At 45.2% G+C, this 144,179-nt stretch overlaps 2 protein-coding genes across 14 annotated transcripts in view; both read left to right on the forward strand.

Annotated features, from left to right (window-relative positions):
• The window catches only part of Ice2 (interactor of little elongation complex ELL subunit 2), a 43,159-nt gene extending 34,871 nt beyond the window's left edge, over nt 1-8,288 (forward strand). For 7 of the 12 annotated variants that reach the window (XM_038322361.2, XM_038322359.2, XM_038322360.2 and 4 more), the window contains 3 exons: nt 1-43; nt 1,662-1,920; nt 7,227-8,288. The exon at nt 1-43 is cut by the window's left edge and continues 8 nt beyond it. In XM_038322361.2, the coding sequence (XP_038178289.1) occupies nt 1-43; nt 1,662-1,920; nt 7,227-7,355 (431 nt within the window). In that variant the 3' untranslated portion in view covers nt 7,356-8,288. Of the gene's footprint in view, nt 44-1,551; nt 1,921-7,226 lie in introns of those variants that run through there. The other 5 variants (XM_038322366.1, XM_038322370.1, XM_038322364.1 and 2 more) reach the window with 4 other exon arrangements.
• A 21,860-nt stretch (nt 8,289-30,148) lies between these two features.
• On the forward strand, nt 30,149-70,055 carry Anxa2 (annexin A2). 2 transcript variants are annotated; one of them, XM_038324054.1, is made up of 13 exons: nt 30,149-30,239; nt 41,957-42,016; nt 45,515-45,614; nt 55,338-55,432; nt 59,292-59,405; nt 62,466-62,556; nt 63,359-63,438; nt 64,628-64,687; nt 65,832-65,925; nt 66,857-66,952; nt 67,491-67,549; nt 69,199-69,321; nt 69,704-70,055. In XM_038324054.1, the coding sequence occupies exons 2-13, from the start codon at nt 41,969-41,971 to the stop codon at nt 69,761-69,763; spliced, it is 1,020 nt and encodes a 339-aa protein (XP_038179982.1). In that variant the 5' UTR covers nt 30,149-30,239; nt 41,957-41,968; the 3' UTR covers nt 69,764-70,055. The 2 variants fall into 2 exon arrangements, with proteins under 2 accessions (XP_038179982.1, XP_038179983.1); XM_038324055.1 differs by lacking the exon at nt 30,149-30,239 and adding an exon at nt 35,337-35,488.
• The last annotated feature ends 74,124 nt before the right edge of the window (nt 70,056-144,179 follow it).

Raw genomic sequence — 144,179 nt, forward strand, 5'->3', positions numbered from 1 at the left:
GTTTATTTAACATTCTCCAGCACGTTCTAAAGAAATTATGTAGGTAAGTACTGTGGGGTATTTTGCATAGGTATTTTGATTTTTTTTTTTTTACTGGAAGTTATTAGCAGCTTTGTCAATAGGTTGTTAGAGAGAGATGAAAACGCTAAAAGTATACAAGTCTTTTATCAGTTAAAATTCTAGCCGGGCGGTGGTGGCGCATGCCTTTAATACCAGCACTCGGGAGGCAGAGGCAGGCGGATCTCTGTGAGTTCGAGGCCAGCCTGGTCTACAAGAGCTAGGTCCAGGACAGGCTCTAAAGCTGCAGAGAAACCCTGTCTCGAAAAACCAAAAAAAAAAAAAAAAGAAAAGAAAAAAAATTCTAAAAATATGAGTAAAAAGATAAATGATAGTGTCTGGCTGTAATGAAATGGCAAATGTATTTATCTCATGCATATTTCTCTCTCTCATACACACATACAGACACACACAGTACATGCTCTCTCTCTCTCTCTTTCACACACACACACACACACACACACACACACACACACAGATCCTTACTGTAATAGCCCAGTTTGACTTCAAACTTCAATCTTCTAAGATACATGAGTTTCATTGATTAGAAACTCAATGTTTGAAGCATTATTTATTCTTTCTACCAAATAGTCATTTGGCTCCCTATGTGAAAGTGATGAGAGAGGGAAGGGCCTTCCTCAAAGCTAATAATAGTTCTCTGGACCTCCTTTGTCAGCACCAGTTACTTTGAGTTTTAAAAGCTGGTGAAAAGGAAACTCATTATGTCTGTAGGCAGAGCTATATAACTAAAGCTGATCATCTTCATTTTAATAATGTGGAAAAGAACTATTCTCTTTGCTCCTTTGGCCTAGAGATTGTGTATTCCCAAGAAAACATGGTCCACTGCCCCATGCCTTTTATTCTTTATGATGATGCAGTGAATCCCTTGAAGCTTTCCAGTAAACAAAGAAAAATGTGGTAGATTGGCCATCATCAGTTATTGTATTAATAGAGGATTGTGATTGAGGTTCTGACCTGTGTGCAAACCAAAAAGCCAGGTCTGATTGAAGCCCTACTGTGCACAGAACTGTGGACAAATTGCTTAGCATCTCATGTTTATTTATGCTTAATTTGGAGTTAAGCTTGAAGCTCTGTGTGAAGGATTTAATATGAAGGTGGGTAGTGGGGCAAAACAGCAGTTAGTTAATTCGTAAACACACAAACCTGCTCTACTTTCTACATCTTTCCTGCATGTTCCTGCCTGTTTCTGGCATGTCACATGTATCCTTCTTTTTGTGTTTCTATTCTCTTGCCTATTAGAAACCAAGTACACTGAATGAATAAAATATATGGTTGGAGTATATCATAGATTAGAGAGTTAGATGGATTGTTTTTCCATTAAGTGATTGGCTTTTACAAATTGATAAAGCAGTAAAAAGGAAATGGTCAGCTATTTCTGAATTTTGGAATAAAAATGCTAAAATTCATTGTTGGGGGGTATAGCTTTAAAGGCTTCTGAAATTTTTACCTTTCCGGGTCCTGAAATACTTTCAGACGTGGCATTCTCTTCCTGTGGTAGCTCTGCTTTGCTATGTGGAGTTAGGAGAACATGGTGACATTGGCAATATAAGCCCAGTGAGTTGAGTCTTCCATGTTGGATGCAGCTTGCAGGATGGGTCCTACTTGCTGTCTCACGCAGCAGAAGATTCTTCACTCCTGATCTACAAGACCTCAGATGAAAAAGTTTCTAGGACAGCGTATAATTTGCATAAAGCGCATTGTGACCTTCCTGGCATACCTTCCAGTCTCTCAGTTCCTTGGGTTCCATTAGATCCCAGTTACCTGTTACCATATCACATCCATCATGGACGAATTCCATGTACTTTTCCGCCTAAATCACTGCGCCCTGTAGCACAACCAAAGGTAAGATCTTTTTTATGATTAATATCCTATTTGGTTGTTGATTACTAATCTGTTTCTCTGACCTCCTTCAATGAATATCTGCATTTGTCCTGGTAGCCATGTAGCATCTGAAACCTGTGTCTGTATTGTAAGTAGAACTTCCTTTCTTATAAGTTTTAGAAATCAGCTAAGGAAATCTCTCCTAACTTGCTGTATGTATGCATGCATGAGGCATTCATGAAGTTTAGTGCCTGGGTTTTTGCCCAAAGCAAATTTGTATTTTCCTAGTTCTTATTTATGTATATCCTTTTCCATTAAACAATTGAAGCAATTTGCAAAAAGTCCTTGTAATAAAATTATGATATAATAAAAAAATCCTTAGTAATATGGTGAAATACTTAAAAGTAAGTATTAGTAATTAATGAGTGAAGTGGCTTAATAAAATATAGTAAAATATTAAGAGCTAAGTTGTATTATGCTAAGTATTTTGTAACTTAGGGTTTATTGAATTACTATTAATGTTATACTCACTGTAAAACCCTCTGGAAACATCAGTTGAATAGCATTTTTTTCTTTTCTTTCTTTTTTTTTTTGGTGGGGGGGATCTTCAAAACAGGATTTTTCTGTGTTGCTCTGGCTGTTCTGGAACTTGCTTTGTAGACCAAGTTGGCCTTGAACTCTCATCGATCCACTTGCCTCTGCCTCCCAAGTACTAGAATTAAAGGTGTATACCATCACACCTAGCTGAGTAGCATTTTTTTTTTATTGAGCTATATATTTTTCTCCACTTCCCTCCCTTCTCTCCTTCCCCTTCTACCCTCTCCCATGGTCCCCATGCTCCCAGTTTACTCAGGAGATCTTGTCTTTTACTACTTAATATGTTAATTAGATCTTCTTAGGGACCTCATTGTTCTAGGTTCTCTGGGATTGTGAATTGTAGGCTTTGCTTTATGTCTAAAAACCACTTATAAGTGAGTACATAACAATATTTGTCTTTCTGGGTCTGAGTTACCTCACTCAATATGATGTTTTCTAGATCCATCCATTTGCCCACAAATTTCAAGATGTCATTTTTTTCTGTTGTGCAGTACTCCATTGTGTAAATGTATCATTTTCCTTATCCATTCTTCGTTCGAGGGGCTTTTATGTTGTTTACAGGTTCTGGCTGTGACAAACAATACTACTATGAACATAGCTGAGCACATGTCCTTGTGGTATGATTGAGCATCCTTTGGGTATATACCCAAAAGTGGTATTGCTGGGTCTTGAGGTAGGTTGTTTCCTAATTTTGTGAAAAATTGCCATACTGATATCCAAAAGGGCTGTACCAGCTTGTACTCCCACTAGCAGTGGAAGAGTGTTCCCTTTATTCCACATTCTCTCCTGCATAGGTTGTCATTAGTGTTTTTGATCTTGGCCATTCTTACAGGTATAAGATGCAATCTCGGAGTTGTTTTGATTCTCATTTCTTCTATGGCTAAAGATGTTGAGCATTCCTTAAGTGTCTTTCAGCAAATTTAGATTCCTCTGTTGAGAGTTCTCTGTTGAGGTCTGTATCCCATTTTTTATTGGATTATTTGTTCTTCTGATGACCAATTTCTTGAGTTCTTTATATATTTTGGAGATCAGCCCTCTATCCTATGAGAGATTGGTGAAGATCTTTTCCCATTCTATAAGCTGCTGTTTTATCTTGTTGACTTTGTCCTTTGCTTTATAGAAGCTTTTCAGTTTCAGGAGGTCCCATTTATTGTTTCTCTCAGTGTCTGTGCTACTGGGGTTATATTTAGGAAGTGATCTCCTGTGTCAGGCATTTGCTTTTTAAACCTGGAATTTGAAACCATGACTTCAGATGCTATGATGTCTCTCTACCATGCCATGACTCTTTATGTCGTCAGTTTCAGTTTGAACTTGGCTGTAGGAGGGAAATGTTGGGGAATATTATTTTCAGATGTGTGACTTTTGTTTACACTCTATTTGTTTAACTCTGTGAAGCTGTGTTACTATGCCTGTCTAAAACACCTGATGGTCCTAATAAAAAGATGAATGGCCAATAGTGAGGCAGGAGCAAGGATAGGTGGGGCTAGCAGGGAGAGAGTGTAAACAGAAGGAGAAATCTGGGAGGAGAGAGAACGAGGAACGAGAGAGAACAAAGAGCAAGGAGTTGAGAACATCAGGGACAGCCACCCAGCCAATCACGGAGTAAGAGTTGAAAGTAAGATGTGCAGAAGTGAGAGAGTGGCAAAAGCCCAGAGGCAAAAGGTAGACGGGTTAACAAGAGAAGCTAGCAAGAAACATGCCGAGCGAAGGCTGGTCATTCATAAGTAAGAAAAAAAAGTGAACTTAGCTGTATAAAGAATTTTGCTGTTTGCAAATGAACCTACATGTCCATTAAATAAAAACTCAGTGTATTTTCCTACCCTGTTGCCCAAATACCTTTGAGCCAAATTACTGAGTTCTTTGTTCTCTGTACAGTTTCCTGGGAGCTCCTATAGATGCACATGTGTGTCCTGTGAACACTCCTTTCTTCCTTTCTCTGTTATGCCCAAGTAGTCTGTAAATGTCCCCAAGCTCTTTTGAGAGAATAGTTCTTCTTACAAATACCAAGGACTTTAATTGTTGATGTTGACTTTATTGTTCCTATTGGCTAGGATTATACTTGCTCTTTAGTTCTCCACCCTGATATCATCATTTGAGAAAATGGTTCTATATATTTGCCAATATTTTTATGCTGGAGACTGAAGCCAGGCCCTGTGCATGTTAAGCAGGCATTTCACCCTGAAACACCTTATCCATTCCTAGTAAATTCTGATGAGAAAGTATAAATACAGCAAACTAGTTGAGAAAATGAAAAATGGAGAAAGCACTGTGTTTATCTTCAGTTTTGGTATTTTTGGTTTCTAAATACTCTTTTTTAAGTAGGTTTTTTTTTTATAATCTAAGGAAATGTTTTGTTGTTGGTGGTGGTTTTTCAAAACAGGGTTTCTCTGTATATCTCTGTCCTGGAACTCACAGAGATCCGCCTGCCTCTACCTCCCTGAGTGCTGGGATTAAAGACGTGCACCGCCACTGGCTCTAAGGAAATTTCTTAAGTCACTTAAAAATAATTGAAATTTTTTTGAAAATATGTATTCTAAAAGAACAGTTTTCTTTTAATTTAGAAACAGTAATTATAGTCTGTCAAGTATAACATATAATTCTGTACGGGGGTGTCTCTTATTCCTTTTTTGTGAAAATGAATGGTTTAATTTAACATTGGAACTGAACAATTTTAAGTTAAAGAAAACATTTATGTAGGGTGTTTTTTAAAAGAATGAGTGATAATGTTGTACTTTATTGGTACAGACTGACTTCAAACATTGAATGCTTATGCCTTAGAAATACCTGGAAGTTTTGACTTTTTCAGTAGAGTGGTCTAAATGTGCTACAGTGTAATAAGAAAATTCATTTGGACAAGGAGAAATTCTGTGTGCTCAGATTCGAACACATAAGTGTACATTCTAACAATTCAGCCATGGGTATCACTGGACATAGCCCAGCGCTGGGGGCGTAGACATTTAAATAACCAGTGCTGCCCTGGTGTGTTTTGAAAGTCAGGAGACCCTCCCTCCACAGCCAGCCTTTCACAGATGCACCTGTGTATCCTGAATACTGCTGTCTTCCTTTCTCTGTTATGCCCAGTTAGGAAACATCCCTAAGCCCTTTAAGAAATAGCTTTTCCTACAAATGCCGAGGACTTTTTAATTGTTGATTTTTGTTGTTGTTCACATTGGATAGGATTGTATCTGCTGTGCAGTTCCCCGCCCTGATGACTCCCTGCTTTCCTAGCTGGGCCATGGAAACAGGACTTTATAATTCCAACCAAGCTCAGCACCTGTGGGATTCTAGCCTTAGCAGATATGTGGAAATATGAGAGCTTTCTGAAAACTGGGAAGTCGGAGCCTGTATGAAACAGCTGTTTACATCTCTTCTGGTGTAGCCTCGCCTTGCTGTGATCTTCCATCCCTAGTGCTCTTGAACCAAGTGCTGCTCATCCCTGGACAGGGCCTGCAGCCCTGAACCCTGACGCATATGCAGTAGATCTGTGCTGCCTCCTAGTGTACCAAGCAAGAGTAGGATTGCAGAGTCCCATCTGTTCCCCTTCATCACCATAAGTTCCATAATAGACATTTAGTGGACACTCAATACAGTTTTCAAAGTATTTGCCATTCTCAAAAACCCAGTTAATGAGTACCTTCAGGGAAAATCCCAGCAAAGTGGGGAAGTGGCAGGCGTCTGAGAGTCAGTGCGTACTGGGCATAGATCCATGAGCTTCAGAGAACAACAGACACCCTGCTGACTAAAGCTCTGTGTGCCCCCACTCTAGTCATGCCATGTAAAAATAAACCCTAAAAGCTCTAGAAAGAGAAAGTAGAGACGCTAGATTCTAGTACATTCTTAGAGAACCACAGTGCTGGCATTTCATTTGTTGAGCTAGACAGTGAGAGAGTGAGTTTGCATCACCACTGCCCTTACCCTCCCCTCTGCAGGATTGACTGCATAGGACGTCCTTCACAATGCCTTTGTGAGGTGGCTAGGGGAACTGTGACAAAGGCTGCTTTGTAGAAATGGTTGCAGGCTGTACAACTTTGGTCCTGTATGAGGTCTCTAAGTGGCAAGGAAGGTGACAGCATTTTCAAGTCTTCTCATTAGCCAGGACTCTTGATTAGTAGGCTGTTCTTCTCTCTGAGACTGTGGGAGCTGGGTGCAAGCTGGAGCAGGCATGAGGGGAGCTATGCCCATCTCTTCCTTTCACCGTTTCTGCTGGTGTCCTGTTCTCCTTCCTCCCTCAGTGTTCTCTTTCTTCTCAGTTTTTCCCCCTTCTTTTCTTTTACATTTTTTATTTCTTCCTTTTTAGACTCTTTCTTACCCTTTTTCTCTTACATCGTCTCATCTTCTTGCCTTGCCATCGTACTTTCTGTCCTCTCTTTTGTCTTTCTACCCCTTTGTATGTCCTCTCCCTATCTTCCCCTTTCTCCTTTCTCTCTTGCCCTCCCACAGAGCTGCACACTTTCTCCGAAGGTCTGGCCTTCCCTCACTTTCTAATTTCACCTTTCAGCATCGTGCAACTCTAACAGTAATTTACAGCAGAGCCTTACTCCAGCTTCTTTCCTCATTGCTTTTAAAACTGAGTCAGATTAAAATGTCTTAAATAGCCACGTGGCTGGGACTTAAAAGTGTACAAAAGGTCATTCCCAAATTGAGAGTCTCTGGGTAAATGATACGGGGTTGTTTGTGTGCAAGCATGTTGTGAATGTATTAAGTTATTCTGCTCTTGCTCTATCTTTTAGGTTGGTGGGACAAGAATTCCTACCCATAGCCACAGGAATCCAGTTTCCATGGAAACCAAAAGTAGTTCCCTGCCAGTTCAGCAAGTTGAAAATGAAGGAGTGGCTCAGAATAAAAGGAAAATAACGTAAGGTCTGGACCTTGGAAAATGAAGTTTCAGAAAAACCAGTTGTAACTGTTTTTAATGTTGAACTATGAGGGGAAATGTGCCCCCAAAAAAATCAGCAAGAAGAGTGTTTCCCTTGCTATCCTGGAGTTCTTACGAAGTGCCTTGAAAACTGACTGCAGGAAAGTCAGTGACAGCAGTGGTGGCCTCCTCATCTCTGGCGCGTGGAGAAGCTAGAGTGCTCCATCTGCATAGAGGCAAACTGAATAAGAAAAATATTTTTATAGTATTCTTTTCTAAAGATCATAGGTAGGAAAACCACTTGCTGTTTTAGGAACTGTCATGTATTATGTTAATAATTTGATTATATTGCCAGTCTAATGAGACTGGCCCAGATGCTTAAATGTTGCCACTGTTAGAAACAGCTGTGTGCATTGTTTACGGCCCATCTTTGTCAGTATTAACACTACCGTTGATGTGTTTGAAAACCTGTTGAAATTCCATTGTGGACATCGGAAAAGAAAACAAGGAAGGTTTCTATGTCTGAAAAGTGGCAAATTATTATTTTCCTGCTAGGCAACCACACATGTGTTTTACAAAAACACTAGCATTTTGTGGTGCGACAGCTTTGGTGACAGTGCCTCTACAACTTTGCACAAATTTCTTCTGAGTGCTGAGACACCGCCGAAAGCCGAGACATCTGAGGTGCGGGCACTCCGGGGAAAGCAAGCTTGTTCATCCCGCCCGGCATGGGTGAAGTGCCGTTAAGTCTAGGATTTTTTTCTTTTCTTTTTGTCTCATTTATCCTGATTCATTCAGAAACCATCATGAGTAGTGGGTATGGCCAGTTTGGGTTTGAGGTGACAGACTTGTTCACTTTTTTTACCTATTTTTTAATAAACACTAAAAGTATCAGAAATGTGTTGCCATATCATAAATAAAATATTTGTAATCCAAAGACAATTTTCATGTTGTTTTTTTTTTTGGGGGGGGGTGTTCAATGGAAATTATACCCAAAAATCAGGGTCTAAAGAAATGGCTTATTACAGACGCCCAGATTTGATTCCCAATCACATGGCTGCCCTGTAGTGAGAAGGGAACCACTTGTTGGTTTCCAGCAGCTTAGCCCTGAAATAATCACACAAAAACTGTATTAATTAAATCACTGCTTGGCCCATTAGCTCTAGTGTCTTATTGGCTAACTCTTACATATTAATTTAACCCATTTCTATTAATCTGTGTATCACCACATGCCTGTGGCTTATCTGCTAAAGTTCCAGTGTCTGTCTCCGGAGGGGTTACATGGCCTCTATCTAACTCCGCCTTCCTCCTCCCATGCTGTAGGCCAAGCCAGTTTCTTTATTCATTAACCAATAAAAGCAACACATAGACAGAAGGACCTACCACACCACTACCCACAACCATCTAAAACTCCAATTCCACGATCTCAGATGACCTATTCTGGCCTCTGTGGATACTACATGTATGTAGTGTACATATATACATTTTCACAGAACATCCACACCCATAAAATAAAATTGTCTAATTAAAAAAAAGACATAAATCTTCTAAAATACTTTAAGCTGAAATTTTTGTTTTGAATTGATTTTTCTGAGGAATTGGTTGCCTAATTATTAGTACATACTTCTTGTATATTTGTTTTGTTTTGTTTGAAACAGAGTCTCTACATAACTCTGGCTGTCCTGGAACACAGAAATCACTTGCTTCTGTCTCCTGAGTTCTGGGATTAAAGGTGTGCACTACCACATCCAGCTTCTGAATGGATTTTAATATATCATTCCCTCAATCTGCAGCTCTCCTTTTAAAACACTTAGCTTTCCTCCGTTAACTTTGCCACTTATGCATTTATCCAGAAATGTCTTAGCTGTAACTCATTTGACACTCACCTCAGGAGTGTCAGGTATGGGATCCCTTTAGAATTAGCTCTTTTCCAAAGTTGGACAGTGCTTGCTGCAGTCTAAGTGTCAAAGGCTTTACCTTGGCTGCCTCTGTCTACAAGTGATTATTTTCTAATTATCAGACCTGTGAACAATTCTGATCACATAGAACTTGTTTTCCACTGTGCTTAACAAAGGCTCTTTTTAAACACATATTTGATGTTATCTTTTATTCTTTACTTTTAGCATAAAGAATTTATAAGCAAGGTAGTGATGTCAATAATACTATAGCAAAGTCTTTGTTGTTTTTAATACAAGCTGGGGCTTAGATATCAGAGTACTCACCTAACATGCCTGTGACCAAAGATTTTGTTTAGATGCATAGGAAGGAAAAAGATATTAGGTATTATAAACCTAAACCTGGCTTATTTCTTTTGTGTGAAAGTATAATTTATGTAAACATCTTAGAAAACAAGTTCAAGAATTTGACTACAGCATTGTGTCATGAAATGTCACTAGGTCAGTGTTGTCTCTTTGTCACATTGAGACCTCACAATATTGTTTACTTGACAGTAGACAATACTATTATCTCTGGAGAGACAACATATTTTTTTCACCACTAAATAGAAATACCTAGTGTAGTATAGTATAGTAATCAAGGATAGATAGCTACATGAGACAACATCTCAAGTCAAATTTTTCTTTTCCTTGTAGGCGTACATTCTAGTAGAGAAATTTGTGTGGTGAGTGCTCTAATAAGTAATTTTTAAAAGTCATCTTGGCCTGGGTGACAGCTCAGTAGAGAACCTGACCTTGCATACTTGAGACCCTGAGTTCCATCCCTGCCACTACAAAAAGAAAAGAAAAAGACATAGCATATAACCAAGTCCTGATAATTAAGGAGGGAGTTTCTGAAATTAAACTTGAGCTAGTTGTTTGTTTGGTTTTTTTGTTGTTGTTTTGTTGTTTGTTTGTTTGTTTGTTTTTCAATGAGTAGGAGTTAGAGAAGGAAAAAGCTGCAGAATATGAAAAGGTGAAAGGTGGCCCAGAACCCAGGCTGTGAACTTGAAGATGATGGAGCAAGCTATAGTTCAGACACTGGGATCCTCTCCCACACAGCGTGGAAACCTGTGGTGAATTTTAAGAAAATAAGTAATGTGTTTGAAAACGACTTTTGTCGGCCTCTGTCTACAGAATGCACTGGGGAAAGGTGGATACTGTACGGTAGGAGTTGAAGTTGGAAAAGGCCCTGAATTAACAAATCAGCAGTGTCTAACAGGTACAGTTTACCTAGAAGCATCCATAATGCTGGGACAATGATGGTGTTGTTCACTGGGAAAAAGTAAAGTGTGTTTAGAGAGGGAAGAAAGTACACTGTTGCTTTAGCCATTTCTACTCCTGGACTCTGACTTTAGATGCTTTGTTGCTGAGTGTTAGTCACCTAATAAGGCATGCCTGAATGACAGACTTGTCTCACGTCTCCATAGTCCAGGTGCAGCTCAGCCTACCGCCCCAAGCCCTAGGACTCCTCTGTTAAAGTCATGTTGATTGGAGACATCCACTTCCTCCAAGCCAAGGTTCACACACGTCTATGTAGGTAGAAGGCCTTGGTTCTTCTGTTGCTGGCCATGGGCTCTTTTTGTCTGGACTTCTGTGTAGTGCAGCCCTAATGTCCTCATGACACAGCAGCCTGAACACCAGGCCTTAGCAGCCTCAGAAAGGAACAACAAGGAAGTGATGGTGTCTCAGAGGTCAAGCACTGACTTCTCTCATCTTCTGGTTAAAAATAAGTCACTAAGTCACAGTCTTGAATGCCAGTTCTGAGGTTAGGAATACACAAAGACCATGTGAACCTGTTGAGCCTTGTGGGGAAGGATGTGAAAACAGGCATCCCATTTAGGAGTGAGTAATCCCTGTCCTCTTATTCTCTGCACATTGACCAGGTCTGGGTCTCTTGTTTATTGCCATCTGCTGCAAGAAGTAGCTTCTCCAATGAGGGTGGAAAGATAGATGCACTGATCTATGGCTATAGCAATAAGTCATTATGAGTCTTTTTTATATAATAGTATGTCCATTTAGCAGAACAATGGTAGGTTCTTCCCCTAGGACCTGTGACTTATCTAGCCATAGGTTCTTAGCCCTATTAACAGTGGCAGGTATGGGTTCTATCTCATGGAGTGGGACTTAAATCCAATCAGATAGTAGTTGGTTATCCCTGCAGGATTCATCCACTATTGCACCAGTGGCTCCATCTTGCCAGGACAGTTGTTATGGAAACTTACAGGTATGAATCTATTTTTAAACAACCACCATACATGCCATGAACACATTCAGGGGGTATAAAAGAATTAAACTTAGTGTGTAGAAATTAAAGAATGACTTTTAAAAAAAAAAGAATTACTATCTTAGCCCCTAGGAGGCTAAGGCAGGAGGATTTGTGAGTTTGAGGTCAACATGGGCTGCATAGCAGGACCCTGATTCAAAAGATTTCAGTTACTATCAACACATTAAATCTGAGATAGAAATTACTTGTGTCTTAAGTATTTGAGCTCAATTCAAATAAGCACATCAGTACAAATTTCAGAGTCACTAGTGTATCTGCGGTGATTGAAATTGGAGCAAAAGGCAGGTGAATGAAACAGGACGTTTTGGTTGCACTAAATGGTGGGAGCATATCAACAGGACTACCTGAAAGGAGTACCAGGCCCAAGGAAATCTGAACAGTGAATGACTATGGCAATCATTTGTAATCCTCTGAACAAAATAGTAGTTCAAGAGTCCACACTAACCATAAATGAATAAACAAACAGGAGGGGCCATTCAGTTCTACCGTAGGCAAACCAACAAATGGAATGATAGAGTTAGAAAATTCTATCCATTTGTAATCCTAGAGTAATTATTTAGCAGTCATCAGATACTGAAGTTAATGAGAGTTTGGTGAAAAATAGGAACAATTATATAGTCTTACTTAAAGAATCACCCCGGAAATTGTTTATTATTTTGTGAATATCGTGTGTTTATCAGTGTACATGGAGTTGAAGAAACTGTCCTAAGACAGAACACTGTCACTAGTAGGATACAGGAACACAGCAGGTGTGTTTCCTAGTTTGCTTCAGGAGAAAGTAGTATTGGTAATGTGGCATCTTCCTGGCATAAAGATGTCCATCATGAAGAGACACCCAGAGAAACCAAACCAGAGACAGTCTATAAACAAGTGGTTGGGGATTTTCAGGAATCCCGTCTTCCCTGTGAAAGACTGTTGTCTTAGGGTTGCTATTGCTGTGAAGAAACACTGCACACAGCTCTTATAAAGGAAAATATTAAGGTATCAACTTAGAGTTTCAGAGGTTTAGTTCATTATCATCATGGCGGGGAGCATGGCAGCGTGCAGGCAAACATGGTGCTGGAGAAGAAGCTCTACCCGTCAATATGCAAGCAACAGGAAGTAGATTGTCACCCTGAACAAAGCTTGAGGAAGAGACCTCAAAGCCCACCCCCACAGTGACACACTTCCTCCAACAGAGCCACACTTCCTAATAGTGCCACACCCTTTGGGGCCATTTTCTTTTAAACCACCACAGTTGTCAAGCTGTTTCTGAGTGTGGACACTAGCTCAATGTGACTCATTACTGTGGTTTAGACCTGGTTCCTGGTCTAATGGATGGTATCACCAGAACAGCTCAACTTGGAGCATGTAGGTTGGTGAGTTAAGGTAAATGAAGTCTAGTCTTGTTTTAACATTGTGGTTGCCAGAAAGTGCCTCGCACTTGGGAAGGAAATGCCTGCGTCTATATTGATATGAGACATAATGTCTGTAACATACTTACAAATTGGAAGATTTAGGTGTGGAAATGGTAGCAGGGAGGGTTGATGTCTGATACACAAGAACAGCGTGTATATTTATATGTATTTCTGTAGAGTTGGTATGAATTTAGGGTTATTGCAGAGTAGATCTTTTGAAAGGTACTGTTTCCATTGTCAGGGAATTCAGGGGAAATGAACGAGGGGAATGTTACTAGACTCTCAACCATCCACAGATTTCTTCGTGTGAAACAGCAGCTGAGAGCTGAGGGGTGAGGAAGAAGGGCATCAAGAAGAGAGGCACTGAGCAGTATGTGGGAGGGTAGGTCTGTAACCAGAAAAAGAACCAAGGGGAGGGAGCTGGGTTTTAGAACAGTGTGAACTTGTGAACACATTTCAAGACATCTGTGGACACACAGGAATTTAGCAGGCAGCAGTAAGTACTGGTGAAGACTAAAGACAGACACTAAAAAGAAATCCCACACCAGCTCAGAATTGAGTATGATAAAGGGTTATTTATTTAGGGGTAGACTCACAGATCACAGTCCTCTGCTCGAATGGGGAACAGCAACCAAATCCAGCAGCCAGAAGAGAAAGGGAGCACGTGCTTTACATCGGTATTTATATTATAAGAAGCCACGCCTAAGTGGGAGGGTACTTAAAGGCTACTGACTGAAGGAGTCCCTACAGCACCTCCCCCTTTTGTTTAAATAAGAGAGTTCTAAGCCTAATACAAAATTATATACAATAAGAACAAATACTAAGTATAAAAATTAGAATTACAACCAGCATAAATAATATCGAGCAAAAAACATGTAATAAATGCTTCAATAATTATCCTATCCTAATGAGTCTACATCTTGTATTATAAATAACTTGGCTAAGTCATGAGAGGAAACTAACTATGACTATCTAGTCTTCAACCCCATAGAAGACCCGAGAAGAGAAATAACATTACTTGAGTAATCAGGAAATACAATCAAGCAACTTCCAAAATGTACAACAAATGACAGAGACAATTGGCTACCTGGGCAATCACCCAAAGTCTCATTTGAAATGTTAGAGCAATCAACTTTGGCTAAGGCCTAGAGTAACTGACAGACCATTTTAAGAGACAGGAAATTTTTCAAAACTATCTTACCCTGTCTTGGCAAGATTTGACAGTCTTTTTCTTGTATCCTGCTTGTCCAGTCTGGACATCATGCATTTTGTCAGTGGTGGATGCATGGGCAGTTCCTTGCCCAAAGTCCAGTTTTGTCAAGAAGAAAACAAGCTCCAAATGGAGTGTCTTTGGTACTCAATATTCTCTCGGGAATAGATGGGTGCTACCAGAAGCAATCATGTCTCAAGTCAACAGAACCCTAAGTTATTCAAATGCCATATTCTACAGCTCTTTGAAGTGGTTGAAGATTGCCTATCTATGCAAAATACAGTCTTTATGTATCTAAAGAACCTGATTAGTCTAACTGTAAGTATGACAAACATGGACCCTGGGCAGAGCTACAAGACAGTTGGAGAAGGTCAAGATACTACTTATGAAGGTTGCATTTGGAAAGAGTCACTCCCTCACCTGTCCCCATAGACCCATCTGTTCTCTCCTGTCCTGTGGCTGCCATGACACTGTGTTGTGTATATGTGCTATGTTATCTTTATCCATTCATCTGTTGGTGGACATTAAGCTGGTTCCATATCTTCATTTGTGCTCAACTCTATGAGAAGCTAAACACTAAGACTAAAGGTCACAGTTGTTATCTGTCAAAAGAGAGTACAGTTCCAGGGGTTGGAGATATGGCTCAGCAAACCTGTACTGCTCTTGCAAAGGACCTAAGTTATGATCCCAGGACCCATATCAGGCAGTTCAATATATAATTCAGCTCTGAAAGATGATGACACTCTCTTCTGATCACCTCAGGCAACTGTACAAACCCATACAAAGACATACACATATTCAAGAAAGTCTTTTTTTTTTTTTTTTTTTTTTTGGTTTTTCGAGACAGGGTTTCCCTGTAGTTTCTAGAGCCTGTCCTGGAACTAGCTCTTGTAGACCAGGCTGGCCTCGAACTCAGAGATCCGCCTGCCTCTGCCTCCCGAGTGCTGGGATTAAAGGCGTGCGCCACCACCGCCCGGCTTTCAAGAAAGTCTTAACAAGAATAGACTTCTATGTTCAGGCACAGAAGGCTAGGTGTGGTGGAGCATGTCATCCACAGTCCCAGCAGTCTTTGAGAGGCTGAGGCATGAGGAACATGGATTCAGAATCAGCCTGGGCTACACAGTGGGACCCTGTCTCCAAAAAAAGGAGGAGCTAAAGTGAAGATTCCAGTTAGATTCAACAATTGGGAGATAACATATCTTGAAACGTCTTCAAAACCCAGCTGGCCAAGCTTGTCTGAACTTGAATACTTGGCCTCTGCTTCTCCCAGTAATAGCACCACCAAGGGCCAAAAGCTTATCTGCATTCCCCGGCCTGCTGAGAACACACCTGTTCTTTCGTTCCGCTCTCAGAGCCTCACCACTGGCTCAGAATGTTCTCGTGCCAGTGAGTGCCTTTGCAAACCGGTCTTTCCACAGACCTCCATCCATTTAAAGTCTGATGACAGACTTTAAACTGTAACCTTCTTTTTCATCCCACCTATTAGCTAAGACTCCAATAAATAAAGACAGTATTGTGTCCAGCGCCAGTTTTACTGACTCTATAATTCCTGCGAGGTAATATTCACCTTTGTTTTTGTGCCACTGCCTCACAGAGTCCCAACCAGCAAAGATAATAAACTATATTCTCCAACAAGTTCAGAGGAGATTTTAAACAGTTTAACTTCAAAGAAATGTCAAACACTTAAGGAGTCAGATATGCTCATCCAATTTGAACATGTTTACATAATGTTTACATGATTCAAAACACAAGATGATACTCTATTATTACATACAAACTTAATGTCAATTAAAAACTGATCATTTGGGAGGCACTGAATGCATCTTCAGTAATAGAGGCAAGAAAGTAAATAGAGTCAGATTAAATGATGGCTTTAAGATTGTTTTATTGGGTGAGTTAATAGTGTTGTACAACTAAGAAATAAAATGTTTTCAGACTAGAGAGAAGGCTCATGGTTAAGAGATCTGGCTGCTCTTCCGGAGACCCCAGTTCAATTTTCAGCTCTAACATGGCAGCTCGTACCTGTCTTTAGCTCCAGTTCCAGGATATGGCCCCACTCTTCTGCCTTTCAAAAACACTGCAAGTTGCATGCATGTAGTTCACAGCCATACAGGCAAAACAACTATATGCATAAAAACATATCCTTTTTCGATATAGTGTATTTTACATCTAGTTTGTGTATTGTGGAATTAGTGACTTGTTTTTAACTACGTGGTCTAGGGCCCCAACAATACTGTAAATATACATTGACTATAGTGCAAAACAGCAACAGGATGCGTTTTGCAAGTATGTCTGCCCTTTGCCCCACCAAAAGTGATGAGAATTCTAACTCCCCCGTGCCTCCGCAGGCAGCTGACAGTCCTCTCTGTCCAGCTCCAACCTCCAGTCTCATCCAGTTGCACAATGAGTCACTAGCGCCAGAGTACAGCAAGAGTGCTGAAGAAGTTGTTAAATGGCAGAGCATTAGTCCTGACCATCTCTGCATCCCAGCGTGTGTGGGGAGGCTAATAGAGTGGTCGGTCAGTTCCTAATTCAGTTTGGCTCTTTTTAATGCTACACCCTAGTGCCTGGAAACTTTTACTCAGAAGGAGCCAGGACTATGTAACTTAGTAAGTGCCTCAGGCCAAAATGTCATTCTGTATCCAGGGGAGTGCTGAGTTTGCTGACAGCCAAGCCTTCTGCCTCCCAGCAGCCAGTGCTACAGCTAATTCACATCCAGCAGGCTAAGACTGTCAACTCTGAGGGGTGAGGAAATGTGAGAGGATGAGTTTTGAGGTAGACAGCCGAGAGAGAGAGAGAGAGAGAGAGAGAGAGAGAGAGAGAGAGAGAGAGAGAGAGAGAGACAGAGAGAGAGACAGAGAGACAAAGAGAGAAGAGAGAATGTGTGTGTGTGTGTGTGTGTGTGTGTGTGTGTGTGTGTGTGTGTGTGTGTGTGTGTTCAGAAGCCAGAGGTCAACCTTGGGTATCTCTTTCTGTCTTTCTCCACCTTATTTTTTGAGACAAGGTCTCTCACTGAGTCTGGAGCTCTCCGGATCAGCAAGGTTAACAAGAGTCAGAGATCTGTCTGCCTCCATTCCTCTGGTGCTGGGATTACAAATTCACCACCACGCCCAGCTGTTTTGCATGAGTTCTGGGGAATTGCATAGCTGGCATTTTACCAACTGGGCTCTCCCGCCAATCCCCCTAGCTGGCAACTGTCGGATGAAGGAGTGATGGGGAATGAGGTTGGGAACAGCTCTGAGGCTGACTCTCAGCCCTACCAGTGGACACGATCCATCCCTTCTCTCTTCGAGCCTGTTTTTTTTTTTTTTTCCCTTCCTTTTCTTAATCCCTAAAGTCCTCATGCCAGACTGAATCAGTGAGGGGTACTACCATCTGGGCTAAACTTTGAAAGGCGTTTTGGAAATTTCAAGCCGGGAGAAAAAGCACAATAAACACGGCAGAGGAAGAGACACACGTGAGCTGTTAGAGTGGTAGATCACTAGTGGGGTAAAGGCCTCACCTACGGGGAAGCAGAGAGGAGCCGGCCTGCAGGACATGCTGGGAACTCATGTCAGAAACACTGTGGGGCATTCTGATGGCATGGGGGTCAAATAAAAGCTTTTTATGGGAGCGGGGAGTAGGGTAGGCAACTTGGCTGACCTTATCTAAGGAGAACCATTGTACAAGAAACGGGGAACAGGCTGGGAATGAGGGGAGTCTGAGGGAAGCATTGAGAGGCTGCTTTTTGTTGTAAATCACAGTGCCCACTTTTTCCTGGCAAGCCCACCACTCTATGACTTTAGTGCCAACCAAATCTGCCATATGTGTAGCCCTGGCTTCAAGGTTCGGTGGCAAATGCCCTAGAGAGATAGGTAAATCAAAGGGAAGTGAGTCCCGCAGCCTTCCTATGACAATGTCAGATGTCTGTGTTTACTTGACAACATAGAGTTAAATAAAGCAGGGGTTCCTTTCCACACTTTTCTCTATGGAGAAGTAGGCTCCAGATGCATCATTTGAAGAAGTGCTAGTGACTTACCAACAAAGTCACTTAAGGAATAATAGCTGGGGCTGGAGAGACAACCTCAGCAGTTTAGAATATGTGTTGCTCTTGCAGAGGACCCACGTCCAGTTCCCAATACCATATGGTGGCTCACAACGATCTATAATCCCAATTCCAGGGGATCCAACAGACATGCACGTGATATACATACATCTATGTAAGGAAAACATACACACAAAGTAAAAATAAATAAACCTAAAAAAAATTACGACTGAGATTTGAGGCTGTATCTCAGCTGGTAGAGCACCCACTTCGATTTCCTCTTTTACTTTTCTATTGTGCAATAGCTTCAAAGAATGCTGATATGATTGGGCATGGCGGCACATGCCTGCTACCCCAGCACTGAGGAAGTTGAAGCAGGAGAAATAGAAGTTCAAGGTCGCCCTTGGCTGTCTAGAGAGCCCCTGGCCGGCCTGAGATTTGACGGAGAGGCCGTGAACTGATCTTCCTGCCTCTGCTGGCGCTGCTATGCTCACTGCACCTACTGTGAACAGCTGTGCACCCTGTTCATGCCTTGGAGTGTTGGTTTTGAAGAGTCCCCTGTTTTGTCAGTTCCTTCTCTGGAGATATGTCACCACTGAAGATTCCACTCAGCCCTCACATTTCCACTTTTCTCCTGCCCTCTAAACTAGTAACTTTTACTATTTTTTTTTTTTTTTTTTTTTTGGTTTTTCGAGACAGGGTTTCCCTGTAGTTTCTAGAGCCTGTCCTGGAACTAGCTCTTGTAGACCAGGCTGGTCTCGAACTCAGAGATCCGCCTGCCTCTGCCTCCCGAGTGCTGGGATTAAAGGCGTGCGCCACCACCGCCCGGCCAACTAGTAACTTTTAAAGCAGTGTTGCTAGTTTTTTAAATTATACAGTGTATCAGCAACTATAAAAGCTTGATTAGGTTGATAGAGCTCTACTTTGAACCTCATATCAAAATGATTGAATGTCCTTAAAATAAGAAGGGCAATCCTGCTGCATTCATAGATTAGTATCCTCCACTAAGGGCCTGGCTGTGGGTTTGTATACCTTTAACTCCAACTGGGCAGTTCTCTATCTTCCTGTTAACCTTTGCCCTCTTAGTCACCTGCCTTGGCTGGGGATGACCGTTAGCTTTTCCTCAAAACTCTGCTCCAATGAGCAGGATTTGCTTTGGACAGAAATCCTTAAGCAGAGGAAGATAGTCTCACAATGGAGTGATTAATCATATCCCTAGTGACCGACATTGCCACCAGCCTTTATTCAGGATGGGGTGTGTAAAATAAGCAGTCACACCTCTACCCGGCCACTTCCTGCCTGTCCAGAACGCGTGGGTGTGTGCTCTATTTCCTCTTTTACTTTTCTATTGTGCAATAACTTCAAAGAATACTGAGTAACTGAAGCACTGGCTCCAAAGGAGTGGCTTGCTTCCCTCTAAAGGTTAACTGCTCCTCGCAGAGCTAGTCTTTTCCCTCTGTGCTCCTGGAGCACTTGTGTTTCTTTTCTGATACGTTTACCAACCAGCCTATAATTGTTTGTTCCCATGAGACCTTGTGGAGGAGGCATTTCCTGTTGCCCATCTGTTTCACAGCCCTGCCTGGTGCCTGGCACTTGGTGGAGTATAATGTTGGTTATATTGGATGATGGATCCTAACAACTCTTGGAGGATCAAAACCAAGTATGTTTCCACCTGTCACAGGATACGTGCTTTTTTTTTTTTTTGGCCTCAAATTTCGTAGAAAAATATTTGTAAAACTTTTAATAAGAGCCAGGTGTGGTGGCCTTTAATCCCAGCATTCAACGGAGGCACTGTGAGCTCAAGGCCAGCCTGGTCTACAAAGCGAGTTCAGGACAGCCAGAGCTATACAGAGAAACACTGCCTCGCAAAACTAAATCAAAAACAAACAAAAAACTTTTGATAAGAAAAATCCTCTCTCTCCTTACTCCTAACAGCCTTTCTGAGTCCTTCCTTTGGGGCTGCATAACCTGAGGCTGGAGCTGTATTTTTGACCCCACCCTAGTTGCTATAGCTGATGAATCATAGAAACCAGAGTCGGGAAAGACTAGTGAGATCATCTGGCCGGTCTAAAGATCAGGGAGTGGAGCCCTGGAATGCAGGGATGACTGCAAAGAGAGAAGAGGTGCAGTGAGGGTCGAGCGGGCAGCTTGCCCAGTACTTTGCCTTAGCTTCTACCACAGTCCCGAGACCCACCCTCTTAGACGGCATCAGGCATCCCCAGTGCCCTGGGAGAAGCAGATGCTGGAGAGCAAAGGGATGACGCTGAAGTTGAGTTGCCTGAGTAACAACGCTGGAGTATGAATCATTCAGTGATTGACTTAACAGTCTTAGAAAACTTGAGACACTGTCTTTGCTTAACTTTATTAATTTAGGAGCTTGTAAGGAACTTAGAAGTAACCTGGGCCAAAATGCATCGTTCCTAGATTCTGAGAGACTAACATTGGGAAGGTAAGAAACCCCAGATGTACACAGGGCAGGAACTACCCTTGTTCCTCTGCCGTAGCCTCACAGTATCCACTTCCCGGGCTTTCCCTCACTAACCCCTTCCTCCCTAAGTCTCCATTTCTTCCTTGTTCTCTCTTGGTTCTGTTGTCTGAAGAAATGGCAGAGCTGACTTTGTATCTGTGGCAGCTATCCACTGTAGGCCTGACCTCTGCCACCCTGAATGAGCAACACAGAAGCAAGTGAAGCCCCCCACTTAGCCCACCCAAAACCTGTCCCCGCTTTTCTGACTTCCTTTCTGGAAGCTTCTCTGTTCTTCCAGCTGTGGGGCCTTAGTTTCACCTCCTGTTTCTGTTCTGCCCTTGTTCCTTAGATTTCGATGGCTCATAGTGCCCTAGGCTTCTGTTGATGTCCAGCCAAGCTTCACCTTAGCTTCCTGCATCCTCTTTTAGCCTCTCTGCATCAGCTCTGGCCTTGGGAGTAGCAAAACAGGACTCCTTTCTTCCCTGCACCCACCCATGCCTATGACCCGTGCCTGTAGGGTATTAGCATGTGTCTCCTCCCTATGTTCCTGTCTCTGGTTATCTACCTATGTTCTCACAGGTATATCACATATTATTAGGAATCTAGTACATTAAGGGTATTTAACAACTCTCTGTTGTTTTTAATCATGCTGTGTCTACTGGGCATGGTAGCACAAGCCTTTAATCCCAACCCCTAAGGAGACAGAGGCAGGTGAATCTCTGTGAGTTCAAGGCCAGCCTGGTCCACATTGTGAATTCCCACAGCCAGGCTATGAAGAGAGACCCTGTCTCAAATAATAATAATAAATCCTTATCCTACTTCATTTGACTTTAAAGAAACATTTTTTAGTCACAGATACACATTTAAACAATATAGTGTCTAAAAACATGTCGGAGGTCCTGTAGCCCAAAGAGTCTGAACTAAAGCACTGACATTTTGCACATGGTCAGTTCTTTTCCAGTGGGAGTGAGTTCCCAGGGATCCCCTTCCCGTGAATAACAAAACCTAAAGATGCTCAAATCTATTCTTTAAAATGACACAGAAGCGCCGTGTAGACTAGATCCAGAGACAGAGCAGAGTGGACCAGAGAAGTGTGGAGTCCATAAGGCACTGATGATACCGTAGAGACAGATTTAATTGTGAGGATTCTAGAACACTAAGGATGGCTTCTCTCTTACAATGAGCACCAGTCTCAACTGGCAGTGACCTATGGTTCTGGGTTAGCAAGTGTAATGGATAAGTTAAACTAGCCTAGATTTTTGACCACACTGAGACCCCTAGCCTTCCCAAAAGCACAGGACCAGGTCATGGTGATCAACTGGGGTTTCGGTTCCTGCATTGTTTGAGCCGGTGTGATGCTGCAGGACATACTGTAAATGCATACAGTGTGGCCACTCTGGAAGTTGACATTCCCAGTGAGGGTTTTCTGGCTTCTGAATGGAGACACTTGCGTGGTCACTAATAAAGTTCAGTTCCAAGTCTGGGGTTGGGAATACCATACTGATTCATGACCACATCAACCTACCTGGTAGTTCCTATAGCCAGAACCCCCTCAAAAGACCCAGTGATAGACTATCTGAGTTTCATTTCCCGCCATGTCTGAATCTTTTGACCACAGAATGAAATGGAAGGCTCTTGGTGCCTGGAAACAAATGGGAGAAACTGCAGGAGCCACGAGAAGCTGTATGATGTTGGTGGATCCCAACCTTGTCTCCCACGGAAGCTGGGGGCAGACGCTGTTGGCATGAGCCCAGTGTTTGAAGTTACAGTTGTTGACGCTGAGATCTTCTAGTCTTTGGCTCATCAAGAACAAGGTCATTGTTGATTATGAAAACCCGGAGAAAGCCAGACAAGAGGAAATCCTAGAGACTGGGGAACAGCCTGGGAGGAAAATGGAACCTTTGTTTCCATTCTAAGGGGTAACATCCCATCCCCTGACAATGCCAGCTGCCTAACCTGTGTTAGCCCAATGCTTCCCTGATGGCATCCAAGTAGCGACTGTCTACTCTGGTCCCTTGCGGGACTCAGATTCTCAGTCAGAACCATAAAAGAAAAAAGAGCCTGTCTTCACCACCCTGCTTTCTCTCTCTAGATGACTTGGGTACTAGATCCCCTTGTTCAGTTGCCTTTTTCAGAGCTGGTGCCTGTGCCCTACAATCCATGTACACCTTTCGACGTCAGACAGTGCCTTGTACTAACTTTGTAAGATGGTATCCTTGCACTCCCGGGGTTTGGTTCTGCTTCATCTGAGGTACTGAAGGGTGAACAAAAATCAACTCAGCACTACTTGGATTTTATTTAACACCACAATATTTTGAAACCAGAGAAGGGAAAATGAAATTAAATAAAGTGGCATGGTATTTGGGTTTGTAAGGTGAGCAGCCTGTAAGTAGTTGTCTAGGGAATAGTTTGCATGCTCAATACAGACACATGATTCATTTTCAAAGGTTTCCAGTGAGCAGGTGTTTGAACACCTGGATATGGAATCCATGAATGTGAAGGGTCAATTATGTTCACTAACACAAGGATGCTCTTTCCTTATGGTTCGAGCAGAAAAGGAAACCAAGAAAGAGGAAGACTAATTATATTTGAAAAAAAAAAGCTGATCTATTGATCTATTTGTTAAGCCGGAGTTTAATTATTCAAAGCACTTCCACTTAGAAAAATACCTGGCCTTTTCAATGAATAAATAAAACTTGTTTCTGTGTAACAATGTGCACATACATGTACAAGATCACTAGACCTAAACGTATTACGCTGTGCATGTTAAGGGTCTAGGTTTTTTTTTTCCCACTCCAAGTCCATGGCTTCCAGGACCCATCAGAGTCCATCCCCACCAAGTCAGCTCCTCCACATGGAGACACCTTTAGGAGGCCCACACCGGCCGGGGGCAGGGCTTTACAAAGAAGACGTGCAGCTCCTCATCTGAGTGAATCCTGGCACACATGCCTAGTACCAGGAGATAAAGATACAACACAAACAATAAAAAGGTTATGGGACTAAAGGCATCAATTCTGCCCTACCTGGAAATGCCATGCTGCCCGTTATCTTGATAGAGCCATTGTCCATCATACATTTGTGTGCTTCATAAACTCTAGATGTACACCCTGCCTTGTTGGTCTAATCATAAATTACCAGTAGAGAATCAACCCCGAGTGAGAGTTTTTGCTGTATTTCACATTTCCTAATCCGGCAATGTTTTCTTTGTCAGCAGAGCATGCTAGGGTGCTCCCACCTGTCCATTATCCAGGGATGTTTTTCTTAATAATTGGGCTTTCTTACATATGGATTAAAAATGACATTAAAAAAATATTTGAATGCTGACAAGACGGCTCAGTGGGTGAAGGTGCTTGCTGGGCAAGCCTGGACCTGAGTTTAATCCCTGGACCCCATGAAAGAGGGAAAGAGAGAACTGACCCACATAGTTGTCCTCTGAGCACCACACATGTGGCGTGCACACCCATTTACAGACCGACTGCTCGCATACATAATAATGGTATTTTTGTTTGGTTGTTTGTTTTTGGAGATCTCTCTGTGTAACAGTCATGGAAGTCTCAGAACTCACTTTGTAGTCCAGGCTGATCTCAAATTCACAGAGGTCCATCTGCCTCTGCTTCCCCAGTGCTGGGAATAAAGGCATGCACCCCGACTGCTTATCTACATTTTTTTTTTTTTAAGATTTGAGTTTTCCCCAAATCCTAGCATAGTCTATTGTAATCTTGCTGTCCAAGAAGGCAGCTCGCTTTTACCTGGCTCTTTATCTGTTTTCTTTTCTCAACTCTTTCTAATATCATGGGAGCAACTATGTTAAATGTTAATGTGTACCTCAGTTGACAGAATTCTTACCTAGTATACATGAAGCCTGGGTTCCATCCTCAGCACCCCATAAAACTAGACGAGGTGGCACAACCCTGTAATCCCAGCGTTTGAGAGATGGAGATAGGAGTTCCAGACTATCTAGTTTGGTATACATGAGACTTTACTCAAAATATAAATAAATGAGGGCTGGAGAGATAGCTCTGTAGTTCAGAGCACAATCTGCTCTTCCAGAGGATTCAAGTTTGGTTCTCAGCACCGGCATGGTGGCTCACAACCACCTGTAACTCCAGTTCCAGGGAATCCAATGCCTTCTTCTCCCCTTTACAGACATTGCATGGATCTTCTGTACGGACATACAAGCAGGCAAACATTGTACACATAAAAATGAATAAGTTTTGAATTTTTAAAAACTCTATTTAAAAGGTTCTTTTGATGTGCACTATCCAATAGGTAGCCATTATCCATTTGGTATCTATTCTCCCATGTATTTACATATATATATATATATATGTGTGTGTGTGTGTGTGTGTGTGTACATGTATATACCTACACACATTTTTGTATTTACACATACATTCTAACATGAATAGAATCAAATTACTAATCTTATTCCATTTAGCTTCTTTCTTTTTTTTAACCCCAGCTTAAAGGATATATTCATTATTTAAGATTTAAATATATTCAAAACATCCCAAATACATCAGATAGCCTTCAGTAAAGTTGACAGTAAAATGATCTTTTCTGTATGTTTTCTTCCTAACTACATTTTTGAAAGATTTATTTGCATGTATCTGTGAGGGGGTATATGCACTATGAGTGGCATTCCCACAGGTCTGCACGTCCTCACAGGTCTGGCAGAAGGCATCAGACACCTCTGGAACTGGGGTTTCAGGCAGTTGTGGTTACAGACTATGGGGTTACAGACTCCTACCTGGGTGCTAGGAGTCCAACTCAGGTCATCTGCTAGAGCAGTACACTCTCTTAACTGCTGAGTCATCTCTCCAGTCCCTCACCACAATACTTTACGTTATGAAAAATACTACCCTTTCTTTAGCAGATGGAAGAGCATGGCTAACATGTCCTGTGTACCAAATTATGTTTTTAACTTGATGCAAATACAAATACAAAATAATGTTGTGCCAAACTGTGTTTAAAATGTTGGTAGAGCCAGACAGTGGTGACTCACACCTTTAATCCCAGCACTCTGGAGGCAGAGGCGGTGGATCTCTGTGAGTTCAAGGCCAGCCTGTTCTACAGTGCTCATTCTAGGACAGCTAGGGCTATTACACAGAGAAACCCTGTCTCAAAAAACCAAAAATAAAAGTTAAAAAATGCTGGTAGAAATACATGCTAGTAGTTGATAGGATTTGCAATGTTCATCTTTTGACTTGCCCATCTTATCTGTAGTGGAGAGGGAGCTAGCTCGGTGACAGGATGCTGTGTGGCATGTGCAAGGCCTTGGGCTCAATTGCCAATACTGTCCATTCCCCCAGCTGAAGTGAAATGCACTGAGTGAAGAATTAAGCTGCTCCCTCCCCTCCTCCCGCTCCTTTCACCTCCTACTCCCCCATCAAGGGGGATGAGAAAAAAATTTGCTTCAGAAAGAAAGAAAGAAAGAAAGAAAGGAAGGAAGGAAGGAAGGAAGAAAGCCAGAATTAACCAAGGTGGAGGAGATGAAGATGAACTAAGTTGCTGGGCTGGAGAGATGGCTCAGTGGTTAAGATTACTCACTGACTGTTAATCCAGAGAACTCAGGTTTGATTTCCTAGTGCCCACATGACTGGCCATCTAATTCCAGTGAGTCCAGAACCTTCTTATAGCCTTCTCAATCATCAAGTATGCATGTGGTACACCAATGTACATGCAGGCAAAACACACATACATATAAGATAAAATACTATTTTTTTAAAAAAAAAAAAAAAAAGAAAGGGAAGAACTAGGTTGTCTTTAGCTCAGGAAGCATCCCTGTGAACTGGCCTAAGAATGAACTGAAACAGGGAAGAGAGATGTGTACAGGCTGAGCCTGAGTCCTGGCCCAATCCTCAGAGTCAAGGGAAAAGATGTCAGAAATGTGGACTATATTATCAGAGTTGTGTCATCGAGGGCTGGGCATGTACTCAGTAGACAGAACGCTTGCCCGGTGTGCATGAGGCCCTGCGTTCAAGCCTGGCACTGTAAAAACGCAGTAATGGTAGTGCATGCTGTAAAGCCAGCTCTGAAGCAGAATGGACAGGAAGATCAGGGGTCCAGACCACCTCAGCTGTGACTTCAAGACCAGCCAGAGATACCTGGGACACTGCTCCAAACAAACAAACAAACAACAACCCTCATTAAACAAACAAACAAACAAAAAACCCAAACAAACAAACAAAAGCCCAGAATGCTTTTTAGCAAGATCATTCTGGCTGCTCTGCATCAAACCAGTGGGGAAGTAAGGACCTGTGATGTCTGAGGACACTGGCATCCCACAGATGTTTCTTGCAGATGTGTCTCAAAACAGAGTAGAAACTGTGGTTTGTCCACGTGGTGGCCTCTGTGTGGCTTAGGTCATGACCCAAGCTTAACAGACTCTGTCTGAGGGCTTAATCTAAGTCCAGCATGGCTAGAACTGCAGAGGCGTAAAAACTCGTAAAGTGACCACTATTCCAAGAGCTGCAGGGGACCAGAGTGAGTCCTGCTGAGGGGAGAACTGCGCTTTTCAGAGGTGAGCCTGGCCACATAGCTTTCCCGACATTTTTACAAAGTGCTGTCCAACTGGAATAAGAGCTTTTCCTGTGTACATGTGCATGTGAGTGTGTGTATTGTGTGTATGTGTGTGAGTGATGTGAGTGTATGTGTGTGTGTGTGCGCGCGCACATGTGTGCATAGAGACCAAAGGACAGCCTCTATTATTATAGTTCCTCAGGCACTCTTTTGAGACAAGATCACTCAGTGGCCAGAAACTGGCCAAGTAGGGTAGGCTGGCTGTCCAGAGAGCCCCAAGGACCCGCCCCCTCCCCCGCACCCTCCACCCCTTCAACTCCCTGATGCTTGGATTACAAGGACACATACCACAGTCATATTTTTTTAATGTGAATTCTGGGGGTTGAACTCCAGCCCTTGTGTTTTCAAGTCAAGCATTTTGCCTCTCCACCCCTTCCCCACCCATCTGACCTGTTTGTGGAATTTTATTAACTATCCATTCAGTGTAATACAGCTGTTGCCTAGCAATGGTCAATTTGATTTCCAAATGATCCTGAATATGTATCAGTAAGCGTCCCCTCAAATTGGCTTTTGATAAAATGTGTGTCCAATGGACTAACATCAGAACCAATGAGATCTCCAGAAAGAATGTAGGATGCCAAGGAGACAGGACAAGAAGAAAGATGCACACGAAAGAAAGACCTCTTTGCTTCCCAAGCAGAATTATAGTCAGCGGTTCTCAAATTAAGAAGTAGTTTCAAGATAAAGATGAACACAAGGATGTGGCTGTACAAAGATATCTATCTTAAGACTCCAGGGGACCGGAGAGACGGCGCAGCAATTAAGAGCACTGGCTTCTTTTCCAGAGGAGTCAGGTTTGATTCTCAGCATCCACATGGTGGCTGACAGCAATCTCTAACTCCACTTCCAGGGTCCTCTAAGGGCACCAGGCAAGTGTGTGGTTCACAGACAGACATGCAGGCAAAAACACTCATGCACATAAAATAAAAAGTTTAAAAACAGAATAAATAGTTTAAGATCTGGAAAAACTCGGCATGGCGTTTTTGAAGAGCATCTCGGCACTTTAAGACTTCCTCAGCGTTTCACCCACGGCAGTCGGCCATGTGCGAAGCAGAGGGAACTGCTTCAGGGAAACAAGGGAAGAAGACAGCCTTTGAATGGTGAGGCAGAAGCTCTTCACATTAGCAGAGTTTGTCTCACGTTCCTCAGAAACAGCCACGTATGACTTCTAACTGCCTCTTTTTTTTTTTTTTTTTTTTTTTTTTTTTGATGGGGTCACTGACAAGTTTAGCAGGGTGTAAATGAAGCCTAGCCATATATGTTAAGCTTTGCCAGATGTCCAGAATAAGCCAGAAATTCTTTAGAATGTTTGGTGGCTTTTCCTACATTTCACATGATGTCAGTCAAGTGTCATTTCCGGTACATTCCCACACACAAGCAGGAGTGTGTGGCCCGTGGGGCTGGGTGGAGAAATAACAACGGCTTGCCGGCATGGTGTGGCTGCATCTTCTTATGTTCCAAGGTGTTCGCACCCCGTCGACAGATAAACGTGGTTTCTGTCTTTAAAGCTGTCCATATTGAAGAGCTGTGACTGTAAATCAGACATTGTCTCAAAAGCTTTATGGTGTTTTCTACTTGTCATTCTGCTGGGGCTTGTGTGCATCTCCTAGAGACAGGGCTGGGCAACTCAGAGCTTGCGCTGGGTGTCAAGATCCCAGCTGGGACCGGCTTCACAGCTAACTCGCTGTGTGACAGTGGGCACTGTACTGAATATCTCTTCCCCTGGCTGTCCTCCTCTGGCTCCTAGGAGTGAACTGAGACTCGTGTGGAAAGTTCAAACAGATGCTGAAGTCAGGAGGGCTAGGAAGATGGCTCAGCTGGCCCTAGCGAAAGAGCCTGAGCCAGCTGGTCTGGCATAATTTGTGAGCTCCAGGCCAAAGAGAGACCTTGTCTCAAATAACAAGGTGGACCATTCCTGAGAAACAGCATCCCCAAGGCTGCCATCTGGTTGGCTTCCACATGTGATACACGCGAACCACAGGTTCACACAAATAGAGAGGGGAGATACGCTGAAGAACCATTAGAACCAGGAGAAAAGAGAGGTGGAAGGGGGGGAGCTTAAAGACCTAGCATGGTGAGCAGTGTTCTGGATTCTTCTGCTAGCTTGCTTGAGCTTTGATGCAGTGTGGGCAGTCACACACAAACATAGTTCGCTCCTGTGTTGTCCATGTGACTCCCCTGGAAAAGAAACAATAGAAACCAGAGAAGCAATTGGTCAAGGGAATGAGGAAAAACAAAAAACAAAACAAAACAAACAACAACAACAAAACAAAACAACTCAAAAAGCCAATAACCTACCGTTAGAAAAGACGGTAGGAAGTCCTGGGACGTAGAAAGCACAGAAGTTCTGCTGCCTGGGAGAAGGAGGTGCCTCCAGGCCTCACCTCCAGGTCTCCCTTACTGCTTGGAGGCCTCCCTGCCCTGTGGCTTTGGTTTCCAAGGCCCAGTAGACTCTGTAGGGCAGTTTCAAGCGAACTGCCCGCCCTCCCCATGCTCCTCCATCTGGTGACCAGAGGTTAAACTAATATGTTTGCAGACGGTTATGGAGAGCTGGGCGCCAACAGCCTAGCTCAGGGGAACCAAATATATGTGTCCTGAAACAATTCTACCCTCCATTACCTAAAAGCCTAGAAGCAAAAGAAGAAGTGAATTGGGCAAGTCTGCCGAAATCTTAATTACCCAGGCCAGCCTGAGCCCTGGGCCCCCGTACCCTAGGAGTAAGGGGGGGGGGTCAGGGGGTGGAGGCTTGATGAGCCTGGGGAGGTAGGTGGCGGGGCTGTCACGTAGGGCAGGGCAGGGCCTGGGCAGCTTTCCAAGGAGGGTGAGTCACCCTGAGCAGGGTGGGAACAGGCTTGGGAGGGGAGGAAAGGGGAGGGGAGGCGGGGCGGCCTTACGCCGGGAGGATGGGGCGGGTATAAAAGCCCCACCCAGCCCAGCCGGGCAGCTCGGCTTCTGGGGAGGCTCTCAACGCTAGGCGCCCGGCCCAGGTAAGTGGGGCGCGGCCCAGTCGCCCGCTATGGCCTCGGGGTTGCGGTGTTGAACGGGAAGCCGACAGGCTCCGGCAATGGGGACCCTGGGAGGCACGGAGAAGGACCCACCCCACTGGGCGATCTGCAGGTCCTGCAGTAGAGTTGCAAAGTTTCCCGCGTGGGGTCGTGACACGTCTCTTTGCATACCACGCCTGGGGGGTGTAGGGCAGAGGTGGTGGGGGACCGTGATTCCCCTTGCTGTCCTCTGGGAAGCCGGGAGACCCTGTGTGGGACGGAGAGTCGGGAGATGCGGCATTCCAGACGTGCTAGGTGCCAGTAGGGGACTGGGTGTGGCCGCTGGGGAGCCTGCGGCCCAGCAGTGAAGTCTGTGGACTTTCCCCCTCCGCTTTCTGCACTGCGTTTTCTCACTCTGAACCATAACTCCTGCAATTTCAGGTGAATTTCCTTGCAGCTGACAAACGTACTTTTGTGAAGTCGGGGTACAGGGGGGGTCCCGGGGGCACCTGAACTTCAAGTCTTGAGTATCGTGTCCTCCTTTACCCATAAAACAATCTCAGTTCAGTCTTTGTCACAAACTCTAGATTGTCTGGTAAGACAGCGACCCCAGATTTCATTCTTTCTTTGGAGTTTGCCTCTCTCTGGAACGTGTGCAGAAGGAAGTGTCCCCGGGTGGTTCCGTAGGGAAAGTTGCCTTGGCTGCACTGATGCCACGGTGAGTCAATTGACAGGATCTATCGAAAAGGGCGTGGCTCCTGGGCTGCCGGTTCCAATGCTGGCCCGGAGGGCTGCGGTTCCAAAAGTTTCTTTATCTGTAAAAGTGGTTTCCGAACTCTTGTTCTTAGCGCCACCCACACTGAGTTATTGAAGGTTTCCGAAAACAAGTTCATTCAAAAAGAGATAGTAAAGCACACTGAACACACAGCGTCGTGCAAATGAAAAAAAATACAAAAACAAAAAAACCCCTGCCAGTTGAGACATAGTGGTAATCTCCACACTCAGGAGACTGAGGCAGCAAGATCCTGAGTTTGAATCCAACTGAGCTACACAGTGAGACCACTGTCTCAAAAAAACCAGAAGCTGATGATCTAGCTCATTTGTAGAGCGCCCTAGTAGGGCACACAAGATCCGGTCTTCATTCCCAGAACCGGAGTTACTCATTTGTGTAGTAATTTGCCATATTCAGCCTCAGCCCTTAACAACAACCATAAACTCTTGGGATCTAAGGTCCTCGACCTGTAACTCAGGGACATTATTAGGTGAGTATACAACTTGAACGGGGAAGCCACTCCCCTACCACCACTCCCTCAAGAACTCTGTAGAAGGTGTTTGGAATCCCAAACTAGCACCAAAAAAGAAAAAAAATGTTAATTTGCACTGTATCTGAGTGCTGCCTAGTGGCAGGGGAGCAGGATACAAGATGGGAAGGCGAGGAGTGGTCTGTGGGTAGGAAGACTAAGTCACTGGTGTCGTTTTCAGGTTTCTTCCCCTTAGTTTTGATGATAGTCTTGATTAAATCGTGTTAATTGAAAACGTGTGTCTGCCTCTTCTCCGATTTCTTTCCCCTGCTTGTTCCCTTGCCGTGTTCCGTTGGCTTTGGAGACTTGTGCCGTCCTTCTCCACACCCACTTCTTCCTCATTTCGGCAGTGCCCTGCCCAAACTTGTGGATCTGAGTCAGGGAACTTGAAGATGGCAGATGAGACCAGGGCAGAGCCCTGTCTCTTTCACTGGGTCCACAGCTTACCTGAAGTCCAAGGGTTTCTCTAGAAGTGCCCATGGCCTCTGCTGCGGCAGGGGCAACCCCCTAGGCACATCTTTCTGTTGAGGGTTTCCTGTTTGGTGTGGTAAAGTTCAGGAAGTTTTGCTAACGCTTACAGCTTACAGCTTTAGCTGAGAGCTTGGGTTTGGACTGGTGTCTCAATGTTTCACATCCTGTGTCTTTGAGCTATTAAAGCCCCCCTATTGATTAGCATTAGATATGCATGCAGTCTTGGTCATTGGCTTCCTGGCTAAGTTCTGATTTAAGTAGTTTTCCTGGCAAGGCAGGCACTCTCCCAAATTGCTATTGATTTTTGAGGACTGTGGTTTCTCCCTGCAACTTCGGGCCTGGATTAATGTGTGTGAGGGCTGATGGGAACTTTTGCTTTAACTCCTGGCTTGGGCAAAGTGCTGGGACCTGTTTCATCGGGGGGAGAGTGGGTATGTTACAAAGGGAATCCCAGGCACTATGGGCTGCTTTAAACATCCATTTGTCTTATGAACAAACTCTGTTAGGTGCCCACTGTGTCCCAGTTCCAGTTATGGTACTGAAGACACGGCAGCGGACTAGACACACATCTACTTGTGTGTGCATTCTCTGTGCGCTTGCACACACACACACACACACACACACACACCTTGCTTTTGAGATTTTGAATCTATTGGGGAAAGAGAAAAAGATAAGTGAAGTAGTTGTAGAGATAGAGATAGCAATTGGATTTGACATTTTATGCTTTCCTAAACTAATACTCGCCAGCCCGACTGGGTCTCCTGTCCCCACTTCTACACAGCTGTTTCTCAGACCTGGACATGAAGCTGAGCTCATCCCAAAGAAGTGTCTAAATCAACTGAATTTAACCTGTCCTGCAGAATCGACTGTGAGACTTGAGTTGAAATTGGTTCTTTTTCTACACCTACAATTAATCCCCCAAGTCACACCCTCCTCTAGCTGTGGGCCTGCCACCAGAAAGGAAATTCCAGTCCTTAACAGAAATTCTTTCCACCCATTTGCAGTCTGGCATGGTTTTCCTTTTGTTACAAGAGGCAGCCCCCATCTATGTCACTGAGGGGACTCATGATTCTGGGTGGTTCCACTGACGTGATCTCCAGATGTTCCCTAATGGGTGCACATTGACTCTTTTAAGTCATCTGAGCTCAGATCTTCTTAGGGTATCCATTTGCAGCACCTAAGCTGTCTGAGTTCAAATCCCAGACTTGAAGTGGACACTGTAACCACAGGGAGTGGCCATGACACGGAACCATTTGTACATGCCCTTTGTCTCCTGGCCACACCCAGAGGACACTCACAGCTCAGAGGAGTTACAAGGTTCTCCTGTCTCCCTCAGGTTACCTCTTTGCTGCCTGGCTCTCTGCTTGTTCCTGTGTGTGTTCTGGTTCCCATGCTGTCCTGTGGCAGAGCTACGGCCATAGCATCCAGATACCGTGGAGATGGGCTGGGTACCAGCTGCTTATCACTAATGGGAAGAGGCTGGCCTGACATGATCTGCCAGGCTGTCTGAAAATGTTCAGAGGCTGGGAGTGGGAGCTCCCAAGTCTGAATGGGTGGAAGTGGGCCTGGATTTTTTTTAAAACATTCAGTTTTTAGGTAAAGAGGGGAAGTTGAGAAAGGAGACCCTGTTGGAAAAGAACAACGCAGACTTAAACCAGAAAGAATCAGTGTGTGAACCATTCAACTTGCCATTGAGCTACCTACTATAGTTCAGGTACTGTCGGACCTCCGAGTCAGGACAGAAGAATAAGTCACAAGTCCCATGGCTGGACGGTGTGGAAGGCGTCCTCCAAGCTCTCTACTCTGGTATTTCACAAATGCTGAAAGACTAGCAGGAGGTCTGGGCAAGGAGGGTGATCGAAAAAGCTGCTCTCCCCTATGATTCCCTAGAGTTTACAGTCTCTCTTAGATGCCCACTGATATCGCGTGCTCCTAGGAGAGGAGCAGGTAGTCCTGAGCATCTGAGAGAAGAGTCAGTGGTCTCGCCTGACTTAGGTGGAGAGAGCATGTGTGAGTGTGCGTTTGTGCTCCTGTGCAGACAGTATTGAAGACGGGTGGTGTGGCTCAGTGGCTAGAGTGCTTGCCGACGTATACAAGGCTCGGATTCTATCCTCAGCACCGTATTAAATTGGGAGGCAGGAGGATCTGAAGTTGAAGATCATCCTTGGCTAGAAAACTTGGCTAGAAAGCTAGCCCATGCTAAATGAGAACCCCTGTCTGAAGACAAGAGAAGGGGAGGGAGGAGGAGGGAGAGAGAGAAGCAACAGACTTAAACCAGGAGGTCGGTTCAGAGTGTGGGACAGTGTCTCAAACTTGGACTTTTCTTGTTCTGGCAGCTGAGCCCAGTTGGAAGCCTACTATGTGGGCCATAAGACACTGAAATTGAATTATAGATGCTCAGGCTGCATTTCCCAATGCCGAGCGTGTCTCATGCCAAATGACATCATTCTTCCACACTAGTCTCTTTCCACCCACTCCAAGTCTATCAAGAGGGCCTCCCAAAGCAAGAAGTGGCAGTATCTGTAGCTAGCAAACAAATATTGATTCAGATCCCACAGCCAGAGGGACAGGCTAGAGCAAGCGCTGCAGGGGCCTCTTGCTGAGGCCACGGGGTGGGGCGGGCGGAATTCCAGGAATCCTGGGGCTTAACTTGGCCCTGTGAGTCAAGCATTAATCAGAACCATAAAGCTAAGGGGGAAAGTATGCGCCTTCAAGAAGGTTCTGTTAACTAAAGATGATTTAGAGGGTTAGAGGGTGAGGTCCAGTGGGAACTCCCTTTCCCATCATTCTTGCTTTTTATTATTATTTATTTAAAATCCTAGTGTGGTTTGTACACCGTGGTGTCCAGGAACTACAATAAGAGAGTAAAGACTGTGGTGGGGAAACCCAGTCCTCCACATTCCCACCCCCACCCATTTTGACTAAAAATCTAGGTTTGGAGTCATTCCCATCCCCATTGATTCATCGTGGTTGCTAGGCATCTGTTTTGGGGTAACCCAACAACATGCTGTGTCTTGTTAACGCTGGCCAAATGGGTGTGTCTCTGAAACTGCTGGGTCGGAGTCCCTGCAGACCAGCCAAGTCCCAACAAGCTCTGGGGTTTTTCCGTGCAAACGAATATCTGGGCTTTCTGGAACTAGCACTTTTTAACTCGGCGAAGTGTATTTTTGCTGTTTACAGCATTGCCTGTGAGATGCTTCCTCGGAGCTTTTTGCAGACTTGTGTTTCACTTTCCTTTTTACAGAATAAAGGTTAAAAAACAACTTTATTTGTACTTTTGGCTCATTGCCGCAACTTGGTTTTTTTTTTTTTTTTTTTTTTTGAAACAGAACAATAAAATGTAGTAGGATCTAGTTATTTTTATTTTTTTTAAGACAAAACTACAGTTTATTTGTAAAACAGATTATCTGTTCCATGTAAGTGACTCCACAGATTCCTTCACTGCCAAGCTTTGTCCCCGGAGAGTGTGGTGCGGGCAGGGTAAGTCTCACTGATAGTTTCCAAGGCCACGGGAGACAGTCTGTTCCCTTCATTTAGGGAGGAGCTGGGGCAGTCCCTGTTTTCCTGCCACTGGCAGGTGCTACTTCAGACTGGCTGAAGGAGGGTATGGCTTTCAGAGTCTCCTTGGATTGGACTGGTTTGTTTTTCTTAAACAGAAACACCTGCCTGAGAAAGAGCCCTTTTCTCCGTGGAGCCAGGGCCCAGCCCGCCATGGGAGCCAAGGCCCTGGCATAGAGTGTTCTCATCAACAGATGGCTTACCTGATAGCTCTTTCTGCTATGCAGGCCGAAACTAGTTGGTCAGCTGGGTGAGGCTGAGGTGCTTGGAAGTGAGATGCAAATCTGGGGAGCAGAGTGTCAAAAAAAGAGAGGGTGGCTCTGCTCTTAAAGGCACCCGGATTTTACATTGTGGGGTTAGGAGTTAGTTTTGTGAAGACCCTCTTACAGGCCATGTCCACTAATTTTTGTTTGGTTGTTTTTTTTTTTTTTTAATTTTTTTCAATCCAGGATCTTATATAGACCAGGCTAGCTTCAAACTCAGTATGTAGCCAAGGATGAACTTCCCATCCTCCCACCTCCACCTCCTAAGAGCTGGGATTACAGGCATGTACCTTCACATGTGGCTTTTGTAGACCTGTTTTTAAGTCTTGTGTTTTGGTGGACAGGTAAATAGGAGTATTGGGTCTAATCACATTCCATCATTTCTGTAGCCAAACTTAACTTGGCAGCATTCATTCAGGTCCTTGGTTTGGGGGGTCACTGCATAGACATGGCTTTCTAACAAACCTGTCCCTTTGTCTTCCTGAGGTCCACTACCCCTGACATGTTCCTCTGACTGATGACTCACCCTCTCTGCCTACACATAGAGGCCTCACCTTTAGGCCCTAGACTGAGCCACTCTGCTTCCTTGATGGTTGCGACATAATAATCTCTCCATTGAAGGGGCACTGGGGCAAGGTCTAAAGAACAAAAGCAGAGAAGTCAAAGGTCCTGGGTTATAGCCCTCCCCTGCTGTGGACCATGGGTAGTCTCTTAAGTGTCTCTTCTCCAAGAGTATTAGTTACTTCTCTGGCGGCTGTGACCAAATACCTAAGGAGGAGCACCTAGAAAGACGAGAGGCCTATTTTAGTGTGCAGTTTAAGTGCACACAGTCCATACTAGCAGGGAAGGCATGGTGACAGGAGTCTGAGGAGGCATCTGGTCACATTACACACACAGTGAGGGAAGCAGAGAGAGAGATGAATGCTGGCTCCCAGCATATGGTCTTTTGTTTTTAATGTGGCCCATGACAAAAGCTCCTGGCATGAGTCTTCCCATTTTAATGACTCTAAACTAGGAAATCCCTCACAGACACACCCAGGGGTGTGTTTCCATGGTAAATCTAAATCCACTCAAGTCAAGGGCAGTTCCATCACAGTGGGAAGCTGCGGCTGAGGATGCTACATCCCTTAAGTCCAGTCTCGGTGCGCCCGTCCTCTGAGTCTGTGGATGACCTGACCATTGCCAGGGTCTGCAAGCCTCACCAGCACTGCAATGGCCTTTTATGACCCCAGATGTCACAGAACACTGACCCATTCTCCTTAGTCAAACTAAAGTTTTAACAGTCGTGGTGAGAGGCGACACTCACTGTTTGTTCTAGCAACTAATCGACGCTCTTCAGAGAAACTGCACAGCTAGAGGGTTGGGTGAAGTGGAGAAGCAAAGGCTATATTTTATTTCTAAGCTAAAATAGGGTCGCCATTAAACTTGCATGAGCTAGGAAATATTTATGGATATGGGCACTTAGATAGTGCTTGTCAGTCTCTATGACTTTGGGGTTATTATGATATTTTTGGTGCAGAAAGGTTGTGATATAAATGGGACTTCTACCAAAAACTGTTTTGAAATGCATGTTTGGAGCCAGAGAGATGGCTGAGAGGCAAAGAGTGCTCAGTGTGCAATAAGAACCGGACTTCAAATCTCAGCCCAAAGGCAGCAAACCAGGTGTCACAGCTCTGAAGGGGGCAGAAATAGGAGGACCTCTGGACTGCTGCCTTTCAGCTCGCTCCAGAAAGTGGAAGCTTCAGGTGCCAGGAGAGAGACCCTGCTTTAAGAGGAGACAATGGAGAGTGGTAGAGGAAGACCCCAGTGTCCTCTTCCCACTTCTCTGGTTGCACACAGATGCATGAACCTTCTAGTACACACACATGCACATACAGCTACATTAGAACACACACACACACACACACACACACAGTCTGTTTGTCTCCTAGTTTGTGGATATATGTATTCCTTTGTATAGGGGTCTGAGACTTGGTAGAGGAAATGCGGCAAAGTATCCTTCCAGCAATGAATCATATGTAACTGTGCTATTTCAATGCTTTTCAAGTGGAGGGCACTCAGTACTGAATGAATAAGGAATTCCTGTCAAAAGGCTGGGGAGGGCTGTGTGGAATGGGGCTCTTCTGACCTTATTGGAGCAATACCAGCGTAGTGGTGACTTGAGGAATGCACAGAGTGCCATGAGATATGGTGAAAGCTGGGTGTGGCAAAACACACCTGTAATCCCAGGCAAGAAGACTGGGAGTTTGAAGCCAGACTGCGTTACATAGTGACATCCTGACTCTCCATTTTATGGTGTTCGTGTGTGTGTATGAGGGTGCAGTTATAGACGCACATATATATATATGTGTGTGTATGCATGAGGGTGCAAATATAGATGAACATGCATATGTGTGTGCGTACATGAGGGTGCAGGTATAGATACACATGCTTATGTATGTGCATGCATGAGGGTACAGGTATAAATGCACATACATATGTGTGTGCATACATAGGGTGCAGGTATGGATGCACATGTATGTGTGTGTATGCATGAGGGTGCACATTCATATGTGTGTGTATGCATGAGGGTGCAGGTATGGATTCACATGTGTGTGTGTGTGTATGCATGAGGGTGCAGGTATGGAGGCACATGTGTGTGTGTGTGTGCGCATGATGGTACAGGTATGGATGCACATACATATGTGTGTGTGTACATATGGAGTTCAGAGTTTGATGTCACTGTTTTCTTCGGTTGTTTTCCACTTTCCTTTACTGAGGCAGGATCTCCTGGAGAAGGAGCTCTCCCGTTCAGCTAGACTAGTGAGCCATCTTAGTCAGAGATCTCCTGTCTCTGCCACTGGAGCACTGAGATTACAGGTGGACTGTCACACCTACCTGACTTTTAGATGGGTGCTAGGGATCTGAACTCTGATCCTTACACCTGTGTGGCCAGAATTTTATCCACTGAGCATCTCTGCAGCTCCATGACACCCTGTTTTAAAGGGAAAGGGGAGGTGGAAGGGGGGGAGTGAGAAGGACAGGAGTCAGAGAGAAAGTAAACCAATTTGCTTGAAGAAAGCAGAGTCAAGGAGCACTTTAAGTACTAATTTTTTTTTGTGGGGGAATGAATAGAAGGAGGTGTGGCTTGGTCCTGATGCTAATCTTTGAAGGCCAGCGCTCAGCTCTTTTGGAGTTAGAGAAAGCTCACTGGCCTTGATTTCTTTCTAACATTTGGCAAGATCAGATGGTGGATTGAGTTGGTAGCAGTAGGGAGGACCAACTTGATGAAAGAACAGATGATTATAAATGCTGGCACAGAAAGCAAGATTTGTGGGGCTTCCAAAAACGTCCCTCTTATTTGTCCTCTGCTTATGTGACGAGGCTGCGGGAGAAGAATTAACAGGAATGGAGGGTGTAAAGTGGTACATCAGATTGTCTTTGATCTGCACAGTACTGCGGGGAGGGCTGCATGTGGGCAACTGTCTGCAAAGCAACGTTCAGAGCTGGGAGACAGCTCAGAAGAACAACTCAATAAAATCTTGCTGTGTGGCTGAAATTGCCTGAACAGCAGAGCTGGGGATGAGCCTCACTGACTATCCATGGACTTGGAGCCACACACACATGGTAGTGGGCACAACTGTGCCACTTGGGTGGTCAGCTGGCAATTTTCATTTGTTTTGTTTTGCTTTGCATTTTAATTCCTTAGTCTGGAAGCCTGTGAGGCAGACGATAACTACTCTTATCTGCTCTGGAAACTCTCGGGCCAAGTGAATCTGATGGGAGCCTTCGGCGGGTTTGGGCCCAGGTAGATTGGAGGGATGCTCGACCAAGGAAGAGGCTAATCTGTCTGAATAGGTGCGGAAAAGGCTTTGGGGCTGAGATTGGACTGTGGACTTCTGTAATTCCTTTAGACCAGCGCCCATATATAGAGTGCTAGTTCCCATACATTCTGTGTCTACATAGAATGTGAGGAGCGTATACAATCTTGAATTTCCTACTGGCCACATTAAACAACAACAAAGGAGATGGTGTAGCAGGTAAAAGGCACTGGCCACCAAGCCTGACGACCTGATTCAGTGCTTGGAACCCACATGATGGGAGGAGAGAGAGAATCAACCTCCATATGTATACCATAGCATGTGCACACACACACACAAGCAAATACATAAATATAAAAATAATAGTAGCAACAGGTGAAGACTGGAGACAACTTGGAAGTGAAGAGTCCTTCTTGTTCTTACTGAGGACCTGAGTTTCGTTCCCAGCACCCACTTCAGTGGTTTACGATTACATGAACTCTCGTTCCGGAGGGATCCAACAACCTCTTCACGCCTCTGTAGGCACCCACACACCACATGCATGCCTTGACAAGTGTGTGTGCGCACAAACACTGGTATACACACACACACACACACAATGCACACTACTCCACCTTTATATCTTCCCGACCTTGGCAACCGTTCACCATCTTGCTGCCTCCATAGAACTGCCTCTTCTAGAATGGCCCGTAACTGGATTCCGCCATGTGCTGCATTCCAGCCCAGCTCCTCTCCCTTAGTAATGTTCATTTAAAGTTCCTCTGTATCTGCCGTTGAGACTGAGAACTTCTTAGCGCTGAATAATAGTCCCTTCCGGGGGAGCACAACAGTGTGCGGACAGAGCAAGACTTTACCATGGAGAATGACATGGGCGTACAGGGGACACACAGGGGATACACAGGACACACAGGAGAAGAGGCAGTGAGGGAGCTGAGGGAGCGGAGGTGACGCAAACATTTTTGATGGCCTGGCTTAAAAGGCTTCGGGGAGAGAGAGGGAGCATGGTGAGCCTCTTGGCAAAACAAAAGTACATCCTGACCGCAAATAAAGGTGACTCTCTCTGCCTGAACTCCCACCTCCCACAGACTAGAATTCACTTAGTTCAAAATATTCCCGTAAGTTGGCACACGGCGGTGTCATAGACTGTCTTCAAAGCAGTTTTATGAAAGCATTTAGGCAAAGCAACCTCCTTGAAGAGAAGAGAGAGCGTAATTCCCACAAGTACCAAGGGCACTGCTAGTACAAATGCTGTTGGCAAGCTTTGGGGAGGTGGCTGGGTGCTGTTTTTCTTTGGGGTGATTATGGAGAATGACCTGTCTTGTCTCAGTAGGAATCACTCTTGGTGGTGGGGGCTGGGATTATGGGGCTATCAATTCCAACAACCTAGTCCGCAAATAGGGAAAGGCCATTCATCAGTCTGGCTCCCCGACTGATAAAATGTATTCCGTGGGAGATGGTGACATTGCAACTGCTCTAAATCTGAAATGCAAGGTCAGCCCTCAACGAGATGTGTCTATGTCGGAAAGTTGGTCTATTTGCATTTTATAAACAGTTTAATAACCTCGCTGCATTGTGTGCACGAGTGTGAATATTCGTGTGCTTGGGTGCATTTGTGTGTGGAGGCCAGAGGTCACCATTAGGTGTCATTTCTCCTCTGGCGGTACCCACCTTGTTTTTTTGTTGAGACAAGAACTCTCATTGGCTTGAGCCTTGTCAATTAGGTTGAGCTGGCTCGCCACTGAGCCCCAGAGATCCACCTGTCTCCTAACCTTTTGGGACTCCTTTAAGGTCCTTGTGCTCAGAAGGCAAGCATGTTATGTTCGAACCCATTACCTAGCCCCAGTACCTCCCGAGTCTCACTGGAGGAAATGGTTAATATTAAAAGCTTTGTTTGGAATCAGGCCAACATGGAGTCACTGCTGATCCCAGCTCATGTCCCTCTTACTATGTGAAGTCACTTGAGAGTGGCACACAAGTAATGACAGTTTTGCCATGCTTATCGCTTTTGATGGAAGAGCCCATTCTCTGTTGGAACGAGTGCTGTTTGCCACAGGAAGCTTTTAGGTTTTGTATTCACAGACCAGACCCACCAGGTCCTGTTTAACCAGAGCAAGAAACAGACCAGTTTAGTAATCCATCTCCAACCTAAGGCACCTGTCTCTAAGCTTTTCTTTTCTCAATGCTAAGCTTGAGAATTGACTGCTGGAGAAAATACTCACTTTACCAGCCTCCGATGCATTAGTCCAAGACCTTGGTGTGATGAGTTGCTGTGTTTCAGGGGAAAGAAAGCTTCCTTTATAAAGACTTCATATTATTTCTTTTTTCAGCTTTTTGTCAAAATGTCTACTGTCCACGAAATCCTGTGCAAGCTCAGCTTGGAGGGTGATGTGAGTATCTAATCTTTCACTTCGTATGATTTTGTAAATTGGACGTCTGTTGAACTGTGCTACGGTCTCCCTGTATACACAAGGAAAATGGGGCCATAATTCAGCCATTATTAGGCGTCTCCCCTGCATCCCGGTTGCTCATTGCTTTAACTGTTACTCATAGTTTCATTTGAAATAAATGTCATGGCGCTAAAACCCTTTCTGGCATCGAATGGGACTTGGACAGCATCATTGAGAAGGAAATGGCTGGAATTGTATTCTGTCAGATTTACTACATGAGTGGTGATTATTGCTTTGGTGACATATGCGTTTTTAATGTCAAGCCTTGAGCTTTTATTTATCTTGAGCTTCAGCTTAGAATTCTTCAACTACAATTGTCAACAAACAGTTCTAGTATCTTTTAGGCTTCTTAGAATATCTGGAATATTCTTCTAGGCAATGGCCTATAGCTGTTATTATTATTACCATCATCATCATTATTGTTACTAACCCCTGAGTCCAATCAGTGCTGCACATATGTGCAGGAGTCATCCACTGGACTATGGATAACCTACTAGTAACCACATCCTCAAAGAAAAGTGATTTTCTCTCAAAGCAACTGCCAACTACAGTACTTCATCAGCTAGGGTGGGGTCTTAGAAGCCTCTACTTTTCTGTTTAATTCAACACTTGGGAAAGCTTTTCTACAAAATAAACCAGAAAGTTTTATTTCCTTTTGGGGCTTTTGTTTGTTTGTTTTTGTTTTGTTTTTCAAGACAGGGCTTCCCTGCGTAACCATTCTGGCTATTCTGGAACTAGCTCTTGTAGACCAGGCTGGCTTCAAACTCAAGGAGATCCTTCTGCCTCTGCCTCCCTAGTGCTGAGGTTAAAGGTGTGCGCCACCACCACCCGGCAACAAAGTATCTTTTTAAAAAGAATAATTATATAACTAATCAAAGGGCTTTGCTGTTGTTTTATTTTGTTTTTCTTTTGTCTATGAGGGAGCTCAGAAATAAAATTTGTCTTTTAAAGAGTCACTCAAAAGACAGGTGACAGCTTGGGTCATGTGTACAAGCCCTTCTTTGTTGTCGGTGGCACCTGCTTTCTTAATGTGCAAATGAAGGGACCTGTTCGAACACAGACTCCATGGAATATTAAAGTCCTTTTGCTGTTTCCTCATTTAATTCTTTCCTTGTCTTGGAACTTGGCCTGCTGTTAAGGGCCTAGACAAGTCTTGCTGTTATATAATTTGTTTCTCCAACAGATTTTATCTAATGCCTTTGATAATTAGATTGTTCTTGATAGCAAGTTTCAGGAGAAGTCGCTATGGCTGTGGCCAGGTTGACAGAGTACAAGCCTAAACTTAGCTTACGTGAAGCCATAGGTTCCGTCCACAGCACTGCAGAAACCACCAGGCATGCACATCTGTAATCTCATCCCTTGGGACATAGAGGCAGGAGGATTAAAATGTCTAAGTCATTTATGGTTATATACCAAGTTTGAGGCTAGCCTGAGATCCTTAAAATAAAAGTTTTGTGAGAGAGCTATTCAGTCAGCTCTTGAAGCTAGTCTACCCTAGGAGTACATGTGAAGAGACTGGGCGAAACTAGAAAATTTCCTATATTGCCCATTACTGTACGGGAAGGAAAGATCACTTTTACCTAATAACTAATTTTCAGACAAATGGACTTTGTAGACACAATTATCCATTTCTTTATGTCTCTAGACTAAACACAAAGCCACACCCACCTTTCTCCCACTCACTGATACGACGACAGCATATCACCTCACCAGTGAGCCATGTGTAATATGGCTCCATTTAACAGTGTCTGACCCTGAACTCAGAGTTCTAGCTTTTCTGGGGGGACACTGGGAGTGTGGATCTCAGTGGCTCCCCTGTGTCACCTCACTAGTAAGGAAACCCAGTGGTGTGGGTGCTGGACTAGCTCAGGAGACCTGCGGGGGAGCAGATCATTGACCTCACCACAGTCAGCTGCTCTGAACTTGGTCATTGTCATGTGTCACCATCACTTGGTGTATGTACCGTGGAGGCTTGATGTGGGGCATTGCAGGCTGGAGAGCCGCTGTGTGGGGGATGCATCAGTGGTGGGTGGTTCAAGACCACCCACCAATCAAAGCCACATTCCTCATACCCATTGTCTGCCCTTCCTTTTGGGGCAGGCTATCCTTCTGAAATAAACATTTCAGGAGAGGAGGGCAGTTAAATGTACAGAAGAGAGGATGGATAGAGAAGTAGGCTGTTATCTTGGGGTGGGAGGGGAGAGGCTCCCATCCATCAGCTCAGGAGAGTGGTAGACTCTGACAGGCATCCAAAGAGGAAAGACTTTAAAAGACAATGAGGGAAATGTGCCAGGCAGAGCAGCAGTAGGCAAGGGCATCCTGGCAAAAGCAGAGGGCAGCACTGAGTAGAAGGGAGAAGAACAGGAACTTGTCACAGTAGAGGATGTGGGCCAGCCGGCACCCACCTCGGTGCCACAAAGTAGCCACAGGACAGGCACAAGGAAGATCCCTTCCCTTGCACAGCCCACAGAGGCGTGGGGGTGAGCATGGCTCATTAGCTTGTTTGTTTGTTTTTATTCTGGGGTTCCGGCCTCATGTATCCCAGGCTAGCCTGAAACTTGCCATGTAGCTGAGAATAACTTCCTATTCTCCTGCCTCCACCTTCTCAGGGCTAGGATTATCATTCCCCGCTCCTATACTGCTGGGGATCAAACTCAGGACTTCATGCATCTGGGGCAAGCACTCTGCCAACCTAGCCACGCTCCCAACTCTGGATTCACTGTCTGGAGGGTTGGAACCTGGGCAGCACAGGCCTGTGGTAACGCGGGGCGGCGCGCGTTTCTCTTTCAGACATTTCCACAGTTTTATCTTAGCTCAGGTTCTTGCTAGACCAGGTTCTTTCTCTTCAGAAACTTGAATGGATGCTGGTGTCAGAGCCCTAGCTTGGTGCCCTATGCTTTGAAGATCTCGCTACGAGTAAGATGCAGAGTAGAAGCACGGTATGGTCTAAACCAGCGGAGCCTTTGAAGAACAGCTCCTGTGGAAACAAGTGAAAACTCTCTCTTTTTTGATATGGGCTCGGGTCGCTGAAACTGGACTCAAACTCCTACTGCAGCTGAGGATGATTTTGAACTTCTGCTCCTCCTACCTCTATCTCCAGGGTGTTAGGATTATAGGTGTAGGCTGCCAAGCCCAGGTTATATGGTGGTGGGAGAGGAAAGTCAGGGCCTGGTCTATGCTAGGCAAATACTCCACCAATTGAGCTCCATCCCCAGTACCAAAATGAACCTGATATTAAAAAACAAAACAAAACAAAACAAAAACAAAAACAAAACATCCAGAGTGTGGTAGCTTGGGCATGTCAACACCCATTCATTTAGCACGAAAGTAGCTAGAATTATTAAGAGAAATGGGGAGTACAGAATCTGGGTTCGGGGTGTTCTTTCACTGAGAGGATCTGTAGTGTGTCATTTGAGTGTGTTTGTGTTTTCTTCTCAGCACTCCACACCCCCAAGTGCCTATGGGTCGGTCAAACCCTATACCAACTTTGATGCCGAGAGGGATGCTCTGAACATCGAGACGGCTGTCAAGACCAAAGGTAGGCCATGCCCCTGTCCTCTCTTTGTCAGGGTGACCTCGAACTCACAGGGTGGTCCAGTCACCGTCACCCGAGATTCCAGCTCCAGAGTATCAGATGCCCTCTGTAGACACCACACTCTCGTGCACCCCCATGCAGGCACCACACTCTTGTGCACCCCCATGCAGGCACCACACTCTCGTGCACCCCCTGCAGGTATCACACTCTTGTGCAACCCCCCCACACAACTAAAAATAAAAATTAAAAAATATTACTACTTTAAAACATGTACACATACACCAAAAAACATACAGTCCACTTTGTTAAAACAATTCCTCTCTCACCATTGGGCTTGTGATTCTTGTGATTCCTCTATAAACCTTTGCAGAAACACCCTAGAGGCTAATAGTTAACTCATTTGACAAAGATAGTGTCCTTTACAAGCCTAGCACAAAGGATGCTTTTTATCCCCGCGTGAGAAAGCTCTCAGCCCACTGGAATGTAAGGATTGCACGGGTGAACTCTCGCCACAGCCGAAACGCTCATGTTAATAAAAACACTTCCAGGCGCTCCGAGTCAGCAGGCCCTGAGGGCTGAGACATGGGTTCCCACATTCCTGTGTGGGCAGGTGTGGCTGACATCACTACCACCATCTTCATCCTGGTCTTCTTCACAAGGGTTTTTTTTTTTTTTTTTTTTTTTTTAGTACTTCTCATGGGCAGATGGTGCATTGGGCCCTACTGGAGCTCCCCACATAGCTGGCCTTCAGATTAACTTTTGAGGCTACGTTGTGCCCTTCCCAGTTTACCTAGGACACCACGGAGGGTTAGCTACCATACTTCCTGTCTGTTGGCCTTGGTTCAGACGTGAATTTGAACACAGTCCTGCCCATCCCCAGCCTGTGTCACAGCACCCAGCTGTTAGGATTAGATTCTTTGTCTTAGGCCATTTCCAGGCATGAAAGCCAGGGTGTGGCCTGATCCTGTTGTCATCCGATAGGCTTCCCAGTTGCGGCCCAGTGTTAGCGAGGGCACCTGTTTCTTCTTCCTTTTACACCCCCCTCCCCCGCCCCCGCATTAGTGCCCAGTGTTGTAGCTGGAACCACTCTTCCACTCGGTTATTTTTGTGTGTGCCTAGTGGTTTTAGTAAATAACCTCCAGGTCTGATGCTATTTACCAGAAAAGACTTAACATGTTTTGCTTTAAATGTACTTTGCAAATGTTTATCAATATTGGTAATTTAATATGCTCGTTTAAACATTCATTCACCTCAAACATGTCAGTTCTGCAGGAAAATGACAATAAAATATAGTATACTATATGTTAGCATGACAGCTACAATTTTTCCTCAAAAAAGGGGGAAAAAGCAAAGGCACTGGTAACTGACTTATGAAATTAGGAATCATTGATTCTTGTGTTTTCGATATATTCTGTTTCTGTGTTTTCTAAATTTTCCATGATGGCCATTCACAGCCTTACTGGAGACAGGCAGCACAAGCTCATTAATAACATGCCCCTGATAGTTTAGATAAGTAACGCCAGGTAATGAGCCAATAGGAATCTGGAGTGATCAGGACACTCCTGAACACCTTTACCTTGGATGCTTCATTGTTTTGACATCAAAGGAAACAGGGTAAACCTTGAATGTTCATAGAAACACAAACCAGGGCTGTCTGCATCCTAGTAACCTTGCACCTGTGGCAGACGGGGTGATCAGGGCTCTTGCAGGCTAGGAGGAGCAGGGACACACTGCCTGGGACTGAACAGTTGCTATTAAACACGAGGACTGGGCATGGGCAGAATCCTGGCATGAAGACAGTGATTAGGAGGGGCAGGGTGAATGGAGATCTGGGCCTGGTGACTCTTCTCTACCCCTTCCCCTGGCACCTGTGAGAGCAACTTTGGGCACCATGGTGGCTCACTTCTAAAATGGGCTTCCCTGCTGCGTCTGTCAGTTTCTCTTTCTAGCACATGCAGCATGCAGTGTCCCTTAGCAGATGGCTCTCTGCTTTTGCTGCTCCAGAGCTCTGTGGCTTCTTCTATCCCCTAGTCCCTGACAGTTGCTAAGCATGGCTCCACTCCAGTGTCCCCCTCCCCGACCCCAGTCACGGTCTTGCACTGCAGCCCAGGCTACCTCAAGTTCTTGATCCTCTTCCCCTTGTCGCCCCATTTCTGGGTTTACAGCTGTGTAGAGTCAATCACCTCCATGCCTCCTGCATCCCCACTCCATGCTTCCATCATGGTTCTACACTATACCCTCAAGATCTGTCTCTGTTTAAGTGGTCTTATTTATTAACCTTTTAAAATTTTTATTTATTTTTATTTTACATGCATTGGTATCTTGACTGCATGTATGTCTGTATGAGGCTGTCAGAAGCCCTGGAGCTGGAGTTACAGTCTTTAGCTGTCAAGTGGGTGCTGGGAATTGAACCTGGGTCCTCTGGAAGAACAGTCAGTGCTTTTAACCCTGAGCCATCTCTCCAGCCCTCTGAACCTTTTCAGACATGCTCAGGATCATGAGATTGTGTGAGGCAGTAACAACCCACATAGTATTCAAAAAGATGCACAGATATCAGAGCACAGAGGGAGACAGATGTGTGTGTGTGTGGGACAGGCAGCAAAGGTGCATTAACAGAGTGTGGGTGTCACCCAGAAGACTGAATGGTCCCCATGAGCTTTGATCCATTTTCACTGAATTTAGCTCACCCTTTGTATTCTAGTCGGAGGGATATTGAATGTTTTCTTCACATTACCTAAACCTGGTGCAAGATTGTTGTGTGTTTACTCTCTGGCCTGAGGTAGACCATGCAACACCTTACGTAATTTACGTCTAGTTAGAAGCTGAGTTAAGCCACACAAAAGTAGTAATATTGCTTAATTAACAAGAGGTTTCTAAGGCTTGATCCGTAGGAGTCTCTTGGTCTAGAATGGCCTTGGGTTAAATATATACTATGGAGTGTTCAACACAGCTGGGGATGGTTTACCATATGGGTCCAAATAACTAGAAAGGAAAGTCAGCTAAATTAGAAAAGGATGAATCTCGACTCCATGAAATAGATGGTAATTAGCAACAGCACAGCCCTGGAGTTAGCGCTGGTGCCAATGAATCCAAGCAGCTTTGGCGTCTGCAGAGGGGAGGGCCCAGAGTTGCTCTATTACTGCCAGTTTGGATCTGAGCAGTATTTGTGTTCTCCGGAAGGGCGAGGGGCCCCCTCCTCGTGAGTGAGCCCAACTATAGAAGTGAGTTGCTGCACTTCTCTCTTATATTTTAAAATAGCACCACCTAAGTTTCCCAGCAAGGCTGCAGGACCACCCTCCTGTGCACTGGAGAGTGAGCCAGGACCGGTAATTTTGGTTTTGCTTGCACACCTGGAGGTGGATGCAAGCAGCTGAGTGTGGCAATTAAGCGAGTTTTTTCTCTGAGGGTGCCAGGAGGTATATTGACTGGGAGGCAGAACTTTTTACTTGCAAGATTGGGGGGATGAGGGGTGGGGTAAAGACTGAAGAAAACCCTGCCTCTGTGGGGAAGGCCTTTGGAACTCACTGGCCCAGGGCATCTCATTCTGCTAGCAGGGAGCCTGTCCACTCTCCCCTTTCTAGAGGCCTCCCTCTTGGGGTTGAGGGTCACTGCAAACCATCTCACAGCTGTCCTCAGAGGCAGATGAGGCCCCTGGTGAGTCTCAGATGTGCTAACTCCTGAGCACAGCTGTGCTCTCTGAGGGCATTGTCTGCATAGCTATGTAGGTACCAGGTGGCTGGAAAATTCAGGGGAAGGCATCCTCGGGGCCTTTCATCGCTGGCATCAGCCTCCATTGGCTGCCTCTCCTCGGCCCTTTCTTCTTTGTAAGAACTGCCCTTCTGTCCAGTGAGGAAATCTAAATACCAGTTTCACCCAGATACGGCAGAAGAAACCAGATTCTTATCTGGCATCTCATCTGCCGGTGACTTGAGTGAAGAGTGGGCCTGCTGGTTTCTGTGGCAGCTTCCCTGTTCCATGAGGTAACTGGAGTAGCAGGGCATAAAAAGGGTACCTTTTATGTTACTCCATTTATGATTAGATTCGTGTCTTTGTGTTTTCCTGCTGGATGTTACATGACATTTTAGAGACTACTAGATGATTTTCTGAGCACTAGAAGGGCTTTTTAAAATTTTTTATTTTTTTATTTTTTGGTTTTTCGAGACAGAGTTTCTCTGTGGCTTTGGAGCCTGTCCTGGAACTAACTCTTGTAGACCAGGCTGGTCTCGAACTCACAGAGATCCGCCTGCCTCTGCCTCCCGATTAAAGGCTGGGATTAAAGGCGTGCGCCACCACCGCCCGGCTAAAATTTTTTTTTTAAGTCAGGGTCTCTCGTACCTTGGCCTGACCTAGAACTTGCTATGTAGTCAAGGACGACTTTTAATTTCCAATCCTTCAGTTTCTACTTCGCAAGTGCTAGGGTTCCAGGTGTGCACCATAACACCCAGTTAGTGGCGCTAGGTTCCCAGCTCAGGACTTCATGTATGTTAGGCAAGCAGCCTACTTACTGAGCTACAGCCCCAGTCCTGGGTTCTGGATTATCAATGCACCCTTTGCCTATAATAAAGTAGACGCTTAGCTCAACTAGCTTGTCCTTTGTTGGAGGAGGCTGCTAGTTAGTTCACACAGAAACTATATTATTTAAATCACTGCTTGTCCCATTAGCTCTAGCTTCTTATTGGCTGACTCTTACATCTTAATTTAACCCATTTCCATTAATCTGTGCATCACCACATGACAGTGGCTTACTGGCAACGTTTCAGCATGTCTGTATCTGGCAGCGGCTCCATGGCTTTCTTTTTCGCCTTCTTCCTCCCAGCATTCAGTTTAGTTTTCCACGCCTACCTAAGTTCTGCCCTGCTCTGCTATAGGCTCAGAGCAGTTTCTTTATTTACCAATGATATTCACAGCATACGGAGGGGAATCCCACACAGTTCTTAAACTGTCCTCTTCCCACAACTATACCACACTGAAGAGGCCTGATGCTTCTCCGCCCCTACCCTGTGTATACATTTTCTCTCCTAGCTCTCAGGGAGCTTCCAGAGTTTACCTTGAAATGGTACTGTTAATCTCCTGGAAGCCATTAGCAACCATGGTCCTGTCTTCTCTCTGCCCTGTGTTTTTGTTGGTCAATGATTGAATCCAGGCCAGGGTTAGGTCTGCGTCAGAGAAGCCGAGGGAGAGCTTGCCTCCTGCCATTCTCTCAGTCTTTTTTGTGTTCTAGCAAATGATGTTTTATGATGGTCCCTACTTTATATCTGCAAACTCCAGGCATTGGGAGAGAAGCAGTGTGCTCCGGGTCATCAGGCCTGAGTCCCAGATACTGTCCCGGCTACCACCTCTATTGCTGCTGCTTCTGCAGAAGCCCCGTGTGTTAGTTATTTTCTCATATCTGGGTCAAATACACGACAAAAGCAGTTTAAGGGATGGAGGGTTTGTTTGGGCTCACAGTCGGAGAGCAGGGTACATCATGTCATGATGGGAGGCATGGCCGCAGGAACGGGAGGCGGCCGGCCACATCGCATCCACAGACTTCAAGTAGAGAGAGATGAATGTTGGTGCTCAACTCAGTCCATTTCACACAGTCCAGGACCCCAGTCCACAGGATGGTGCTGCCCACACTTACAGGGGGGCTTCCTACCTCTGTTAACCCTAGCTAGGCAGTTCTTCTCAGACATGCCTAGAAGTCTGTCTTGTAGGTGAACCTGGACACTGTCAAGTTGATAATTTTAATGTCACAGTACCCCTGGGTCCTCAGCCTAGTCCTCTCTGTGGCAGACTTCAGACTCTGTGTAAAGATGATTTCTCCTAAGCCTCAAAATACCAGGATATCCAGCAATCTGAGCTGTGGTCCCCCCACCCCCGCCCCCACCCCTGGAGACCTCGATAAGGCAATTTTCATTTTCTTTCCAACCAGACAGCTCCTGTCCCGAGGCCTCTTGAACCCTCATCAAACAAATGAGATCCCCTCTCTGTGCAGTCAGCGTGTCTCTGCTGCTGTGAGTCAGCATCCTGTCCCAAACGTTCTTGGTTCCTTGCCACGGACAGTGGAGACACGCATTTTCCATGGAATGCAGGAGTACAGAGCAGACTTGGGATTTCTACCCACAGAGGGGGAAGGGCGGGGTCAGGCATTGTGGGTTTGGATTCAGCCAACACTTGAAACGTGTTTTTTTTCCTTCTTTCTTTTTTTCTTTTTGGTTTTTCAGAGACAGGGTTTCTCTGTGTAGCTCTGGCTGTTCTGGAACTTGCTTTGTAGACCAGGCTAACCTTGAACTCACAGAGATTCTCCTGCCTCTGCCTCCCGGGTGCTGGGATTAAGGGCATGTGCCACCACTGCCCAGCTACTTTAATGCTTGAAAAATATGGTGGATAGTTGAAAAGACCCAAGCCCCCAAAGTCACCCCTTGAATCCAGCTGTCACTCATGACTTCTCAGAGCTGTCATTTAGCAAAGCACTTCCTTAGGAACAATTCTTCAATTGGAATACTGAAAAAATGTAGATGATTAGATTGGCTAACCATTTTCATCTAAGGAATGCACGTTTACCCTTACCCTGTGCCCGTTTGCTCACCTGGAGTCAAGTACATATATCTTGGGTCTTTGCCAGTCAGTCTTAGGCAACTTTAACTTCTAAGGTTTGAGTGTGTTTGATAAAGTTTAGGAAGATCACCCGAGTGGGGCTCAGCAGTTACAAATGCTCCCTGCCCTTGTAGGGAACCCAAGTTTGGCTCCTTCCCAAAGACTATACTGACTCTGGTTTGACTAACAGGATACAGGGCTGCCGGAAGAAATGCGAAGTGCTCTTTCGGTGGCTGAGAGCCGGGAGCGCAGTTTGCACAGCTATCTCTTTCTGGGTGTTATCTCTTGCCTGGGTTGTTTAGAGAAGAGGAAATATTTCCTTCCCAAAGATGGCTGTGACCCCTCTGCCTCATAGAAGTGGGCGATGGTGTAAGTGCAGCATGACAGTAGAGTTTCCCGTTCCCCAGCCTTGCTCAGTCACCTCTGTCAGTGAGCCCCAGAGAAGGGGTTATCCGGGAGTGGCAGGGGAAAATGCTGCTTCGGGGTCCCAGCTCCAAGAAAGTCCTAGTGAGCAGAGCTCTGGTGAGGACTGACGAGTTCTGTTGTTTGCTTTGATTGGCTGGCCGACTTACTAAACGTGAAGTCATGCCTTGGTGTGGTGTGCATGTGGAGGTCAGAAGACGACTCTGGAACCCAGTCCTCTCATCCCACAATGTGCATTGCTCCAAGTCTCAAATTCTGCTCATCGAGTTTGGCAGCAATTGCCTTTATCCACTGAGCCATATTGCTTGCTTGGGACTGAGTTTTTAGTAAGTGTTCTGGAATTTCTGTACTGGTCAGCCGAGGGTCACGTTCTGACCTCAGGGAGGCTTTGACTAAGTTGATCGCCATCCCTGATAACATCTAGGTAGAGGTAATGTTAGGTTCTCTCAGAGCTTCCGTGTGGAACTGCAGGTCTTCGTCCATTGTCCCCAGCTTGGGCAAATGCAGAGAGTATGACACACAGGAGCCAGCATTTCCACAGGTTACTGATGTAGAGCTGGGCTACAGTCTGAGCTTTGAACTCCTCATCTATCAAAGATAGATGTTTACTATATAAACATATATAAGGAAATATTTACTCTTCTCCTTATTCTCATTTCTTAACTGTCTGAAAGTCTTGATAGGTGACTTAGGCTGACTCCAAACCTGTGATCCTCCTGCATCAGCCTCTTAAATGCCAACATTATAGATCCATGCCAGATCATGCTCAGTGTCTTCTGAAGTGAGGTCACCAGTTGATTCTAGTTCAAGGACTGTGTGACATTCACTGTGTATTTCAGCACACCCCTCCACCAGATTTATGACCATTATGAATTTTACAAGTACATTTAATTACCTCACCCCTTGGATAATCACTGCTAAAACTTTGATAAATATGCTTCTAGATCCAGTCTTATACACAGATACATACTCTTTTTTGTTTTTGCCTTTTGAAACAGGGTTGTTCTGTGTAGCCCACACCGCTTTAAGTGTGTGGAAGCAGAGGCAAGCAGATCTCTTGGAATTTGCAGCCAGCTGGGTCTAAATAGAGAAACCCTGTCCCAAAAAGAAAAAAAAAAAAACAAGACAAAATTAAAAAAAATGAAGAACTAAATAAAAATCAGATTATACTGGGCCCACGGGTTTACAATCAGTGCTTTTGTTTGTATGTTGAGTATTTCCCCCAGATTAGCCAATACTTCTGTGCTGTAATTTTAAAAGACCACATGGTATTCCATGATATAGACAAAAGGATATTTAACCAGCCTCTTACTGGAATTACAAGGCTGACATCAGCATCCTTAGAACCGACCCAGGGTCTAGCAATAGGGTTACTGTGTTTACACTGACTCCTGCAACATCCAAGATGAAGTTAGAGACATTTGCTAATATGCTTATTTATTGCTGCAACTTCATTTTGAAATAAGTATATAAAATTTTTTTTTAAATGTATTATCACTTTTTAATGTGCACTAGTGTTTAGCCATGGGAAGTTTTGGTCCCCTGAAACTGTAGTTACAGACAGTTGTGAGCTGGGAGTTGAACTCAGGTCCTCTGAAAGAGCCAGTTAATGCTCCTAACCATTGAGCAATCTTTCCAGCCTCCATCTTTATTTTCCTACCCAGAAATGGTAACTTTCTAAGGCCAGGAAGCATCAGGATGTGTCCCCTGTCTGTCTGCTTATTGTTTTACCCACAAATATCATAGTTCGGGCTCCTGAGTGCTCCAGGACGCCCCTGACTTCCTGTAAGACAAGCCATGTGCAGTCTGGGGGTGACCTTGTGAGCTCAGAGGTTCCAAAATTACTTATCTAGTTATGGCAAAGACTTTTCCTTTTATTAAACAAAGTTCATAGTCGGGCAGGAGAGAGCCTTCTCCCCGCCTGAGTCCTCAAAACCAAGCTTTCCTGACTTAAATGACATATGAGGGACATTTCTGATATAAAATTGGAAACCTTCAGATACCACTAGGCATTTCTTATCTTTGTAAATACACATGTTCCAATTAAAATAGGTACTGAAACATTTGGGCGGTACTTCAAAACTCCCAATTTAGATTTAATTTAGATTAAAACACTTACTCTTTTTTAATACAGTTGTAAAATTGATTATTAAAGTCACCTATTGAAGACTGAATGCACAGGAGGTGTATTTTCCTTGTGAGACAATCTCGTCTTCAATAAGTGTGGCTCTATTAATCAATTAAGCTATTGAAAATATAACTGCCATATTAAGCCTGACTCGTTTGTCATGACAGCTGGGATAATTATAGAAATTATACCTAGCCATTTATACAGTTGTAATCTTGCAATAAATATAAATAATTGTCTCTATTAATTCATTTTGAAGGTTCTGTCTATTAATTCTCCAGCTAAGTGGCAATTTGGGCGCCTTCATTTAAAACCCTCCTAAATCTTTGTTGTTCGTTCCGTCTGGCTGCCAGAGCTTCACACACAAACCTCCCATGGTTGACTTCAGGAACCAATTCATGAACCAAATAGCTTTTAAAGTATAAATATTTAAAGGGTTGAGGGCAATGAGAGTGTCTGCATTGGGCCGGGAAGGGGGAAGAGCTGGTTCTGACTTCCTAGTATTGGGTGTGGAAAAACACACGCGGATTCACTGTAGAAAAGTTCCATAAGTAGGAGAGCGTGGTGGGTAACTGTTCACAATTGATTCTCCACAGGAGTGGACGAGGTCACCATTGTCAACATTCTGACTAACCGCAGCAATGCGCAGAGACAGGACATTGCCTTTGCCTACCAGAGAAGGACCAAGAAGGTACAGGAATCTTGGGGAAGGGGGCAGGCCTTGCTGAATTAATGTCCTCAGATGTTGCCTGTTCTGTTCTTAGTTACTGTGAGTGTGTGTCCCTTGTTTGTGTCATCCTGCATACCCTGGGATAGCGGGCTCTTGAGAGTCCTGGTCGTCATTCTCTTGTCTTTATCTTCCATCTTGGGTTACAGATGTGTGCAACCATGTCTGGCTCCTTTACATCCAGCACAGTCCTTACCTGCTGAGCCATTCCCCCATCCCTACCCCTGCCCAACATTCTTTCTGTGCATTGCGGCTCTTCTTTAACCAAAAAGAGCCTTCTAGAACTCTTGGATGTCCAAGGTTTCCCTCTTACATCCTTGTGAGGGTTGCTACTCACACAGGTACACTTAGGGAAGCTGGAACATAAAGGCAACACCCTAGCACACATGAGGGAGACTTTCTGAAATAGGCCTCAAGGAATACCGGCAATGGTACCGTTTGTCGAGGGCTGACTTTGCATTGGGGACTATGCTTAGTGCTTTGGATGGAGCGACTCGCTTTTTCACTGCTTCTTCATCAGATGTTGTGAGCTTAATTTTAGGATGGCTTCCTCCACTGGGCATTGATCTGAACAGGATCTTCTCACTTACACTGAAGGGAGATGACTCAGTGGGTGAAGTGCTTACCACATAAGCATGAGGACCCGAGTTCAATCCCCAGCATCCATGGAAAGAAAAACAAAGCTAAATACACTGGTTTGTGGTTGCAACCCCAGGGCTAGGGAGTCTAGACAGGAGGATTCTTGGGGCTCCCTGGACAATCAGTCTAACTGATTCAGACAGCAGCTCTGAGTTCAGTGAGAGACCCCATCTCAAAAATCAGATGAACCTCAATTGAGGAAAGAAAGAAACACCAACCTCTGACCTTCATGAATAAACACACATGTGCATATGAACATATGTGCATACACACAAATAAATAACATGCTTGGCATCTTCGAATCATTCCAGCAGTTGGGCTTGGCTGAAGTGCTGTGGCCCTTTCGCTGTCTTCAGCAGGCCTCACTCCTGCTAATTAAGGAGTCTTTGCGTGTTTTCTCTTTTGCTGGTCCACTAGTGGTTAAAAGCAGCTCCCACTTGTTCATCTTATTTGAGCAAGGTATTGGGAATTTTTAAAAAGCACATGCTTTTTAATTTTTAACTTTTTTTTTCTATGAAAGCTTTCCATTTTTTTTCCTCGGACGGTCCCATAAGAGTGACTTCATGTAACTCCCGTCCGACTTGAGGTTTCCACTTCCAGGCACAGTAGAGGTCACCTGAAAGGATGCCAGAAGAGACTGTGTGTTCCTCGAGTTGACATGACCACCAGGTCCTGGGAGTCACAGGTCAAGCCTTGCTGCAGCTCCCTCCTCCACACTCTGGAACAGTTGGAAAGGACATAGAAAGGAAAGCAGCTGGCTCCCTTCATCCCACAGGCATTAAAATTCTTCTTCCACTAGACTTGTATTAATCTTCAGTGAGGCGCAGAGGGGAGTGTTTTATGTCTCTAGCTTTCCCAGAGGATCTGAGAGCTGGGAGAGCCAGGCTCCTGTTGGAGCAGGAGGTCTACTGCCTTGGCCAGTGGGCGGTAACTGCGCATTCAGTGTGGTCCTGGAGCTGCGCAAGCACACGGAACTCGGTTTCTCGTTAGGTAGCAGAGAACACAGATCCTTCAGAGCCTGTTGGAGTCAAGGTGTTATCAGAGTCGAGAGGCAGGTCAGCAAAGCAAATACACAGGTATTGCCACGTGCTAGGTAGGGATGGCTTGCTGTCCTGATGACTCTTGGTGGCCCAGAATGAGAATCTGCCACAGAAAGATGCCACAGCTGCTTGAGGTTTTTCTGAAGGATGTCCTGGCAGTTTTTCAAATGCATTGTTTGTCAAGGGCTAGGCTAGAGCAGCAGTTCTCAACCTGTGGGTCACGATCCCTTGGGGGCAGGCAAATGGCCCTTTCAATAGGAGTTGCCTAAGACCATCAGAAAACATAGAGATTTACATTACGACTAGCAGTAGCAAGGTACAGTTATAAAGTAGCAAAGATAATTTTATGGTTGGGGGGATCACTACAACACGAGGAACTGTATTAAAGGGCTGCAACATTAGGAAGCTTGGGAACCCTGCTCTGGTTCTGGGCAGACTGTCCCTGCCCAGGTGGTAAGCCACAGATCCTGGCACAGTTTTGTTTGTGCCCGAGTCCTATATTGGACATTCGGAGCAATGCCAGTCAACATGGAAAAATCCAGTGGGTGCCCAGATGCCCACTGAGGTTGGCATAGAGATGGTGATGCGGAGTGTCAGGGGCAGACTAAGTTGTGATCACTTAACCTCAGGGTTTCCAATCTGGAAGGCTGGCGTTGTAATTGGTGTGTTGTTTTAGAAAGACCCTCCTACCTCCCATGCATGCTTAGGACATCAGAAGCCAGAGAAAGAAGGTGAATGGGCAGGTCCCCATGCTTAGGACATCAGAAGCCAGAGAAAGAAGGTGAATGGGCAGGTCCCCATGCTTAGGACATCAGAAGCCAGAGAAAGAAGGTGAATGGGCAGGTCCCCATGCTTAGGACATCAGAAGCCAGAGAAAGAAGGTGAATGGGCAGGTCCCCATGTATCCTCAGATCTACATCAAGTCTGACACTCTTTTTAAAAAAATATTTATTAATTTATATTTTATGTACATTGGTGCTTTGCCATGAGTGTTGGGCCTCCTGCAACTAGAATTACAGACAGTTGTAAGCTGCCATGTGGTTGCTGGGACTTGAACCCGGGTCCTCTGGAAGAGCAATCAGTGCTCTAAACCACTGAGCCATCTCCCCAGCCCAAGTCTGACACTCTTGACATGTGTGGGTTCTCCAAAGCAAGTACACATTATCTCTAGGGGCAGGGACAGGTGGATCCCCAGAAACTGTTGACCAGAGAGCTTGCTTACATGGCCAAGTTTCAGGCCAATGAGAAACCCTATCTCAAACAGAAAGTGGAAGGCACCTGAGGAGTGACATCTAAGCTTGTCCGGTGACCTTTACACACATGTGTGCCATCATACATGTACACATGAACACACACACGCCTACACACACGAGGAAACAATTGTTGTTCCAGTCAGTTCAGTTCAGCCAGTCAGTACATATAAGAGGTAAGGTGTCCAGTCTCCGAGCAGATGTGTGTAGGAGCCACGCTGAATTAAGGATCTGTCTACGTATGTAAGTGCTGCCTCGGACTTAATTCAAACCGTCTTTTCACAATGATAGGGGCACCCCTGAGAAATGATATTCAGCAGCGAGTCAAAGGAGACTCTAGGGGGCTGGAGCTCACATCAGATTCATTAGCAGCACCTGGAACAGGAGGAGTAGATGGCTCAATGTGAGGTGCAGTGTTTTAAACAGGGAATGCTCGGAGCCACTCCCTGCCCTGCTAGGCCATCTGGTTCCTTCTGCAAGGTGCAAGACTCCACCCTAGAGCAGCTCCACAAAGGCCTTCCTGGGATCTCAGCAGCCCTGGAGGGCTCTGCTCTTCTTTCTACCACACTTCTTTTCAGCTAGGCCTTGGCCCTGGAAAGTGCCCTGTCTCCCACAGGGTGTCCCCACCATACTGTGAAGCCTGCTGTTAGCTCTCTCTCGGCAACTCTTATGCTACATTGGTTTCTAGCCTGGATGTTACTAGGTTTTGTTACAATGTGGCTTCTGATCTCCTAGTCTGTTGAAGGGAGTGTCGGGAGGGAAGTTCTCTCCAGACCACAGGGTCCTCGAAGCCTCACAGCCTGCTTTTTAGACAGAGACATCTTATTTCTGTCTCGCTGGCTTTAAAGTGGCTATTGGTCGTAAGTGTAGCTCTTAAACACCCCTCTTTCTCAGGAGCTTCCGTCAGCGCTGAAGTCAGCCTTATCTGGCCACCTGGAGACGGTGATTTTGGGCCTATTGAAGACACCTGCCCAGTACGATGCCTCCGAACTGAAAGCCTCCATGAAGGTAAGCACGTGTAGGGTGGCATCTGCCAGCTCTCCCATTAGTGTATGTGGATTGCAGCTTTTTGAGTGTAATTAGGTGATTGTCAGTTGTGTTGAATTCTTATTTGAAGTCATTTCCCACCCACCCTCCAGTGCTATAAGTTGTCAGGATTTGAACCAAAAATATTTCAATTTCTCTCTCTCTCTCTCTTTTAAAGACTGCAAAGAAATTTCCTGATGCTGAGAAGCCAGTTAGCAGCTGCTCAGACTTGGCACCTGGGCGATTGGAATGCCTTTTGGGAAAAAACGGCTTCCTTGATTGCACTTCCTCTTTAAGGAGGATATGTGGGGTATTAAGGAGAAAGAAAAACAGCTTTTGTTTAGCAAAGCTTGCAGATTCTGCTCGTGCCCTCCTGGTGCTGCTTCCTCTGGCTTTCCCCAGTCCAGTCCTGGTTCAAAATTAAGATTTGGGCCCCAAATCAGCAACCTAATGCAGGCAGGGCTTGATTTCAGGCTGGAAATGGCACCTGGATTCAGTGGCAAGTTTTGGCAAGGCATAATATTGTTATCTAATATTTGATTTCGCAAAGTTATTTTGCAAATGGGATTTGAGGTTAAATTAGTAAATTCTAGTTTAGGCACATTATGGATTTTGTGCCCACCTGAGCTAGACAATATTACTTAAATGTAAGAGTTATATAAATGTCAGACACAGCAAAGCTCAGGACCCCTTTTCTCTGGATGCCTGGGACACGTTGGATAATCTGATGCTGCCCTCTGCTGGCACTGCTGAGTAAGGCATCTGTAGTGAGGGGAAGCCGAAGAGCACACACAGTTGTCATCCTTTCCCCAGGACACAGGGGTCCCAAGGACACGGAGGTGGGGTGGGATGAGGCTCCTTTACACACAGGGCATCACCACACCCCTAGACTTGATAGCACAGAGCCACTGTAGGACGTGTTAACTGTCTCTTTTCTTCAGTTCATCAACATAGCTCAAGTGGCTCTCAGTTTATTTGGGGATTTGCCTTGCCTGTCCTAGGTAGGCTGTCCTGCAGGGCAGCTGTCAGTAAGAATGGTACCATGTCAAACCAGGCACGGGCTGCATGCTAATAATCCCAGCACTCCAGAGATGGAGGCAGGGGGATCAGAAGTCCAAGGCAATTCTTGGTTGTGTGGGGAGTTTAAGGAAAAGAAAAGAAAGAGGGAGAGGGAAAGGGAGAGAGACGGTAAGTTTCATGTCAACAGTTTGACGAAAGTTGCATTCCTGAGGGCGCCCCATCTTTGGACCTTTGGGGTCGTGTGGGAGCCAGTCTTTCCCTGGCTTTCTTTAGCCATCAACGCTCGGACCAGTTCATCCTTACTTTTGTCAGGAATCCACTTCGTTGTGGTCCATGCGACTGGCCTGGTATCTATTATTAGGTGTTATTGACTTGAAGCCGACCTGTGTGAGCTGTCAGTCACTCCGCTAATCTAAGTAATTGAACCCAATGAAAGGTGCTTTAACTGTGCCATCTCTGACCTGATGCCAGCTTTTCCATTAGCTGTCCCGGCTGAGCAGCCCGTCTGAAATACACAAGTCTTGAAGTGACATTAACTAAAATGATGCTTTAAAAAAAAAAAAAAAAAAAGAAAGGAAAAGAAAAGAAAAAAAAATCTGTTTTCAGTTCTGGCAATACCAGTGGCTGTGTCTTGCCATATGTCACAGGAGAAGTTGCTCCTGTGATAAGGATTATGGGTAAGCTGGGGAAAGCTTGGGCCAAGTTTTAGGAAATGGCCAAGGTCACCTTTGAAAGTAGAGATAAAACTCTGTCAGACTCCTCCAATACGCGGTAACGAAAGGATGGACGCCTGATGCCCATCTCACTTCCTTTTGGTGTCAGAGCGCGGCAATTCTTCTGGCATGTGCACCAGAGCCAGTCCGCATCTCTGTCATCTTTGAGAGAAGCTGCCGCTCCCTGGACATCTTCAGATGCTGGGCGGTCACCTCAGAGTCCCCTTTCAGAGTACTGCTGTATAGGCTTTTTGCTGACCAGGGAGGAATTTGAGGTTTTGCTGGAACCTGTGAGAAATCCTGATTAAAAACTCTGGGAGAAGAGTCAAAGATTAGATTAAGACCAAAATTCCAAATTGACTATTAACCTGGCGCTTAGCTTAGATTATACAAGGCATAATTTTAAAGGGGGCATATAGACTCTAATAAGTTTAATTAATAGCTGACATACTTTTCATGTAGCTAAGTACCTTTCTTATTGTATTAACGCCTTATAATTGATTTACATTTTAAACAGCTGTAATCCTGCTTAGTTCAAAGAGGTACCTCTCTATTCGTGGAGACAAGTACTAGAGGACCCTGGTTAGTAAGTCCTAACTTTGATCAGGAAGTCAGCTTTGAAATACATGTTTCATTGAGTCCTTTCAAGTTCTCCGGTGCGCTCCGAAGTGTGTCTGTTAAACCTGAAGATCTCGCTCATTAGACTCCCGTTTCCTGATAAAGTTCTGGTGTCCAGGCTCATTTGACACCTTTGTCATTCCCCTTTCCGTCACTAAAATATCTGAAAAGTGCAAGCAAAAATGGAAGTCGCATGATACATTTTTTAACTTTGAGCCATTTTTCCATTTCAAAGAAGAGAGGCTAGTTTTTTTTTTTTTTTTCCCCTAACGGCACCCTTCTCTGCTAAGCAGATGTTCTAATCTATGGCTGCTGCCTGACAGTGACCATATACCATTTCTTGTTTGATGAAGACAACCATTTCCTGCTTATTAAAATAACGGTTGGCCGTGACAGAAACTAGCAAAGACAAATGGCCAGCAGGAGCCCACGGCTTCCCCTAGCGCGGAGGGATATCCAAGGCTGTCTCTTCTTGTTCATTTTTTTTTAAACATAGTTGAACATAGATGCACCACTTACACCATCCTGGGATCTGGTGATGTGACAGAAAAACGGCCTTATTTAGTAGAGTAGAACACAGACTGCTCTAGAGGGACGTAGCGGGGAGATGGGGAGATGGGGCTCACAGCCATCTGTCTGCAGCAGGCTGAGGGTGAGGGCGCTGCTCATGTCTGGGCTTCTTGCTTCCCAGGGCCTGGGGACCGATGAGGACTCCCTCATCGAGATCATCTGCTCCAGAACCAACCAGGAGCTGCAGGAGATTAACAGAGTGTATAAGGAAAGTGAGTAGCCTGTTCTGGGATCCATTCTCTTAGCCCAGTTGCTTCCCCCACCCCTGCTTCCCTCCCTCCCTCTCTCTCTCTCTCTCTCTCTCTCTCTCTCTGTGTGTGTGTGTGTGTGTGTGTGTGTGTGAGAGAGAGAGAGAGAGGGAGGGAGGGAGGAAGAGGAGAGAGGGAGAGAGAGGGAGGGAGAGAGAGAGAGAGGAGGGAGAGAGAGGGAGGGAGGGAGGGAGGGAGGGAGGGAGAGAGAGAGAGAGAGAGAGAGAGAGAGAGAGAGAGAGAGAGAGAGGCTAAGCCTGGTGCTCACCAATTAGACTGGGCTGGCAGGCCATTGAGTACCAGGGTTGCCTCTCTCTCTCTGCCTCCCCAGCACTGGGATTACAAGCACATGTGGCACACATTACACACCGGCATCCCAAAGCAGCTGATTCTGTCCTCCTGCTGTGAGGGAGCTGGAGGATAGAACTTGGTTCATCAGATGTGGATTTGATAGGATCTACTAAGCCTCTCACCAGCATCAGAAACTGTGTTTTAGTTGGAAAAGAGTTCGCTGATTAAAGAGAGCCTGAGGACCCCTGGCTTGGTTTTGACTTGTTTGTTGGCGCTGACAATCACCCTAACTCTGATCTCATGGGAATGAACATCCTTCTAGAGACTTTCTCCTCAGATGGGGACTCAGGAATAGGCTGTTTCCACACTAACACGACAATGCCCGCTTTTTGGAACCTGGTGGGTGAGAGATAGTTGGGGTTGGTGGTTGGCTGTACCAGTGGGAAGCATTAAGCCAAATGTGCTGTTTCCTCAGTGTACAAGACCGATCTGGAGAAGGACATCGTTTCTGACACATCCGGCGACTTCCGCAAGCTGATGGTCGCCCTTGCAAAGGTTGGTCTCTCAGTCTCTCCCTCCCCCACTTTGCTTCTTTCCATGGGGGCAGGTACAGCTCCTTCTTTACTGGGGAGGGAATTAACTAAATCCTCGTGCCTGCTCAGAAATTCTGTTGCGTCCCTCGCTGCAGAGCTGTCATTTTGTTAATAGGATTTCTTATCCTGCAGAACCGTGTGGACAACTGGACTCCCGGACTAGGGGAGGGGTGGGTAGCTCCCAAGCTCTGGCCTGGATTTCTGGGTTAACCCTCACTGAGTGACTTAAGGAAGGTCACTTTGCCTCTATTTGTGGCCACACCGACCCCGTTAAAGTGACCTTACTTCTATCACCTCTCACCTTTTCTGTGTGTGCAAATGTTTGCCTGTGTGGTGCTTTGGATTGTGTGTGGGCCTCTGTGTGCTCTTTGCTGATGCTGGCACACTAACGTGGATGTAAGGTATGTCTGCTATGAATCTCTGCTTCTGGCCAGCGTGCACCTGAACACCTGTCTGTCGAGGGGAGCGAGTTCTTCTCTCAGGCAAACGACTGGGGAGTGTCCTGCAGCCTGGCCCACTCCCATCTCCCTGGCAATGACAACTCCGTGGCTCTCCTGTCCTCATTTGTCCCTCTCTGGACACCATAGTCCCTGGGCCTTTTTAGAATCCACTTGCATCATTTTGCTTCCTTGCCCAAAGCCCGTTGCTGCCACACCCTTCCAGAAAGCCTCCCCTCCCACTCTTTATCCTGGGCATGTCCCCGTTCATCGCCATCACTGTGGTTCTGTCCTTTCGCTCGGCAACCACTCTGGGCAGTGCGTCACTCACCTGTCAGCCTATTCCACTTTGTCCTGTCTTGTGCAGAGTGCCCCCACCTGCCTCCGTACTGCTAGCCCTTATGTGGTTCAGCTCAGGTCCCATCCTGTTATCCCCAGACTCGGCACATTGCTCTCCACAAGAGTGTTCCCTTTGTCTGCATGTCACATCATCAAGGCACTCTCAGGACTGGGCACCCAGGGGTGGCTACCGATGGTGAGGCATAGTGTGCCCACCTCCTTCCCGGGCCATCTTGCTCTTCCTTGCCTTGTCTAGATTGCCATGAGAGAACCTGTAGGTGGTGTTTGTACACCTCACCTGAGTTGGAGAGGAAACACCATCTGCCATATAATGCACAAAGAGCTGGGTCTGACGTCTTCACTGTTCTACTGTAGGGCAGAAGAGCAGAGGATGGTTCGGTCATTGACTACGAACTGATTGACCAGGATGCCCGGGTATGTGCTGAGCCTCTTGGCTGAATTTTACATGACCTGTGTGTCTGGAAGGGGTTGTATCCCACATAACCATTTGTTTATGTACAATGAATAACCCTAAACTAATATTTATCTCTTCTCGGGTTCTCGGGGTCAGGCATGGGAACTGGACTGGCCAGATGTTTCTGGCTCAAGGTCTTTCCTGAGGCTGTAGACAAGATGTTGGTCGGGGCTAAGAGTCCCAAGAGTGTGGCTAGGTCAGAGGGATCTTCCCTGTGTGGCTCATGTGTGACTGACGGTTGGCAAGAGATGTCAGCATTTCCCTACACAGGCCTCCGTGGGGCTGCTTGAATGTCCTAACAGCCTAGCAGCTGGCTTGAGGGAATGATTCAAGAGGGATTCAGAAGCCCTCAGGCTTTTATGGCCCAGTCCCAAGGGTCATGAATGGCACTGTTGTCATACTCTGGTCATCGGAAGTGAGTCCATGAATCCAGCCCACAGCTGTAGGAGGGGTAATGTCCCCAGCCAGGGAGTAAGGGCCACTTCTAAACCTCAACCATCTGAGACTGTGAGTCTACTTTCTCGGAACCATACTTGCAATGCCAGTGTTAATTACCAGATCTGTACCTAGCTCCCTTTGGCTCATGTGGATTTTGAGTGTGTGCATGGGAGTGCTAGGTCCCGACAGTGAGCTAGCAGGGAAGATGGAGTAAGCACAAACGGGATAGGGAGGCTCCCTGCTCAGCTCGGCGGGGACAGGGGAAGGTGACAGAGGCCTGACCCTTCCTCATAAAGCTGATTTAGATAGCTGTGAACTAGGTGTGCCTCACTTAGAGGACCAACAGTTGGGTCATCTCGAAGCGTGTCATAAAAGCTACAGACAAAACCATGTGCCTCAGTTTTAAAATCCTATATAGTCTGCAGAATACGTCCAGTATGAGAGAGAGCTTTTTAGTAAGTGCTAGAAGTGGCCTTGCCATCTAGGGCAATAGCTCAGTGTGATCCCTAGAAGCCAGGAGTGAGCACACCGGTTCTAAGTAGTACATTGTGGGGAAGGGGACGGTCACACCCGCAGTGCGGGCTTGCATGCTCCCTTGTCACTCTTGAGCAATACTTGCTTGATGGTGTGTGGCTAACTTTTCCCCGTCACCTGCGTCTCTCACAGGACCTCTATGATGCCGGGGTGAAAAGGAAAGGAACTGATGTTCCCAAGTGGATCAGCATCATGACTGAGCGCAGTGTGTGCCACCTTCAGAAAGGTGGGTGCCGTGCCAGGGACACCTCAGTGCCTGGGGGCTCTCGGATGGCATGGGCAGAGGCTACACGGAGGCTTAGTGCTCCTGAAACAAGGCTTGTTCTCTATTTGGCTTCCCAGTTTCTTTTATGAAACTGTTTGGCCCCCTTTCTCGTTCTCTCTGTCCATAAATACATTCTATATTTGATGTGTTAGCTTGTTTTACCCTGTGCACATGTGCTCATGAGTGCATGTTCATATGGATGCACATGTGTGTGGAGTGCGTGTGGGAGCCAGAGGTAAACCTCGGATATCATACCTCAGGAGCCATTCTTCCTGCATTGTTTGTGAGTTTTCCTGGAGTTGAACACCAAGGCTACGCAGGCTGGAGATCCCCTGCCAGCTGCCGCCGCCTTCCCAGCCCTGAGATTGCAAGCATATACCACTATGCCTGACTTTTTTTTTTTTTAACATGGGCTTCAGGGGTTGTACACAGGTCCTCATGCTTTCAAGACAAGCATGTTGTGAACTGAGCCTTGCTTAGTCCCTTTCTTATTCGAGGGTCATTTGATCTTGCTATGTTTATTGAAGTAGAGGGCATGACTGTTTTTCATTACATCTAGACAGATGGGTTCCAGTCAGAGAGGATGGAGATGATTACGTTCTGTGGCCTAGGCAGAGCCATTAGGGATGGGAGCTAGACCTGGGTCCTTTAGCAAGACAGGGAGAGTTCACTTCTGCTCTACCAGAATGACCTCTAACCCCTGGCATGATGTTATGATCACCTTCAATTTTTTTTTTGGGGGGGGAGTTGTTTTTGTTTTGTTGTGTGTGTATGTGTGTTGCTTGGTTGTTTTCTTGTTGTTTGTCATGGTGTATAAATATGTAGTTCATAAGCCGGTCATCAGTGCAGCCTTGACTAGCACTTCTGATATTACTTATTGCTTTGTTTTCAGTGTTTGAAAGGTACAAGAACTATAGCCCTTATGACATGCTGGAGAGCATCAAGAAGGAGGTCAAAGGAGACCTGGAGAATGCCTTCCTGAACCTGGGTAAGCACGTGTGGCCTTTCCTCCTGGAAGAGAGGACAGAAAGAGGAGGAAAGAAGGGCCATCTTCTTACTTCAAGGGGACTTGGGCGGTGTCTTGGAGAGCTTTAGAGTTGACTGTAGACGTGAAGATGTACAACTGCAGACAGGCTCAGGTTGGCAGAGCAGAGGGTTGCCAGGGAGGGCTGGGTCAGCTGCAGGCTCAGGTTGGCAGAGCAGAGGGTTGCCAGGGAGGGCTGGGTCAGCTGCAGGCTCAGGTTGGCAGAGCAGAGGGTTGCCAGGGAGGGCTGGGTCAGCTGGAGGAGAGAGGGCTGTTACAGGCAAACTCACATGCGCACTGGGTCATCACTGGCCTCCACATCTCATGACTGGAAATGCCACAATGGTGTGCGCAGGATTCTGGGTTTCCCTTAGCCGTCTACATTCTGCATCTGCGTGACAGGCCACTCTGGTCAGTGTCTTGGAGCCAGGTCATCATCTCCCTCCTTGCAAGAGAGGCCAGCAGCCTCACTCACCCCCGACACTGTGCCTTCTCTCCACAGTCCAGTGCATACAGAACAAGCCTCTGTACTTTGCTGACCGGCTCTACGACTCCATGAAGGTAAGGGCGGCTGGCCCGGAGGCCCGTTTCCATTTGGCTCAAACTGAGTCTTCTTGACTAGTGTCTAGAGCAGTTGTTCTCAACCTTCCTAATGCTGTGACCTTTTAATAGAGTTCCTCATGTTATGGTGACCCCCGACTATAATTATTAACGTTGCTGCTTCATAGCTATAATAGTGCTTCTGTTGTGAATTAAAATGTAAACATCTGATATGCAGGATATCTGATATGCAAACCCCAAAAGGGGTCTTGACCCACAGGTTGAGACCCACTAATTTAGAGGAAGGGTCCAAGTATCTGACGGAAGCATGCTAATGCTGGGATTGTATATGGCAGGTGAGAAGGCCCCGATCCACTTTCTCCCAACTGTTTAAGTATGTGTGATGCAGCTCCAGAAGGAAGTGTCCCCGGTAGGAAAGGGTTAGGTGACCCAGGTGACCGTGGTGTCTGAGTCCTGCTGGGGCTTTCAGTGATGGCCTCCTGTTATCCCCAGGATAGAAACAAACAGGATGCGAGAGACCATGCACAGGTACTACACGACAGCTTGTCAGTTCCTCCCTTAAGTCCTGACAGGAACCCCTGCGAGGCTTCCGGTTTTTATATCTTCTTGATGAGAAAGGAAGCTGGAGCTCCTGGAGCCTCGGCTAGCATGCAGTCACATGGCAGACCTAGCTGTGTGTTCTTCCTGCATGAACTGCCCGGACCAGCCTGTCGTTCCTCACACCCTCATCCTGCCTCTAGTGCTGTGCTTTCCGGGCCTCTGCTTTCCCTCTCTGGAGCACCTCCCTTGTCCATGCGGCCCCTGTGTGGCTTCTCCTTGGTTGGTTTGGTTTGGTTTTGTCACCAGTAACTGTTTCCTAGCACAGGCTAGTCCGTGTATTCACGTAGAGTCACAAAAACAGCATGCTGACTCTCCCTCTCTGCGTCCCTAAGTGTCAGCAGCCCTTTGCTGCATGTGCAAACTCACAGGCTGGCCTTCGTAAGCACAGAGCTGACTTCTGTGCTGGCTGGAGGGATGGCTCAGCGGTTAAGAGCGCATATTGCTCCTCTGAAGACCTGAATTTAGTTCCTGGCATCTATTTCAAGCCATTCCCAGGCTCCTGTAATTTCAACTACAGGGGATCTGACACCCACTTCTGGCCTCTGTGTGCACCTACATGTACACATATGTGCTTCCCCCACCCCGTATACATACTTAGAAAGTTTAAAAGAAATCTTTAAAAATTCAAATGTGCTTTGAAATCCAAGATGCTCTTCGTCGTCAAGGGAACAGTTTCCTTTGTGTCTTTAGTCTTGTTACAGCACCAAGAAGCACATAAGAGAGGCCAGAGAGATGGCGAGAGCACCTTCTGCTCTTGTAGAGGAGCTGGATTGGCCCCCAGCACCATGCTGGGCAGCTCACAACCATCTGGGACTCCAGCTCCAGGGGAGCTGACACTCAAAAGAGGGTCCCCTCCAGAAGAAACCCCTGCACATACCACACACACACACACACACACACACACACACACACACACACATTTCAAAAATAGAAATCAATATAAAAAAAGAACAATCACGTAAGGACCAGAAAAAATGTGATAGATGCCGTTTATATAGTGCCATAACATTGTCAAGGGACTTAACTTGGGTGATCAATTTGACTTTCAGGGCAAGGGGACTCGCGACAAGGTCCTGATTAGAATCATGGTCTCCCGCAGTGAAGTGGACATGTTGAAGATCAGATCTGAATTCAAGAAGAAATATGGCAAATCCCTGTACTACTACATCCAGGTAAAGCCTGTGGCACTGGGCTGACTCCGCCAGGCATGGTGTGTGTGTGTGTGTGTGTGTGTGTGTGTGTGTGTGTGTGTGTGTGTCGGGGAGGTGTTAAAGAGAACAGTGGCAGAGTGGTAGAGACCCTGTAAGTGGAGGCCACTTGTTCATTTTTCCTGGCTGCCCAGACCTGAAATAATCACTCAGAAACTATATTATTTGCAATACTGTTTGGCTTAAGTGTATTTCTAGCTGGGTCTTTCATCTTAAATTAACCCACTCCTATTATTTTCCTGTTTTACCACGAGGCCCGTGACACCCCAAGGCTATGGCAGGCTGCCCGGAAGTCTGTTCTTTTGTTCTGACGCTGCCATTCTTTTCTCTTTCTGGCCACTCGTAGCAAGACACCAAGGGCGACTACCAGAAGGCCCTGCTATACCTGTGCGGCGGAGACGACTGAGGGACCAGCACAGTGGGTCACCCAGAAGTGGCCGTACTTCTGCCCCCACCCGATGTTCTAGAGAATCAGCTTTCCACTAGTGGACCTGGAGCTCCTCCCTGTGATGATGGCAACAGAGCCGCAGACCCGTCCCCCATCCTAGCTGCCTTAGCATAGCCTGGCTTTCCCTTCATTCTTTCCTTTATGCCAAAAAGACGAACATTCCAGGGAGTTGGCTGTACCGTCTGTGACAGGAGACCCTTCACCTCTTAAGTACTGTGTCGTGAATAAACCGTTTTTACTTTAGAAACAACTCCACTGCCTTTGCTTCCATGCCGTTGTTCAGAATTCAAACATGCTTGGGATTCGATTGTTCACTCAGGGAGGCTGCCCCTAGGGGAAGAAAGTTCTAGAACTGAGCTCTCTCCACCTGTAGGCACTAAAGGGAGAGTCAGAAATTATACACAGTTCAAAACTGAGTTCTTAGGCGAGGTCTCTAGCACTTACCTGGTTCTGCGTGTGCTTTTCCTTGGGGAAAACAACGTTGGTTTCCCACAGATCAGCACTGACAACGCACCAATGACATGATTCCATCCCAGGTTAACCTGGTGAACCACTGAGCTTCATTAGGGTTGCATAAGAGAACATGGGTCTCGACCCACATTACTGACAGAGGCTTCATCAGCGAGGCAAATGTCCCTCCCAGTATCAATTATTTGTCTTTTATATATCCTCAGGTGGGCATACACGTCCCCCCACACTCACCCAGCCTGGGGGTGGAGTCCACAAGCCTCTCCCTGCTGCCTGGTGTACTGCTACCAAGTAAAGCATCACAGATGCTGAGAGTTCAAGTGGGCAAAGGCCTAGCCATGTTTGGAAGACGGTGTCCTACAACACAGGTGTACCTGAGCCCTGGGTGTGATTCCTAGAACCACAATGAAGAAACAACCACCTCCGGTCGCTCTGTCTGTATTTCCAAAGCTTAGTACCCACTTCTGGTGGAAACAGGACATCTGTACGCTAATGGAAGCCTCTTTGGGGTCACTCCACACACCTATAGGTGAGAGGGCCAGGAGGGCAAGGTCCCCGTGAAGTAGTTGAAAGCCGGTCTCTGAGGTGGCCACAAACTGGGAAGAAGTCTGAGGTGGAGTGGGATATTCTGGGTTTTCTTTGGTTGTTGTGGTGGGTTTGTTTGTTTGGTTGGTTTTTGCTATTTTTGAAGGATTTGGTTTATGTTTAATTAGGTGTATGTGTGTTTCCCTGTGTGTGTAAGTGTGAGTGCAGGTGCCTGAAGAGGCCAGAAGAGGGCGTCAGCTCCCCTGGAACTGGAGTTTCAGGCTGTTGTGAGCCATCTCGGGTAGATGCTGGAAACTGAACTCAGGTCCTCAGCAAAAGCAGCACCTCCCCAACCCTCTCATCATTTGTTTGTTTGTTTATTTATTTTATAGTCTCTAGTAGTTCAGGAAGCCTCATGTGTTCTCAGACTCCCTCTGCCTCCAATTCCCAAGTGCTGGGATTACAGGTGTGTGCCACCATGCCTGCTGTATGCAATGCTGGGGATTGAACCCAGGGCTTCATACATGCTAGCAGGCACTCTCCTACTAAGCTGAATCCCCAGCCTGGATCCTATAACCAATGTTGCAAATATCATTGGAAGTCATTAGACTTATAAAAGTAAAGGCATCCAATGAGAGCCTTGAGAGTCTGCCTGACAGTAAGTTGGGGTGCAGCATGCATGCTTTTCCAGGAGGGCTAGGCTAGTCAGAGTAGATTGGGGGTACGTGGAAGAAGGCTATGTCTTTCTGGGGAGGACTGGGTAGATGATAGCAAGAAGGAAACATTTGGTCTGGATCCTAAAGTCTTTGGTGAGGTTTTACAGCTGGGAGGAGGCCCTCCACACAGATTCCAGTGGCTCATCCATTGATGGACAGGCCATTCATACAACTGGCAAAAGGCCCAACTGCAGCCCAATAAACGCTTCGCTTCTGTTGTCGCTTGATAAAGTCAATGCCACAAGAGACTGCGTGACAGAAGGGCAAGCTTTATTCAGATGGCCAAAGAATGGAAGAGCCGGAGCCTGTGCTGGCACAGCAGTCTCGGCTCTGAGGGATGGAGTTACAGAGGCAGGGGGAAGAATGAATACTCGTGTCTGGCCCTTCCCCAGTATTAGGGTCCTCTAGAGGGACAGAACTAATAGAATAAATTTTTGTTTAAAAATATATAAATATATTTAAAGATTTATTCAACAACAGAGTCAAAATGGTCCAATAGATGTCTCGCGCTTGTAAGGTCCAAAACCTGGTTCAGTCTACCGGTCTAGGTGCCTCAGCAGACCCAACAGGGCACTAGAGGGCTGGAGGGTCCCTGAAGAGCTTCTGGTCATCAGCTGGAAGTCTGGAAAAACTGGCTTTAGTGTCAGTGAAGGGACTACCACCAGCAGCATCACCACCACCAGCAGCAACATCATCAACATAAGCAGCAGCTGCATCACCACCATCATCACCGCCAGCAGCAGCATCCCCATCACTATCAGCAACATCATCAACATAAGCAGCAGCTGCATCACCACCATCAGCATCACCACCAGCACCATCAGCACCATCACCATCAGCAGCAGCTGCATCACCACCATCATCACCACCAACAGCAGCAGCCACTGAGGCATGGCATAAACTAACTCTAGAAAGGCCAAGCAGCCAAAAGCTGATAACTTTCCTCCTCCCCTGTCCTTTTCGATCTGGGCTACTACCGGAAGGTGCTGCCCACAGGGGGACCTTCTCACACTAATTAAAGCAATCAAGAAACTCTCCCACGGATTCTAACAGGTCAACCTGGTACAGATGATTTCTAAATTGACACTCCTGCTCAGCTGAGTCCAAGTAGTGGCAAGTTGATGTTTAAAACCAACCGTGTATCCCCATACTGGGTATGGTGGCTCCATGCATGCTAAGCACCCTACCACTGAACCACGGAGCCACCCACTCACTGACTTATCTCCACTAATTCCTTTTTAAAATATTTATTTATTTATTTATTATATATACAATATTCTGTGTGTATGCCTGCAGGCCAGAAGAGGGCACCAGACCTCATTGCAGATGGTTGTGAGCCACCATGTGGTTGCTGGGAATTGAACTCAGGACCTTTGGAAGAGCAGGCAATGCTCTTAACCTCTGAGTCATCACTCCAGCCCCCTCTCCACTAATTCTTAATGCTACCTCTTTGTGCTTCTGTTGTGGCTGTGTGCTTTCATTTATGGAGGCTTGTGGGCGTCTACAGCCCAATGGTTAAGGTCCAGCGGAGACAGACCAGTGTGAAGACTTTTGCGTTCCTGTCACCTATGGGACCTCTGCAGGTCTCAGTGAGAGATCAATATTTTCAGCATGAGTGGTCTCTGAGAGTCCCTGGAAAGTAACCTAGAAAACTGTTATCATAGCCAGCCCCGCTCTCTATACAAGGTAGGGGGAGGCAAGTGATATATGGTCTATCTGCGTGGCCTTCAACATCGATGGCTTTCTAAGATTAATTTTTAAGCTTCTATAGGTCTATATTGTTTGAACACCTCCTTCTCACACCTCCTCCATCCCACCATCTCCTCCCTCTCCCATTGACCCTCTTTCTCCCCTAGACAGTTTTACATCTACTTTCATTTAATATGTGCACACATGATTTTTTTTGTGAATGTATAAAATCTAGGAGCCACAAATTAGAGAAAACCGTCAATGTATAAGTGAAAAAAAAAAAAAAAAAAACATACGTCTTTCCTCAGACTGGCATGGTTCACCTAACGTGAAGATATCCATTTCATTCATTTTCCTGCAAATGGCCTGCCTTTGTTCTCTTTTTATGGCTGGGGAAAAAAGTCACTGTGTATGTAAGCCACGTTTCCTTAGCCATTCTCCTATTTCTGGGTACCTAGGTTAATTCCATAATATCCTCACTGTCACTAGTACTGGCGTCAATGCTGATGTGCAAGTATTTCTGGGACACATTGACTCAGAGTGTCTGGGGTGAACACCCAAGAGTGGCATAACAGGGGACATGGAAGATCTGTTGTTACAATGAGGATTCAGCGTGTTCCTGTCCCCACCCCGCTCCTCTGTCTAGGTAGCTAGGGCCTTCCCTGGAGTCCCTGGTCTCTGGCAGGTCCTTGCGGGAATGGACTATGTAAGATGAGCATGTGTGGTTTTTTTTTTTTTTTTTAGCATGTGTGTTTTTATAGCAACAGCAGTACTCATACATGTAAACACCCAGGGTCTTCCTGGCTCAAGGTCCCGTTGAGAGCAGCTTATATCAGTACTATCCCCAAACACAAGGCGGCCCCCCTCCCAAGTCCCTCACTGAACTTTCCTACCAGGACCACCTGTCTCTCAAAGGTTGTGTTCAACAGTCTCCAGGCAACATCCAGGCACAGAATGTGTGTGTGACATGAGCTGCGGACAGAAGCAGGAAGTCTGGAAATATGGACGCCACCTGCTCTGCTCCAGGAATTCAAGTGCAATTAAAGCAACGACAGCAGCTGCAACTCTGTCAAGCAACTGTGAGCTGACTGGCTTGCTCCTGTGACCCTTGGGCAAACTGGAGATGGAAATTCAGATGAAGTGTGGCTCCTGGGTCATGAGGAGCCCATAAAGCACCTCTAAGGCCACTAAGATAGCTAACCAATAACAGGTTACACAAACCTAGGCTGTTTGATCAAATAATTTCCCAGCACATTAGAATCAGAGCCCAGATCCCCAAATCCACTCCTTTGTGTGCTTAGGGGCAGAGTTCAAGAAAATGCATACGAAGTGGGACCTCTCTCTTTAACCCCAAATTATTGTGCTGACCCGGGAGTTGAGAGGGTGGAGCAGAGGCTACCATGGCAGTGATTCTGCCCAAGTGTGCAGCTCACTCTAGTCTCTCCAGAAAATGAGCTTCAGGCTGTGGGGATGTGGGGTGGGGGTGTGAGGCCACAGGATGAAGGGAAGGCCAGACTCAGAAAAACTGGAATAGCATGGCCTCTAGTCTGCTGGCCCTGACCCTTCTGCACGTGTGAGGGAATAGCCAAACGGCAGACTGACTGGGAAGGGCTCCCGGGAACTGGTGGAAGCCTGCTGTGAGATGTGGTGGTCTGGTGTCTTCCAAAATCCACACTTAAGGCTGCTGGAATTCTGTCTCCATTTCTTCTGTTCCCTTCAGTCAATGCTCACAAAACAAAGCATCTTTTGAAGCAAAAACCACTGTCTGGAGACTGGAATACTCTCTTAAGCAATTCCATTTTGCAAAGACACGGGGAAAGAGGTCAGGTAGTGTCTTAGCAAGGTTTCTTTTGCTGTGACATAACAGAATGATCAAAAAGCAAGTTGGGGAGGAAAGGGTTTATTCGGCTTACACTTCCACATTGCTCTTTATCACTGGAGGAAGTCAGGACAGGAACTCAAACGGGCAGGAGCCTGGAGGCAGGAGCTGAAGCAGAGGCTATGGAGGAGTGCTGCTTACTGGCTTGCTTCCTATGGCTCAGTCTGCTTTCTTATAGAACCTAGAAGCACCAGCCCAGGGGTGGCACCACCCTCAATGGGCTAGGCCCTTCTCCCGGGATCACTAATTGAGAAAATGCCTTACAGCTGGATTTCATGGAGGCCTTTGCTCAACTATGGCTCCTTCCTCTCTGATGACTCCAGCTTGTGTCAAGTTGACACACAAAACCATCCAGTCCAGGTAAGTTTTAGTATTTTGTCAGTTGACAAAAGCTTAATTTTATTATTTGAGGTACGAATGGCAATGGACATATCGCGCAACCGTGGAAACCATGTTGCGCTCTGATGGTGTGAGTACATGAGGTTTTCTTCCCCCTAACCTGTATGTGGTCCAGAGCTGTCGTGTTGTATAACTTAACATGCTCTGCACATTGAAATCCATGTACATATATTCACCCATGAATATATGTACACAATGGGTCTCTACTGGAACTCCCAAGGTATGTGTGTATGCTAGGGTTTTTTTTTTTTTTGGATCTAGGCTTCCAGATTCAAAAGCAAGAAAGCAAGACAAGGGATGGGATGGGGCTCAGCTGGTGGGTGACTGCCTAGCCTTCACGAAGCCCTGGGCTTGACTCCTAGCACTGTGCACACTGGGCATGGTTGTGCACACATTGGTCATGTCAGCACTTAGAAGGCGGGAGCAGATTATTGTTAGCTTCATGGAGAGTTCAGGGTGAGCCTGGGCTAAAAATTAAATAAAATAATAAAATAAGATAAATAAAAAGTAAGAGATAAATCTTAACTTGCAGTTGATGGGGAGACCTCAAAGGTCCCACTCCCCTTGGCTTCTTCATCACTGGGCAATGGGCAAAAAAAGCTGATGTGTAAGAATCTTACACATCTCAGAACTTGGAGTTCCCAGCATGCAAATTATTAGTAGCGATAGCTAAAGCAGGGGAGACCAGGCTTACAAAGTAGGTAGCTACATTCAGCAAGAAAAATGATTTGAGGACAAAATGTCCTTTGAGTCAGTCTTGAGCCTTCTGAGGACTTGAGTGTTCAGGCTTCTCCCTGTGGCTTGATAAATAACTTATTTCTTTTACCCCCCCCTTCTACCAATGACCAAAATAAAGACTCTGGTGCAAGGGAGAAAGGGGGGAGAGAAAAGGGAGGGGACAAAAAAGGAGGGAAGGGAAGAAGGGAAGGGAGTGCTTTGAACCATCCCATAGCAATGAGGCAGAACAGGCTAGAGCCATCAAGTCCTAGCTGCTCGTTCTATTGATTGAAAAGAGCCTGTAGCCTGATTTCTTTTACTCGCGTACGTTTGAGCAAGCAAAGTTTATAGAGATGACTTATCTCATTATGTTAGAAGGGTGACATGCTATCTCAGCATCTATAAGCAATCTGAACCGACGTTGTGGTGTGAAGAAAAGCTTTTGTAAATACATGCGAAAGACGCCATCTCGTCAGGCGTTAAGTCGGAGGTGTCCCGGGAAAAAAATATTACATCTGTGCATTCAATTAGCTTGATTGTGGCTGGAATTCTGTCTGTGGAAGGCGGCATTTCTGTAGAAAGACTGAAGCATCCCCTGTGTCAGCAGGTTCCCTGTGAGAGGGGAGCTCGCTCTCCCCCTCCAATGCCCTCTTTTGCATTTGTGCTGGTCCCAGCCATGCATTCCTAATCAGCATGCCCAGCCTAGCTCTTCACACTAGAGTGAGGGGGTGAGTGAGCCAGCAGCCACTTTCTACAGCATTCGGGCTCCACATGGGTGGGGAGAGCCTTCTGCTCTGAAAGTCATGTTGAGTTCTGAGCAAAATCAGGGCATGGTCCGGAATGAGTGCGAGTCCCCTCAAACTCCCTCCTGGATGATCTCTGGTGACCTTTCAGGGGCATCAGGATGCTGTTTAAGCCTTGGATGTCAGGCACGGTGATACACATCTCAAATCCCAGCACTCAGGGCAGGAGTTTCTGAGAGCTAGGGCAGCCTGGGCTATATAGTGAGTTCCAGGCTAGCCTGCACTACAGTGAGACTCTGGCTCAAAAACCAACAAAAAGGGGAGGAGCTGAGGTTATGGCTCTGGGGTAGATCACTTATCTAAGGTTCATATGTACCTTAGATAGACAAACTTCAGGTATGGTGGATACTATCAATGTCTACCTTTGATTTGGTTTGGCTGGCTGGCCTTTTCTTGTTTTATTTCTGTTGCTCTGATAAAATACCCAGACAAAAGGCATCTTAGGGAAGAAAGGGATTTACTTAAGAATGCAATTCCAAATTATAGGTCACTGTGGTGAGAAGGTCAAGTCAGGGACTTCAGAAAGCTAATCCTATCGTGTCCACAGCTGAGAGCAGAGATCAATGCATGTAGACATGCTCACTTGCTTGCTCGTTCTTCACTTGCTTTCTCTATTCTCACCCTGTTCTGAAGCTATCTGCCTAGGGAATGGTGCTGCCCAGAGTGGAATGGGTCTTCCCATGTTGATTAATGTAATTTGAGCCTACCCCTCATAGCTGTACCCACATACCCCAACATAATCTAGATAATCCCTCACTGAGCCTCGTCCCCAGGCGATTCTAGGTTGTATCAAGTTGAGGATTAAAATGAACCATCACACAGCCTGAACACCTTTCCCAAAGGTGAGTTTATGTGGTTAGCCTTATCTTGAAACTTGGTATAAAAGCATCGTCTTTAATTAATGGAATGTGAAGAAAGAGAGGAAAGTTGGGCTACAAGAGGGTATCTTGGACTCCTGAAGCCACCGTGAAATAATGAGCTTGGTGCAGTCGTGTATCATTCAAAGGCAGGGCTGGTGTGTTTGTTATGTTGTCATTGCTGTGACAAAATGTGTGACAAAGGCTTTAGAGAAGACTGGGTTGTGGGAAGGTGTGGTGGCAGGGACTTGGGGTAGCTGGTTGCATATGTCATCAGGAGGGGGGGAGGGAGAGAGAGGGAGAGAGAGAGAGAGAGAGAGAGAGAGAGAGAGAGAGAGAGAGAGAGAGAGAGAGAGAGAGAGAGAGAGAATATGAATGCTGGTGCTCACCTTTCTTTTTCCTTTGTATTCAGTTCGAGATCCCAGCCTAGGGAATGGCGCCACCCATACTTTAGAGTGCCACCAACTTCAGTGAAGTTAATCTAGACTGTCCCTGGCAGACATCCCCAAGCCAAGGCTTCCATGGTGATTCTGAATCAAATTGCATTAACAACCAAGATTAATCATCATTGGACTTAGGAGATGGCTCAGTGGCTAACAGCGCTGACTGTTCTTGTAGAACACTAGGTTCCTCTGCCAGCACTCACAGGCTAATTCCAGTTCCAGGGGCTCCAGCACCCTCTTCTGGCCTCATGAGGTACCAGGCATGCACACGGTGCACATGTATACACAAAGCTAAAACACTCATACGCATAAAATAGTAAAAAATAATTCTAAAAAAAATTTAGAAGATTAACCACTAGGGCTTTTAGAGGAAATGCATCACTACGTGAGTTTTGTTGCTGCAAACACCACAGAGGGCCCAAAACAAGACAGTGTACAAGGTCACTTGGTGATATATAATCTATGAACCAGTCATATATAATCGTATGGATCACCACTAGATAGGACTAAAATATCATTTTAGGGTGTGTGACTGTGTTCAGGTTATCACCTGCTCTCCTTCATCAGACCCTCTTCCATGCCTGACCATAGCCAAACCAGCTCTCTGACACCAAGAAATCAGCCAGGAAGAAACCTATCAGTCAAATCTGACCGTGAGGGTGGCTGGTGCTTTTAAATGATAGAAACTTTTCTAGCTATCACTAATTACAGCTCAAGTCTATTTGCTTTCAAGTAGATTTCTAAACATGAACTGTAAGCCCCAGGAGGTGGTGTATCCCACAGTGCCAGCTGCTCGGGAGGCTGAGGCAAGAGGGTCACTTGAGCCTCAGAGTTGAAGGCCAGCTTGTGCAATACAGAAAGATCCTGCCTCACCTGCCTCAAAAACTAAACAAAACATAATTATAAAACTCAGGTTGTAGGGGCTGGGAGATGGCTCTGAGGTTAGGAGCACCGGCCACTCTTGCAGAGGACCCGGATTCAATTCCCAGCACCCACATGGCAGCTCATAACCAGCTGTAACTCCAGTTTCAGGGGAGGATCCAACACGTGTGTAAGCCTTCTACATGGCGCACAGACATACGTGCAAGTGAAACACTCACACACATAAAACCGAAAGGAAATCATTTTAACAGTTTTAAGGTGTAGACGGAGCTGGGAAAAAAGTAGACAGATGCCTTAGAATGCCGTCATTCTGGAGCTCAAACTTTACTGTGGATCCTTGAACTTGGGAAACCATCTTGGTTTGAATCTGAAATCTCCTTCCCAAGCTCACATCACTAACACCTGGCTTCCGGTTCGTGGTGGTGTTTTGAAGAGCGTGGGAACCACAGGGGTGGGGCTTGCCTTGTGGCGCAAGGCTCTGCAGCTGGCCTTTGAAGATGCTGCCTGACCCCACACTCCCTCCATTCTGTTTATAGTCTTCCATAATGTCACCTTGCCACACCACAATCCCACAACCACAAACATCCCCATGCCTCCCCAACTATGGCAGCCAAGACCCTCTGAAACTGTGAGCTGGATTAAAGCCAACCCTGTGAGGTACTTTGTCTGGGGGCTGTAAAAGGAACAGGAACAATGACATCACCTTTGCCATGGTTTGTTGAATTCATAGATGACAAGGAAGGCTTTTAAAGTCTGGGCGTCATGCAAGCCTTGTTTCTTGCTTACTCGTTCACTGCAAACACACATATGTCAGCACACACAGAGACTAGAGTACACAAGCATGCAAACACACACCACAACACATACATATACATGCGAACTCACATACCAGAACATGCAATGCCCTTATGCACAAAGTGCACATGCCAGCATGCATATACTCACACAGGAAAACAGACCTCACACGCACATATGCAGACTCACACATGTACATATAAACCCACATCAAAGCATGTGTGCACATGCACACACTCGGCCTTGCACATACACCTAATTTTGTCCCAAGGTTTGAAATTCCCTCAGAACATTGCCAACTCTTTTACCAAAACTTCAGGGTGCCAGGCAGGCACAGGTGCCCACCTTGTCACAGGCTCATGTTCTGGGAGGTAGAGCAGATTATTATAAGCACAAAGGCACACGGAACCATCTCTATAGTTCGCAACTCCATTTGTTCTGAGCCTGGGAGAGTAACTTCTTGGGGAAGGAAAGATGAATTTGCAACAAAGTAGAGCGCCACCTTGTGGAGAAGTGGGAACAGACCACCACCATGGATCAGCTGAAGACTTGAGGGTAAACTATCAAGGGACTTCCTTCCGATTTTTAAAATACCTACACCAAAGTCTGTGGGCTTTTCTTAAGTGACTAAAAATTATTTCTAGTAACCATGAAAATCAGTCTCTGAAGTGTGCTGTGGTTCCAAAGGCAAGCTTCCCATTACCAGGTCTTGAATTCTCCAATTCCCTAAGAACTGTGGCTGGCATGAACAGGCGTGGAATAAGAGTTCCAGAAATTTCCAGAGAGGATGCTTTATCTTCAGTACTGCGTAAGGGTTCTTAGTGGTTTTCTAATGCTGTTTCACTTATCTTAAAAAAATGAGGTTGTTTATAAAGAGTCCATCTGTAAGACATTTGTTGTGTAAGCTTGAAAACCCAAGTTCATTCCTCACAATTAAAAGTAAACATGGGCGTGGTGGCACACGCTTGCAATCCCAGCACTGGGAAGGCAGAGACAGGCAAAGGCAGGCGGATCTCTGGGGCTTGCTGGTCTACTGACTGCGTAATCGGTGAGCTTAAGGCCACGGAGAGACACTGTCTCAAAAAACAAGGGAGGCAGCGTCTTCTGAGGAACGCCACCGATGGTCGTCCTCAGTATCCCCCATGCATGCATGTGCCCATGTGTGCAAGCTCACTTTCATGGACACGGGGGAGGGTGAGGAATGGGAGAGGGAGAGAGGGAGAATCAGGGCAGGCCGGTTTGTGGCTTTTCTTCCTGACCTTGGATGAACCCCTACAGACCTTTGACCTTTGTTTCGTTGTTTGTATTTCTTATTTTCTCTTTGATTCTCACCATTTAATTCATAATCCTCTTGCTTAGCCTTGGAATTGCTTGGATAACAGGCATGACCCACATGCTCAACTGTATAATTTAATAAAAAAATTGAATTACATTTACATTGGGTGTGTATGTGTGATCACATAGGCCATGGTGAATGTGGGGGGGGAAGGCAGAGGACAGCCCACGGGAGTCAGATCTTTGGCTGTGTGGATTTCAGGAACTGAACTCGGGTCCTCAGGCTTGCTAGCAAGTGCCTTTACCCACTAAACCATCTCATTGGCCCCAGCTGTTTTGCTGTGTTTTTAAAACCCGCAAAATGACAAGTTTGAAAGCTATAGTTTCAAGTTCTTAAGGTCTAAAATTTTATGTGTGTAGAGGAGTCCTGGAGTTAGAAGGGAGGCTGAGTTGGTAGACAGCCTGCCAGGCATGCACCAACTCTTGGGTTCACGTTGTGAACCTTGTAGCACCACATATGCTAAGTATAGCCCGGCCTGTGATCCCAGCACTAAGGACGTGGGGAGAAGAAGATCAGAAGTTCAAGGTCATTCTTGGTTACTTAGTGAGTTTCAGGCCAATATGGGCTACATTGAAATCCTGCCTCAAAAAAAAAAATGTTATTGAGTTTTTAATTTCTCATACAGATAAAAAACATTGTTATACTTTTAAATGCTGAAAATAGTAATTTAAATAGTATAAGATTAAAAATATTAATTGGAGCCTCATTTTTTCATCTAAAAGAAAAACTTCTATGAATTATGGTGATTTCAAAATGTATTAATTTCTTAATCCATGATTCCTGGTAAAATGCAGTTATCTTGCCAAGTAACCCATTTTTAGTGAACATTTTTAGTGAACATCGAAGCACGGTTTCAGAAGACTTTTACTTGGAATATTATGTTTTACCTAGTTAACAAATTATAAAAACAGTCTAACATACAATTTTTTTTTTTTTGAGACTTGGCCTCTCTGTGTAACATCCCTGGCTGCCCTGAATCTCACTCTATAGACCAGGCTGGCCTCAAACTCAGAGTGCTTTCCAAATGCTGGGGTTTAAGGTGTGCGCCACCCCCAACCCCCACTCCCATCATAACAAACTCAATGGTTTTTCTCTCGCTGAAATTTTTACATCCCAATGTGAGAGAGTCTCAAAGAAAAAACCACATTTCAGACAAAGACAGCAACCATGGAGGACTTATCCAGCGGGGACAGGTTTTCTTAGGATGCTGGGAGCCTCAAGGTAGGGATGCTGACATTGTCCACTTGTTCTGTCAGGACTCCATGACCTGCATCTGTCAGTGATGTTGAGTCAGGCTATGGGACGCGTCGCCCCTGTGCTGAAGGACACTTGGGGATGGGTACAAACTTTCTCTATATTCAAATCATTTTTGTATGTACATTTTAAGTGTTCACACACATTTAACAACACTCACACATATCTGTTTGCTTCAGTGAAATATATTTTACGGTGTTTTTGGAAAACAGAGGAGGAGCCCAAAGGCTTGATTGATGTGGGTGGGGGTAACCAGTTTGCTTTCTGGTTGGATTTGAGGCCCTCTTTCAAAAGAAAGCCATGCCTGCTATTGTAAACGAGGTCAAGATTCCCATGGATGGGAAAGTTCCTTCTGAATTTTTATGTTTATACCCATCAATGCTGCACCAAAATAAACGTGGGCTAGAAGCTGCATTGGTGAGTCTTGGCCACAAGAGGGCGCTCCAACAAAACATCTCAACTCAAAAGTCTCAGCCAAACATCTCGGTTTCAACAGTTTCTGGCTGGTTGTATAATGAACAACCTTCATGTCACAAATATTGTTTCACACAAAAACTATATGATTCTTAAGAGGTTGGGAGACTGGTCGGTAAGCTCTGCGTGCAAGTCAAACTACTTTTATGAGCTGAACGGACCCCGTAACTCCTCCACCAGTTTAAAGAGAAATTCCACTTTCAAAGAAGACTTTTGTGCATTATCTCTTTAAGAATGCTAAGTGTAGAACTATGATAAAAATATTAAAAACAAAACAATCTCTTGCTGTCTAATCTGGATAGGACCGTGGCAGAAAATGAAAAAGAAAACGAAAAAGCAAGTGGCCACAAGTTATATGCTGGTATCTGAAGCGAAGACTCCACCCCCACCTCATCCTCCCCCCCCCCCCACTTGGGTTATATATCATGATGGTTCTTGTGCGCATAACTGTAGAGAATAAACACCCTTTACATCAAAAAAGTTTTTACTGATAATAAAGTAATTAGAATAATTTATGTCCCCCGGTGCTATTCAGACCATGGCTTTGCTTTAGAGGAGGTTAAGCTGGTTATTGACCAGTATCAAGAGGGTCTCCCCTCCCACCTTCTCCAGTGACATGTTTATGCCCAGCTGGCACTTCTAAATTTTTAATAGAGACGAAGAGATTCCGTTTAATTAGGCCGAGTGGCTTATTCGGTGCAGGTACGCGAGTACCGGCTGTAATGAAGAACGGAAACCGCCCATTGAACCACCTTTGAAGTCCCAGCTCCTTTAGGGACCATTGTTAACCCAACTCAACGGTGCCTGTGCTGCTTCCATCCAGAGGCTTGCTAATTCAGAGAGCGAAATCTAGATGAAGTAATTACACATAGCACTTGCCCATAGATGGTCAAAGGGTTTCCTTTGCCTCCCCAAATCAAAGTTCTTCATCTTGTGTCTGATTGGAGTGTTGAGACCGGGCTACAGAAAACCCACTGTTTTTTTAGAAAATCCTTTCTCTTTTTCTCTTTTCTCTTTTTATCTTCATATATTCTACATGTCGTGTGTGTGTATGTGTGTGTGTATGTGTGTGTGTGCATGCACATAAACCAGGTAACAGAGACGTGTTACTGTCACAATGTTTCATGTTCATAATCCCTTCTGAAAATCAGAAATTAATTTTTTCCCTTCAATCTCTGACCTTGGGTAAAAATATCAAATATTTGTGTGCCTCCGATGCACAGCAAAAAGGCCACCTAATTTAATGAGGTTTCTTGAATGGGTGCTCAGAAATGAATTACAAAGCTTAGGGAGTCGGAGAGATTTCTCGCGATTCTTGAAGCAATCTGCACGGTCCCGGGGAACGAGAGATAGGCTTTGTATTATAGCGGTAGGATTAGTTCTTAGTTCCTGAAAGCTGGTCTATTTATGGGTAGCTAAGACGGAGTTAAACTCGGCAAAGGTTAGTGTGTGTGTGTGTGTGTGTGTGTGTGTGTGTGTGTGTGTTTTAACCCATTCTGCTGAAGGTCTATTTCCTGTCCTCACCATTTTCAAGTTTCCCTTGGAGCCGGGTTAGCAATCCGCACCTGGAGTGAGTCCAGGAAGCTTGGATAATAATCTAATCCCCGCGGAGGCTCTCTGGGCAAAGGGAGGAGGATGAGATGCTCCACGCTTCCTGATGAGGTATCCATCTTGATGGGATTGCAGCTGACAGTTCGCGCCAAAACTCCTCACAAGCCTTCTGGCACCCTCCTCAGAGTCCGCTAGACTCAGTAGCACGAACTGTAGAAAGCATCGGAATCAAGCCGCCCCTAATAGGAGAATACACTAATGTTTGTGGAGAGAACGAGTGTTTGCTCTGCTGCAGGGAGAGAGGGGGGTAAAGTATAAAGAAGTAGAGAAGGTGAGGGAAAGAACCCTTGCTTTTTGCTTGGCTTGAGGGTGACGTTCTGGGCTCTAGAATGTTCCATTCTAGGGGTTGCAAATCCATTTTCTTTTCTACTGGGTACTTGCCTAATTTATTTTCATAAGGTAACCTGGCTCCTCTCCTGTGGAGCCAGCGTTGCGTATCTGAACTCCTAAGATCAAACAGAACCTAATAAGGTGGGATTTGTTCTTATTGATCAGCAAGCTTCGTCATGATGGTAGGGAATTGTGTTAGCGGCTCTTCAGAGAAAAGAGACTTGGTTGGACCCCCTCGAAGTTGGAGGGTAGAGAATGGCAAACAGCTCAAAACAAGAATATGCAAATGAACCTTGCAAATGAACTCAAGCTGATGGGACCCACATAGTGAAGGAGAGAACTGACTCCTGCAAGTCGCAGTTGTCCCCACCACACACTCACACACACACACACACACACACACACACTCATACACTTATACACACACACTCATACACACTCATACACACACTTACACACATACACTCATACACACTCACACACATTCATACACACACACACTCACACACACATACACTCATACACACACTCATGCACAAACACACTCATACACACTCATACACTCACACACACTTATACATGCGCACACTCATACACACACTCACACACACTCATACACACTCACACACACTCACGCACACACTCATACACACTCACACACACTCATGCACACACTCATACATACACACTCACACACACACACACCGTGGCACACAGGCACAGCCCTCTCACAAAACAAACTTCAAGTGGAAAATGTTAACTAGTTTACTGGGTTTGTTTTCTTTTTCTTTTTTTTTTTTTTTTTGTTTTGTTTTTTCGAGACAGAGTTTTTCTGTAGCTTTGGAGCCTGTCCTGGAACTAGCTCTTGTAGACCAGGCTGGCCTCAAACTCACAGAGATCCGCCTGCCTCTGCCTCCCAAGTGCTGGGATTAAAGATGTGTGCCCCACCACCTGGCCGTATTTGTTTTTCCTTAGGTTCTGGCAGGTTGATGTGAGTTGACCAGTTTGTCTAGTTCTAGTCTAATTTGAGACACACAAGTCTCCCAGTTTTGTGGAAGCCTCTGGAAAGAAGGGAAAGACGTTCATTATAGAGGAAGTACGTGTGACACTTTTTTAAAAGTTCGCCTAGGAATCAAAGCTTGTTGACTGTTTGAAATATGCTAAAATGGAAGGTTAAAATGGGAAGAAAGCATTTATGAAGAAGGGACTTAGGTGGCACCAAGTTCCATTTGGGCAGGGAGAACGTCTCATCCTGGTGGGGACGGGATGGACTTCAAGGCCAGGTAGTCTGTGCTTTTCATTACAGGGTATAGACGGGAAATGGAGGCCCATTGTAACTCGGTGAATTACATAAGATGCTGCAAGGGGTGGGCAGGGCACCCCTAGGGAAGCAGCTGCCTGGGAAATGGAGGCCTATTTTGGGGATTGAGAGGGGCCAGTGAGAAGACAAGACCTCTGAGCCAAGTCTTTGGACCAGCAGCTCCTGGAGTTTGCTAGATGATATATCTGGGTCTAGCACAGAGCGCTGAACTTGACTCTGCATTTTGACACAACCTGTGGGTGAGTTCTATGCACAGTAGAGTGTGGGAAGCGCCAAAGCCCCAAACCACAGCTAGAATTATGGGACAGCTCAAAAGTCAGGGTATGCCAGTGTCCTGACTGCTTCTAAGGCAGCTGCTGCAGAAAATGCCTGCTTGGCTAAGGGTACATTAGTTACTGCTCCCATTGCTGCTGGACAATCCAAGCAACTCAAGGAAGGAAAGGAGGGAGGGAAGGAAGGAGGGAAGGAAGGAGGGAGACAAGAGGAAGGGAGAGAGGGAGGGAGGAAGGGAGGGAGGAAGGGAGGAAGGGAGGGAGGGAGGGCTTGTTTCTGCTCAGAGTCTGAAGGTTCGGTCCATCATGACCTCAGGGACATGAAGCAGCCGCTCTCACTGCATCTGACATCAGGAGGCAGTGAGAGATGAGCGCTGTTGCTCATGCCCTTGGTTATTTCACTCAGTCCAGGACCCCAGCCCACGGGATGGTGCTGGCAACAGTGAGGTGGATTCCCCACGTCAGTTCTCACAGTTTAGAAGCCCCCAGACACGCCCAGAGATCTGTCTCCTAGGAGAGCCTAGATCCTGTCAAATTAGCAGTCCACATGAGCTGTCACAAAGGGTGTGTTAAAATGTTAAAATGCTAAGTGCAAAGAAGAAAACCTGACATCATGAAGTGAAGATGAAGGTGAGGGACGATAGTGGCATTGTGTGATTCAACCTCTCTGAGCAGCAGCTTGAGAGGAGCTGTCAGGCCCTGAACATGTGTAGATGCCTGGTCTCATCCCTTCCCTCCAAAGTGTGAAGAAAGATGATGCAATGTTTATGATCACCAAAATCACTGGAAGGGGCCCAGAGACCCAATGGAGGTGGTTTTTAAAGGGATTATGGCATCTACAGCAGAATACCATGCAGTCATTAACATATTAAACCAAACGGGCATTAAATGGTCTAGAAATATGTTAATGCATACGATTGTTGGTAAGAAGAGTTCAAGTTAGTGTACTTTTGTTTAGAAATATGTATATATTTAAAGGGGTAGAAGGAATACAGCCAAGTGTTAACAGTTGTTGATAGGCAACACTAATGTATGTATGCCCCCTCATACACAAAATATATATGCACCAACCCACACACATGAAAAATGGGGAGAAAATTTTAATCTACGAAATCAATGCTATGGGTTGAATATGTCTTCTAGAACCTCATGTGTTAGACATTTGATCCCTAAACTCTTATGTTGGTGTGTGGAGATGGGAGTGGGTGGAGCTTTGGGAAGTAGTCAGGTGGTGTTGTGAGGTCAGAGCCACCATGGCAGCACTTATGGCTTTGTGAGAGGAGACCAGAGCCAATACACTAGCCTTGTCTCACGTGGGATGTCTCTACGTCATGCTCCCATGCAGACAGAAAGCTCCCACCGGACACCAGGACCACACTCTTGGTTTTTCCAGCCTCTAGAACCATAAACTCAAAAGATATCTATTCTACATATTATCCAGATGTCGTCTATTCTATATATTACCCAGATGTCTATTCTACATATTACCCAGAAGCTGATATTCTGCTATGTCTACAGAACATAAACTGAAAATTAGAAATGTCTCTGAGATTAGGTGATAAATATTGAAATGTATTTGTTCATGAGTCTTCGGAGCTGTTTCCTGCTTGCCTCTCAATAGTGGCCCAGGAAGACCTTGAAAAGCACTAAAGGAAGAGTCCTGATTTGGCCCATGATTTATTCACTAACATAGCTCTATTACCTGATAAATAAGAGTGTTAGGGACTCAGAGCAAGGGTAGCAAGCACAGTGTAATCATCATAGCCAAGAATGAGAGCTGAGGCAGCAGGGCCCCTGCAGGCCGCCAGCCATTACCCTAAGGGCCTCTTGCTTCCTAACTTGCCCCGTATAACAATAGTGGCCCCATGACTTATGTAAGGCAAAGATACATGGTGGGTGCATCTGATATGTGTACAGAATTCTCAGAGTTCAGAAATTGTTAATTACACTCAAAGCTAAAAGATGGGCTGGGGAGAAATGGTTTGGTCTGGAAAGTGGCTACCATACCAGCACGAAGCTGTTCAAATCCCCAGCGTATGTTTCAAAATAAAGACCCAGTGTGGTGGCACACACCTGTAATTCCAGGGTTGGGGGAAGGGGCCATGGAGACCTTGGCCAGCCAGTCTAGCCAATTAGTAGGTCCAGGTTCAGGAGACCCTGTTTTGGGCCTGGTTGTGGTGGCACATGCCTTTAATCCCAGCACTCAGGCAGAGGCAGAGGCAGAGAGGCAGAGGCAGAGGCAGAGGCAGAGGCAGAGGCAGAGGCAGAGGCAGGTGGATCTCTGTGAGTTTGAGGCCAGCCTGGCTTGCAAAAAGGGTTCCAAGACAGCTGAGACTGTTACACAGAAAATCCTGTCTCAAAACAACCCCCAAACAACAACAACAACAAAAGGCAACTAACCAACCAAACCCCCCCCCCCCAAAGAAGACCCTGTCTCTGGGGAGTCTGGGAGAATGGCAAAAAGTTCTGGAGGAAGAAGACATTCTATCTCTGGCCTCTGGCTCCTGCAGTTATACAGGCACACATGTGCAAACACAGCTGCACACACACATTCACACACATGCTCACACATACACACAAACACACGTCACACACAGCTGCACACACATGCACACACAGCTGCACACACATGCACACACAGCTGCACACACATGCATACATAAACATGTCACACACAGCTGCACACAATGCTCACACATGCACACACATCACACACGGCTGCACACACATGCACACACATGCTCACACATGCACACACATCACACACGGCTGCACACCCATGCACACACAGCTACACACACATGCACACACAGCTGCACACACATGCACACACAAATACACACACACACACACCGCCCCCCCCCCACATACAAGATATCCGACTTGAACCAATTTAACAAAAGGTGGTTTTCCTTTTTGGTGCCCAGGAAACACTTTTTCTCCCTCTCTCATCTCTGTTGCCTCTGAAGAACAGATTTGGAAGAACAAGGGGAGCAACCTTGTGGTCTGAGCTTGTGGACTGAATGGCAGCGCCATCCTAAACTCTGACTTTAATTCTAATCTAATCTTTGATAAGCAGCTCTGGGCTCCAACAGAGGGAGGCAGCCTTTCAGGAATTTCCAGCATCACCTATGCTGTGGCAGCAGTAATGTCCAGTCAATTTATTATCATTTAGCAGCAAAATTGATTTGTAATTTTTTAAGTGTTTTATTGGCTATAAAAGATAAGATGTGGAGTAAAAGACACAAAGTGGCGTTGCGTCAGGTCGCGGAATGGATTTATGCTTCAGCTGATAGAATGATCAAAGGGCGTAAAGGCCTGGCCAGCTGCCCCCTCTCTCCCCTCTCTTTATGTGTGTGTTCAACAGGCTTCCCTCTGTGGGTGACCTACGGCGGCTCACCCACCCACACCCCGAGCGCCTTTTGTCTGAGGTATTAACTCAGCTGTTAAGATTAAGACTATCATGGGGCTTCTGAGGCTGACATGAAGCAATGGGGATAAGTCTAAATGAATCAGGTGCTTGACACATTCAAACCGGCTGTTTGAATGTTTGCTCACTAGGAACCAGGGGCCTCGCTGGGTCTTGAATGAGCAGGCAAAAATAGAGTCTGAGAGGTAATGAGAATATTGCAGGGAACAGAGAGCCTGATCTTTGGGAATGGTCACTGTGGGGTGTGTGTGTGTGTGTGTGTGTGTGTGTGACTCAGCAGGAGAGGCGCGCCCACCAGTTTCCCCTCTACAGTCCCTACAGGAAGGGGGAGGGGGGGAAGGACAAGGAAAGAAAAACAAAACACATCACAAAGTGATTACCAGCTAATTTGATGTTCTCAGACCTTACTGCTTGCATTACAACCTGCTGGAGGCCTAGCTAAAGCGTGGAGCGCTGCACCACCTCTGGGAGTGCCGGATGCAGGTCTGAGGCAGGGGAGCATCATTTCTTGTGTTCATGTTAGTGCACATGAGTAGGCCAGAAGCTGTGCACATGCGGAGGCCAGAAGCTGTGCACATGCGGAGGCCAGAAGCTGCTGGCAGGCGTCTCTCCCAGTCACTCTTCACTTTATCGTGTGTGCATGTGCTTGTATATCTATAGGTGTGCGCTGTCGTACATGCATATGGGGGTCAGAGGTCTACCTTGAGTGCCTTCCACTGTCTCTGCAGGTCTGTCACTGAACCCAGACTGGGACCCCTCCCATCTTTACCATTCGAGCACTAGGTTACTGTGCCCATCACCAACCCATCATGTTTGCACATCTCCTCAGCCCCTACCCCTTCTCTTTTGAGTCAAGTCCTCTTGAAAACTCTGGAACTCACTGACCCGGTAAGACTGGCTAGCTAATGAGCTCCAGAGACCCCCTGTCTCTTTTCCTACCTATCCAGAGGTAATAGACTGCTTGGCCTGTGTTTTATACAGGGATCATACTCTGGTGTCATAATCAGAATCTTACTCTTTGGTGAGCACCTTGCCCACTGAGCCATTGCCCCAACCCTGGGAGTCTACATTTTGAACAGGATCTGACCCCAAGAGACTTCAAGGCCCCTGTGTAGGGAGTGAGGGAAGTCCTGAGTCAATGTGTCAATGTGCTAAGATGGGAACGGCCGTGCCAAGGACCCAAGGCCTCAGACCCGTGGGAGCAGCAGAGCCTTCCCCAGGTGAGTCACAGGGACGCAATGCTTTTCTCAGGTTACCATGCGCATAGTGTTTGCAGAAACCGTGCACCACAGCTCCTCCTCAACCCCATGCTTAAGGCCTGAAGACTGCTCCTCCACAGAGACTGCTCCTACCAAGATTAGCTAATCCTGCCTCCTTCTTCAGCTGTATGTTCTAACTCATCTTCTTGTTTACCTGTATATACTAATCCTGCCTCTTTCTTCAGCTGTATATACTCACCCTGCCTTTTTGTTCAGCTGTATGTATTAACCCTACCTCCTTGTTCACTTGTATATACTAAACCCGCCTCCTTCTTCAGCTATATGTATTAACCCTGCCTCCTTGTTTAACTGTATGTAATATGCCTGTCTCCTTGTTCAGCTGAACATAATAAACACATTGAACTTCCAATAGCTTTTTTGAATGTGTGTCTGTCTTGTCTTTGTTCCCTTGTTGCCCCTAGTCAGAGTTACGGGACCCAAGCTGTGCAAAACAGCATTGCTGCTCTGGGGACCGTTCACTCTGAGGAAGCCATTTCCTAGGTCCTCATTTGTCCAAGGCAGAAACAAGGGGACATGTTACAAGCTTCTTTAGGGGTCCAGGAATACTGCTTTTTCAGCTCAGAAGCATGAACCCGTAAGTCTATAGAGTTGTGCACATGTGTGTGTTGAGTGTGTGTGTGTGTGTGGGAATGCATTTTCCGACCAAGCAAGCTAAGGCCTGACCAGAGGATAAATAGCTTTCATCTTTGCAGCCTCCAATCTAAGACTATACCAAGGAACAAAGTCTGCCCATTTCCTGCTTTCCTAAGGGTCCTGCTTGTTTTGTAGGCTTTGCTTCCAAAGTAATCTACTTGCTTGGAACTCCTCCAGGGGTCACTTCTTTCTTACTGTGCTTGGGATGCTGAGCACAGGGCTCTGTGCCAGGCTCTGGTGCAGGGCTCAAAAGATTTGGTGTAAAATGGAGATGCTGGGCCACCTCAGCAATGAGCCAGAGTTTGGAGGTAGCAGCAAAGCCTGGTGACATCACAGGTGCACCACCATGAACCCAGGGGAGAGCACAGGTGTAACCCAATGAAGCCACTGGGGGACAGCGCAGGCCCAGCCCATGAAGCCACTGGGGGACAGCACAGGCCCAGCCCATGAAGCCACTGGGGGACAGCGCAGGCCCAGCCCATAAAGCCACTGGGGGACAGCACAGGCTCAGCCCATGAAGCCACTGGGGGACAGCACAGGCTCAGCCCATGAAGCCACTGGGGGACAGCACAGGCCCAGCCCATGAAGCACTGGGGGACAGCGCAGGCTCAGACCATAAAGCCACTGGGGGACAGCACAGGCCCAGCCCATGAAGCACTGGGGGACAGCGCAGGCCCAGCCCATAAAGCCACTGGGGGACAGCACAGGCTCAGCCCACGAAGCCACTGGGGGACAGCGCAGGCTCAGCCCACGAAGCCACTGGGGGACAGCGCAGGCTCAGCCCACGAAGCCACTGGGGGACAGCGCAGGCTCAGCCCACGAAGCCACTGGGGGACAGCGCAGGCCCAGCCCATGAAGCCACTGGGGGACAGCACAGGCTCAGCCCACGAAGCCACTGGGGGACAGCACAGGCTCAGCCCATGAAGCCACTGGGGAACAGCGCAGGCTCAGCCCACGAAGCCACTGGGGGACAGCGCAGGAACACCCCATGGAATCAATGCTGGTGGTCACCTAGAAGTACTGACCCCTGGCTGTAGATTAACCACAAGGTGTTCTGGAGGACTTCATGCCTGACTCCATCTTCTGCAGGAGGAGGCGATGTTTGAAGCTGGTGTAGTGTTTATCATGGATGTGACGCCCCTGCACAGGCTCTGCCGTTTATAGGACATGTATAGGACTCAGCTGTCACTCACCTACTGTGGTTCTGACACATTTTCTGAAGGCCGCAAGTTTTTAAAATATCTGTTTTGATTTCTTAACCCCGTATTTGCCTCTGAGAGATTTAACTATGTGTTTCACAGCTGGACTGAGGGGATAGTTCTATCATTCAGTGAATGACTGCTGTCCCAACCGGAGGGAGAGAGTTTAGATCTCCAGAACCCAGGTCAAACACTGGACCTGGTGACAAGTACTGACTCCCAGCCTTGGGTGACAGCAGAGACGTACAGATCCCTGGGTCTCATTGGCTAACCAGGCTAGCAGAATCAGTGAGCCTGGTTCAGTGAGAGACTCTGCTCAACGAATAAAGGTGAAGAGCCATCAAGGAAAGACGGCTGGCATCCACACATGACCTCAACATGCAGGCATGCACGCATGCACACACATATACACAACAACTACAGGCACACACGTGCACCACACACATACACAATTGCAGGCACACATACATGTACCACACACTTGCACAACAACTGCAGGCACACAGATACATGTACCACATGCATGCACAACAACTGCAGGCACACACATACATGTACCACACACACAACAACCAGAACTGAATATTTTAAATTCTGGTTGGACATTCTTTCTGCTCCCCAGTGCTGAGGAAGTGTTGGGAAGTTATTGATCCATCGACTTACATCCTTGAGATCTAAAGGCAGTATTGATTCTTGTAAATCTAACCTACTCTGGGTTTATATCTATCCCCTTGTGCTCTTTAGTTCTGGGAGCAAATGACCCCTCAATTACACCCTGCTCCCAAGGGAGTCCGGCATGTTCAGTTTTATTACTGAAGGCTTGGAAGGCTTTCTTTCTGAGTTAATCCCTGCTCCCATAGTTTTCTGCATTGCTACCCAGTTGTGATGCCTGCTATTGTCTGTCAACTAGTCTCACCTAGGAGACTTTCTGGGCATGTCTGTGAGGGAGTTTCTAGGCTGTTAACTGAGGCAGGAAGGCCCACACTAGCTGTAGGCAGCACCATCCTATGGCCTGGGTCCAGGACAGAATGACAAGGAGAAAGTTAGTTCAGCACCAGCATCCATTTCTGCGTCCTGACTGCGGATGCAGTGTGCCCAGCAGTCTCAGGCTCTCCTGCCTTTACTTCCCCACTCTGATGGACTGTGTGTCCTCAGACTGTGAGCCAAAACAAACCCTTCCTGGAGAGATGGCTCAGAGGCTAAGAGCACTAGCTTCTCTTCCAGGGGACCACATTCAATACCCATTCACTTGCCCCTCACAACTGCCTGTAACTTCAGGTCCAGGGAATCTGATGCACTCTTCGGGCCTTTGTACATGGTGCACAGACATACGTGCATACATGTACAAAACACCCCACACATAAAATCATAGAACAAAAATCAAATAAACCCTTCCTTAAGTGGCCTTTGTCAGGCATTTTGTCACAAGAGGACGAGTTACTAAAACACCAATGTTTGGGTTAAATTACAATGACAGCTCCCTAGTTCACTAGAATTCTCTTGTCCTACCTGTCTTTGCATATCTATGTGCCTTGGTGACCACATCTGGTTCTTGGTAGATATGGAAATCTTTACCTCCCAGGATGTAAAGCCAGGCAGGTGTGGTTGTTACAAGTGATGCCCAGTGGCCTGGGTTTGAAATCTGCTTCTAGCTGTTTTGGGCTGACCTTGGCCAAGCTTTAGACTTAGCCTGACCCTAGTTCCTGGTCCAGAGAACTGGGCTCAGGCAGTTAATAGAGGTTTGCTGAGACCACTGAAATATCACTCTGGTAACAGAGGCATGGTATTGTCATAATAGGTGAAGATGGCAGAGAGAGAGAGAGAGAGAGAGAGAGAGAGAGAATGTATGTGGAAGCCAGAAGGCAACATCCAGTGTCACACACACACACACACCCCTTCACACACACACACAGTATATATACCAAGCTGGCTTCAAGCTCACATCTCTGATCCTCCTGTCATCACATCCATAATTTAAGGATCACAGGCCTGGGCCTCATTTAGCCTGTTTTATGTGATTAGGAACAAACCCAGGGCGTCTACATTTCTAGCGCTATCTACTTACTTTGAGTCAGGGTCTCTCATTGGCCCTGAACTTGCCAAGAAAGCTAGGCTGGCTGACATGCAGGTCCCAGGGATCCTCCTGCCTCTACTTCCCTGGCGCTGGGATTACAAGCATGTGCCACTATGCCCAGGTTTTTAAAAATGGTTTCTGGGACTAAACTCAGGTCCCTATGCTTGAATGTCAAATGCTCTGATAAGGGAGTGCTCTCTCTCCCTCTCCCCTCCCCTCTCCGGCTCTAAAGGTGGATCCTTTTGGGGGGCTGAAGTGCCATTCCTTGTAATTGGCCACACGTTCTCACACCGTGAAGTAATATATTTGTGTGCAATTGGGTGTGTGCAAGTGTATCTCAAACTCACAAGCCTCTTCGCTTTGTATTACTTTGAGACAGGGTCTCACTGGTTGGGTTGGAGCTCACTATATAGACCAGACTGTCCTGGAAGGCAGAGAGATCTTCCTGCCTCTGCTCCCAAGTGCTGAGATTAAAGGCGTGCCCTACCACACCCAGCCTGAGCCTCTTTTTAAAAGACCAGCTAAAAGCCTATTAAACTTTCTCTAACCCTCTGGGGTTTCTCACTCTTTCTCTGATGAGAACCTCCCTCACCCCACCGACCCCCAGCATAGCTGCTGTCGCACCACCATTGCCCTTGCTAAACATTCTTGCTTTCTCAGACCCTAACTCCGAAGGCATTGTTCTCTCGTCCCCATCTCCCTCCTCCAGACTTTTCCAGCTTGCAAGCCATGTTGCTCTTCTCTCAAACTCTAACAAATGTTCTTTGCGCTTCCTCCTGATCCCATTTTAAATTATTTTAAGAAGGAGACTGAGAACCTACAAAAGGGACCCTCAACTCCCTGGTAACACTGCTAGACCAGAAGCGAGCACCTCTGCTCCTCCTTGTGGGTCAGGAACGCTGAGCCTGCAGAATCTTTGGTCCCGGATGGCCCTGCCCACTTCAGATGCTCTCCCTGCCCCTAAAGGCAGTCAGTGCTCAAGGGAGCAGGAGATGGCAGGGTGCCAGGCATGAATAATGAATAGCACCCTCATTTCCATCCGTTGGTTGACTGTTTACACACCACATTGCAGGAATCTGGAGCCTGAGGAAATCTGACTCGTAGCCGGCTCAGGCTCCCTCCCTCCCATGTGCCTAGCTCAGGAAAAGGCAGAGCTCTTCCCTGCAGACCATCTGGCTCCTTCGCATGCGCTTATTAGGAACAGCAGAGGAGGGTCTGTTAAACCGGGCAGGCAATGCGGGCACAGATGCTGAGTTTATGTGTAAAATATGGCTTCCGGCCAAAGCGCTAATCACGGGCTCCTCTGAAGTGCTTCCAATCTTCTGGATGAGGCAGCTCCCGCTCTCGTGTTGTTTGTACAAGCTGGTGGTTAGAGGTGTTGTGTACAAGATATTTGTAGTCATAATTTCTCCAAACAGGTTAAGGCAAACATGATGAGAATCAGCATATTAATGTGCTGTGTTTCAAATTAGAATCATAAACACACTTTCCTCATTGGAGGCCTAATCTGCTAAGAAGAAGCCAGATGTTTAATGACGAAACCATTATTCAGGAGGACCCATCAAAGTAAAACAAATTGTCGTTGTTTAAGGGGAAGGGAACACCTGCCGGGGAACTTGGACAAACTGCTCGGAGAGGATTTCTGCTTGCTCTGGATTTTCGAGTCTTTTGCTGTTGTTCCGTGATCCTTCCAGAAGAATCATCTGGCAAATGAAAGTCTTTTCAGGATGGGGCTATAGGCCGGCATCACACACTTCCCAGTTCAGAGGCAGCTGATGGGATGGGGTTTGGAGAGAAATTGATCCCGGACACTTTTGAGATTCCCCTTTACTATAAAGCCACCCTGTCCTTGTTTCTAAGCAAAAAGCTAGGAAGGAACAGGCTGTGGGTGGTGTCTGCATCTTTCACCTGTCTTCAGAGCTTGCTGAGGTAGAAGCAGGCTTTAATTTCCTCTCTTCAGGGAAAGTCATTCCTTGAGTAGTTCCTCTCTTTAGGGAGTCGCCCACACCCTTTCCAAGGGCCCACAGGTGTGTCTCCTCCTTTCTATTACCCACTCCACTGTCAGGGCTTCCACCCCAGCTCCCCTTCCCTCTTCGTTCCTCTTCCTCTCTTCCATTTCCTGCCAAAGATGCATCTTAAAGTGGGGGATGTAGTTCTAGCACCTGTGGGGCTCAGGCAGGAAGGTAAGAAGTTTGAGGTCAGCCTGGGCTAAAAGTGATTATCAGCTGGTCAGAGACATACAGCAAGAATCTAAAATGTAAAAGAGGTTAGAAAGACAGACAGACAGACAGACAGACAGACAGACAGACAGACAGACAGAAAGAAAGAAAGAAAGAAGGAGGAAGGGAAAGGAAGGAAGGAAAGATGCAAGCAAGCATACCTTCAGGAGTGTGTTCAATTGCTCTTTAGACTGAAGAATACATACAAAAGCAGGAAGATGTTGGATATTGTATGTGATTTTTACAAAACTCGATGCATCACACATCTTATTTATCCAAAATGCCCCAGAGCTATTTTCAAGAGGTCTAATTTATTTATATTTCTAAGTATGCCTGGATGCTGGTAGTGTTCGGGAAACTAAGTCCTTTCAGAATGCCTAAGATGCCATTCCCCAGATGTCCACCAGGGCTGTTTGGCATGCACCCCATCTTAATAACTACAAACAGAGAGCCATAGTAGCTTGGAGTGGGAAAAATGGGGGTCCTGAGACTGCCCCTCTGCTAGGCACTAGCAGCTGGGTACAGTTGTGAAGGCGTCAAAGGAACTGTGTCTTCACCTCGGTTCTCTTAAGGCCTGGGGGGCATTTGCGGCTTCAAGGGTGCATTGACTCCACCATTTCTTTCCTTTATCAAGGACCAAACGGAAAGCCCCCAGAGGCTCAAGCATTTGTCCTCCTGCTGGAGATACCTCCATGTGTTACTTTCTCGAGTGCGGTGACAAGGACACCTGACAGTCCCCTTCTGAGAGGAAAGGCTAATCTGGGATCAGACTTTCAGAGTATTTTGAAGGCATGGCTGAGTGGGTCACAGCAACTGTGCACGCCATGATAGACCAGGAAAGGAGAGCAAAGGCAGAAGCAAGGGTAGACGCAATCTACCAAGGTCTTCCCCAGTGACCTACTTGAGCTGGCTGGGCTTCACCATCTACAAGTTCCACAGTCGCCTAAGCGGTGCAACCAGCTGGGGACCAAATGTGAGACTGTGGGGGAACATTTCCATTCCACACTATCACACTTGAGGTCCATGAACGGCATCTCCTTTTCTTTGAAATCATTGTGATTTCTCTCTCTGATCCATTTCTCATGTCATTCCCCCCGCCCACCGCCCAGTTTTATTTCTTTAGAAGTATCTCTTAGCTGTCCTTTTCATTTTAGTGTGGCGTAGCAGGGACTCAGGAGGCTCTGACCCAGGTGCTACCAGCTGCCTGAAGTCTCCCACTGGTACCCTTTCCCTTGGCATCCTCCTCCTTCTTTTTAAACCATGAAACTGATTACATTCTGCGACAGTACACGTGGCCTGTTTCCGCTCAGAGTGGCTCTAACTGTTTGGGTAGTCATCTGTGTTCCACCTTAAATCTGCTTATTGGTGATGACCATTCATTAGTATTAGGGTGTCAGTGGCGGTTTATGGGGCTAACGAATACTGTGTCCTTAGCACAGTGTTTGACGCAGGGAAACAAGGTGTTCCAGGGTAACCATTTTTATCACCTCCATTTAGTGTTGGTTTATGTTTTGATTCCGAGAATTGCACAGTAAAAGCTAGCACATTCACATGAAAGCCTTTTGCCTAGCTGAAAGGAACTCCTGTCTCATTTTGGCCCCCAGTCCCCTCCTAATATTTTAAGCTACTGGACACAGTCTTTCACATATCAAGACTGGAATTCCTTCACTCATATGGCCTCTTACCTCAAGTAGGCATGTGTGTGCATGTGCGTGTGTTTATATGTGCACATGTTTGTGAGTGTATACATTTGTGTCTGAATGAATGCACATGGAGGCCAGATCTTAATGTCGGGGGTCTTCCACAATCAATCTCCCCAATATTTTTTGTTATTTTTATTTTCATGTGTGTAGTGTGTGTATCTGTGGGCACATGTGTGTACACGCACATGTAGAAGTCCAGGGCTGATACTGACAACCACCCTCAATTCTTCCACCTTATTCATCGAGGCAGAGCCTGCCAGTCAAATCCATAGCTTGCTCACAAACCCACAGCTAGTCTCACTAGCCAGCCCGCTATGGGGATCCGCGGTCTATGCCTCCCAAGGCTGAAACTGAAGGCAAGCCACCATGCCCACTCAGCAATTACGTGGGTTCTGGACATGCAAACTCCGTATGGCATGCGCTTTAACCACTGAGCCACTTCCCCAGCACTGCACTGTGGTTTATGAGACAAGGGTTTTTTTTTTTTTTTTTATTAAACCCTAGATCATGGTAATTCAGCTAGACTAGGTGGTTAGCAAACCCTAGCATGCTCCCCTAAGTGCTGGAACTACAGGCACAAACTGCCAACACTTCACTTCCAGGTAGAGCTTGTGATCCAGCTCAGGTCTTGCACAGCCACACTTGATAGCAGGAATCATCTCTGTGGCCCCTAACTTACTTGTTTGGGCACACTCTGTATAGGAGAAGGTAATAGCCATGTAGTGGGCGTGAATCAGGGGGGTTCTGATTTGTATAGATCCATGGCCGTGACATTTAATTGGCAGTGATCTTCTGTGGTAAGATTACATGAGTGATCCATACCATGTTTATTTCCATGGAATAAGCTATAAAGTTTTCATAAAAGTTAAGACATAACATTGGTTATATCTAAATATCATCTCATGCACACCTATAGCTCATTTTTCTAGTGGTTAAAGACGTCTTTCAACTTCACACATGTAGCATTTAGTTGTTGAGCCCCCTTGATGTTTTAGGCTTTATATTTATGAGAGGGGGCATTCTACAGTTCTCTAAGACAGTGGTTCTCAACCTGTGGGTCGAAACCCCTTTGGGGGAGTCAAATGACTGTTTCATAGGGGTTGCCTAAGACCACCGCTCTAAGATGAGGAACCAGATGGAGAGCTTATTAGAAATGAGAAGTCTGAGTTGACACAATTGTTCAGACTCTGTTGCTTTTGATCTTGGTCTCTGCTTCTCCTCAAGACCTCGAGGCCAAGTGCAATTATGGCGGAATTGCCTACATCTTACTGGACTGAGTGGCTGAATACTTGGGTGAGGGTCCTATGACCTTCTGTGCCCTTCCTTCTATTAGGGAGAGTCAACACTCAACAAGCCCCGCTGTGATGATCTGCAAGCTGGCACAGCTCAACTTAAAATGACAGCTGTTGGGCTGTGAAGGTAGCCCCCCCAATACAACATACACAACAAGAGCCTTTACCCAACTGAGCCATTTTGCCGTCTCTTACTGGCCCCCAACAAATTTATCCTAATTGTCACACAAATTAAATGTTTCTTAATTGCTTTGAGTATTCAGATGTCGTTGGATAAGCCAACCTTGGAACTTTCTCTTTGTTGAAATACAGAGCAGGTCTGTGGCTGTAGCCATACTGTGTGCTCTACACAAGGGATGGCATATTTAGCCAACCCTCTTAACTATCCTAATTCATAGCTCACACCATTCTTTGAGGCTTTAAAGTTTTGAATGATTTTGGAGCATATGTTGGGTGCCTTTACTCTTTCTACCTCTGAGGGTCCATTTGTCAAATTACCCACTTCACCCTACTTGAGGCCCTGTGGCTTAAGGAAGTTAACGCTCCCATTGAAAGTGAGCAACTTTATTCTGAGCCTTCCACATTAGAAGGATCAGCCCCCAATTTTTTTGAATTACTTAAGGATGTGAAAAATATCTTTATTTTCTGTTTGATGACACTTCTTGGTAATGTGAGGAATTATAGAATAATACCTTAGCTTGGAAAGGATTGTACTCTGAAATAAATCAAGTCAGATTCTTAGCTCTTGCCTGTTAAGTACCAGTTTGACATTGGAAATGATCCCAACTTAGTGATTTTGAGAACCCAATGGCCAGCACTATAGCCTTCAGCCACTTGAAACCCATTTGGCCAAGGCTGATGAAGAAGCTCATTTAGTTTGGGAGGATTGAGTTTGAAAACCTAAGTCTTATGATAGAATGTCCGCTGTGCAACCACGGGGTTCAAATCTGTGTCCGTTTATAAGTTAAAAAAAATCAACTCTTAAATCCCTGCCTCTTTTGCTGATGAAATTTAAGATGGAATAAAAATAATGTTGAGAAGTGACAGAAGACAGACTAGAAGGCTGTGTGCCTTAGGAGGCAGCACTGGTTGCTGCGATTGGTCCTGGTTCTGCCTTCTGTGACTCTGTGACCCTGGAAAAAAGGGTCACCCTCTCTGGGACTATGTTTCCTTAATTGTAGGATGAAGCTGGAAGTCATGACTGCCATGGGATCCTGTCCTCTGAGACAGAGCACAGCCATCGCCAACTTTACCAGATCAGCTGTGCTTGTCTGCAGAAGAGTTACTAAGTTCGAGCCTGTTGGATGTTGGTGCTCCCTGACCATAGGGAATTCGCTAGGCACTCCCTCCTGCACATAGGGTGGGGGAGGTGCTGGAGTATATGGAGGGGGGAAAGTTAGCTGAGGGACTCCATCTATGTGGCCATGGGAAGTCATCATCCATGCCAAGGTGAGATTTCTCAGGGATGTGGGGGTTTCAAGGCCACTCGTGCTCCTGAGAGTAAGCCAAATAACTTCATTGGTTGGTCAAGCAAGACAAGTGTGGAAGCAAGACTCTGATGCCCTCTCTGGAGTGAGGAGTGGAGTGTTCATGCTCTCAGGCAAGGCTTCAATGATGGTGCTTCTCTCAGAAGGCCAATGTGAAGACTAACTGGCTTTTCCATGTACCGGGTCAGCAGGTAGAAAGAACTTCTTTGGACAGTCTTCAGGAAGTGAAGCAGTTACTATGAAGTTCAGAAAGCTTGAGTTTTCAGGACTCTTTACTTGAATTTAACTCTTTTGAGTAAACATTGGTGTGGATACTTAATTTTGTGTTTGTTGTCATATTTTTCTCAAACAGGGCCTCCCAAATTAACTGGCTCATTTTTTAAAAAGAAATTATTTTATATCATCTATCTATCTATCTATCTATCTATCTATCTATCTATCTATCTATCTATCTATCTATCTATCTATCATCTATCTATCTATCTCTACCTACCTATTATCTATTATGTGTGTATATGATGCACACATGCATACATTCATCACAACAAGTATATGGGGGTCAGAAGATAAAGTTCCATGGTTGGTTCTTTGCTTCAATCCAGTTAATTTAGGTGAGGAGCTCAGGTGTTCAGGCTTGGTGGCAAGTGCCCTTAGCTACTGAACTATCTCACCTGCCGCTTCTCTGCCTAGATCTTCCCTTGCTAAAGTCTCTTTGTAAGAGAGATGTATTATCGCTCTCACTTTGGCTCAGGTTATAGAATACCCATCCTTAGAATGCTTTTAATAAGTGCTAAGATACAGTGCTATTTGAGGATCTCTATATGATGTATGTTCAATGGAGCTCTCCAGGGCAGGAGTCATTGAGGAGAAGAAGAATTAATTTGTATCCACACATATATTAAACAAGGAATTTATTTCTGCCAAGGAAAACCAAGAGTGTAGACGCTTCCTTGATGAGATTTAATAATTTGTAGAGTGATCCACTGATGAATATTGTCTAGTGTTAGAACAATAAACCCACTGAAATAAGATATATAGCATTCATTAAATGCTTCTGATCTGAACAGGGATGTGCATGGTTTGTTGTGTTTGATTAGATGGGTGAGTTTGCTTTACTTTGCAGCCTCATGTGTTCATCAGAGGTAGAAGAGCTCACTAACATCAGAGAACAGGGGCACGGGCTGTTCCAACTAGGTCAGGGAAGGGCGAGGCGCTGGGCATCCAGAGGTCATGGGTAGAACTCCGAGACATCCAGCACACAAGAACTTTTTCTCCCAAAGCAAGCTGAATTTCTTGGAGGAAACAGTTTAGCTAGTGTGTGTGTGTGTGTGTGTGTGTGTGTGTGTGTGTGTGTGTGTGTGTAGCTGACCCATTAAGCACTTTAAGAATCCTCCTTTTTCTGTCTACCCAGTGCTCAGGTTACAGACGCAGTGTCCACACCTAAATTTTTTTTTCTTTTTTCTTTTTTTGGTTTTTCGAGACAGGGTTTCCCTGTAGTTTCTAGAGCCTGTCCTGGAACTTGCTCTTGTAGACCAGGCTGGCCTCGAACTCACAGAGATCCGCCTGCCTCTGCCTCCCGAGTGCTGGGATTAAAGGCGTGCACCACCACCACCCGGCACCTAACTTTTTTATGTGGGTGCTGGGGATCTGAACTCAGGTTTTCATGCTGTGTGGCAAGCCCTTCACTTGACTATGCCATCTCTCCAACACCAAAGGAGGCACGCTTACCAAAGCCACACTTGAACACACACACACACACACACACACACACACACACACACACGTGCACGTTCATGCTCAGTGGTTCAAGGTGGAGGGAGCTGGAAGATGTAAGAAAGGGCAGTCTGAAATTGAGGAGACAGATATGTATTCCTATCTCATAAGGACTTTTTAAGTGGAGGTTCGTGCGAAGAGAGAAAGAAAACAAAGGCCTTGGTCAAACTGGAGACAAATTTTACTAAGTTGAAAATGTGGTTCTGCTTCTGACTCTAAAAGATCAGGCAGAGCTCGGTGAGTAAGGGAGAGGGGATACCAGTATGGTTGTCTCAGGTGGCTGAAGTGACTGAGGGAAGGTGCCTGGAGAGAGGTAGAGCAGGGATGGAGAGGGCACCAGAACCGGCAAGGCATGCGCCTGTGTGAGAGAAGGTTTATTCAACATTATGGATTAAATTGAGGACTCAGTAGGGGTTCTAATGTTCAGTGACTTCTCATGTCCATAGTGTCTACCACTGTTACTTAGTGCTCTTGCTTCACTCACTGACAGCATGCATATTTTTTGGTTAACAGTAAATGTTAGGCATGTGTGTGTGTATGTGTGTGTGTGTGTGTGTGTGTGTGTGTGTGTGTGTGTGTGTGTGCACAGTTCACACATATCCTGAAGTAAGGAGGCATTCTGCTAAAGCTACTCTTGGAATTTTTTTTTCCTAATAATAGAACCAGGAAATAAACTTCTTGGTTGCAGGGGCTGAAAAGATATCTCAGTGGTTAAAAACACTGACTTCTCTTCCAATGGATCCAGGTTCTGTTCCCAGCAGCCACAACCATCTGTAACTCCGGTGTCAGGAGATCCATTGGCCTCTTTTTTACCTTGATAGATACAAGGCACACACGGCACACAAACATATATGCAGTCAAACCACGTATAGAATGTAGGTAACTAATAAACCTTCTTGATTGAAACAAGAACCTGACTTATGGTAACCCAGAGAAAGGTCGATGAACACCACCACTTCAGTAGACTCTTCATAGATCATGGTATTATAAATCATATAAGGGTCACCCCATCTTCCATCCCATCCCATTCCATTTCATAGTTATCAAGTGGTAGGTCTCCAAGAAAGGACTCCCAAAATAGCAGTGATGGATGGCAAGAGTTTAGGGTGATGGTCCAGATCCCACCAGGATGTGGCTTTGCTAGGAGATTTGGCTCTTCTGAGAAACAGAAACCTGAATGATTTTTTTGGGGAAACCCCGCTGGCTGGCTGAGCACTCCTGACTGCTGTGTTCGCACCTAAATCCTCTTGACCGAGGCAGTGGGCACCTGAGAGCTTCCGACCACAACTGATATATCTCCAAAGTCCCCATGGTAACCCACCTGGCTATTCCAGCAACTGAGCTATCCTCCCCACCACCCCCATTTGCCCCTATATAGCCTAGTAAACTTCCCAAGTGGGGCACTGTTCTCTACTATTTGAGGTGAGGTCTGGCAGTTTTTCATCAAAGCTACTTTTTCTTTCCCACTGAGTTTGGCTATGCTAGATTGCTTCTTACTGTTTCTCCATACACTGAGTGTACCCAGTGGGGGGCTGGAGGTCCTTTATAGTCTCTCAGAACTTGGGATGACATTGGCTGTGATGGGAATCTTCACACCATGGCAACTAGAAGTCATTATGAGTCAGGATTTTCACCATGCCTGGGAAGGTAGTGGTTAAATGATTGCAAGCACGCATGTACCTCATGAACAGGGCACTGTACAAGGCACTGTTATGGATCCAAATAGGAGTTACTTATGGAATCTTCTGTAGCCACGGGCGTGTTAATCACTAAGCAGAGCTGATGCTGTCTGATCTGCCTTGAAACTCGGTGCTGGTGGGAGTGGCGACCACAGCATGATCAGTATCGGTGACTAGACTTGAAGTTTCCTGGAGGTGAGCTGGAGCTATGGCTCACAGTTCAATCTCTGGCAGCTAACTCCATCTAATATGTATCTCCATGAGATATGGATTGATATACATGATGTAACACACACACATGATTAATTCCTTGGAGGCAATAAACATGTCTGTCTGATTTCTGTCACTCTAATTCTTGGTAGTTGTGATGAATAGTAGATCATGATAAATATTTGGTGACGCAAATATTCAAGTTATCTTGTGCCCTGCGGAATGAACTCTAAAAATGATATTTTCCATACTGTTGGTTTTATATGCTTAATCAGTTGCTTAAGAATTTCAAGGGGACCAGACCTCTGTCTGATGTGGGATTGGTAAAGATCTTTTCCCATTCTGTAGGCTGCCGTTTTGTCTTATTGACTGTGTCCTTTGCTTTACAGAAGTGTCTTAGTTTCAGGAGGTCCCATTTATTAATTGTTTCTCTCAGTGTCTGTGCTCCTGGGGTTATATTTAGGAAGTGGTCTCCTATGCCAATGCATTCAAGTGTACTTCCCCTTTTCTCTCCTATGAGGATTGGCGTTTTTCTAACTTCCCTTCTTCCCAGCATTCTGTTCTGTCTACTCCACCTATCTAAATCCTGCCCTATCAAAAAGCCAAGGCAGTTTCTTTATTAACCAATGAGAGTCCTCCATCAAGAGGGTGTGTGCACACTAAACAAACACTTTTTTAAAAGCAGGCAATCAATGATCTAGGTCAGGATTTACCCAGTCCCTGCTTTTGTTGGCCTATGGGATGGAGATGTATTAAAACTACGAGTGTTCAAGCCTCTTAGTCAACAAGTCAAAATTCCAGAACATTTATTTGCTAAGGATATTTTAAATGTCTTCTTTCCCCCTTCTCCTTCTTTCCTCCTCCACTTCTTTCTAAGACTGGGTCTCATGGAGCCTAGGTTTGCTTCAAATTTTCTATGTAATTGAAGATGAATACATGCATGCACGTGTGTGTGTGTGTTTGGTGTACCTACCATGGCACATGTGAGGAGGTCAGAGCACAGCCTCAGGCCTTGGTCCTGACCTTCCACTGTGTTTAAGACAGGATTTCTCTCTTGTTCACCACCATGGACACCACTGTTCCATGAGTTTCTCATGATTCTTCTGTTCCCATCTCCCCAAAGGATAACTCTGGGGTTTCAGGCATGCACTCTTCTACATATGGTTTTTATGTGTGTTCTGGATGTTATGAATATGGCACAAGTTGGGACCTTGGTGGGTGAGAGCCGCAGGCAAGAGACAAATATGCCATGCAGACAGAGTTTGAGTGCAGAGTTTACTGAGATAAAGGGAATGGGAGAGAAGAGAGAGAGAGAGAGAGAGAGAGAGAGAGAGAGAGAGAGAGAGACAGAGACAGAGACGGAAGAGAAAGAAAAAGAGAGAGGCAGAGAGCAATAGAAAGCTTCCTCCTCAGAGAAATGGCAGAAAGGAAGAGAGAGTAGGCGGGGCTTGTCTCTTAAAGGGACCTTTTGCACCTACATAGAGATTAGGATCCTGGGCTGACCAGGTTACTGTCTGGTGCATCCCACCAGATGACAGGGCAGGCCAGCATAGTGCCTGAATTTTAACACGGGAGACCCAACCTCGGATTGTCAGGCTTGCACACCAGGAAAGAGCTTTTACCCCTTGTACCATCTCTCCAACCTGACTTGGCACTTCTGATCCTCCTGCCCCACCTCCCAGGTGCTTGGGTTACAAGTGAATACCACTATGCCATGTTTAAGTGGTGCTAGGGATTGAGCCCAGAGCATCCTGAATGCCAGGCAAGCACTCTGCCTGCTGAGCCATGTCTCCAGCCCTAGGATGCGTTTCTTTAAAAACAACACACCTGGTTGTGGTTTTGAACATGGTGTTTGAGCTTCAGCCTAGCATGGGGGGTCTCTACAGAGTTTCTATTTTGTATCATGATTATCATGCTTTTATAGACATTTCAGACAGCCCTCACATGGCTTCCACGGCTTCCCCTGCTGCCTGTCTGCTCTGAAGCACGGCTCCTGCTTCCACACACGTTTAAGCAAAGAAAAAAAATATTTTGAACAAAGAAGTTTGAAAACCAGGAAGGAAAAGCAGTGGACATTTGAAACCCCAAATCCTGTTTCTGCAACTCATTGTATTAAATTCTTCACTACAAGAAATATAAAATTATGAGCTCTTTAAGGAAACTGGCAGGAACTGCTTCGAAGACCAATAGGATTCATTTCTATTCTGATCACAGTGCTCTAGTTAACCCCAAACCCTTACTTTCCCCTTTGCTCCTTTTGAGAGCCAAATCAGCTGTCATTTTATCATGCCACAGTCATACAGACTTTTGCTTGAATTTTAACTATATATTAAGAAATTAATACAGATAGGAGAAAAGGGAACAGAGAGTGGGGCTGGGATGTTCTTCTTTTGAAATACTTACTTCTCTGGGGCACAGGACCGCTTGGATATACTGCTGCCTTGAAAGGCTCAATAGAAGTCAGTTAAAGGGTAGGCTTCCTGATTCCAGGAACGACCACAAACTGAGACCACCCAGGCACCACCCAGGAACAGGCCAATCAGCATCCAAGGGGAAAATACCTAATGTTCCAAAGGAAATACCTATCATTCCAACTGTTGTAGACTGGATCACCGGACACCTTAGCCCAAGTGTACTTATCCCCTTTCACCAAGACACCCCTAGACAATTGTCAGCCAATCAGGGGTCCTGAATCTTAGAAATCCCTTCACTTCCAACCTCTACTATGACAAAAACCCTACCCTGCCCAGGCTTGGTGCTCTCTGATCATACCACTGCACCGGACACACGGGGAGTCCAAGCTCAAGCTTGAAGAAAGTCTTTGCTTTTGCATAGGAGTTCAGACTCCGTGGTGGTTTGGGGAGACCCCATTATCTGGGAATAACAGCAACCATCTTTAATTCCAGTCTCAGGGGATCTGTCATCCTCTCTGGGCTGCACAGGCACCAGACACACACGGTACACACATGCAGGAAAAACATCCGTTCATACACACAAATAAGTTTTGTGTTATAGGTCTGAAAAGGCATAGATTAACGTGTATTATAAAATCACATTTCTACAAAGATACTTGTATAGGGAAACTACCACATGGACAGACAATGCAGGATGAGAGGTCATGGAAGCTCTTGTGGGATAGAAGAATAACTGAGAAAGAGATTGGATTGCCTGCTTTACTTAAATTGTTAACCACCCCAGTGGAAAATGGATTCAGGTATGTTTTGCTAAGGAGACATTAGGAAGTCCTGATCCCTCATGCTCAGAACCTAGTTTTCCAGGATCGTTTATTAAAAGTTAAGTTTAGAGGTCTGTGGAGATGGCTCGGTAGATAGGAGTGTTTGCTCTGTGAGCAGGAGGACTTGAGACCAAGTCTCTAGCATCACTTTAAAAGGCCAGCTGTGGCTGCACATGCCTGGAACTCCAGCACTGGGGAGTAGAGGTAGGCGGATCCCAAGTGCTCACTATCTAGGCAGCTGAGCCTAAGAGGTGAGCGTCTGGTTCAGTCAGAGACTCTGTCTCAAGTCAACGAGTTAGAGGATGGTAAAGGAAGACACCTACTCCTTTGTATACTTATGGGCACTCCTACCTGCACATACATGCACACACACACACACACACACACACACACACACACACACACACACACTCATAATCCGAGTTGACTTTTGTCATTCATTGACTGGAGCAATTCTATTTGACAGGCCTTTGATGCTTCTCTGTTATATTTTGTCTTGTTAATTTTAATATATTCAGTTCTTTCTGACCCTTACTAATTCATGCCACCAGGAAATTAGTTTAAAGATGCTTTGTCTACCCTCATCTTGCCTCATAGAATTGCTAAGGGGACAGGGCCAGGCACAGAACTGGTGCCCACTCTTGAGGTCTTCCCTGCAGACTGACCTTGCTCTGTCAGTATGAGGTTCAACTAGACCGCACTTCCAACACTGTGCTGTCACCAATGCTGTAGAATCACAGACCAGTTAACTACAGAAGGAATCCGTGCTGGGGACCTCATCCATGTCTGTCATGGAGCGGCAAACCAGTCGTTATAAACCGAGGAAGCAGAAAGGCATACTGGTCCTTGAAGACATTATTCAGGCCAGACACTGAGAACGGAAGTGCTGCATACAAGGAAAAGTGAGAAGATTGTTTCTTGGGTGTTAGGACTCTGACTCCAGCATGGTGTTTGTTGGTCATCTCTGCTGAGTGCTGAGATTACAGGTGTGCGCCACCATGCCCAGTTTATGTAGTCCTGGGGATGGATAGCTTTGAGCAGGCTAGGCAAGCCCTTTCCCCACTGAGAAACACCCTCAGCCCTAAAAACAGTGGTTCTCAATTTACGGATTGCAACCTCTTTGGTGGTCAAATGACCCTTTCACAGAGGCCGCGGGTCAGATGTTTCCATTGCGATTCAGAACAGTAGCAAAATTCCTGTTATGAAATCGCACTGAAATCATTCTGTTTTGGAGTCACCACAACTGAGGAACTTCATTGAAGGGTCACAACATTAGGAAGGTTGAGAACCACTGCTTTAAGGGGGTGAGATGATTAGGCTGAGATGTTCTAAGGGCTTAGGATGATCTAGAAAACCTAAGAGGTCCCCTTGTTCAGACTTTGGCAGTAGCTCCCTCTCTACAGACAGGATAAAGTTTGACTGACCTTGCCCAATTGCTCTGCATGCTTGAATTCTGCCCATGACCCTCCTCGTCTTTCTTGTCCTGTTTTCTCTGCAGCTCACTGTCTGGCTAATTTACAGCTGCACTGAACCAGAAGTTATTATGTCAGCTATTTTTAAAAAATCTTTGATTTCTTTTTATCAGACTCTTCTTGTCCCTGTGAGTATACTGCTGTATCTCTCTTGGGGCTTCAGTCCAAGGGTCACCTAGTCTGTGGAGCACACAAAGACGACACAAAAGCTTTCCAGACCCCCTTGGCTGGCTCACAAGCTCTCCCTGATGCACAGATGAAACCACACCTGCCACCATTTTGGTGCCTTTGAACCCTCGCTTTTCACAAAGTGTCTGGGAAGGTGCTCACGGAAGGGAGGTCAGCTAAGTTTAGCACTCAGGAAGCTCTGAGGAGAGAGGGAAGTGTTCTGTGTAGGGCTGGAAGCCAAGCTCAAGGCAAGCTCCCCATCCATGATTGCTCTGGATGGATCTCACCCATCCTGTAACAGAAGCCGCTGGTGTCCAGCTCTATCCGTTCTTCTTATCCTTCCTTGATAGATGAATTAATTCACCCAGGCATGTGGTTTCCTGCCCAGGTACATATATCTTTGACAGTGCTTTGTGCAATATACCCAAGTAGCAAGATTCTAGCCAGTGGGGTGTAAGAGGCAGATAAGTGTGCTGATTTCCAGTCGTGTCTTTAAAAATTGTGAAACACGCTGTAAAGGTTACTATCGATTGTCAAGCTCATGGGACTTAGACATACCATCTCCCCCCTCCCACACCAAGAAAAATCTCTGGGCATGTTTGTAAGGGAGTTTCTGAACTAGGTTAATAGAGGTGGAAAGATCATTCTAAGCATGGATCCCATGAAGTGGGGTACTGGACTGAATAAAAAGGAAGAAGCAAAATGAACACCAGGCTTCATCTCTGTCTGCTTCCTTGTTGTAGATACTATGTGACCAGCCACCTCAAGCTCTACGACCTTGCTTTCTCTAGTGTGGTGGACTATCGTCTTGAAATATGAGCCAAAAATAAACACTTCCTCTATAAGGCTTTTTCCCCCCAGGTATTTTATCCCAGCAAGGAGAAAAGTAACCCATATACACAATTCTCCTAAATATCATCCTCCTTCGACTGCCTGACCTGACATGTGACGGAGTGTGGGACAGCTGTGGACCTAGCGAGGGGAGCACTGGGTGGAAGATGGCAGAGCTTTCCACTAAACCCTAGAAAGCCCTACAACCCCAGCTCACAGTGTACACAGCCATCTTGTCAACCCTGAAGTAGTTTGAAATCTCTATCAATAGGGTTGCCAACTAATCAATGTATTTGATAGGAGAAACCCACTTGGCATGTGTATTGAAATCCCCCCTGTGCTGAATAGTTTTTGTCAACTTGCCATAAGCTATAGTCGTCTGAGAAGAGAGATCCTCAATAGGGAAAGTGATCTTCCCACTTCTACTGACCTGCGGGCAAGCCTGTGGCATTTTCGTGATTGATGATCGAGGTGGAAGGGTCCAGCTCCTGTAGATGATGCCATCCCTGAGTTGGTGGTCCTGGGTTGTGTAAAAAACAGGCCAAGCAAGCCATGGGGAACAAGTTATTAAGCAGCCTGCTCCATGGTTTCTTCTTCAGTTCCTGCCTCCAGACTCCTGCCCTGATCCCCTTTGATGATGGATTGGGATGTGGAGCTGTAAGGTCAAACAAGCCTGTTTCTACCCAAGTTGTTTTTGGTCATGGTATTTATGACAACAATGGGCAACCTAACTAAGACACCAATTTTACCACATTAAAAATAGCTGTAGTGCTGGGCTAGAGGCTATGATCACAACCCAAAATAACTGTGCTGTTGGGTGTAGTGGAGCATGCGCGTAATCACAGTGCTCGGACGCCCAAGAGTTGTGGCCGGTTCGGGCTACTCAGCTAAATCTTGTCAAAAGAAAGTTTAAAATATATTCAACCAAATGTCTCATGCCATCTTCATTTTTTTTCCTGAGTATAAGTTGTTACACTTGCAGTTAAAAATGCATCTCAATTTTTAGAGATTTAATTTTTAATTTAAAATTTTGCATATATGTGTGTGGGTATATTCCTGTGAGTGCAGTGCCCATGGAGACAGGAAGAGGGCATGGATCCCTGGAGCTGGAGTTACAGGCAGTTGGCAGCCACCAGACGTGTGTGCTTGGAACCAAACTCTGGTCTTTTGTAAGAGCAGTAAGTGCTCTTACCCACTGAGCCATCTCTCAAGTTCCTGGTCTCATCTATTTTCCTCACAGAAGCAAATTCTATTCTGATTCTGTGTTTATCAATGTATGTGTTATTTTATACTTTTAACTACATATTTATGGGCCTCTGAGCATATGTAACATCTCGTGTTTAAATTTATTTTGAAGCAGAAAAATCCTTTTTTTTCAAATCAATATTTAGTTTTTAAGATTTGTCTAAAGAGATCTGTAAATGGATGACTGAATATTTGAACTACTATGCCATATTTTACCATATCAATAACTGTAAGCAGCTCTTTCATTGATGAACTTTGATAATTGTTTCTAAATTTTTAGACATTAGGTAAATTACTACCAAAACGTGACCTCTTCTCGAATGTAAAACACGCCTAGAGGCAGTTGGACTTCGCAGCAGACATGGTTCCAATCTTACACTATTGCTCTCCAAAATACATTGGAATAAAAACAATCCAGGTTCCCATTAACACTGCTCCATGTCAATATATGATATTGGTAGGCATGTTGTTGTCAGTTTAATGACACATATCTTTAAATTTGCATTTTTCTTTTTCCACTTTGTGTGCATGTGCCATGTGCATGTGTGTGTTCATGTTTTTGCATGTGTATAGGAGCACCTGTGAGTAGATGCACATGTACCTGTATGCCTGTGCATGTGGTGGCCCAAAGTTGATGTTGGGGGTCATCTTCGATGCTCTTCCACCTGATTTATTGAACCAGGGTCTCCCAATCAAACCCAGAGCTCATGCATATGTCTAGTCTTGCTAGCCAGCTTGTTCTGGGGATCCCCTATTCCTACCTTCTCGGGCTAGAGTTACAGGCAGGCCACCACACTCAGCTGGCATGTATGTGGGTTCTGGGAATCCAACTTCTGGTCCTCCCATCTGCATGTCAAACTCATCTTCCCAGACTCCAAATGTGCATTTTAAAAATTACTGCTAAATTTAATCATTATTTTATTGGTTTTATCATTCTGCTGTCATCTGTGAGCTGATGTTTTCCTTTCTTGTTGACTTGAAAATATTTTAAAGAAAAATATGGCATTTATTGAAGCCTGCCAACTTTGTTTTTGAAAGTATTTTTCTAATCTGCATTTTGCATTTGTAGTTTATTTCATTGTGTCTTTTATTATGAACAGTTAAAATATTAGCATAGGCAAATTAATTTATTGTTTTCCAATAATGATTTCTATTTGTTAGGTCATTTGTCATAAATGTTTCTGCACCCCAGTGCCATGTTAGATATTAACTATAAAGAGCTTTGTACTATGTAATGTTTCTGCAACTCTAAAACCTTAAAGATTTAGTTTGATTTTTCTCTCTCTCCATCCCCCTCCCCATTTATGTGTGTGTGTGTGTGTGTGTGTGTGTGTGCAAGCACGCACGCACACTATGTGAATGTAGGTGCCTACAAGGCCAGATAAAGGTTCTGGACCTCCTGGAGCCGTAGTTGCAGGCAGTTGTGAGTGGTCTGATGTGGGAACTGACAACCATTCCCAGGTCTTCTGGAAGAGCACATGCTCCTAATAACTGAGCCATCTCCCCAACCCCTAAAAATTTAACACTAAAACAATTTATGGTTGGGGGGTGTTGCTCAGTGGTAGAGCCCTGTTTAGCATGTGCAAGGCCTGGGTTCAATCCTCAGCACCATAAGAGCAATAATCACAGTTTACTTTAAATATCACTGTGGTTGGCATATTTTAAAATAAGAAGTGACAAAATTAAAAATCTTATTAAAAATGAAGTATTAACAAGTCATTGAATGGAAATTATCCAAACAAAGTTATAATAATTGAAATAATTAAGGGATTATTTTTATTTATATGTGTGCTATGCAAGTGCAACTATGTGCAGGTGTTTGTGGAAAGCAGGAGTGGGTGTTGGGTCTCCTGGAGCCAGAGTTAGAAGCAATTGTGAGCCCCCTGATGTGGGTGCTGGGAACGGAGCCTAGATCCTCTCCAAGAGCAACAAGCACTCTTAACTCTGGGACCACCTCCCAGCCCCTGAACTCAAGAAACTAACAGTGTTTTAGATGGAAGAAGAAATGGTCAGAAAACTTCAAGACAAGCGAAATGAAAACTTCAACGCTTAGAGGAAGGAAGAAATTAAAGCAAAAATAAATTCCAAGTTAAACGTGAGATCCTGAGAATAAAATAAAACACACACACACACACACACACACACACACACACACACACACAGAGAGAGAGAGAGAGAGAGAGAGAGAGAGAGAGAGAGAGAGAGAGAGAGAGAGAGAGGTGATGGAGGGGAGAAGGAGGTTACGATCCACACACAATAAGGCTAATGGCCCACTGTTTATCCTGCATGCAGAGGCCAGGAGATCGTATTGTTGTGCTATGTACTGATTACTATGCTGTAATTACAGCTGAGAATGTATTTTAAGTAACAATATAAAGTGGGGTGTCCCTCTACAAAACTGACCAACCATCAACATGGAAGACCTTGCATGCATGCTGTGAGGTGAAATGAGAGTCTGAAAAGCTTCATGCTGTGATTCCAGCCACGTGGCTTTCCAAGATCAGCTTTGACAGAGAATTCAGGAGAGAAGATGTAGAGGAGGAAAGATAATGGATGAGCATGGGAGGGAGTTCTGGTGTTGGCTACTGTTTTAGTTAGGGTTTTGATTGCTGTGAAGAGACACCATGATCATGGCAGCTCTTTCAAAGGAAAACACTTAACTGGGGTAGCTCACTTATGATAGTTCAGTGGTTTCGTCCATTATTACCATGATGGGACATGGTGGTGTGTAGGCAGACATGCTACTGAGAGTCCTACATCTTACAGAAGACAGGAAGTGATCTGAGATACTGGGCGGTTATCTTGAGCATATATGAGATCTCAAAGCCCACATCCACAGTGGCACACTTCCTCCAACAAGACCATACCTACTCCAATAAGATCATGCCTCCTAATAGGGCCACTCCCTTTGGGGGCCATTTTCTTTCAAACAACCATAGTTACTTAATACACAGATGAAGAGTCTTAGACTTGTATGATACCAACAGTAGACGTCAAGCAGTGGATTTTGTTCTTATTATTTTTTTAAGTCTTAAGGTGCTGAGAATATGCATCTGATAAGTGCTCATTCCTAAGTGAGACATCTGTATCACTCCCTCCCAGGCTCAAGGAACATCCTGGAAGAGGGGAGTGGGAAGAATGCCAGACCCAAGAATGGAGAGGAGTAGTGTAAAATTCTGGTTTCTGAAACGTTGTGACATTGTAATCACAAACACACAGCAAGTATGACAGCATTTATATATCCCAAAGATAGGAAGTTGGAGGGAGAATAACTGGGAAGAAGGGGACAGAGAGGGCAGTGGGGACTGAATATGGTTACAGTTGTGGACGTTTGGCCTTTTAATGGAGCCACAAAGATCTTACATGCTCTCTTCATCCTTTCTTACTTTTATTTTTTATTTTTGAACGAGCTCTTAAGTATATACGTATGTATGTGTTGAGACAGGATCTCATCATGTAGCCCTGGCTGTCTTGAAACTCACTATGTACCCTGGGTTGGCCTGGAGCTAACAGAAATCTGTCCGCCTCTGCCTTCCTAGTACTGATTAAAGGCATGCAGCTACCATACCTGGATCTGTGTGTGAAAGTTATAAAAGACACATCTTTAATTCTGATACTTTAAGAGATTAACTTTTAACTTTTAATTATGTATGGCTGTGGGGGGGATGTGTGTATTTTAATGCAGTTGAATACAGGTGCCAGATTAAAACATCAAAACCACTGAAGCTAGAGGAGTAGGCCGTTGTGAGGTGCCCAGTGTTAACCCAGTGGGTCCTCTGCAAGAGCAGCAAGTGCTCTCAACCATTTCTTTAGCACCCAGACTCTAATATTCTTTCCTCAGTCTAGTCTGCCATTTAAGCTTCCAAATGATTTTTTTTTAAAAATCTGAGTTACTAAATTCTTATTTTCATGCTGATTTTGTTTTTCAAAATCTCTCTCCCTTTGCTAATTTTCTCATTCGTATCCTGCACCAACTTCTAAACTTCATTTAGCCATTGATTTGCATTCTCGTGGCTCCTCTTGGACGTTTCCGAACAACGCTCAAGTTCTTCATCAGGTGTTTCATTGACTTAATTACCTTTAGAACACGATACTGGTGTGCGGTGTTTCCTTTGCTGCCCGCCTTTTCATTCCCTAAAGCAGAATTGGCAAAGCTGGTTGGCTTTTTTGGTAAGTGACTTCCTTCCAAAGATAAATCTTCGGTGCTGGTTTCTTCTACAATGTTGAATTTATCTCTCTCTCTTGGTGCAAATAGTGTGATCTCTCTTGAGCATCTTCGGTGGCTGGGGTTAATATACTTGAGAATAGTGTATACCATCCTGAAGTTCAAGAGACCCGGTGTCTGTGAGTCATTCAAGGTGAGAACAGGCTAACAGTTAAGGTGGGTGTGGTGTGAACAGCCATGTGTAGAGTGTACCCTCTGTGGGTACCTCCACAGTAGGCTCATGCTGGTCTGTATAAAGCAATGAGGTTTTCTCAACAGGTCTCTGGTTATGCCTGCTCTCGTAGTGGTATAGTCTTGAACAACTTGTCTTCTGGTGAGATAGTGGTACAAGTCCAAGTGCTTCAGTGGAAACCTTGGGGGTAGAAATCCCAGCATCTGCTTTGTGGTACCCATGCTGGGTCTTGTCAGCAGTGGGTAATCAAACAGGGACCCCATACAGATGATATGGTCATAAAAGTTGTGTTACTCTCTGATGTGGGATGCCCCTCTGTAGGCTGTGAATATGTTTTATTACCGTTGATTAATAAGGAAGCTGCTTTGGTTGATGGCAGGGCAGAATATAGTTAGGCAGGAAAATCAAACTGAAAACAGGGAGAAAGAAGGCAGAGCTAAGAGAGACGCCAGCAGCTGCCAGAGAAGCAAGATGTGAGGTAACAAGCCATAAGCCTCATGGTAAAATATAAGCTAATAGAAATGGGTTAATTTAAGTTGTAAGAGCTAGTTAATAATAAACCTGAGCTAATAGGCCAAATGGCATGTAATTAATATTAAAACTCTGAATGGTTATTTTAAAAGTAGCTGTAGGACCAGGTGGGATGAGAAACCTCCAGTTACAACTCTTTGCCGCCACTGTGGGCATACTTGCCTGGGAGTGAGCCTTTAGACTGTCCTAGTTACAATGCCTGGGATGTGATGATTTGCTTCCCCTAATTCTTAACTGTTTTAAAATCGATGTGTATGTGTATGCCTGCTTGTTAACATTGCATCTTCAGCCAGGAAACAGAGAGATGCTGCTGCTCATCCCGCTCCGGTTTTAGTCTGAAACGCCAGCCAATAGAGCGGCGCTATCCACCTTCAGGGCGGATCTTCTGACCTCAGTCAAACCTCTTTGCAGATTCCCTCACAAACACGTCCAAAGGTTTGTGTCCTAGGCGGTTCCAGAACCTGTCAGATTGACACCACGAGAGGAATGCTCAGCTGAGTGACTTGGCCATAGAGTCAAGGGACCAGGGAGCCGGGGACTATGGATTCAATAGATAGCCCAAATGAGAGCTCCAGGGGAGCTTGGTGACTATCTCACCTAATAGAATTAGAGAGACAAGGCTCTGTCTCTGCCCTCACCACAAGTTAGTTACCAGGGCCTTCTCAAGAATAGACCTCGGCAGCATCCCGCACCCAGCAAGTGCGCCGAAACCCTCAGCTCTGCAGCCAGCAGATGAGACAGCCGATCCTTCCAAACGGTCGATACTGAAATGTAAATGAATGGAGACATTAAAAAAGAGGGAGAGGAAAAAATGAAAATAGATTTAAGTTCTTGCCTTTTAAAATTTTTATCATTTTCCACCCGCGCTGACTGTTTTTGTTTAATCTTGCCATTCTTTTTCTTCTTCCTTCGGTGCTATTTTTCTTAGGGATATGCAAACTTTATTAGTTAGCTCCCCTTTCAAGCTCCGTGGGCTTCTCTGTTTGAGAATTGGGAATCAGGTACTTTTACTGTTAGCCTCGGGGTGGATCTGAGCAGGAGGAAGCTTCATGAATAATCAGGGCTGACATCTGCAGCATCGGTGCCTTCATTATAAATATTGTGGAAGGAGCTATGACCACCGTGGGCACCCACCGAACAGAGTGGGCAGGGGAGGCAGCCACGAGCCTTTGATTTCAGTTCTTTCCTGGTTATGGCTTCCCTTCTGACCCTGATGTTGACAGGTCTCTTAGATATGGCTGCCTTTTTTCCCTCAGAAAGTTTCTCTTGTATTAGCATAAGGGTTTGGTCTGCAGGATGCAGGGTTCATCTCCGCAACTCTGAAGGCTAAGAACCATAGTTAATATTAGTGCTTGTGTCGCCTGCTGGAACTGCTAATGAGTGCCAGCACGGGGCTGCTCTGGGACCTTAACCATTGGACTCCCGAAGGATTCATTACACATCGTGGTATGTTTCAGGGGGAAAATGAACGATCGCACCCTTCTCAAATTTTGTGAGTGCTCACCTCTCCACGTCTATAAAGACAGCAGGGTTTTATGTGTGAAATGGTGTTCCCATATGTACCCCACTAATCTCTGGTCATATTATTAGCAAATTGTTCCTTAGATGATGCGTGCTTTCTTCTGAGGTGTGTTGCATGTGTGTGTGAGCTTGTCTGTGTGTGCAGGTGTGGAGGCCAGGGTTCCACAGCAGGTATCTTCCCCTGTCACTTTCTGTATTGCTGCTGCTGTTGAGACAATAATCTCTCATTGAGTTTGGGGCTTGCTGTTTGGGCTAGAGTGACTGTACTACCCATCTCTGTCCTCAGCCCTTTGGTCACAGGTTCATGCCATCCCAGTTGGTATTTTACATGTGTGCTGGGGATCCGAACCCAGGTCCTCATGATTCTGCAGCAAGCACTTTACCCACTGAGCCATTTCCCTAGCCTCAAGATTCACACTGTGTTTTATTTATTTTTTTTTAAAAAATATTTATTTTTATTTATATGCATTGGTGTTTTGTCATCTGCATGTACATGAGGGTGTCAAATCTCCTGGAGCTGGAGTTAATGACAGCTGTGAACTGCCATGTGGGTTCTGGTAACTGAATCCAGATCATCTGAAAGAATAGTCCATGCCCTTAGCTGCTGAACCATCTCTGCAGCCTCTCCTCCCCCCCCCTCCCCCCAATTTTATTTTATCATAGTATCCATTTTCCAAATGGAGGTGATAAGCAAGCTTGAGTTTTGAATTTTGTTCTTCAGGAGGAAAACGTTACAGGTTTCTTCTGCTGCCCTTGCCCCACACCGTCCACGGCTTCCTTGTCTTCTATCCATCCCTCACAGCGTCACCAAACAGTTAAACAACTCCATGCCATTGCTTCATGTCATTGTCCCACTAATAAGAATGTTCTATTGTCATTCTGAGTTCTATAAATCCAGACTGGGGGTAAGAGGATTGCCCATAGTCCTAGGATGAGTTAGGGTTAGAATTGGGCCTGGAGCACTAAGCCTCATTTCAAACCATATACTTACGCAGCTCACGACAGTTAACTAGAGTTATTTGTTGTTTATTTGTCCCATTAATACTCTTGAGCATTGATTTTTCTATTGGCATTGGTATTGCCAAGAAATCAAAGCAGAGGTATGGAGCTCAAATCCTGCAATGGGCGTAGGTCTTGTTAATTGGTGGCAGTAGCAGGTAAGAGATCTCAGGGAAGGCTTCCTGGAGGAGGAGTCTATAGAAGGGAGGGAGTGTTGATTCACCAGGATAAGAAAGTCCATGTTGTTGAAAGTGGGCTGACTTTGTGCCTGCTTTGAGGCAAAGACAAAGGGAAAGGCGTTCTCTTGTGTTCTAGGCTTTTAAAATCTCCGAGAAAGCCTGCCAGCATCTTTGATGCATGTGAGCCTGAGATTCAAAATTCTGCCTTGCTATATTTTATGCAAGGAGGCGTTTTTGTTTTTTGCCTGATGTGAGCCTAGGCGAGACAGGAGGAGAGGCCAGTCTGGGGATCCTTGGGAATGCAGTTTGTAGTGAACTGAACTGAAATGCTTGCAGGAGGTTTGGGTATCAATATACAGAGGACACTGGCAGGAACAGCATAAGTGGTGGCGATTTGAAGTTCAGGAGAGAAACCAGAGCTAGAGATGCAGTTCGGGAAATTCTACCAAGCCAGGGCACACACGGTTCAGTGTCAAGGTCCAAAGGAATATCCCATTCCATCCCAAGCCCCTGCTGCTCTCTGTTTCCTCCAAGCTAGACATGGAGGCTAGAACACTCAGCTGAGCTTGTGGAAGGAGGGAGAGAGTGACTGGACAGGATGTCCTAGTGCCTCTTGTCTTAAATATTTTGTATATTTTTATGTACATGTGTATGAATGAATATGTGTGTGGAAGCCAGGGGTCAACCTCGGATGTCATTCCTCAGGACACCATCCACCCTGATTTTTGAGACAAGATTTCTTTCTGGTTTGGTATTTGCCAATTTACCTCCGCAGGTCATCAGACTTGAAGGGGTCTCTTATCTCAGCCTCTCCAGAACTGGAATTACAAACAAGTGCCACCAATCCCAGCTTGGTTTTATTGTTTTTGTTTGTTTGTTGTATTTGGTTTTAATGTGTGTTCTGGAGGTCAATGTCAACTCTTCAAACCCGCATAGCAACCCTACCATCTACTAAACCGTCTCCCTATCCCCTTAGATCCTCTCTGTCTCAGAGGAGGTGAAGGGAGGCATACAGTCACCTGAGGGAGTCTCAGCTGTGGAATTGCCCAGATCAGAGTGACCTGTGGCCCTGTGAAAGCATCATGGTTAATGATGGATGTGAAAGAGCCCTAGGCAACTGAGCCAGGGCTGTGCAACAAAGCTCACTGAGCAAGAGCCGAGAGGCAAATACTTTCTCCACTTCCTCCATGGTTCCTACCTCAGCTTTCTTCCTTGACTCCCACAATGATGGATTGTGACCTGGAAGTTAAGCCAGATAAACCCTTTACTCTGCTGAGTTGCTTTTGGTTATAGTGTTTATCTCAGCAAACAAAAAGCAAGCTAAAATCTCCACTGATCTTTTTTCCTGGCTCCATAATCTGGGTGTAGCCTCCTTTTAAACTTGGCAACCACTATTCGGAATGTAGTTTAGAACACAATTTGTTCAAGGCAATAAGTTCACATTATCAACTTCTATGTGGGAAACCCGAGCTTCCCAGTGAGATAGAGGAAGTTCTGTCTCATACCTTAGGGGGCTGGCTGGTACCAAGGAGATCAGGTGCACTGCCCTCGGACCTGTGACTGGGAACGGAAAAGCTTAGGCAGTAGTGTGCCACCTTCCTAATGCTGCGACCCTTTAATACAGTTCCTCATGTTGTGGTGACTCCCAACCATAAAATGACCTTTCTTTATTACTACTTAGAAACTGTAATTTTGCTACTGTTTTGAATCATAATGTTAATACCTCTGTTTTCTGATGGTTTTAGGTGACCCCTGTGAAAAGGTCATTTGACCCCCAGAATCGGTCATGACCCACATGTTGAGAACTTCTGGCTTAGAGTCTGGCCTAGGCCTGTGTTCAAAGGAAACACCTTGGAAATTCAGATGCTACCCCTTCCAATGCTGACCTTTATGTAGGAGGGGAGCCCTTCACTGACTCCTGAACAATAGGAAGAGCACCAAGTTTTGAGTTGGTGAAAAAGTATCTGACCCCTTGGCTTCAGTTTAAAAACATATTTTAAAGACAAACTGGGGCTTATTAAAGCAGAGGTTCTCAGTCTTTACCGTGTGTTCTGGGATAGGTGACACTCAAGTGCAAAATCCTCTGGGGAATTCTTCTTCCCAGGTTGGTTCACAAAATAGCAGGGAAGCAAGCCACTCAATTCCAGGCACAATTGCTATCGTAACTTACCTTGCCTTATTCATTCTAAAAATAATTTTGTGGGGGGAATATGTGTATCCGCTCATACTTGTGCATGGACTAGCAGCATGTCCACGGGCATACATGTGCACACACATGCGGAGGCTCACGTTGAAGTTGCCTGTCTTTCTAAATTGCTCTCCAGCTTATTGTTTGAGGAAGGGCCTCTCATTGAACCTGGAGGTCACTTCTTCAGCAAGGTTGGCTGGCCAGCAAGTCTCAAAGAACTGTCTCCACATCCCCAGAGTTTATATGGATCCCGGGGATCCGAACTCAAGTTCTCACAGTTCATGAGAATCCCTTGACTCTCTGAGACAGCTCTCTCCAGTCCCCCCTTCCACCGCCCTCGGGAAGAAAGATTGTTTTACAAAATCATAGTTGCGATGCGCTGATAGGAGACGCAGCAGAGCAAGGATCATGTTCTGAGGAATGGGGCAGCTTTGGAAGAGTGCACTCAGGACGCAAGAGCAGACTTCAAGCATTTAGAGACTGTCACAGGACGGGATTAGATTTGCCCTTCAGGAATCCAAGGGGGTATCGCTAGGGTCATCATGGATGAAAACGATGGAGCAAAACTGACAAGAGTGAGGAAGAGACCTCAGAGATGATGCGAGAAGGTGGGACCCACCCTCCTTAAAGACGGTGAGCACCCCATCGGCCTGGCGCTGGTTTGGCAAAGGCTGGATAGGTGCTTGTCATAGACGTCTCCAGGAAGACTCAAGCTCTCTGAGGGATGACACAGCTATGCTCCGGGCCCATTTCAGTGCCTGAAGGGATGCTCAGTGGCTAAGAGACTGGCTGCTCTTGCAAAGGAGCCACATTTGGTTTCCAACACCTACACAGTGACTTACGGTTCCAGATCCAAGGGATGTGATGCCTTCTGGCCTCCACAGGAGCCAGGCATGCATATGGCACATATACGTACCTACAGGCAAATATGCATATGCAATTTTTTTTAAAATCTTAAAACTCATTTGAGCTCTTAGTTTCTAAAATTAGCTGCAATTTTAACGACTAGTTATTGGCATCCCACTAAATAACAAACATGAGATAGGATTTGAACAATTTGGTTAATAACCAACCAATGAAAAATTTCCAGTCTTTTTACCATAGAAATTCCATAATCCATTTTTATCTTCAGAATGCCAGAGCAGATAAGGTTCTGCCTCCTGAAGAGATTACAAAGCTGATTGTAGATTATTGATTGTGCTTGAAAGGGAATCCTTGAAAAGGGAAGTTTCCCGAAGTTCCTGCATTAGAATAAAGGAGTCCTTGACAATAAAGGGGAGTTAAGAATAAAGGAGTCCTTGGTATTTGTCAAGAGTTTATTCCACCCCTCCCAATCCCAAGCCTATGACAAATGATTGTAAAAGTAAGTTTGTCATCTGTTTGCTGTCTACTTTGCTACTTCAAAGCCATGGGGACTGTAAAATTACCTATAGAAAGACTACAGGGGAGAGCAGCCCAGTTATCCAAGGTTGTCTCTCTCTGGGTGGCATTTCCTATTTATGTGTGACTTTGTTCCTGTCGAGCCTGCCTCCATTTGTTTTACATGGTCTTTGGCTTTCAGATTTTCTCAAAACAGTTTTGTTAACCTTAGAAGTTGAGATAGGTGCCATAGCAAATACTTTTGATTGCATGGATTTCTCTACCCACCCAACAGAAAGCTGCTATTTTTCTGTGGAGCCGGTTATTCACTGGAGCTAATGAGCTGTGTAAGATATTTAGATTTTGCAGCAGTAAAGCAAATTTGGGTCAAATGTTAAGATTTGATTAAAATAGCAACAAGGCAGGTCACTGTGTTCTGAAGGTCGCTGGCCAAGGACCACTAAGCAAAATGCCTCGATATATAGCTAAGAGAGAGAAGAAAGGGTTTAAAGAGGCCTGGTGAGCCCTGATATGATTGCAGGCTCTTCTCATTGTATTCTAAACACGAATCAGAGAAGAGGCTTTCAGTGAACATTTAGGAATGAGTGGCCCTACAAAAAGAGAAATCACACTCTTTCTTTTCTTTCTGGGATCATGCCCGTGTGACTGATTGAATAGCCAAAATTCCAGTCATCACCAAGTTGTTAAATATTTAGGCTGCCAAGTCATTTATTTGACTGATGTCTGTCCCCTTGGAGTTGACTGAGTGCCTTGGCGCAGGGTAGACAAGGCATGAGTCATAAGCTTCTGCTCTTGTCAGTCAATGGCTGTGTTTTCATGCATAGCCAGCTTGACTTATGTTGGTCCCATCAGGTACAAGCATAAATCATGACAGTCTAGTAATTGGTACTGGTACATTTTCTGACTAGAATGATCTCCCTTTTTTTTTTTTCTAATGGCTGGTGACATTGAATACTCGATAACTGAGTGCCACTAGGTAGAATGAGGATGTTCCCTTTCCTGGGAAGACCTCAGAACAGCATGTGATCACAGAACTGGCCTGGGAACCTGAGGTCATCTAAGCGAAGATGAGGTTCTAGAACATAAATGGAGGTGAGTGGCTTTCTATTAGGAAGGGCTGGGCAAAGTTGGAGTAAATTAGGACGCAAGTCATGTATCTACTAGGTTTCTGTTTGTGATGGGCAGGCTCTATGGATGTCTTGGTGACTGCCTCCCGCCACTGCATAAGATTCCTGTCTTCTGTGTCACTTGTCTAAGATCTGTGACTTATTTCCAAGCAACAGAGTAGGGCATCACTGTATAGTTACATTGTATCAAATGAGACTCCATCTTTCCAAAATTGCTAAGGTATTGTTCTCTCATTGTTGGTTTGAAGAAGCTAGGGATCATAAATTTCACGTCTGTAAGAACAGGAACCCTCCTGACAAGGTGAATGAAGGTAAATGAGGGTAAAATGAGCTGAACTTTCAGATAAGAAGCCAGGCTTCACTGATATCTCAAAGCGTCTATGAAACACCATGACCAAAAGCAACTTGGTGAAGAAAGGGTTCATTTCATCTTACAACTCTCAGGTCACACTACATCCCAGAGGAAAGTCAGGGCAGGAATCTGGAGGCAGGAACCTTGAAGAAGCAAATGAAGCAGAGCCATGGAGGAGTGTTGCTTACTGATTTGCTCCTCATGGCTTGCTCAGCCTATTTTCTTGCAGAACCCAGGACCACCATCCCAGGGGTGGCACTGCTCACAATGGGTTGGGTACAGCCCATCCATATCAGTCACTATTAATAAAATGCTCTACAGACTTGCCTACAGGAAAATCTTACGGAGGCATTTTCTTAGTTGAGTTTTCCTTTTCCCAAATGACTCTAGTTTGTGTCTCACTGGCATAAACTTAACAAACACAGCTGTAGGCAGAGTTTCTTATAGGGACTGCTGATTGCTCTGTCCCATTAGCCAGCTCCCAAATAACCAGATTGAGACTTAATATTAATTATAAATGCTCAGCCAATAGCTCAGGCTTATTACTAACTAACTCTCACAAGTTAACACATTTCTATTAATCTAAGTGCTGTCCTGAGACTCATGGCTTTTACCTCTACCACATTTTGTGTGTCTGACTCATTTTGTGTCTGACTGGTGACTCTACCCTTCTTCTCAACATTCTCTGTTCCCCGAAAATCTTGCCTAGCTATCAGCCAATCAACTCTTTACTAATCAATAAGAGTATTCATATTGTATATTCATATTGTATTCATATTGTATAAAAAGATAGTTCTACAGCATGCAGATTATGTGTTTATGTATGTGCTGTGCCTCTGTGTGTGTGTGTGTTTGTGTGTGTGTGTATGTGCACATGTGAGTGTAGATACCTGTGAAGGTAAGAAAAAGGGCATTAGTTCTCCTGGAGCTGGGATCATAGGCAGTTGTGGGTTGGCCAATGTGGATGCTAGGAATTGAATATGGGCCTTCTAGAAGCTCAGTAGGGCTCTTAACCACTGAGTCATCTTCCCAGCCCCAGTAACTATTGTTTAATCTGCCATTTAAGGTTCTTTGACATATTGCATATAAAATGTATATGGTCATATATAATCTTGACTATGAGGTTGGTGTTCAGATGTTCGCCCAGGAATCAACTGAAAAGAACTATCATCTGCTATAATACTGACTATGTCTTATCCATTCCCTCTTGGCATGTCCAAAGCAAGAAGAAGGAACAGAAATGGAGCCATATTCTTATTTTCAAGCCTAATTATTTGCATATTTAATTATTAACCAGGACATTTTTATATAAAGGAAATAAAAAATATTTATATTATACTCCTTCAGGCGGTCAAATACTGGATTTGAGTCTCTGGTCTGTGTGGTCGGTACTGCTTGCTTAGCTTATTCCTTTCCCTCTCTTACTTCCTATAGCTTCTAAGTGAGTGGAGTAGACTTGCATGCCCACCAATGTTGGCTTAGCCACATGATCTGCCTTGGCCAATGGAAGATGGCCAAGAGTTTGGAAATTATTTGTTCCTTTTTAATTTGTGTGTGTGTGTGTGTGTGTGTGTGTGTGTGTGTGTGTGTGTGTGTGTGTGTATGTATGTTTTGGCTTAGCTAGCTAGACAGAAAGCTTTCCCCTACCCCCAGGATCTACCTACATCTGCCTTCCCAGTACTGGGGTTACAGGCACCATGCCTCTGCTCTGGCTTTTATGTGGGTGCCAGGAATCAACTCAGGTCATGATGATTGCACAGCAAACATGTTTAACACACGGGGCCATGTCTATAGCTCAAAATTCAGCAAATTTCTTTCTTTTCACCACTCCTTCACCTCCTTTGTCTTCTTTTCAGACACAGTCTCCTATAGCCCAGGCTACCCTTTAAATCCTTGTGTAATCAGCTTTGACCTTGAGCCCCGATCTTCTTGTTTCTACCTCCTAAGGACTGGGATCATAGGAATACACTGCTATGCCTAGAAGTTGTGGGATCAAACCCATGACCTTATACATGCTAGGAAAGGATTTTTATCCACTGAGCTATATCCCCAGTCCAAGTCTGACAAATTTCTGCTAGCAATTTCTGCTCCTGCCTGATGCTATGTTAAAAGCATCCAAGGTACCTGCTATCTTTCAGTCTGAAGCATGGGATAAGTCTCCAGAACAGACCTGCATTTGATGAAATTCCTGAAGTCAAAGCATCCTAGTCAGTCAAGATGGATGAATGATAAATGTTTTACAAATGTCTAAGATGTGGAGACTGTTACACAGACTTATTGCAGTAATAGCTGATGAGTACAAAATCCCAAGTCATAACCGAATCATCTCTCTCTAGGATGTAAATGAACCCAGCAACTACTTTACCCTTTATCCCAGAAACATACATGAATGAATGGTTTTCCCCTCCAGCAGCAGTGTGCAGGTTCTCTGTTTGGACAGGCCTTCAAAAGCAGAGTTCCTTAGTTTGTTTCTGCTGAATATTGCTATTTGGCACATTCTCAGCTGTATCAGTTAATTTTCTATTGCTGTGACAGAAACATCATAGCCAACGCAATTTATATAAGAAGGAATTTACTTTGGCTTTTGGTCCTAGAGGGATGAAAGTCTGTCATATTTAGAGGTGTGTTGGCAAGCAGCAGGGACCGGAAGCTGAGAGCTCGTATCTCAAGCACAAGCATGAAGCATAGAAAGCATGGAAACAGGTGAGGTGTTTGACTCGCGAAGCCTACCCCACCTAGTGTCCTATTTTCTCCAGCAAGTTTCTTCACCTAAACCTCCCTAAGCAGCACCACCAACTGGGGATGAAGCGTTCAAATGCCTGAGACTGTGGGGAGTATTTCTCATTTAAACCACAACAGCTGTTTGTCTTTGAAATGAGGAGTCTACATTAACGTAAGTTAGAAGAAGCCCGATAATGTTAATTTGGTATAAGAATTCAAAACATTCAAAACAGGACCCTGTCTGTGAAATGCTGTCTTCTGGACACGCTGTGGCCATCAAACTCATGAACTCACTGCAACCATAGTGACCTGCAAGGGATCCGAGCCAACAGGATCCGTCAACATCCCAACAGGTAGCACTAACTCAATTCAGTGGGTTATAAAAATAATGGAGAAGGCATGAAGGAGAGGGGAAAAATACTAGAGGAATGGGAGGAGGAGTTGGAGTTGGGGTAGAGATGATCAAATGCATTGTTTATATATATAAAATTGTCAAATAGTAATTAAAAGATATTCTATTTTTAAAAAGAATTCTCATCAAATATAATTTAATCTATTTTTTCCAGTCTTATTTGAACATGGAATCGCCCCATTCCCCACCGCGCTCTTTCAAAGCATCACTTCTTACACTATTCCTCTGAAACCTGTTGTTTTTATTATGTTGAGGCTTTCTTCTCTCTTCCCTGGCCTTCTGCATTCCCAGGAGATTCTGGGAAGCATATATTTGAAATTGTGCTCTCAAACATCTAAGATGAATTAATTAGGTGGATGGTGTAGAGATCACTGACAAGTATGTCTGTAGAAGAGATGCCCCGAAATCTGAGGAAGCAAAATGGCCACTTCTAGTCTGACAATAGAACAAGGTCTTGCCCACGCAAAGCCGTGAACTCTTCAGCAAACTCATCAAAAGGTTAAGAGTTTGGGGTTACCTCCCCTGCTTAAGTGGGACCCAGTTATTTGCATTGTATGAGCTGAAGATTCAGATCTGACACTGGATGACTTTTATTTTGTGTGCAGTGACCTTGGTCTCCATGTGAAGTTCATGCACATCTGAAGCCTAGAGGATCCATCACTCAGCAAAAATCCATGCAAAGCATGTATTCATTCTTAATCTCAGTGCGGGGAAGACAGAGCCGGGAGGATTCCCAGAGCTTGCTGGCCAGCCAGGCTAACTAATCAGTAAGACATGGGTTCAGGAAGAGACTCTCAAAAAAAAAAAAAAAAGAAACATAGAGAGAGATTGAGGAAGACCCTGAAGTTACCCTCTGATCTCCACATACACAGATATGTGTGTGCATGCATACACACACAAACACATATGTATGCACACAAACACACACAACAAGTGCATGCTCAAACCAGAGCAGCTAATGATGCCTCCTCCTGTCAATGCATTTTTGGTGGGGAGATGAATGGTTCTTCTGATTGTATGGCTTATTAATGGAAGAATAAGCATACATACATTAAGGTGAACATATATAAAATTCACACACTTTTCAAAATAGTTCCTGTGTTTAGTTACTTGTCTTGTTGCTGTGATAAAATACTTGACACAACCAACTTCAAGAAGGAAGTAAACTCAGTGTCACAGGGGACATGGCCATCATGATGGGGAAGAAACGTGTGCGGGAGACAGCCGGTCACATTACAGACACAGTCAGCAAGCAGAGAGGTGAATGCTGTTGTTCAGCTCTTTACTCTTTTATTCAGTCCAGGCCCCTCCTGTGGTGTTTGAATGAGAATGGCTCCCATAGGCTCATGTATTTGAATGCTTGGTCTCCAGTTAGTGGAACTGTTTTAGAAGGATTAGGAGGTGTGGCCTTGTTGGAGGGAGTGTGTCACTGGGAGTGGGCTTTGAGGTTTCAAAAGTCCACACTGTTCCCTGTTAGTTCTCTCTCTCTCTCTCTCCTATCTGTCTGTCTGTCTGTCATGGGAAAAGAAAAGTAACAAAGACACCAGGCCATGAAATGGTGTCACATGCATTTAAGGTGGTCCTTCCCACTTCAATTAACCCAGTCTAGAAGGCCCTTCAATCATACCCAAAGGTTCATTTCCATGGAGAATCTACATCCAATCAAGTTGATAAGGAAGTTTAACCACCACAAATCGCAAAATACATTTCAGTTTTGTGATGGGGGTCTCTTCCACTCAGGGTTATAACTTCAAATTACAGTTCATGTGTCCCTAGTGTCCTGATAGCTGCTTCGCACAGGACTCAGTTGCCTTGAATGAATTCAGAGGCATGGATGGTTGGCTTTAAGTCAATGTGCCACAAATTTGAATCACCTGAGAAGGAAGCCATGCTTGAGGAATTGATGTAGAATGACCTACGCTAAGTGTGGACGGCCCCTTCTGGTGGCAGTTCAGATAAAAAGTGTGAGGCCAGAAGGAAGATTAGCTCCTTTGGCATCCTTGGCCTTCTGTCTGGTGCTGAGCTGATTCTTCCAGTTACGACTGCTGTTGATTCCTTCACTGACAGAACCAGCAATTTCCAGATTTCCTTCACTGACTGAAGACAGTGACTCTCCAGGAACCCTCCAGGTTCTGGGTGCCAAATTGGGACTTTTTAGGCACCTAGCCTTGTGGTCTGGACAGCTACTGGGTTCTGAAGTATTTTGAAATAATCTTATTTAATGCACGCACACACACACACGTACACATACGCATCGTCCCATCAGCTCTGTTTTAGAGAACCCTAATTCATGGGGCTTCATTTCTATTGCCTGGGAGCTAGGTCTGTTTTCAGACAGGAATGGCAACGCAGTCCCAAGCTCGGTGACGTCAAATGAAGAAAGCCATGGAGATGACTGCCTTGAAAAATGGTTTTGGTGGAAGCGTGAGATTAGCATTTTAATTAAGGTCTTCACATTCACTAATGATCTCATTTGCTTAGATAACAGATGACAACTCTGAGGAAACATCTTAAACTTTTTTTTGGTATATTGGTGGATTTGGGTAAACTATCACAGAACTCAAGAAGTTGATGCCTTATGTTTGGTCTGCAGTCTCAGATCTTGTTTTCATGGGCTGGTCTGCTCTTGCTTGCTCACTCTTTCTCATCTATAAAACAGGGAACTGTGGCCAGAGGGCCGGTTATAATGTTTCTTGATAAACCTTTGCAAGGCAATGTGCTGTTGCGGGTAATGGGCTCCATTCATTATTAGCCCAGTTGATTTTCATTTACACTTGGCTCTAACAATTAGCTTGAGCAGGTGTGAAGGTGATGGAGGGGCTGGGACGCCCAGAGGTCAGCCTTGGCTGGATGTGATAAATGAACCATTATTATCAGCAGTGAAAGTTGTTCTTTACGCCTGTCAGCAGCAAACAAAGGGACAACACATCTCACATACATCCACTGTTCAGAGCCAGCTCTGCCGAAGAGTGTGGATTTCCCTGCTAGGTCCTCTAGGCAGATGGCAGGAAGGCAAAGAAACCCCATGAGTAGAGAAGAGCAGCTCTTTGAGAGTTGTCATGGTACAGAGGGGAATTTGAAGGCTCTGTTGGGGTCATTCTGGAATGCTTACTCATTCTGGTATAAATCTGTTATCTGCCTCTGGGTGATGGGGTTCCTGCCTGGGCTTAAGGATTAAGGGAAGAAGAGTATATATCAAAACACGGGGTATATAGAGAGCTGTAGAGAGTACACTATGGGCTGACTGATAGATGGTTTAGAACACTGCCTTATCATGGAACATATCTAAAATCAATGAAAAGAAAAATATATTCAGCATCCTCACATTCCACTCTGCACCCGTTTTATAGGACAAGACAGACTTGAAACTCAAAAAGATGTACTATTGTCCACAGAAAGAATACCCTAGACTCTGGAGCTAAATGTCTTGTACCCAAAACTGCCTTTTGACTTTGTTTCACTAGACACAGCTACTTACTGAGCACACTCAGAGGCAAAGCAGTGAGGTCAGCCTCATTGATGACTGACCATCACTGTCAATGTGCCAGCCACTCTGTGACAACTTGTCTTTGGTTTGTAAATGTTAGGGGAGCGGTGATGGATGGTACATCTGTGTTAACCTACAATCTCTGTGGTGAAGATTTGACAGCTCCATGGGGCCATGTTTGGAATTGGGGCCTGTAACGAGGCAGTTAAGGTTAAATGAGGCTAAACAGTGGGGTGCTGTAGCTGTTTTTTTTTTTTTTTTCACTTAGCTCATAAAGGGAGCCATCACCCAGCTCTTAAATAATCACATAGAGACGTTGCTTGGCTTGTTTCTAGCTAGCTTTTCTTAATTTATTATCCCATCTACCTTTTACCTTACTTTTTTCTATTCTATATTCATTTGTTTCCTTCTTATTTCATGTCTGGCTGTGTTTTTGGGTGGCTGACCCCTGGCATCCTCTTCTTCTTTTCTTGCTTGTTCCTCTTCTGGTTCTTTGCTTCTATTTATTCTCTCTGTCTGGCATCCCTGCCTATCCCTTTCCTGCCTAGCTATTGACTGTTCAGCTCTTTAGACCAATCAACTATTTTAGGTAGGCAAAGTAATACAGCTTCACACCTCTTTAACTAATATTCCACAATATTGCCCACTTTTTGTCTAAATAAAAATGAAATGTTTTAACTTTAACATAATAAAACAATATATATAAAGAGTTATCAAGGAAGAATTACATTCACAATGTCTAGTCCATTTGTATCTGGCAAATTTCTAGAAAATACTCCATTACCCATCCTTCCTCAGTGAATCCAAAGTTTTATACCTATTTTATTTTCTATTATAACTAAGTAACTCTCAATATTTAGTCTCTAACTACATCAAAGACCCCAGAAGGATTAATATTATCTAACAACAGAGACATATGACTCCCTGGAGAGTCACCCAAAGTTCCTCTACAATGTTGGCTCATCCATCTTGAGCCTACAGGCTTAGATTATCTGGTAGACTTTTCAGTGAAGCAGGAAATTTGAAGGACTGTCTCACCTTGTATTGGCAAAGTTTTCAGTTGTTTTCCTCTGTGTCCAACAAAATATCTGGTAGACTCTTCAATGAAACAAGAACCCTGAAGGACTATCCCACCTTGTTTTGGAAAAGTTCAGCAGTCACTTTCCTGTGGGTCCTGCCTGCCCAATTTGCATAGCACACTATCAACAATCAAGGCAAAAGCAATTTCTAGCCCACTGGCCTTGCCACATTGAAAGCAAACTCCATATGGAGCTTCTTTGATGTCCATTATTTTTTATGAAGTATATCAATGCTGCCAGGAGCAGATATGTATCATTGTCATGAAAAACCTTAGATTATTAAACATCTTAAATGCCATATTCTTTAAGACTTTGAAGTGTTTGAAGAGCATCTAGCTGTTTAAAATATACCAACTTAACCTTGAAAACGTATGTGATAACAAGTTTGATTATTACAGATTAACTATTAAACTCATTTCTTAATTACACATTGCATTTTAAATGAATTGCTATAAGCACAATACCCCAAACAAGAGTAGAAGTATGTATACAGTGTAACAAAATTAACTTTAAATTTGTATCAATATGCCAAAATCCATGCCAATATAAAATATCTGAAATTAATAGTTATCTTTTTAACCTCTATTTCTATATTCCCCTAAATGATAGCAGACATCCATAACCCACCAAATAACCAAAAACCATCCATCCCATCTCTTGGGAATATGTATATCATGTTCTACAGACTGCTTCTTGTTGTCTGTGGGTAAAGTCATCTTTAGGAGTTCATGAGAAAATTGAGATAATGACCAAGTCCTAGGAAGACCAGTAGTAACCTTTGTTGATATATATCATCTGTCAAGATTCAGGAGGTATTCACTGATCAAACCTAATCCATATCAATCCTGAAGGAATCCACAGCCTCTGTCTCCTGTGGGAACAAAAGTAAAACCTCAGCCGGGCGGTGGTGGTGCACGCCTTTAATCCCAGCACTCGGGAGGCAGAGGCAGGCGGATCTCTGTGAGTTCGAGGCCAGCCTGATCTACAAGAGCTAGTTCCAGGACAGGCTCCAAAGCCACAGAGAAACCCTGTCTCGGAAAAAAAAAAAAAAAAAAAAAAGTAAAACCTCTTCTCCAAAGGAATACATTCTTTTGAGTTTCATTTCAAAGTTAAGGTATTCTTAAAATATCTAGGCTGGTTTATTTCATCAGTCCCTTTTTCAATCCCATGTCTCTTATCAGATATCATTTGCTTACTAGCAATTAAAAAATAAGGTCAATAGAGCAACATACAGGATCCAAACTTCCTGTGTATTTCTCATTTCTATGCGGTGTAGAATGAATAATAAAAGCCCAGAGACAGATATTGGGTTCAAGCTGAAGATCTGAAAAGCAAAGCAGCTAGCAACTAGAAAATTGTTACCTCTACCAAGGCTCAGACAGACGCGGGTGATTGTATCCTCAGAGTGACTGCAGACTGCAATGCTCTCCACCAAACCTCAGACTGCACTGCTCTTGTCTCCTGCTGTTCACACTTCTCTCTGCAGCCACGTCACCTGTCTCCACCTCCCTAGTGCTGAGACTAAAGGCGTGTGACTCCCGAGTGCTGGGAACAACTTTGTGTGAGTTCTGGTTCTCTTTTTAGACACATTCAATCTCCCGTAGTTCAGGGTGGCCTTGAGTCCTAGAATTAAAGGTGTGTGCCGCCACTCTCTGACCTCTAGTGGCTTAGCTCTGCACTATCTTGCCTGATCTTCAGGCAAGGTTTATTTATTAAAACATAAATAAAGAGCCGGGTGGTGGTGGCGCACGCCTTTAATCCCAGCACTCGGGAGGCAGAGGCAGGCGGATCTCTGTGAGTTCGAGGCCAGCCTGGTCTACAAGAGCTAGTTCCAGGACAAGCTCCAAAGCCACAGAGAAACCCTGTCTCGAAAAACAAAAAACAAAAAAAACAACAAAAAAAAACCCATAAATAAAATATCACTATAATTTGGCTTATTCTTTTTAATTATTTTACTTTATTATTTCTAAACTATTTTTTTCCTCTGTGATTGTCTATATCCTTCCTGTTTCTTTCTTAAGCCTGTTCACATTGTTAAACACATTGTAACCTGTTTAGGGTTTTTTTCCATCTGGATCTGTCTTTACTGAGTATCTCTAGTCTTTTTCACTACGTGAGCCTTTAAGCTGCTAAGCCTGAGCTAGAACCTCCAGGTGGCTTTGGTGACTGTCTCTGCCCACTTCTCCGGTCATGAGAGCCAAGTCTAAAGCTCAAGACCTTGTCAGAGGTACATTTGGCCAGGAACTGCCTTCAACCCCCCAACACTGGAATCCCTGCACTGTGGAAGGTGTTTTTACTTAGTTTTTTGTTCCTATTTAACCTACTGCTGCTCAAGGACTCACTGTCTGGCAGAAATTCTTAAAAGAACCATATCCTTTTTTTTTAAGCGTTCTCAAGACTTATATATGTGGATATTCGAGAGGCTCACACTTGCACACCAAAATGTAGGGTTTTTTCTTCTACTCTTTACTCTTTGCTCTTAAGGGGTCCTACCACCCAGCTCGCAAATAAATACATGGAGGTTTATTCTTACTGATAAATACCTGGCCTTAGCTTGGCCATGTTTTCTTAACTTATGTTATCCCATCTACCTTTTGCCTTTGGGATTTTACTTGTTTTTATTCTGTATTTTATTTATTATTTCTTTCCTTCTTACTCCATTGCTGGCCCCTGTCATCCTCCTCTCCTTCTCCTTTTCTCATTCCCCTTTTCTTTCTTTTCTTCCCTTTCCTTCCCTTCTCTTCTCTTCTTTTCTCTCCTCTCCTCTCTTCTCTTCTGCTCTCCTTTCCTCTTCTTTCTTTCTGACTGGCAACCCTGCCTATCCTTCTCCTACATGGCTATTGGTCATTTAACTCTTTATTAGACCAATCAGGTATTTTAGGCAGGCAACTTAACACGGATTCACAGAATTAAACAAATGCAACATAAAAGAATGCAACACATCTTTGCATCACTAAACAAATATTCCACAGCATTAAAGAATGTAACACAACTTTAACTAATAAACCACAACAGGGCTCTAATACAAGAGGATTACTGTTCTCATAGGAAGGGATAAGAGAGCAAGCATTTTCCTCTTCCCAGGTGTAAGTTCAGAAAAGGTATGGTAGCACCTTCTCCAGGACTTCTTGATCCTGGAACTCTATGAGGGTTGATGCTGTTACCAACTTGATTGGATTTAAACTCATGATGAAAGTGACTTTCTCTCTCTCTGTGTGTGCATGTCTATAAGGGATTTGCTAGGTTAGGTTAAGTAAAGAGGAAGACTGACTCTAAATGTGGGGGTCACTATCCTGTGCTCTGGTTCATTGTAAAAAAAAGACTCATATAATGTTGTTATGACACCACAGGCAGTGTACACATGCACACACTCACATGTGCGCACACACATACACATATGTACAAATCATTAGAAAGTAAGCAACTCTCATCTATTGACAAGAATCAAGAAGAACTAGGAGAGAGCCGGAAAGAGAAACTATAAGAAAAAAAGAGGGAGCCTGGAGAAATGGCTCATTGGTTAAGAGGATTAGATGTTCTTCCAGAAGACCCGGGTTCAATTCCCAGCACCCACATGGCAGCTCCTGTTTGTAATTCCAGTCCCAGGGGATCTGACACCTTCACACAAACATAAATGCAGGCAAAACACCAGTGCACATAAAAAATAAGTAAATTATTTAAAAATAAAGAAAGAAAAAAGAAAGGAAGAAAGAAGAAAGAATGAATGAAAGGAAGAAAGGAAGGAAGGAAGGAAGGAAGGAAGGAAGGAAGGAAGGAAGGAAGGAAGGAAAGAAGGAAGGAAGGAAAGAGGATCAGGTACAAACATGAGTAGGTGATGAATATTGACCAGAAAAATCTGTTGATATGGAGATGAAACCTGTGACAGAACATGTTCACAGAGTATTAAGAACAACTACAAAAAGACCAACTCGGCCTGAGGAGGTGGCTTGATAGGAGGTGGCTTGATAGGTTATACAAATGTGAGGGCCTGAGTTCAAATCTCCAGAACACAGGTGAAAGCTGGACTGGGAGCAGAACTTTAAGTGAAATTTTTTTAAAACAATATTATTTATAATGAATTTTTGCATGAACTTGAACACTTCATTAACTCTAAGTATTGATTATAAACTGTACACAAAGGCACCTAGGGTTTCTTGGGTTACACTCTCAACCTTGATGAAGACTAGAGAACATTTCTCTCCAATGCCATATCATTGTACATTAAATGATCCTTATAGACTCTTGTCATTTGTCATTAATGGATTCCTCAAAGCATGAGGCATTAGAAAAGGTTTTCCTTAATCTCTTGGCTGGTTTCCAACCCAGAGTAGTGGCACCATTCTATTGATGTTCATGCCGCTCACCTCTGAGTTTCACATCATCTGCTATTCAGTAAGCATCAACCAAATGTCACAATTTCTTTCTGTCCCCTTCCTTCTCCTCCCTCATCTTCCTCTTCCCTCTCCTCCTCCCTCTCTTCCTCCTCCTGCTCCCTCGCGTATGCTCAGCGATTAAACCCAGGGCCTCACACATACTTCGGTTTCACCACTAAGCCATAACCCCAGCTAGCCCTCATTTAGATACGACACACACATTTTGAAGGCCACGAGAGCGTTGTGGGAGTGGCACGTGACTTCACGCTGAATTCCGAGGTAAGAATGACACTGGGTGTCTTTGGAAGAAATACTGTAAAAAAAAAGAGAGAAGGTGAAACAGTCTCTTGTTGAACTTCAGGCTCTGAGATTGTGTGACAGAAAATAATACGGAGTAACATTCAGAAGGGAATTGGGGAGCAGGAAGGGTTTAAAATATACCACTGCAGCATATTTTTCTTTATAGCAAGAAAAAAAGAGAATATTCTGGCAGCCACTAGCTTTGGTTCTCTGAACACCTCAAGGCATCCAGGAAGTGTTTTTTGCAAAGGGCTCAGAAGTTGATTTGTTTGATAAAAGGCGAGATTGAGATACAGGGAATAATGAGGTCAGACGGTGTGTGCTAATTAGAAGTTGAACGAACAGGGCAACAGACATGAGTTTTTATTAATTTTCATGGGAAATCACTATGCAAGAAAAAAGCATTTTCGTGGAGCTGTTTTCGTCCAATTTCTAGGGATTTCTGTCTCAACTCCTCTGTCAAGAAGCAGGAGTTTGGTGCAGGCCCAAGTACCCAGCCTGAGTGCCAGTGTGGTACATCAGCCTAGCTGATGGTTCAGGCCTAGCTGGGGAGATGGGTGATGAGTCTGTCCCCAAAGAACTGAGAAGGCGAAGAGAAGCCAGTTATCTACTGTGTCTTCAAACCTCTTGAAATCAAAGTCCTTAAAGAGTAGAGTGAGGAAGAGAGAGTCAGGGAGAAGAGGCTGGGTGACTCAGAACCGCTAAAAACACAGCCCTTGTTATTCTTTCTGATGATTAAGACTGCTTCACATGCGAAAATATTGATGGTAAATTTGTTAATCCTAACTGAACACGCAGAAGTGATTGTCCTGCCAACAGCATTTTTTTTTAAATTCCTTAGCTCAGAGACTTTTCCTTGGTGATAAAATTGTCCATTGCGATTTCATCATTCAGAAAATTCCCAGAATAGCAAGAAAGATTGCAAATGGAGAAAACGTAAAGAAAAAATGCTATTGTGATTTTGGCGTTACAACAAGCTCTTAAAATCCGTCAGTGCCTTCCTTCACGCCTACGTCTCGTAGGGATACTAGAAACGAGTGAAATCCAAGGCAGACCCCACTGTGGAGCTAGGACACCCCCAAATGATCTGCGTCTAAACGGCTCCTAAAGGCTCTGATTTTTCTTGCTCCTATGGAAGCACTTGATGGATATTAGCTGCCAGCAAGCTGGTGTCAGCCATCCGAGGACTACTTAGCTATCAGGTTTGAAATGGCTGCATTTCAGGTGGGGGATGCTCCAGTCAACTAGCATCACACAGCACATCTGAATCCTAGTGGATCTTCCACCTCCTGTGACTCACTGCCCCCGTGGTTCATTGCATCTACCTCCTGCTATAGATAGCTTTGTGCTCAGTATCTGATACCTGCTGATTGCTTCCAGCGTGCTTTCCCGCCTCTGCAGTGATGGTCTTTCCAGGATACTGGGGGAAGAAGTCGTATCTTTTCTATCTTTCATTTTTAAGATAAAGTCTCCTGTATTCTAGGCTGATCTCAAATTGCTGATCTCAAACTGAGGATGACCTTGAACTCCTAATCTCACAAGTGCTGGGATAAGAGGTGAGTGTCATCTCCAGTATTTTTCTTTTCTGTGATGCTGAGGATGGAACCAAGGGTTTCATGCTTGCAAGGCAAACACTCTACCAACTGAGCTACATAAATCTCCAGCCCCAGATCTCTGTGACTCATAGGAAAGTATCCTGGGCTTCGACAATCTCCTGGGAATAAAAGTCATGTATACTTAAATAAATGCATAGTGACAATTGTTTTTATTTTTTTATATTTTTTTGGTTTTTCGAGACAGGGTTTCTCTGTAGCTTTGGAGCCTGTCCTGGAACTAGCTCTTGTAGACCAGGCTGGTCTCGAACTCAAAGAGATCCGCCTGCCTCTGCCTCCCGAGTGCTGGGATTAAAGGCGTGCGCCACCACCGCCCGGCTTGTTTTTATTTTTTTAAAGAACACTTGAATAATGTAGAATTGTTTGTTTTTCAAAACAGGGTTTCTCTGTGTAATAGGCTTGACTGTCCTGGAACTCACTTTGTAGACCAGGCTGGTCTTGAACTCACAGAGATCTGCCTTCCTCTGCCTCCCGCCTCCCAAGTGCTAGAATCCTAGGTGTGTGCCACCATGCCCAGCTGCTAATATTTTTTTCTTTTCCTTCCTTCCTTTTTTCTTTCTTTTCTTCTTTCTATTTTTCCTTTTTTTTTTTTTTTTTTGAGACAGGGTTTCTCTGTTTAGCCTTGGCTGTCCTGGAACTCACTCTGTAGCCCAGGCTGGCCTCCAGTTTACAGAGATCCACCTGCCTCTTCCTCTTGAGTGCTGGGATTAAAGGTGTGCACTACCACTGCCCGATTGCTGATGTTTTTTTAAAAAGTATGTTTAAAATGTTTTGTTTTGTTTTATTTAAAAACTCAGTCCTATCCTTTTCTCACCCCTAGAGAAACGCTTGCAGTCTTCTGTAGAAGGAAAGCCTCCCTTCCTCAAGTAGCTGAAGTCTGAGCTCCCTAGACTCTCACCTGGTTCTTCTGCACTAGGAAATAGTTCTGTCTCTCTCCACCAGAAATTTCTTCCAGTGTTTCTTAAAAGTTTCGCTGAGATCTATTTTTCTAACACAAAACAACTGAATGGCTTTAGATGACTAATCTTAGTTTTCAACGTAACACCGTAGAAAGAGGGACTGCTCAGTTGAAGATGAAGGCCTTACCTCCGTCAGGTTGGCCATGGCCTTGTCTGCAGGCCATTTTCTCACCAACAGTTGATGTAGGAGGGCCCAGCCCACTGTGAGCAGTGTCATCCCTAGGCAGCTACGCTTGAGCTGTCTAGGAAAGCTAGCTGAATGTGGTCCTGGGAGCAAGCCAGTAAGCAGCCTTCATCCTTGCTCTCAGTGAGGGATGGAGGATGTGACTCTCCGAATGTTGCAGAGCAAGTGAACGACAGGCAGAAGTGAGAACTGAGTTTTTCATGTTTAATTTCCTGCTCCCATATCACACTGCTTCCTTGTGAGCTACTGGCCTTTCAGCCCCGCAGAGGTGAGCAAGGCTGCCCAGGACTCAGTCAGGGAGCATCCAGGCCCCATCTCACCCGCCTCTTAGCAAGATCGTTCCCAGTTCCTGCCCTGAGCTCCTTTCCTGGTTCCCTCAATGACTGACATTATCACAGCAATAGGAAAGCAATCTAGAAGAATTGTGGACCATGATTTGGATGCAGAATGTTCCCTTTACCAGTTCCAAGCGATGTACTTTCTTCAGTAAGGCTACACCTTCTAAAGCTTCCATAACCTCTCCAAACAGCTCCGAGTGTTCAAATGCATGAGCCAGGGTCGGGGGCATTTCTCACTGGGGAGAGCTTCAGTTTAGCTCATGTGCCAGGCATTTAAATGCCCAAGCCCTGAGCTACAGGAGCTCGTGTTGGGAGAGGCTGAAGTGGTAACCAAATAACAAGACGGGGTACGGTAATGGCACTAAAGTGACTGCCCCAGAACATGGTTCTGCAATCAAAACAGCCGCCATCTTCCTTGTATCGGCTGAGCTCTCTTGCAAGCATTAATCATAGTTGAACCTGAGAACTGTCTGCAGTCCCTCATCGAAGGAGGGCCATTGGATTCTTGCCTGCGTATTCATCTGTTTCTCTTGGCCATTTGTGTGTAATTCTGCTCTAACTGCCCAAGGCCTCTAGGAGTGTGGAGGTTCGATGAGGGGCTATGGGGAAGCTAGTATCTGTGTGAGGTGGAGACTTTCCAGGGTACCCACTTTAGGTTAGCCACACTCCTTCCAGCAATCCCTCAGCCTTGTTCTCTAAACAGAACCCAGGAAACCCATTGGTTCCCCAGAGTGGACTTCAGTGGACTTAAACGGCTTTGTCTTCAGAAGCATAGAAGGGTAAAGACATTCTGTCTACTCAGGTAAATGATTCTGACAACAGCTGCCTGACATTTTTCTGCCCAAGTCTTGAAGCAGTTCTATACTGTGCTGTTTAGTTTTTATCAACTTTATACAAGCTTAGCCATACCTTGGAAGAGGGGATCTCAACTGAGGACTTGCTTCCATCAGATTGGTCTTTAGGCGTATGTCTGGGGCATTTTCCTAATTGCTAATTGAGACCAAGCCTTCTGTGCTTGTGGGTGGTACCATCCTAGGCCTGTGGCTCTGACATATATAAGAAAGGAAGCTGAGAAAGCCAGAGGCAGCAACCCTGTAAGCAGAACTGCTCCATGGCTCCTGTCTCTGCACTTGCTTGACTTCCTGCCCTGGCTTGTCTCACTGTTGAACTATGATCAGGATGTGTAAGCCAAACAAATCCCTTCCTTCTTAAGTTTTCTGGTCATGGTATGTACACAGCAACAGAAACCAAGCTAGGAGATATATAGGAGATCACACACACACACACACACACACACACACACACACACACACACACACCATCCTTTAATTGAGCACATACTTTCCACCAGGTCCTTTACACACGTTAGTGAATCTTCATAGCCACCTAGGAATTCTGTCTTTATGTCTCCAGGAGGATCTCCTGTTTGTGGGGAGACAGACTTGAGAATTAGGAAAACATGACTGAACCCATGAAAGAGTTGGGGTACTGTAAATGGATAGAAGTAAATGCTCTATTCAGTGGGTTTCCAGGATCGAACAAGTTTGCAGCCCTTTTTGAGAGAAGGCAAGAAAACCTGGGAAGGAGTTGGCCTGAGGATTGAGCCAGGAAAGAGTTCAGTGCTCTCTAGGTTGCTAGGCCTTCCAGCTCCCTACCTTACCTTCTGTGATTCTTTCCAAAGTGAGCCAGGGAGGCAGCCAGCTGGCAGGGACCACATTTGGAGTTCTTCATTGTGCTTCTCTTTGTAGGTATTCTGGGGAACCTCAGGACAGGCTCTCAGTTCTGCTTGCGTGCCACCAAATTAGTTGTAGGAGAGACCTGGGATAGTCTCTGGCCTGGCCTAGGCTCTTGTTTAACCCCTGTGAATATAGACTGATGCTGGTCACTCCGGACCTTCCCTCGTGGAACATACTGGATTGTAATATTCTCAAAGGTGGGACATGCCTCTCCTGGTGCTAGCCTGCTTGTTAGGAATGCCAAGACAGGAGCCACAGGATCCTGGGGCCATGGAAAAATAAGGTGAGCAAAGGCCTATAAGTGAGTTTTGCAAATAACAAAACTATACTTTTGAACCCTCAAACTTTGATTTTGTAAACAAGAATATACATTTATGCAATATATTTTACATTTTCCTTTCTCATGAATTGGAACAGATCAGACACCATTGATTCTTTCCATTGATAAACCAGTTCATCTTTTCCCTCAAGATATATATATATATATATATATGTGTGTGTGTGTGTGTGTGTGTGTGTGTGTGTGTGTGTGTGTGTGTTGGGAGCAGTGAGACCCTAGATCCTGAATTTCTTGTAATCCCCTGATCTGAGTGCCTACAGCTACTCTGAGCATGAGACCTTCAGGAGTTCCTGATATCTCGGTTGGGACCTCCAATCACCGAAATCTCGGTGGAGACCTCCAATTGCCGCACACCGCGCCCCCCGTGTCTGTGTTCGGTGCTCTATTACCCTGTTACCGAGCTTCGGGCAAGGGGCAGGAGGTTGAAATACACAAACACATACAGACAGAGAGACAGAGACATGGGTCATCCTTGAATTCCCTAAGAATGCCCCCTTTATTGTGTTCAGGGGCAGATTATATAGAGATAGCCACGCCCCAGCCAAACCCACCAGAAACCACTCTCCTGCCATCAGGAACTCCTGAAGGTCTCGTGCTCAGAGCAGCTGTAGGCACTCAGATCAGGGGATTACAAGAAATTCAGGATCTGGGGTCTCACTGCTCCCAACATTTATGTGTGTGTGTGTATAAATATATTTACATATATATGTATAAATATATGTATTTATATATGTTTGTGTGTGTGCCTGCGTGAGGTTGTTACTGCATGCAGGCAGGCACAGGTGCTCACAGATGTCAGAAGAGGGTGCTGGGTCCCTGGGAACTGGAGGTAGAGGTGATTATGAACTGCCTAGTACGAGTGTTGGGAGCAGAAGCCAGGTCTTCCGTAAGAGCAGTGAGTGCTCTTGACCCTCGAGCCACCTTTCCAGTCATCTTTATACTGTAAAAGTCTGAGCTGTATTTCTTGATGTATGTAAAGATCTTTGCCTTGCACTAGGTGCCCCTTGGTGTTCGTGACTGTCTGACACCAACTGGGTGTACAGGGTTCAATTCTGACGCTTGCCCATGACCCAGCAGTTTAGAGGTTCAGCCTCACAAGACTGCCTCCACCTCAGGCACCGTAGAAATTGGGGTGTGCAGACACAGTTTCTGCCTGACCCACGATAAATGTGAGAGTTCTCAGGTCTCCCTCCTTGTTGGCGTGATGGTTCCCCGCAGCTCTCAGAACGTGGGAAAGCCCTTTACTTACTATAGCTGGTTTATGACAGAAGCATAAATCACTAACGGGATAGCTCAGTGATCGAGTTCTTACTCGGCACAATAAAGGCTCTGGGTTTAATTCCCAGCACTCTGTATAGTGTACAGCAATAGACAGAAGTGATACACGGGCGAGATTGGGAAAGAGCTTCCACACCCTGTCTGGGGACCCCAGTGTAGACTTTAAACTCTGAACCTCC

This window comes from Arvicola amphibius, chromosome 3 (genome assembly GCF_903992535.2).
Source record: "Arvicola amphibius chromosome 3, mArvAmp1.2, whole genome shotgun sequence".
NCBI classification, from domain to species: Eukaryota; Metazoa; Chordata; class Mammalia; order Rodentia; family Cricetidae; genus Arvicola; species Arvicola amphibius.

Excerpts from the sequence above, each read along its gene's own strand:
- Anxa2 (XM_038324054.1), top strand. The coding sequence starts at position 41,969 with ATGTCTACTGTCCACGAAATCCTGTGCAAGCTCAGCTTGGAGGGTGAT. Across the intron at positions 45,615-55,337 it reads GACGGCTGTCAAGACCAAAG|GAGTGGACGAGGTCACCATT; the intron begins GTAGGCCATGCC and ends GATTCTCCACAG. Across the intron at positions 64,688-65,831 it reads TGATTGACCAGGATGCCCGG|GACCTCTATGATGCCGGGGT; the intron begins GTATGTGCTGAG and ends CGTCTCTCACAG.